The sequence below is a fragment of the Wyeomyia smithii genome, chromosome 3 (genome assembly GCF_029784165.1).
Source record: "Wyeomyia smithii strain HCP4-BCI-WySm-NY-G18 chromosome 3, ASM2978416v1, whole genome shotgun sequence".
Lineage (NCBI taxonomy): Eukaryota > Metazoa > Arthropoda > Insecta > Diptera > Culicidae > Wyeomyia > Wyeomyia smithii.
Genome location: NC_073696.1, coordinates 125,103,816 through 125,225,711, shown reverse-complemented (window position 1 = coordinate 125,225,711; position 121,896 = coordinate 125,103,816). Strand labels below are relative to the sequence as shown.

Below are 121,896 nucleotides of genomic sequence, written 5' to 3'. Positions count from 1 at the left end.
CCTCACGTAAGGTGGAATCGGGAATACGTCTTAAAAAGTGAAGTGAGCGTGCGAATGAAATATATTTCACCGTGACCTAAATATTACATGGATCGATTTTCCAACTTTCCAAGTTCGGATAACGTTTTATAGTTGATTTTTTTCTGTCGTTTCGAAGTTAATTGGACCAATGATTGTTATATTTGTATTACTAACGACTGATTTATTAATGTCAATAAATACAGATTTTTTATGAAAGCTATGTACAATTCCTACAAATAACAAATTTCATACACATTTACAGGAAAATAATTGTTTTCAGACTTTAGCATAGCATAGGCAGAATGATTTAAAAGAACAACTTAAAGGAAGGCAGGATTTGAAAGAGTCTTGGAAGTTAAAAGGATAGTTTAGCCAATACAACCAAGACTTACTTAAAATTACCTACATGATTTACATGATTGTGTTTAATGAAATCGGGCAGTTATCGCGATTGGAAAATAAATGTATGTAAAAAAGACAATTGTTGCTTGCTAATTCAATGGTAACATCACTAGCGTTTCCTTAAAACTACGATATATTCAATTTGATGCACTGAAGTATTTATACATATCAACTAAAAATTAGCAAAATGGTTTATTTATTGGCATTTGATGAATATTCTCTTTTGTTTTTGCTTGACTTAACGTACACTCCAAAAAATAAATACGTTTTTGGCCATTAAGGCACTGGGACTAACACTGCACTTTTTTTATTTTGAGACATAAACATGCAACAAAAGTATACTAAGGCCACGAACAAATAATGAACTGATTCCCTCGTAGACAGGGATTCGAATTCATGCGGTAATCCTAACTGATTAAAAATAGTTTCGACTTTAGACAGAAAGAAAAAAAAATCCTAAATGAGCAAAACGCGGTAACTGAGCGACGGTCAGAAACGGCTCAGCCAAAGTTTTCGAAATGATGAATAAAATATGGCAACTTTCTACCCTTATTCACTTCGTCGCACGCTGACATGACACTCTTGGTAAGCGGACGTGGCCCGCACGAGAACACGCCTATCTTCGAAACCTGAAATAAAACAGAATTACGACATTAATAAATAAACGATTTAAAATAAATTCCAAAAGGAGTGTAAAAATACTCACATAAGAATGTTTCTTTTGTACGAATTTCAGAAAACTGGACATATCGGGACGACCGAAATGATTCACCGCTTTCAGACCGGTGAACATAGACGTTTTCGCCAATCGTTGGAAATGGTTCTCGCAAATATACTGAAAAAAGAAAAACCCAAAATAACTTGGCTTAGAAATAATTTACATCCTGATCGCACTTACCAGCATAGTCGTTCGTAAATCAAACTTGTGGAAAAACTGCGTAATGAAGATATGAATCTCCAGCACATTGGTGACATCCTTCTTCTCGACATCTCTCAGCACATCGATGAACCACTCGAAGTGCTTGTGAGATGGGCAAATCCACAAGAAGTATACCTTCTTACAAGCCACTCCTGAGTATCGATTGGTACTCGTGCCGAACACTAAATCGTTCAAAATCGAAGCATACGGAGTAACACCGATTCCTCCGCCGACCATGACGGCCACCTCGAATTTGTACCAATCCTGGTTGCCACCACCGAAAGGACCCTCGATTCGAATCTTCGGCTGATCGTCCGGGTTGTAGTTGCAAGGGTCGAAATAGTTCCGCAACTTCCATGTCCACGGTCCTTGCGCTTTGATGTGGCAGCTGAGGAAGTTCTCATGTGGAGCAGAAGTTAACGTAAAGCTGTGCATTTCCTCCGGTTTAATTTCTGTACAAGAGAGTCGCACCCATTGTCCGGAGAGATATTTTAGATTTGGTGGACGATAGAATTTGATCTTGATGACATCCGATGGCAGCAAATCCGTTTCGATCACATCTAGTGCCATGTATTTCGTACGTAGGGAAACAATTTTGTCCAGCGTGTAGATGATTCCTGGGCCGATGAAAAATAACCAGAAACGAGGAGCCCCGGTGAGACGAGCTAACCCGTGAATCAGACACAGTATGTACAGCAACACATACAAAGAATGTGCGTTCCAGAAGAATTTATAAGCTTTCTTGCGGATCGTTGGATGAGCGAATGCGAATATGATGCACATGATGACGAACAGCATGACTCCGGTTACTCCTGAAATTAGGATTAAGTTTAGCATGAAATGTTTTGTTATTGAAAAAAAAAATCATTATTGATCATAATTATTTACATCGTCACACAGATATGTAAACCGTTATCAGTTACAGTGTTATTTTGATTTGCACTAGTTTGGGTTGGATTCCGCACAAAAATTGTGTGAAAAGCAAAGTGTGAACCTTGAGAGCACTATCATCACATATAAGTGAGTCGCTAAATGTTGCGTTGTCATTTCTAAGTATTTTCAAAAGAAGAACAATTTGAAAAATGAATTCACTGTTAATGTTATTGACAGCATATAATTGTATCTTGTGTTGAGAATTGATAGAAAATATTTTTTTTTGTATTTGATGCTCTTGTTGCAGAACGCTCAACAAGCCGCCCCGGAAAACAAATGTTACGGAATGTTACGTGCAACAGGAGCAGGCCTACAATATCTGATCACGACGGGACGAGAAAATCGTCATCGGAGACATATATGCTCAGGTAATCGAACCAGATATCCTGCATGTCGTATCTAATAATCCAATAGAACAACTCGGCGCAGCCACTCTTTTTTTTTCTTTCAAGATAGTGAGGGATCTGCTAACAGACACCTGAGAAATAACTCAGGGTGTGGGGATGGGTTTGCTAGGCCCGACCCACTAAAACCCCAAATCTCCAGCCCTAATATTATATTACATGCGTCCCGTCTGGACGAGGGAAATTTTTTTCTAATTCTAGTCACACCTTCTATTCCCGTTCATCTTCGCATTCCCGCGAAACTACATACATTGCCCGCTTTACTAAACCTCAAATTATATGCTGCCTGGAACTACCGTTATGTATTACTTCAGGGACAAGACAAGAAGTTATCTTACTCCAGCACTTCGATGGTCACCTGTCGATTGGTGCCTTGTAGTGCTTGGACTATTCGGGAAGCAGTCGTGCTTACCGCTCTTCAGATGGCCTCGTCCGTGCACATTCTACCAACCAAATTCTCACAAAAACGGGAGGGGTCCAGAGGGGTGGCATCTTTACCAAAACTTAGAGCAACTATTCCCTTTGAAAAAAATTCCAAGTTTTCCCAAATCGGCCGTTCCAGTGCTGAGAACGAGCATTTTCAAAAAACAAGTTCCGTCCCGGGTCTTTACGGGTTAAGTGAAGCGAAATCCACGAGTTTACACTCCGAGCGAAGTGAAAATTGGCTGCAACTGACAAAATATAAACGCACTTAAAATAAAGTTTACGCTTGTTGCTGCTTTTTTCACTAGCGTTTGAATTCGTGAAAAAAGTAAACCCAAGTGAAAATAATGAGATCCACAACCTTCGATTTCGCTGGATCGAATTTGTTTACAGTTCCAAGCGAAGCGAAATTCAGCTAGTTGCATTTTCCACGGGCGGGGAAAAATGAACGTTTTGTATAAGATTTTAACTTCACTTGGAACTCTAAATAGAGCTTAAATAGGACTTTAGTTTGAACTAATAAAGCCTGTGGTCTAGTACCTCAAACAATAAACTAAAATGCAGGAATCTTTATAATTTGACAGCCTGCAAAGTTTTTGAAAGAATATTTCAATTGGTTCCACGTTGAATCTCTGCTGTGCAAATTCATTAGAGTAAGCATTATCCAGGAAAAACATTTGCAGCCTGAAATGTCCATTTCGTCGCATATTCAATAAGATTTTCGCCAAAAGGGAAAAAAATCTAAAGCATAGCTAAGACTTAGGAATTACACAACGTTTTTAACGTTTTAAAGCTGACGTACCTGTTACAGTTTGAAACAGCCAGTAGGTGATATCCGGTCGATAATCCGAGGTAAAATGAACTTCCTTCGTGAGACACTTCAAATTCTCGATAGATTGAGTTGACACGTGATAAAAATTCACAATATGTCCCACGGTGTGCAACAGCGAGAAAAACAGTGCTGTACAGGCAGCAATCTTGTGAAACTGGATGTGGGAATCCAATGGAATGTATTGTTGAATCGGAAATTCTTTTAATTTTGTTATCAGATTCCTAAAAGTAAGCAATTTTTATGCTATTTTAGTTTGAAAGATAATACATCATGTTGAGTTTACCTAGACATCGTCAAGAGCAGTAATGAATAGCAGAACGAAAGCGAAGCCGCCGAGCCTCGGGTAATGGCAATGCCGACCCCCATGATGTGCCTCAGATCGGTGTGCTCTGCCATGAATGAATAATCTAAAAGAAAAACGGATTTAAAACGTTGAGCCACTTACAATTGAAGATGTAAGCCTTACGAATGAATCTCTCAACAAATAACACTATAGTAACGACGTAGAATAGAAACAGATAGAAAATGTTTTGCCGATTCTCCTCCAAGAAAGTAGTGTAACTGTCCCAACGTTCCTGCATCCAGTTGCGTCGTGCATCGGAAGGGGGTTCGATGTGGAACGATGTCATCCGTGCCACATTTGTCGAAGTATCCAAGAAGTTCTGCTTTGCACCTTTACAGTCCAAACCAATAGCCACGAAATCGCCCTTGTATTCCTTCATCATCAACTTGAAATCCTGATAGGTCAGATGATTTTTGTGCTCCAATCCAACATCCTACGAGTTATGAAATTCTAATTAGTTGTGTTTATTGATTATAGTTTAGTTAATCAACGTACCTGAAACATTCCATCAATGAGCTCCTTCACCTGATCATCGGTAACGCTAGTAGTTCTGGCAATTTCCACTAGCGAACGCATCATTTCACTCAGCTCGCCTTTGTCAATCACTCCGTTTCTATCGTTGTCGCACATGTCAAAAATAATTCTCAGCTTATCATCAGTTTTACCACGTGAAAAAAGGACGACTGTTTCCAGGAATTCCTGTACCGAAAAAAGATTATAACTAAAATAAATCTAACAGTATTTGCGACTTACCTGAAATGAAATTCTCCCATCCTGGTCCTTATCGACAATGTTGAACATTTTCCTGACGAACATATCGTCCTGTTTCATTCCCAAAGCAGCCGCGAATTCCGACTTGGACAAACTGGTTCTCATAACTGTCATAACTTCGCCGTCGACGGAAACATCGGATCTTCTCCGACGCTCACCCGGCCGCAATCCGAAGGTCAACGCATAGGCTTCGCGGAAAAAGTGCTCCAACCGTTTCTGCCTCCTCTCGCGAGTTTCCGCTTTAGCAAGCATTATATCACGTTGAATTTCCACAAACGACATGTCCTTTTTATGGAGCAGCAAGAAATCTTCTAATTTTTTCACAAACTTTCTTCGCGCAGAATTCGATTCCAATTCCAGTACCAAATCGTGATCGTTCGGAACGCGTAACAATAGATATGGCTTCTTCTTTTTGTAGTTTTCTTGCGACTGTTCAACGGTCACCACATCCACGTCCTTCAGACTAAAAGTACGAAGTTTTTCCCCTTTGCGGTCCACAGTATGGATTGCAGCTTCTGGACCGAACTTCACCGTAACCAAACGTTTGTGGTTAGCGTGCAACCATTCTCGAGCGACCATTTTTTCCACTGATCCTTTGCCAATTCCATTGGATTTGAGTGCTTCCTGTTTTATCTTCAACTTGCGCCTGCGGCTGTTCTGCAACTTGATGACACAGTAACCCGCTCCTGCGCACAGAATCGGAACGAATCCGAGAAATACACACGAATAAATATAAGCTAGCTCAGAGCCGGAGAAGTAATCGTAACCCTCTAGATGATTGCACGGTTCAAGCATGGTGGCATTCAACTGCTCCGGTTGCGGGCACGGATCTCCCTCGTTCCAGTGGAAAACATCTTTCTGAATATCGTCCGGGTCGATGTCCGTACTGTTGACGATAATGTCCCACAGGGTTATTTTGCGAAGCTCGGCAATTTCCTCCGTGGAGAATATTCTGAAACAGAAAGCAGAAGTTTAATTGCGGTTTTGCATTTTCGTTCACATATTTAGGAACTTTGATTATAACATTTCCTTTATGCTCTACGATCTATCAAAAAAGGAGAAAGTACATAGCGAAAATGAAAACAATGAATGAATCATTTTCAAAGAAATGAAATTGTTCAATTTTCTGTTTGTTGACATCTCAGAAACTATAGAAACGATTAATTTATAATGCTCGAACACTCTAATAAGTTTGGTTGGATGAATCTCTCAATAAACAATACCGAGCGTACCGATCTTGCAACTTTTTAGGCGTCTTGATAGAGTTTTCGATTTTTATGGAAAACTTGGGCTCAAAAATTTGGGACAAAAAATAAAATTTCGAGATCGAATACGGGTTAAACAAATATCCCAATTCAATCCTATTAGTTTCAGGTCGTAGTCGGCAGCGAGGATAAAAAATTTGCCTTTAGCTTATAAGATATTTTAGACCATAAGGCATTAGACTTAATTGGCTCCGTAAAACATTAATTTGTATTGTGCCGTGTCAAATGAATGTTGTGTGAACAAAAAAAAATTCAATACTGTTTTTGTTATTTTTTTTTTTTCAGAATCATCATGTTTGTATAGCAGACAACAATATAAATTTCGATATGTGTTTACTTCCATACATGCTTTTTTGTTTTTGCTCAAAGCATATTGTGCTACTATCCTATATTAAAAAAATCTCATATATTTTGTAATTAACATCTTAATGCCCCTTATTTTATTCTCTTTTCTATTGGCTAATTTTGTTACTTACCCGTTATCTTCATTTTCAAACCAAAACCGATCGGCATCCCTTATTCTAGTAAACTGATCAATTATCACGGCAGTGAAAAGTTCTCCTGGTTTTCCGTTCGACTCCAACATACCACCGACGTAAACATCAACGTTATCTAGACGGTTGTCGTATGTTTTGATTAATAGACTGAAAACGAATACCACATTAATCCTTTTCATAATGATTTCAGAAGAAAACACACTCACTCTAACAGTTCAGGATTTTGCTCGAACACTTCTGGATTGATGTCTCTCCAAGTTTTCTTCTTTGGTAGTTTGTAAGCCACTCTAGCTGTATTGTAATCGGGCAATCCGTTATCACGCCCGCGCATAATGTTCAGCGCTCCCAGATCTCTTCGCGAGAATTCCATCGGCCCGAACAGCTGATCGCGCACATCCGAGCACAGCAGCGGATCTTCTCGTTCGGAAAGCTGAGATGCCATACCCATCAAAAACTCCTCGGTGGGGGTCTCATCTAAAACATCCTGAAAAGAGCGATCGTAAAAAAACATATACTATTGATACCTTCTGCCATATAAAAAATTCGAAGCTTACATTGGAATTCCACCACGTGGAGCAGAGTCTGAGCGCAGGATAGTCCATCTGAGTTCTACGAAACTCGCATTTCCCGTTACGTCGAAACAAGCCGGGTGGTATGAGAGAGTGTCCAAAGCGAAAAGCAGCCGCCTGAAACATGTGGCTAACGCCGGGATGAGTGTCGGCTTTATAGCCCGTGTAGGGTGACAATTCGGCGTCAAGAAACGCTGGCAGGTACTCGTAGGATATCACATTTTGTAAACTAGCTATAACAACCCGCCGAGCTCGTTGAAAAATTTCCTCGTCGGTCCAGTCTCTATGTTGCTTACGAACACGTTTTGCCACTACGTTATGCCATCGTAGAAAAAGAATCGCGAAAGATAGTACCGCTGGGTTTTGATTTGTTCGAGGATCACCCAACACTGAAAAGATGTTTCACGTTATAAAATATTGCATACTTATAGGCGATTATACTTACGGTATAACCTCTCCGGGTTAAGCATTCTCATTACATGCGGTACCGGATTGTTGAACAGCGGTACGCGTTGAGTGTTTTTCACTGGCATTGTACCTTCCCTATCGGTGAGCAGCAGGCCATCCTGGAACGATCGCATCGCATTCAACCACGCCTCCGATGTACTGTAAATAAAGCTACCATCGATCCATGCCGTCATCTGATTGATTTGTTCTCTTGGCGCGTTCGGACTCTGGCCTGTGTTCCGATCGTACGCAGCTCTATGAAACGGAATGTACCGATCACCGCGACATTCACGGTCGTACATTTCGTCACATTTTTCAATTTCTATCCGGTGCATCTCGATTGGACAGCCAGATTCAGATGCCATGACGACCTCGTTCGTAACGACCTGCCCGAAGAAAGCTAGCAAAGCAGTACGGTTGAATTGCGACGGCAGTCCATCCTTGCCACGCATAAACAGCCGGCTCAGTCTGCGCGGCGAGGGTCGATTCGAACCGGCCAGAACGTACACTCCGTCCGAGTAGGCGGGGGGTGCTTTCCGAGTAAGGTGATTATCTGTGAATAAATAAATGGATAATATTCGATCAGGAGGCTTGCCCAGTTAAGTAGGATGGCTAATCAATGTGTTTGTGAGCGCGTACTTGAGCAGCTGGGCGATTATACGGTACGGGGAGAATAAATTACATATGCGCGAAAATTCGCAACGGTGGCTGCACCGGTAGCGTAGCCAAAAAAGGTATGTAGGAGAAGGTGTGTTTCTTTGACATGCGTTTCTTAGCCTGGGACTGTGCAGTTGCACAGTGACATACAGAAAAGAAATCTTAAACTTGATTTGCAATGTGTGGAATATATGAGACTCCATTACTATCCATATAGGAACTACTAATTTTGTTGGATTTCAATAACAAAACTATTTGTAAAACTAAAAAAGAAAAACAAATTTCACTTGATATAACCAAGTTTATTTATGTAGTTTGATTTATTGTGTGCTGACGCTAATTATTGAAGATATACATTAGTTCAATTATTTTCTCCATTATCACTGAAAATCTTTTGAATAAGAACTTTATTTCGACGAAAGAACATCGAGCGATTTCCAGTGAATTTATCACTAATTCTGAAATCTCTTTTGAATATTTCCTGATATTTGTTTTGATTATTCAACTTGTTCATTACCGAATTTCAGAGTGCAGAATAGTTCGAAACTCATCGGTTATAATCTTTGCAGAATGGATACTGTACCAATAAAATCGTTTTACGAGAAAATAACTATCATTAATTAACTGTGTGATTTGTTTTAAAAATATAAAATATGAACTACTCTAGAATTGTTAATTTTATTTGCAATGTAAAGCTTTTTTTCTTTGTGTGGACTCATCACTGCGACCAGAGACATTTGATCTATTGTGATATTGCCAAGGTGTTTTCTGTACTCCGCACTTCACGTTTTTGGCAGCATCACTATTGAATGAATGATAAGCTTTTTCATTTATATCCGTGCTTGTGTGTGAGTGTTTAACCTTTCGTTTCAAGCTTACTGCTCTACTATATCGAGCCTCTTTCTATCCTAACAATATCGCCAAGTTACAATTCCCTGGAGTCAGGCTACACCTAACCTTCCTCTATGGCCAGATTAATTCTAAAAGGGACTTATTATGTCAAGAGGAAGGAGTCTTATCGAAATCTCGTTCCCCGTGCCAATATCGCCGATTCAAATTCCCTGGAGAGGATAAATATTCCTGAGATCAGTTTTATTATAAGAAGAACTTATTTTGTCAAGAGGAAGGAGTCTTATCAAAACCTCGTTCCTCCTACCAACACCGTGCAGCAAACCAGAAGTCGTATAAGGATGTTAATTCTTAGTCGCTCAAATGTGCATGTCAAGTTTGAAGTTACATAAGATGCAATAATAAATTTGTTCATATCGTATAAAATTTAGATCCGATAAAACGCAATATTAGGTTATATACAAAGCCATTTAACGTGTCATATAAAATTGTAAAATGCGTCAATCCTCTAAGTCGTATACAATGCAATACAAAGTTGCAAATGAGGCCATTCAAGAGAGCATGCGAAGTTATACAAAATCGTTACCAATTTTTTTTTTACAATGTACGTATATGGCGTCCAGATTTGTACACATAGGCGCATTTTATGCATCTTATATTGTCATTTTTTACCAAACAAAGGTTCACTTAACAGAGTTGAGCGCGAGTTATATGAACCAATTTGTTTGCTGGGCGCGTCACAATCACAATTCCCTGAAGAGGACTCAATGCTTCACTTCTGGTCAGTTTTATTATAAGTAGGTATATGTTATATATGCATCTCCCAGATGGTCTCGAGGTACGATGCTGGCCTAACAAGCCAGTCGTCGTAGGTTCGAGTCTCGTCTCGGGAGAGACTGTTAGTGTCAGTAGGATCGTAGCGCTAGCCCCGCAATTGTTCTGTACACTAAATAGTCGGCTGCGAAGTCTGTGTATAAATAAACAGAAGGTCAAGTTCCGAATCGGAATGTAGCACCAAGGCTTTGCTTATATGTTATATATAGTAGTATAAGTTATATTTTGTCAAGAGGAGGGAGTCTTATCGAAACATCGTTCTTCCAGCCAAGACCGCGCCATAATTACAAGTCCCTGAAGAGAACTTTTTATACGTTACTCAATCCAGTTTTATTTTAAGAGTGACTTATTTTTTGTTGGAATGAAAGTTAGCAGGGGTAGTATAGAGTTCAGCTTGAAGGAAGGGTATGTAGTGGAGAGCCTGAGAATAACCCATGTTGTTTGGTTGTCCTTTGACAACCAAATGGCCTGATTCTACTAAGATTCGTACTTAGTAGCTTACTTCAGAAATTATTGGAAGAAAAACAATTGCTTGTATTTCAGTTATTTATTATTAAATTCAACATCTTTTTTTACACAAATGTATTTTCTTCATACTTTCAAGAAAAAATACAGATAAAATCATTCGTCACGGTTTCGAAGGAATTCTCGAACTTTTCCTGTAGTACGGCTCATTAGACGGCGTACACCTTCTTCGTCCATCGTTTTGGTTATCTCATTGCAAGTTTTCATCTAATTGATATCTTCCACTACCTTTTACTTTACCTTGAGTCTCCTCTTCATGATTGCTCAGTTTTTCTCAACAGATCGGAATTGGTTGGGTTAAGGTTTTTCGGAATACCTAAACTGTACCCCTTTCTCTGCATACCATTCCTGAACGACTTTGCGACAGCGCGCCAAAGCTGACCAAAACACCTCTGAAATGTCATGCGATCGAATGAACGGCAAAATTCGATTTTTGGAGGCACTTTTTTGGTACAGTTACGACGTCATTGTCTTATTCGTAATGAAAACTTTCGCTTTTCTGCCATAGCTGAAAATGCCAGGCCAAATCAAGACTGTCGTGCAAATTTGTCGATGAAAACAAGTTTGAATTTGGCTGGAACGTCTTCCGAGCCGTTACCAAGTAAAATTTTTGACCTGGAATTTGCCCACAGTAAGACTTGACATAGGTTTTATCGTCCATCAGAAGACACCCTTCGAACTTGGTCAGCCCTTGGTCGTATAGCTTCCGAGCACGGATTTTGACCACACTATTCTATTTTATGGTCAGGTTTGGCTGTTTGCTAGCTCGAAACGACTTGAAACCTTAGTGGAGTCGAATTCCCCTCACGGTACTATGGGCAGCACCGAATTCTCCGAATCACGGTCCGAAAACTTGGGATTTCCCTTGAATGTCTACAAAGTCTTACCACGCAGTTTCCGGTCGACAGTTCTTTGATTGTTTATAAAAAACTGCGGAATGTCAAAAAAGGCTGTGCCAAATTTCGCAAAAATTCGAGGTTTCCGAAATCGAACGATTTTTTTTCCAAATTCTTCAAAAAATGACTAAACATTATAAATTTCAAGTAAACCTTTTTATTAATTCATAATAAAAAAGAAGGCTTAGAGATATTTCGAGTTCATTTAAGAGTAAAATTTCCAAGAAAATTCCTCTAGGTTTTTTACAATATTATAGGTCTAAAGCTTTGAAGCGTTTCCCGATCTTAATTAGAATCGTTTGTCAATTATCAAAAGTACATAGGTGAAGCTAACAAAATTCCCGACACGTGGGCATCGAAAACTTCCCAATCCATTCACCAGGAGCGCCACAATATGAGAAAAAGTTTGTTTCAATTCTAAATGAAGCACACTTCAATAAATAATTGACAAAACAATACGAAGAATTTTTCAATAACTTCAGTATTTTTTCATAAAGTCCATTTTTTCAAAAGTCCAACATTTTCTTATAAATGAATTCCCAATCGGCACGAGAGTTACAATTGAAATAGGACTTTTTTCTTACAATTGTCCCTCGAACGTTTTGAAAATAATATGGAAATAGGTTTGGAATCGAGTAACCATTACTATTATAGAAAAAGTTGTGTTTATTTTCTTACTGAAGACACTAAAGCTTTGATTGAAAAACAAATATTTCTTTTATTTTGTATGTCATCTGACTGTCAATAATAAAAAGGACCCTCGCCTTGCCTAACTGTCTAACGAATCAAGTGTCTCCTTCACCACTCTCAGGATTCCACAGCAGGATAACGGAGGCTAATAAACTTCCTATCCCGGAGCTCGTTAGTTTCCCGCTATATGTTAGCTGGTTCGAAGCGAGAAAAAATTTGCCCAAACACCGTTGCGAAAATATGATCGAAATCCACGGGTGGCCCACTTTTATTTTGTCTTTGCGATAATTGAACTACAATTTATTTATTTTTCTCTTAAGGGTTTTAACCGCTCGCGTAGCTAAAGTGTTGGCGAGAGTCATAACTTCAATGTGAAACGCTTCATTATGCAATCAGGACTAGAAACACGTTACTCCTGGCAACACTGTTGTTAGTCCGACTACGGTTGTAGCACTGACTTGCACCACGCGACCCGGTGGTAGCAGGTTATTAAGCTGAAACCTCTCTCAAACTCCTTCCGATTCAAGGATCCTAGCCAAATAGTAAATGGTGATTTTTTAAGAATTTGGTTTTTCTTTGAAAACAAACGCATAGAGATTACAAAACTGTATGAAATTTTTATTTGAGCCTATAAATTGGTTTATGCCATTTACTTTTTATAGATAATTTCATTCAAATGTTTGCCACGGCTACAATTTTAATGGTCCAGACGAAAAGTCCAATTTTGGGTTACTTTTTCGAGCATTACGGCTGGTATCTCGCGAATAACGCGTGTAATGTTGTCTTCCAAGGCTGAAATTGTTGTTGGCTTATCTGCATAGACGAGAGACTCAGCGAAGCCCCACAAAAAATAATCTAGCGGTGTTAAATCGCATGATCTAGGCGGCCAATTCACCGGTCCATTTCGTGAGATGAATTGCTCACCGAACTCATTCCGCAATATGTCCATTGATTCGCGCGATGTGTGGCACATCGCTCCGTCTTGCTGAAACCACATGTCAACAAGACCCAGCTCTTCATTCCGCGTCGAACACTCGACAGAAACGGACGTGCAAAGTGGTCGTTCTATTACAATCCGGTCCGTGTGTACGAATAGCCAAACAAAAGAGTGTATTATTCGCGCTAAAGGCCAACTAGATTGTGAGTTGTGTCGATACGTTCTGTACCCGGCTCACAACTTTGGCTGTATTGGTGCAAAATACCAGCTGCAGTTTTGATCTGTGCACCGTGAATAGATCTTTTTAATCCAAGCCCATCAGTTGACAGTCGAGTCCGTGTCGCTGTGCTGAGTGATCTCACACCCGGCTCACTGCTGGTGGCTGTATTGGTGCTGCTGTACTGGTGCTGCTGGCTGCTTTGGGTGCAGCTTCGAACGATCGGACAACCACTGCTGGAAGGAAGAAGTAAAGAGGTACGTGTTCTTGTCGGCGCTAGTGCGCTAGTGCGCTACATTTAGCGCAATGGATATAGATCCCTCGCCTCCCGTGCCACCATCCCCGAACCCCCCTGACCCTGACCCTTCTGTTACCCCCTCCCCTGTTCATTCTCCAGTCCCCCCTCGCCCCAGGCTTTACCCGGACGGATCTCAACAGGGCAGCTATACTGTTTATTTTCGTCCAAAGGCAGGAGTGAATTCAAAGCGTTTAAACATACTGCAAATTGCTAAAGACCTGACGAAGGGGTACAAGGCCGTGACCGAAATTTCCAAGGTCCGACCTAACAAGCTCCGTGTCGTGGTCAGTGATCTGGCACAGGCCAATGCTATCGCTTGCTCTGAGTTCTTCACACGCGAGTATCGCGTCTACATACCCGCACGAGACGTGGAGATCGACGGTGTCATAACCGATTCGAGTCTGTCTGTCGAGTGTATCCTAAAAAGCGCAACCGGTTGCTTCAAAAATACCGAAACACAGGCGAAGATTTTGGATTGTAAGCAATTGCGGTCCATGTCTCTCGTCGGCGGTAAAAAAGTTTACACTCCGTCAGACTCGTTTCGCGTTACGTTTGCCGGATCTGCACTCCCTAGCCACGTCTCGATCGACCGGGTTCGTCTGCCTGTGCGATTGTATGTACCCCGTGTTATGAATTGCACCAATTGCAAGCAGTTAGGCCACACAGCCGCCTACTGCTGCAATAAGGCACGATGTAGCAAGTGTGGGGAGACTCATGCGGAAGATTCTTGCAGTGTTAATGCTGAAAAATGTATTCACTGTGGGGAAAACCAGCATGAGCTCTCCACATGCCCGGTGTACATGCAGCGCAGAGATAAAATCAAGCGGTCACTTAAGGAGCGTTCAAAGCGTTCTTACGCTGAGATGCTGAAGAAGACCGTGACCACTTCTACCATAACATCGAACCCCTTTGATCTGTTGCCCTCTGATGAAACCGATTCTGACGATTCAGCAGCGGGAACATCTTATGCCAATCCTGGGGAGTCTAGGAAGAGGAAAAATGTTTCTTCTCCTAAACTTCCCCGTAAAGGTCCTAAGATTTCCCAAAGTGTAATGAAAAGTACGAACAAACCAAACAGTGCTGCGGAAAAACCGAAGCAAACTCCTCCTGGGCTTGCAAATTTAAAGTCCCAGAAGGAGTTCCCAGCACTGCCAGAAACATCTAAAACCCCAGTTGTTCCTTTTGCACATCCAGTTGATGAAACAAACTCTGGATTAGTGAAATTTTCTGACATTGTGGACTGGATTTTTGAAAATTTCAATGTACCCGATCCAATTAAAATTTTTCTTACAGCATTCCTCCCAACAGTTAGATCATTTTTGAAGCAATTGACTGCCCAATGGCCCCTCCTTGCAGCGATTGTATCTTTCGATGCCTAATTCAACTGCGTATATGAAGGATTCTATCTCTGTCTTACAGTGGAATTGTAGAAGTATTTTACCAAAAATTGATTCGTTTAAAGTTTTGATAAATAAAAACAAATGCGATGCATTTTCCCTTTGTGAAACTTGGCTTACTTCAAATACTGATCTCAACTTTCATGATTTTAATATTATTCGCCTTGATCGAGACACCCCATATGGAGGAGTACTTTTAGGGATTAAAAAGTGCTATTCTTTCTATCGTATTAAGCTCCCCTCGATTCCAGGCATCGAAGTTGTCGCATGTCAAATGACAATACAAGGTAAAGAGCTTTGTATTGCCTCAATATATATTCCTCCCAGAGCACAGGTTGGGCAACGGCTGCTCTTTGATTTAATAGAACTTCTTCCCTCGCCACGTTTGATTTTGGGAGACTTCAACTCTCATGGCGTGGCTTGGGGTTCCCCATACAATGATAACCGCTCCTCTTTAATCTATAACCTTTGCGATGACTTCGACATGACTATTTTAAACAACGGTGAAATGACACGTATCCCGAAACCTCCAGCGCGCCCAAGCGCTTTGGATCTATCCTTATGTTCGACGTCGCTACGGTTGGATTGCACATGGAAGGTAATCCTTGATCCTCACGGTAGCGACCATTTGCCTATTCTTATTTCAATTAATAACGGGTCAACTCGCATGCGACCAATTGACATTCCGTATGACCTCACACGGAATGTCGATTGGAAGTTATACGAGGAAATGATTTCAAAAGCGGTCGAGTCGATTCAACATCATCCACCACTTGAAGAATACAACCTCCTCGCGGGCTTGATTCTCGACGCCGCGTTGCAAGCCCAAACGAAGAAATATCCCGGCGTAACGATCAAAGAACGGCCTCCCACTCCGTGGTGGGACCAAGAGTGCTCCGATGTCTACACGCAAAGATCCGACGCGTATCTGACCTTCCGGGATACAGACGATGCCGACGACTTTAAACGTTATTCGGAGCTTGATACCAAGTTTAAAAGCTTGACTAAGGCAAAGAAACGCGGATATTGGCGTCGGTTCGTAAACGAGACGTCGAGGGAGACATCAATGAGCACTCTTTGGAACACAGCCCGAAGAATGCGGAATCGCGTAACGGTCAACGAAAGCGAGGAGTCTTCAAGTAGGTGGATATTTGATTTTGCCAGGAAAGTATGTCCGGACTCTGTTCCTGAGCAAAACATTGTTCGCGATGCGTCTCCGGGCCACGACGCGATTGAATCACCTTTTACGATGGCAGAATTTTCAGTTGCCCTCCTGTCCTGTAACAATAACGCGCCTGGGTTAGATAGAATCAAATTCAACTTGTTGAAGAATCTACCCGGCAATGCCAAGAGGCGCTTGTTGAACTTGTTCAATAAGTTCCTGGAGCAAAATATTGTACCGCAGGATTGGAGGCAAGTGAAGGTGATCGCCATCCAAAAACCAGGGAAACCAGCTTCTGATCACAACTCTTATAGGCCGATTGCAATGCTATCCTGTATCCGGAAATTGATGGAAAAAATGATACTCCGTCGTTTAGACCATTGGGTCGAATCAAATGGACTACTATCAGATACTCAATTTGGCTTCCGCCGTGCCAAAGGGACGAATGATTGTCTTGCGTTGCTTTCAACAGATATTCAGCTGGCGTATGCTCGCAAAGAACAAATGGCGTCTACGTTCTTGGACATTAAGGGGGCTTTTGATTCCGTTTCTATTGACATTCTTTCGGGTAAACTTCACCGACAAGGATTTTCTCCAATTTTGAACAATTTTTTGCACAATGTTGTCCGAAAAGCACATGCATTTTACGCACGGCGATTTGGCAACTTTTCGCATTAGCTACATGGGTCTTCCCCAGGGCTCATGTTTAAGCCCCCTTCTTTACAACTTTTATGTAAATGACATCGACGAATGTCTGGCAAACTCATGCACGATAAGACAACTTGCAGACGACAGTGTAATCTCTGTTACAGGAGCCAGAGCTGCCGATTTGCAAGGACCATTGCAAGATACCTTGGACAATTTGTCTGCTTGGGCTTTACAGCTAGGTATCGAATTCTCTCCGGAGAAGACTGAGATAGTAGTTTTTTCTAGGAAGCATGAACCTGCTCAGCTTCAAACACAATTAATGGGTAAAACGATTTCTCAGGTTTTGGTACACAAATATCTTGGTGTCTGGTTCGACTCTAAAGGCACCTGGGGTTGTCACGTGAGGTATCTGATGAAAAAATGTCAACAAAGAGTGAATTTTCTTCGTACAATAACCGGACAATGGTGGGGAGCCCACCCAGGAGACCTTATAAGGCTTTACCAAACAACGATATTGTCTGTTATTGAATACGGGTGTTTCTGCTTCCGCTCCGCAGCAAACACACATTTGATCAAACTGGAGCGAATACAATATCGTTGTTTGCGTATCGCCTTAGGTTGCATGCAGTCGACCCATACGATGAGTTTGGAGGTCTTAGCTGGAGTACTACCATTGAAAAACCGCTTCTGGAGCCTGTCTTCTCGTATTCTTATCAAATGTGAGGTCTCGAACCGTCCCGTGATTGAAAATTTTGAAAGGTTAATCGAACTTAATTCTCAAACCCGTTTTATGACATTGTATTTCAATCACATGTCCCAAAATATTAACCCTCCTCGAATATTCCAAATCGTCTCGACTTATCAAATACTTCTGATTCTACTGTGTTTTTCGATACATCCATGATAGAAGAAACTCGTGGAATCCCGGATCATTTACGCGTGCAGCAGATCCCAAAAAATTTTTTCCAATAAATATCGAAACATCAACTGCGACAATATGTACTACACTGACGGATCACTTCTTGATGGGTCCACTGGCTTCGGTATCTTCAATAACAATTTAACCGTCTCCCATAAGCTCGATAATCCTGCTTCTGTTTACGTCGCAGAACTAGCTGCAATTCAGTACACCCTAGGGATTATCGAAAAAATGCCCACGGACCATTATTTCATCTTTACGGACAGTCTCAGTTCCATTGAGGCTCTCCGATCGATGAAAGATGTTAAGCACTCTCCGTATTTCCTGGGGAAAATACGGGAACATCTGAGTGCTTTATCCGAAAAATCTACTCAGATTACCTTAGCGTGGGTCCCTTCTCACTGCTCGATACCGGGTAATGAGAAAGCGGACTTTTTGGCTAAGGTGGGCGCAACAAACGGTGATATTTATGAAAGACCAATTGCCTTTAATGAATTTTTCGCATTTGTACGTCAGAATACGATCATCAGTTGGCAAAATTCTTGGACCAAGGGGGAACTGGGAAGGTGGTTACATTCCATAATCCCCAAGGTATCGACGAACCCGTGGTTCAAGGGGTTGGATGTAGGGCGGGATTTCATTTGCGTGATGTCCCGGCTTATGTCCAATCACTATAGATTTGACGCGCATCTCCGTCGTGTTGGGCTCGGGGAAAGCGGTATCTGTGCCTGTGGTGAAGGTTATCACGACATAGAGCACGTTGTTTGGTCATGCCCTGTACACCGTGACGCCAGGTCTAGATTAATAGCTTCCCTGCAGGCCGAAGGTAGGCAGCCGGCTGTTCCTGTTCGTGATGTCTTGGCGAGCCGTAACCTATCCTACATGTCCCTTATATACGTTTTCCTGAAATCCATCCACGCCCCAGTTTAGTCCTATCATCTTCCGCCTACATCCAACCAAACGACAAGAACACGTTAAGACCCCGGATCCGGAAACAGCAACTAGACCCGCACGATACTCTCAGGCCCCGAGGGAGACAACCCAATATGCCAGTCCGTAATATCTTGGCCCAGCAGCGGAACATATTCAATATGCTGCTTACCTATGGCGATGGAAAACCATCAAACAACTATTCAGTGCTTTTCATGCAAAACATTCTAGCTTAAGTTAGATTTAGTTTCAGCTCGTAGTCGGCAGCGAGGATAAAAAATTAGCTTTTAGTTATTAAGATACTTTAGTAAGTAAGCTACCAGATATAATTGGCGCCGTTAAACATTGAATTGTATTTGTGCCGTGTCAAATAAACTATAGATGAGGAAAAAAAAAAAAAAAGACCCAGCTCTTCAATTTCCGGCAGTAAAAATCAGAAATCATCGCGCGATAGCGAGCGCCATTGACCGTAACGTTGCGATTTTGATCATCTTTGAAGAAGTACGGACAAATGATGCCTCCAGCATGTAAACCGCACCAAACCGTGCATTTTTCTGGGTGCATTGGCGATTCTTGTATTGAATCTGGTTGCTCTTCGATCCAAATGCGGCAATTTTGCTTATTAACATACCCATTTAACCAGAAATGAGCTTCGTCACTGAACACAATTTTTCGGTAAAAAAGTGGATTTTCGGCAAGTTGTTCTAAGGCCCATTCACCTAAAATTCGACGCTGCGGCAAGTCGTTCGGCTTCAATTTATGTACGAGTTGTATTTTTTAAGGCTTTACACCAAGATCCTTCCGTAAAATCTTCCATGTAGTCGAATAACACAAGCCCAATTGCTGCGAACGGCGTCGAATTGACATTTCACGGTTTTCCACTACATTGGCTGATACGGCAGCAATATTTTCTTCTGTACGCACTCTATGTATACGTGTTGGTGGGTTTATGTCCAACAGAGTAAAACTGGCTTGAAATTTCGTCAAAATAGCTTGAATAGCTTGCTCAGTAGGTCGATTATGACGACCAAAAAATGGTCGTAATGCGCGAAAAACATTTTTCACAGAGGACGAATTTTGGTAATAAAATTGGATTATTTGTAAGCGTTGTTCAGGCAGAAGTCTGTTCATGGTGGAATGGCAAACCAAACTGAGTACATTAGACTTTGACAGCTGTCAGAATTCCCGCGTGAACTGTCAAATCTGAATACACGAAAAACCAAATGCAAAAAATCACCCTTTACATTCCCCATTTACTAGGTCCAATTCTTTCGAACGTGCTTGAGAAAGTAAGCATTAAGCGATCAATCAGAGGATTTTGCGTTTTAACAAGGCTTGACAGTTTTCAATAGTACAATAGTTCAAGTGGTCAAATAAAATGTTCTGCCTTTGGCAGGATGTATAGTAGATTTTCCTACTGATTGTTGCGAGATCGAAGGAAATCCCTCGAAAATTACCCGATTTATTATTTGTTTATTTTTTATTTATTTCATTTGTCAATGCATGTAGAGTAAGAATCACTTCTTTTTAAAATTCTACACTTAGAAGAAAAAAAACACATACTTAACATTGTTTGCAATCACATTTAATTTTTCATCCTACCTAAACCACTATTTTTCAAACTCATATCTTGAATTTAATTTAATTTCTTCCTTCCATCCAATTGGTACAAGCATGGCGGAATCTAGCAGAACAGGTAGTATCTTTTACATCAGTAGAAAGATGACTCCACCAGACAATTGCACGTACAAAGAAGGTTTTTCCATATTGCGAAGTGAAAAATTGCGGCAAAATGTAATCTCGAACGCGGGAACTACGAAATGGCTGTAGTTTTTCACGCATGTATTCGGGACCGTTGTGAGTGACTTTATACAAAGTAAAAAGTCAGCGAAATTTGTAAAAGTTTTCTAAAGGAAGACCAAGAAGCTGGTTTTGCAGATAAGTAACTCTAGCATATCTATTAAGATTGAAAACCCCAACGAACACAACAATTCAGAGCCACCCGCAACCTGGTTAATACTCGTACAGGAGCATCGATGATAAGCTCAGATCCGTAAGTGAATTGGGGAAGTAACAGAGATTTAAACTTTTTCAATTTAACATTTACTCGTAACATGCTAGCTATTATTTTCAAATGCCCTAGACCAGCATAAATTTTACTGCATTTTACTGTCTGTCCCATTGCAAATTATTTTGTAGAATTACAGTCACACCAGTATTATGGGCCAGCTAAGCATAATTGATTTTTTTAATTAACGATAAAAAAAACAAAAAAATAAGATTAAACCTTCGCTTTTTTACTAACTTGTGCTAAGTACATTGAAGTTTGATGTTGAAAATATATTTTCGTTCTTACACAACTTATTTAATCAAAAATTTACAAAATGTTATGCTCTTCCGATTCCCACTATTATGGGCCACTTTTTGACTCTCCCAGTATTATGGGCCAATGCTCCCAGTATTAAGAGCCAGGCGAATGTTTTTTTTTGTTTTGAAGACAGAGACATTATTTTAAAGAGTAATTCCAACTGTAAGGTTAACATCGAGAGGCAGGTTAGACTATCAGAAAGACATTGAATCAATTTCGACAACAGGTTTAAGTTTGGTTTATTTGACACGGCACAATAATTTCGATAACACATTATTGTAATATTTTGCTCCGCCTTTTTTCAAAGTTTGTTTTTCTCATGTTTTGAACACTCATATGTTTTGACACTATCTCCCAGACAGTCTCGCGATACGGCGCTGGCCTAAGAAGCCAGTCGTCGTGAGTTCGAGTCTCGGCTCGGGAAAGACTGTAAGTGTCAGTAGGGTCGTAGCGCGCTATCCTCGTAATTGTCCTGTACACTAAAACAGTTGACTGCGAAGTATGTGTATAAATAATTCAGATCGAGTTCCGAATCGTAGCACCAAGGCTTTGCTTTTCTATGTTTTGACAATAGGTATCTTTTTACTCCGTCGGAAAGAACACAGCAATCTAAGCTGGAAGGCAGGAGTTCGATTACCGATACAGTCACCTGTCACCCGAAATTCGGTCGGCTGCCTTAGAGCATAAGCATAATTGATAACTGTGAAAATGCGAGTGCTTATGAAACCAATAAGAAGCCTAAATTTTCAAACTGGGTACAGTAACCAAAGTTTAGAAATCAGGGTTGATATTGACTTTAAAGCAAGATCATGAAAATTTAGGATAAACAAACGTTAGTACCAGTTTCTCCACTAATTAAAATGCCGATAAGTAAATATATTCACAAGTTATGCTCAGTAGTGCACTAAACTTCAATTTGACTATCAAAAGTCATTAATATGCGTCAAAAACTAATACAATATATAGCCTAGCCGATATTACTGGGTGGCCCATAATACTGGGAAAACCAAATTTCGTGACTAGTATTATGGGCCAATATTTAGCAGCGTATGAAAATAGTTAAAATGCGAAATCCAGAGCGGATACTTCATAATTCGATAAATACATAGTAATTATTAATAGTTCCTTTCATTTTGATGAAATTGACGATGTTTTACACGAACTCTAGCCTTATTTTCCACGACTGACTTTTTGCAAATGAGGTGAAAACAACAACAAATTTCACTGTGCTACAAATGAAAAAAAAAATGCAAGAACTTCTGCAGTGACCTAGTGTAGATTGTAGGTCTTGTTGAGTGTAACATTCGCTCATACTAGAAATTTTCCAAACACCCCCAAAACCTGAAGTTATGGTCAAAATACGGTTTTTTGGACCTCAGCGCATATAATATTTTTCAACTCAGTCATTTATCAACCGATTTTCAATATTTAAGCAGTTTTAGAAAGAAAACAAATAAAGCTTTTAAAATATTTACTGGTTTGTTCTAATATTAATAAAACATGTTAAGTTATTTGAGTTTATATCTAATTTTTTAGACTTTTTCACGCAATTTTCAATTTAATTTTAAATTTGCCGTCTATTTTTGTAAGAAACATACCACAAATATACAACAATTTCAAAAGTATATTAAATTCTGAATCAAATGAAAGTAGTTTTGTGAAAATCGGTTGATATTTGGCTTAGTTATTTATATATTTTTTAAGAAAACCAGAATTTTTGGCTTCTATCGCACAATTATTTCACGGTGATACAAATGATGAACAAATGCAAGAACTTTTGAAGTGACTTAGTGAGGGTTGTAGCTTTTGTCAAGTGTTACGTGCGCATTTACTTGAAGTTTTTCAAATACCTCGAAAATTATAAGTTATCTTCAAAACCCTGTTTTTTACCCAAGCTCACATTTTTATGTTTAATACGGTTATTTTTCAACCGAATTTTTATATTTTGGCTATTAAATTAAAATTAAATTGAAAAATTGCGTGAAAAAGTCTAAAAAATTGGATTCAAACTCAAATAACTAAACATGTTTTATTGATATTCCTTAAAACCTGTATATATTTTCAAAGCTCTATTTGTCTTCTTTCTAAAACTGCTTAAATATTGAAAATCGGTTGATAAATGACTGAGTTAAAAAATATTATATGCGCTGAGGTCCATAAAACCGTATTTTGACCATAATTTCAGATTTTGGGGGTGTTTGGAAAATATCTAGTATGAGCGAATATTAAACTCAACAAGACCTACAACCTATGCCTAGATTGGAAGCGTAGTCTACATAATTGATAATGTCGCCATTCATTATAAGATTTGGTAAGATTTCGGGTCGTTGACGTCTAGTTATACACATAGCTTTTGTTTTTGAACAGTTGATCTATAGCATGTTAGCTGTGGACCATTGTGCAATGCTACACAGATCTATATTTACCAGTCTATCCATTTCAGTCACAGATTTTTCAGATGAGCACAAGTAAATTTGTACATCATCTGCGAACATATGGATTTGGCAGTGTTTCAATACAGATGGCAAGTCATTGATGAATAATGTAAAAAGCAGAGGTCCAAGTACTGAGCCTCGAGGAACACCCGAAGCAATCGGCAACTGACTTGACAGTTTACCGTCGATTTCAACGCATTGAGATCGATTTTTTAGGTACAATTCCATCAATATAACAGCCTCACGAGAAAAATTAAATTGATGAGAAAATTTTTTAAGCAGCTTCACATGTGATACTCTGTCAAAGACTTTTGAAAAATCTATAAATAACAGTAATGCTAACCCTTTCCTGTCTATCACTCTATAGATATTAGGGTGGGGAATCGTTATATGGAAAAAAACGAACCTTGATAGCAGAAAGCCAGAACCAAGTTTTTTTTGTTCTATTTGGGGCCCCAAAAAATCCTGAGTTTATTAGAAGTCGATTGCTTTTGTCTCCGCTTGGCGCATTGCATTTTAAATTTATATGGATATTTGTATGGAAAAACCAACTTTTTTGCATTTTCCATTCTAAGGAGCTCAAAACGGCTCAAACCATAGGTTTCATCACTTCAAATGGTAGGTTTTTAGATGCCTAATAACTTGGCCGAAGACACTAAAGAGCTAGGGTGTGCCAAAAAAATGCTAGAGCTGTTCAAAGTTGAGTATGTCGAAATTTATGTTGCAAATTATTTTTTCTGCCAACACTGCCAGTGTACCGGCGTTAGTCTGATTTTCATCAGTAGTAACCTCCGAAACACGGTGTAGATTCTATTTACGCCTAGAATATTGACCTGAATTTGTTTGTTTGGTCTAGCTGAATGTATAAACTCGTTACGACAGGTTACTTCTGATGGGAATCCTACTGACGCCGGTACATTGGTAATGTTGGCAGAAAACAAGTTTTTCTGCATTTAAATCGACATACTCAACTTTGAACAGCTATAGCTCTTCTTAGGGACATTCTAGCTCTTCAGTGTCTTCTGCTAAGTTGTTAGACATCTAAAATACTATACTTTAACATAATGAAGTGCATTATTAGAGCATTATTGAGCTCTCTAGAGAGGTAAATGCAAAAAAGTAGGTTTTCCCATATGAATTTTCATACAAATTTGAAATGCAATGCGCCAAGCGGAGACAAAACCAATCGACCTCAGGTAAGTTTAGGGTTGTTTGGGACCCCAAAAGGAACCGAAAAAACTTGGTTCTGGAAAATCGATCACTTTTCCCCACTTTAATAGATATCATCATTCACTTTGAGTAAGCCTGTAACGGTACTGTGATTGGCTCTAAAACCTGACTGTTTGGTGGTGAGCAAATTATAGCGACGAATAAACTCTTGAATTTGACCTTTTATAATCTTCACGAAAGCTTTAGACAGTGAACACAACAATATTGCTTTTTTATACACTTTTCCGCTCATAGATTTCAATTTTACATCCTCATGTAGGCGAACTTCCTGACAGACGTAACGAAAACACTCCTTTTTATGTGTGGACCCCACTGCGACCAGTAGTTGTTTGATCTATTGTGGCATTGTCCGGACGTTTTTGCTGTTTGCACATTTCTGTTTTTTTTTTACCATTTTGCAGTGCTACTTATTGAGAAGTAACCTGCTCCGTGTTATAGTGCTTTTTTGTCTTCTCCTTCAGACTTAGACATATACATATACTACTTAGACATATACATATACATATACAGACATATACTCCTGCAGGCTATCACTCTGAAAGCATATAACGTGCTATAGTCTATGATATTATCGAAGCTTTAGATCAGTGGTTATTAAGTCTGGAGGGAAGTTATAGTACTTTTTGTCTTCTCATTCAGATCTAGTAACCTACTTTCTTCCTTATCGATTCTATCATATCCTCCTGCAAGCTATCACTCTAACAGCGTAGACGTGCTATAGAAAGCTTTAGACAGTGAACACAACAATATTGCTTTTTTATACACTTTTCCGCTCATAGATTTCAATTTTACATCCTCATGTAGGCGAACTTCCTGACAGACGTAACGAAAACACTGCTTTTTTATGTGTGGACCCCACTGCGACCAGTAGTTGTTTGATCTATTGTGGCATTGTCCGGACGTTTTTGCTGTTTGCACATTTCTGTTTTTTTTTTTTTTTACCATTTTGCAGTGCTACTTATTGAGAAGTAACCTGCTCCGTGTTATAGTGCTATTATCGTGTTATAGTTGATATTATCGAAGCTTTAGACGAGAGGTTATTAAATCTGGAGAGAAGAATTTGCGTGGAAGAGCCTGAGAATAAACCCATACTTAAGGTCCTTTTTGCGAACAAATCGTTTGGTTCTACTAAGATTCGAACCTATCACCATTCGCTTGTCAAAGCTGACTCTGTAACCTTGCGGCTACGAAGCTCGACAAACACTGCTTAGTTATAGGATTAACAATATTTTTGAGCAAAACTTGGAATTAATAAACTTAGTAAAATTCATACATATGCGGATTTTGTTTAAATTTGGGAAAAGAATAGATACCGATACTTTTCAAATTTGGTAATGAAGAATTCCATAATTGAAAACGCTGATTGAAAATGTTTCAATGTTTTCTGGATTCTGATGTTTAAAAACATGCATAAAAAAGTGAACAGCTTTAATCAAAAGTTGGTAAAATACTACAGAAAACTGCCAATAAGACAAGTTATTAGATTTAGTGCTGTGCGCCGACCAAATCATCGGCGGTGGCGGCGGCGTAGAAAACATTCTGCCTCGGCGGCGCACCGGCGTAACGCCGTTGGGTTTTATCGGCGGCGGTAGCGGCGTATATCGGTGTGCCGCTAATTACCACTTCTAAAATATTGACTGTAATTTTTGATTGTGTACTAATATAAAAATACATAAAAAATCAACAACAACAAAAGTCATCTACGAACCAGCAATAAAAATATGACGCCATTGGTAATATGGAACGATTTCAGCTATTATTTAAAATTGGAAAGTTTAATCTTTAATTTCATTATTTTCTGAATTAATTCAGGCTTTCATTAAATTAAACGTCCCTATTGCTGAAAACACGAAAAAAATTATGTGAGCTTTTCAAGCATTTCTATTTGATAATCGTATCTTACAGAGAGTGTAGACCACAAGAATAGAGTCTTTGGAGGATATTTTTTTACAAAAGCTTTATTTTGAAGAGAATCGTTACTTGAAAATGACGTCAGAATCAGCCTTGAATGCTTGATTGTTCTGTATAGAAAAAAACCTTCACCTTGCCTTGTTGATTATTTTGATAACTAGAACTATTTGAAAAAAAATTCTATTTCAGCACAGTATTATCAAATATACAATTAACGCGAAAGTTCACTTGGGTTCTTTCGACACTTTTTCCAAGTTTTTTTACTTTAAGTAATTGTAACATCTGTTTTGATAAACTGAACTCAATGATTTCCACTTATATTGAACGCAGAAAAGTATGCTAAAGTCTTTAATAAAATTCAATAAAACGTATGGCCAAATAAAAAAAGGCCCCTTTTTTGATCAAATCATCGACTTACCAAAATAGTCAGCCAAAACAACGATTTTGGAACAAAAGTTTCAGCAACCATAATTTATTTTCGCACGGCTAATAAAGCTGAATCCCGTTCAAACACGGTTTTTGCGAAATGGAACAAAATACATTGTTTTATCAATATGCCGAAAATAAGAACAAGTTTTGCAAGAAAGAAGTGTTCAAAGAACACATGTCAGAAGAAGTCCCGCACGACAGTATTCTAGAAGTAATCTAAAATTTTTACCAAAATAATTAATGAAATCTTCATTTCTTCGTTATTTCCCGAACATTCCTTTGAAACAAAATAATACACAATGACAAAAATATAAACATAAATTCCTGGCTCCGTGAAAATCATTCATTAGCCGTGTCAATCGAATCTATTGAATAAATTACATAATTTCATTCGGAACAGAAGAATACGAAGTCCTAACTCTTTGTTAAAGCTTAACATTCTTGATGTAAAATGCTGCATCGAATAATTTAAAAAAAAATAGAGTAATCTACACTCAACTCAGAATTAGGCAAAAATCAGCCTACATTACTATCATTACCGGCGCGTAAAAAATTTGCTTGATGGCGCGCCGACTCAAAATCATCGGAGGCCGCGGCGCGGCGTGGCGGCGCACAAGACTAATTAGATTGACAAAGCGGTAGTGGAAGATGCTCTCTAATCTTTTAGGCAACGCACAGGACTGAAGTTTAACGATAATAATAATTATATAATAGGTTGTACTCATAATTAGAACATGAGTTTATATGAACTCAAAATTTTCAAATAAACGAATTTTCAAACAAAACGGTAATAACCGAAAATAATAAAAAAGAAATCGAAACAAGAAATGCTTGGGATCAAGAAGTCCAGGATATTTCAACGGTTAAAATTAATACCAATCGAAACACGAACAAACATCAACTAAATAATTGACCATTCATTTAAATAATTTGAAAAACCGATGCGAATAATCGCATTTACTAAACACCATGCGCCTCCATTGGATTCAATATTTGCTTAGTTCTCCATCGAAGTGATTGCATAAGTAACATGGAAGGGCTATTCTGAGCCTCGCTTGAGCCAGTGTTTTTTTTTTTTAGGTGAAAAACCACTGGTCACACCTCACATCATACGAAAAAAAAGTTGGAGGCACTAGACCATTAATCAACGAATGAACTGTTCCGGGTAGAGTCGCCATCCTGAGGAACGCTACGTCGACGAGTGCCATACATTGCATACTTAATTCGTTTGTTAACAGCTGATATATTATAGTTATCATGCTCCATTTCAAAGAGAAAAATCTCTCAGCTCCGGAATCTGACTCCCGGGTTACGCTATTAACCTTCTATCTTTTGGTGCAGACAATCAGCATACGAAATGCCTCGTTCAGATGTTAATGAATGAGATGTTAATGAAGCACGATTAATTGCGCATGTCAGTACATATTTAATGACTACGCAAGGAAACTCCTCGCGCGCTTGTATCATGAAGAAAACAAAAACGGAAGCTAACCAATGTCAGCGGTTAACTCATGAATTATGGTCAGTGGCTTCTGATTATCGGCAGCAATAAAACTCAAATTATCCAATAACTGATTATTGCAGTAACGGATCCTGATTAGCCTCGAGATACTTCAGTTTTGACTATCGCCAACATAACTATATCGAATGAAAACTCATTTCAAATTTATATTACCTCACTAAGCCCAACCAAAAATAGAACATGAAACATTCCAAAATTAAACACGTGTAACTATTCAAAAGATTCCATTGTTAAGAAACCATATATAAATAGAACTATTTGTTGGCAAGTTGTAGCACAAAAGCTATGCGTGACTTCGCGAAACACACTTGAAACAGATAGACTGGTAAGTTCCGCGAGATGTCAATGAGAAATTTTTTGCGATCACCTCACGTGCCGTCATTGGCTGTTTGCGCACTAGCTGGAACCACGAGCCTCCTGTTATGAGTTAATAGCCTCACATGAGTTGGCAAATATTTCGATCCATGCAATTTGGTACAACACGTTACAGATCAATCTGTCGGCTGGATGGAGGCCGGTGCTAGCGAGGTGTTAGCGGGGTGCTCAGTCAGTGCCTGTCCGCTTGAATATTATTTGAGTATTCTGTTACCAACCCGTTCAAATACAAATTCGTGAGCACATGTCGTGTTCAGTTTGATCATGGCTGAAGTTTGCATAAGCCCTTTTCTAAAAATTATTTGTTTGGGTTTAAATTAAAAATGCTTTTTAATTTTGTGGGATGTGTTGTTTCCCAAGTGGCTGCCCCTCGAAATAAAAAGATAACTGCTGAAGTAATTTTTTCACAATTCACAAATATAAGTGATTAGGCTTTCGCTTCTTAGTTGGGAATTTCAATTTAATTCAACATCACGCCTGCGGTCAATTTCAAGCCGAATTTGAAACGTGGGCGTCAACTAAACCAACTTTTTGATTTGCACCGAACATCGTTTTGAAAAATGTCGGAAATCGTTCCACGGTCGATCTGGAATCTGAATGAGCCATTTATTCGCAATGGCACTTAATTAGGTGTGGTTGAGTCTCGGATCGAGGGCTTCGAAGACTTACCACCTGCAACCAGCAGACCGTGAAGCGAAACAACCGTTCGAAAAGATTATAATCTCAGGGTTTAAACACGTTTATATCACCAGCCAGCTAATTTGTCTATCTTTGTGTACCTATGCATTGCGTGCTCAATTCGTTACAGGGAAGTCATCGAACGGTTAAATATTTCATTATTCGTGTGGTTTTAAAATAATCTTGATTCTAGCAGTGATGAAGATACATGATACATCCTATTCTGTAGGTTTTAAAGTGAAAGGGATTTATAGCATTCATCGTTTAGTAAAGTCGAAAAAGTACGAGTTTCGTTTTTATTGAAAAAAAATGAAAGAATTTGAAACGAATTCAAATTAAAAATACTTGTGATTTTTTAATTTTTCAGTGATCCAGTACATTATTTTTTAACATATTGTTTTGAATAGTTGGTACCACAATTTTCCGCATTTTGGTGGACGCAAAGCTTATTTTTGAATCGATTGCTGTAAAAATGAAGGAAAGCCGTTGGAAAGTGACTGAGTCTTAAGAATTGGAAAGTAGACTATTTTCGTGACACTCTCCATGAATTCGAATTTTCAATCTGCACCCCCATGTTGTCGTAAAACGTCAATAAAATCTCAAGTTCGGGTCGAGTTTGAATATCATAAAAAAAAATTGTTCGGGTCGGGATCAACCAAAAAAATGGGTTTGAAAAATCTCAATCCTGACATTCTATTAAACATGATTCACCGTACTTTGAAAAAATATATCGAAATCGAATCTGAGTGTGCTAATCAATTTTAAAAAATGATACAACTATCTTCTGCTCATTATTTTGTATTTAAACTTTATCATCACAAAATAAAGAAATATTGTCTATCTTAAAGTACATCTTCTTGAGAGTATTTTCCCAAATTTTCATAGAAAATTGGGTAATAGGGAGAAAGCTGAAGCGATTTCAAACGCGCCTCGTCACGGTGAAAAAATCCAAACTTTTACATTTTTTCTTGAGCAAAAACATAAACGTCCCCTTGAATAAGGTCAAAACTTCTGAACAAGAAATCCACGATAGGACAACCGCACAAAAGTACCATTGTCGAGCGTGTGTTTCAATCGTACAATACATTTCCAATTTATATTTAGCATGTAGCGTAGAACATAACAAGTCTGGCCTCTCATGTCTGTCCATATCGGGATCTGCAACCGCGTTGACGCATGTATGCAACCTTCAAATTAACAATTTTTGCGACCAAACTCTTTGAGGCATGCTGCGTCAACATTAGAACGTATATATGAAAGTCCCAACATTGGTCATAACAAAGCGTTTATCAGTACAAGTTCATCAATCCTGATGAAAGGTATTGTAGTTTGCATAATGAAACGTTGCGAAATGGTAAATTTTGAATCAACAAGTCTCTATATTGATCAAAGGCTAAATTTGACGCCGAGCTGAAAAGGAGCGAAACTAATCCGCGACTTGAAAGAGCCGCATACGGGCAAGCTTATCTCTCAATCCAACCGTCCTGGCAGGCTACCATCAATGAAACATCGATATGTATAATTGTGGTCAATGCACTCAAAAAGCAGCGACACGCCCTGTGTCACAATGTAAAGACCCCTTTTGGTATATTGAGACAACAGCCTCTGTCACGAATGGATTACTTAATTGGTATCATGTCGATAAGTTTCGGAAAAATCCCAATCTTTATGAAGTTTTTACTCCAGCCTAGTAGTGGCTAGCAAAAACTTTAATCTATAGCATTGATGCATTCGAGTGCATATGAGTGCATATGAGAAAAAAATTAAAACATGAATAACTCAGTCTGCAGTCATAGCTCGAAGGCCACATTTCCCTCTTGGGAACAAATCTCGGTGACGCTCAAGCGGCACAGTTGAAAGTGCTTAAACTTTAACTGCCAAGTTTCACCACGGGTACCGATGGGTGTGTAATTTAAGGAAGCCGAACAAATGTGCCTCTCATAATAATGACACCAGAGCGTCGAACGATTTTTGAAAGTAAACGCAGTTTTGATGCAGCAAATTGAAGTACGGGAATTTTAGGATTGAGGCCACAACGATTAAGAATCAACAACAGCATGTAAAATACTGTGATTATATTGAGCATATGATTTTAACGTTTCAGTGTAAGAAATACCAAGATCAATAACAATATTATCTTTCCCAGATTATAGCAATTTTATGGTCTTCATAATAATCGTAAGTCATATGGAGCAGATTCTATGTACACATATTCAATTATGTTTTGACGTGACAAATCCTTGCTCGTCGTTCGCGCTGTATGTCTGAACAAAAAACAACCTTTCTTGTTACTACCCCGCTGGGTGACACCCAGGCGCACTGGCATTACTTAATTTGGGCAACGGATCTTGCAACCATAACGGATTACCGAGTATCAACTTTTACGATCAACAATGGTAATAAATTTATTAAGATTGATGTCGTTGAATGCGCTCTAAAAAAAACCTTTTTTTTTGTTTCTTTTATTACTCTTTTGGTCAATTTCATACATGTTATAATATCACTCACCTACAGCACCCCAATCAGGATGAGCTAAATTGTTATACCAGCCATCGTAGCGTTGCTTCTCCACGTGACTCATCAACCGTTCTGAAATCAAAGAAAATAAAAAAAGTTGATTAAACATGGTGAGAAAATGTACCAGCAGTTTGAGATTTAACAAATCGGGATTGCTACAATATATTCTTCGTGAAACTATAATATCTTTGGGCAGATTTTCATTAAAAATTTTGTATGTAAACAAATATGTTGTTATATAACTCCTACAGTAATCTTCAGAACTAAATTTAATTATTATTAAGTGGAAAAAGTAACTAATAATAAAAATCATTAAATTTCTTTCTTGGCTTCTTATGTTGAAAATCTCGCAGATGCTGCTGGCTCAGAGAGTTTGATTTTGCATAATAGGTCAAAAGCACTGCACAGTTGTCCAATGAGGCGAAAAGTGGAATTTAATTCCATAGCGCCTTTTTCCTTCATCCTAGCTTAAAAATGTCTTCGGAACAATTGTTTGTATGAATGACCCGCATAATCGCAAATTGTTAAAAAGTATGAAAAGTTTACTGCACTAAAAATAAAAAAATTAACTTTTTGGTGTTGAGAGATAGGAGAATAGTTTGTTGAGCAAAGTTGTAGAAGATTTAAAAATATGAAACTTTGTTGAACAAATGAAAATCCTATCTTCTTTCAGTACAAAGTTATAAAGCTTATTACATGGAACTTACGTAAAAGTTAGTTTTTTGTACTTAATTTTTATTAGTTGCATTTCACACGAAAGTATTGTTCGGAGGAATTGTTAGGGCACACAAAACACACATTTTTGCCAAAGATCATATATCTCCAGGACTTTTCCTTACAAAGTTTTATCATATTTTAGGTTATTTTTTCGATAACTTCAAGAACGTATAGGTAAAAAAGGGGCAAGTGGAATCATGATGTCAATACTTTTTCTTGGAGTTAAGCTGAAGTACTATAACCTCCTTTAGGTACCATTTGTCCCAATCCACCCATAATAGAGTACGGCGAGCATATGTTACAGTAGGTTCTCATATATCCAAAATACTAACTTTTTTGTGTTAAGAGATAGAGGAATGATTAATTCGGCAAAGTATTAGAACGTGCAAAAATATGAATCTTTGCTGAACAAACAAAATTCCAATCTTCATTGGGTACAGAGTTACAGTGTATTTTCTGTACAAGTTACTTAAAAGTTAATTTTTTGCACTTATCTTTTGTTATATATTATAAAGCAAGCCTAAGATGCGTTGACATCGTCGTCAGTATGCGAATAACAGAGTATCGGTGTTGGTGTACTCTCTTTCAACGAATTTCTTTATTCCACTGCGTCAAATCTGCCAAGGAATAAAGCAACAATAATAAATAATAAATGTACAAAATGCGAGAATTGGATAAGCGATACAAAACTCGATCGTAGAACTCCGTCTTCAACGTTTTGCGGTGGTGTAACGGAAACACATCTGACCGGAGATTGGAAGTTGTGGGTTCGAGTCCCCCTTGCTGAACTATATTTTTCGTAGTTTCTACTATCATATTTTCAGTTAATTTAATTTTCTATCCTAATTACTGCATTTACTCCTTCAACCAGGAATAAAGCAACGACATCGCAATTTACGACGCAAGTAAGAAAAAGATGCCAGATAATTATTTACGAACTAAGCACGTGCGGTGGTAGGGTGAAGCTGACAAAATTTGCAGTGCGCAGTGCGACTGGGTCAATCGTGCGAATAAAGAAGGGTTTTGACAGCAGTTAGGTTACTTAAGGTCAAAACAAGGTGCCATGGTGGAATAAAGAAATTCGCTGTTTTTGCTTTCCTTCTTACGATATATTTTTTGTCATTAGGGTACCGTAAACTGGGGTGATATTGTGCCAGTGGGAGTGAGATTGTGCCATACAAACCAATTGTTTGCCAGCCATCTCATGGCGATTACAAGACAAATCTTTCTTGGATAAGTTTCCTCGATTACTCGACCAAGAAAGATTAGTCTTTTGACCCAGAGAAGATGGCCGACAAGTCGCGGGTTGGATGGCTCAATCTCACCCCCACTGGAACAATCTCACCCCGGCTGACGGTACACCACAACACGTGGTTATCAATGTGCAAAACTCGATGCATGAAGTTATTCGTCCCAGTTACACGAAGCGAATAGCTCGTGTTATACTCGTACTCATTTGACTAATGAATAAGGGTTTTCGTCAAAAAAAGGAGGTAAATGACAATGTATGCGCTCCTACTCTCGCTCAACTCAACCGCTGCCGAAGTAGTACCTTCCACTACTTTTTTCCTCTCACTTAAGTCTTTTCGAAAAGTTATGCGAGAAATCATCATTTCATTATGAGTTTAGAGAATTCCCCGCATAAGCAATAACCATAAAACGTGCCTGACAACTAGTTCGGGGTATAGCCACGACCATGTGGGGTATCGTAAAACCATCTGGATAATAATCCGTTTATGGTTTTTGTTTATGCGGGTCAGGTTTAGCCGCAGTCTGTTACACGTCAGGAGCTGTACAGATCGAGATGAAACGACGATTGCATCATATTCGTCTCATTTCCGTCACTGCTTTTGACCACAGCCCTTACTTTTGGTCATACTAGTAAAAATTCTCAAATTATGTTTCCCCAAAAAGAACGACAAACAAATGAGAAAGGCATATTTTGTATGACTTTCATGGTTTTAAGTGACCAAACCGCTAAATTACGTTAATCCTGATGTTTTGACCTTTGGTGTAGGCCTTTTCGAACTACTATAACTCTATAACTACTACTATAACTTGAATTAAACATTAATGCCGCCGGTAGACTTCCGCACAGTGGTCGGAAAGGATCAGGGAAATCAGGGCGGAACTAATAACTCCTAAGAGTTGGATCCTAGATGAACGACGTCTTCTTGAATGTTGATCCTGAAACTATTGACCATTTTTTGGTAATGGCTAAATTGGGGTGAAATTGATCACCATTGAAATCCATACATTTTTTCGGCAATGTGCTTTTTTACGATATGCTAAAGATAAATGATGATTTCTGTACTGCAAAATATCATTTACAGCTGGTTTGGAAACGAAAATAACGATATTTGAGGTTAAAATTTGTTTATTTTGGTTCACGAGCTGCTTATTGCTAAATATGCTCTTATTTGATCGTCGTTAGACCGATTTCAATTCGGATTGTTGCAAAAGCTCAAGAACTAGCTCTGAAATTTAAATCATTGTGTTTTCCTGCGAATTCATAAGTATTTCTTTAATGTTATGGAATGATCATTGTTGAAAATTACATTTTTTTGAGCTTTTATCAAACTTTACTCACTTCTCCAAATTTAACGTAATTGACCCTCAACTAAGATTACTTTAGGTAAATTCAATACCTTTTTTTTTGTTATTTGAAAACTTGTTTGATCGAATTTGATTAAGTTTCGACTGAGTTAGAAAATTTTTTCGAAAATGTGAAAAATTGCACCGGGCATGCAAGGGTTAACTTTGACAGGTATGTGAATCATGCAAAAGTTGCGTTTAAGGACACGTTAATATTGCCTAGTGTTGTAAGAGCAATATCTTTTGATTAGTATTTTTTATCACGAATTTTCGGGTGATCAATTTCACCCCACTGATCAATTTCACCCCATTTCACGGTACGTGATGTATTGTTTTGAGATGTTCAACAATTAGTCCTGAAAAACATGGTATACGGTTATCTATAGCATGTTGAAGAATTAAATCTTAAAAATCTAGAGTTTTACAATCCAGATATCTCTAATAAAGCTTAGGTATGTGTAACTGCTATTAAGATTTGAGTAGTTCGAATTTTGCTTATATGAGTGGCGCTCTAAGATAACATTGCTTGCTAATAAATGGCCGCTTGCGTATCGCTCGCTCGTTCTTGATTTTAATATAGTGAATGTTCAGGCGAAAATTACCCAGGAAACTTTTATGTTACCGTCTCTATGAACACGAGAGAACATTATAGACTTTGAATAAGCGCGGGTATCAGCAGGGATACTAATTAAAACTCTACTTAAAGTTGGAGTGCCATATATTTTATCATACTTATTTTGTGGAGGGCTTATTTCCATAAAACAACTCTATGAAGGATATCTTAAATTGTTATAATGCTGCAGTAAGGCCATATAATCAATTTGACACTATTGTAACATTCATTAGTACTTCTACAATAAATTACTTGGGTAAACAACTTGAGAATAGAGTAATTGTGAGTTCACAAGAAGTCTCTTTTTTTCAACTAAGTTAATTTTATGGCAACATTAATAATCTGAAGATTATGATGCATTCCCGATTCCGAAGAATACCTGTTCAATGCATTAAATTTGAATATTGATTTTTTTCCGACTATATCCAGTTCCAGACCACTGTGCCCCGGCAAGATAAGAAAAAATCAGTTCTTTACAAACCGCCATACGAGGTACATCGCGGATTTTAATTGTTTGAATGAATTGGGTAATTAAAGTATTTTTTGCGTTTTTTCCTGGCAACTCACATTTTATTTCTTCATGGGGGCTCAACCAGCAAGTGGGTTGTTGAAAATTCGTTTGAGACGTGAGAAGCTACAATTTTAGTCAAAAAATTATGCAGAAAAGTAGTTCAGTGAAATTGAAGATGGCCGAACAAATCGTCGAGCGGTCTGAAAATTTCACTAAGATCGGGTTGGCACGAGAATGTGAGAGGCAATCAGCGTTGCCAGGTCATTTTTTAAAAATCTGGAAAAGGCAAAAAAAAAATCTGGAAAAAATCTGGAAGTCATTTCGTGGGGTGAAAGGTAAATTCTTCGGATAAAAGTCTTGGGGTACGTAAAATTTTAGGTGACAAAATTGCAAAATTTCGCGCCAAATTTGTAGTGATGACCTTTTTGCGGAACAGAGAAAATAAAATCTGGATCATTCATGAAAAATCTGGATAATTGGATATCAAATCTGTCTACCTGGATACATGTTCAAAAATCTGGATAATCCAGCTAAAATCTGGATACCTGGCAACGCTGGAGGCAATGATTATATTGACGACGACGGCGAAAACGAGAAGAAGAACGACGACAACAAACAAAATAACGACGACAGCCGCCATAACGACTATGGCAACAACGATGATACTAATTGTAGTGACGGGAACTCGTAGCGTTTCCGAACTGCTATGAACGACGCACCCACATCAACACCGAAGAATACACGAGCTAAACTGGTGGAACAACGACCCTATACCTTCCGTAACGTCGAGGAAAACATCGAATCATTCGACGCTGAAGACCAATTAGTTTACTTTCCTCTATTAGCAAACTTTTTGAAAGAATAATTCTCAATAGAATGGTAACACATATTAATGAGAACTCAATTTTTGCAAATGAGCAGTTTGGTTTTCGCCGTGGGCATTCCACTACTCATCAGTTACTTAGAGTAACAAATATGATTCGAACTAATAAATCTGAAGGCTATTCGACTGGAGCTGCTCTTCTAGATATAGAAAAGGCATTCGACAGTGTTTGGCATAAAGGTTTAATAGCTAAAATGTACAATTTCAGTTTTCCGCTTTACCTCACAAAAATGATACAAAGTTATTTAACTGACCGCACTCTTCAGGTCAACTATCTAAATGGTAAATCTAATAGATTGCCTGTTAGAGCTGGTGTGCTTCAGGGGAGTATCTTGGGCCCAATCTTATATAACATTTTTACATCTGATCTTCCTGATTTACCACCAGGTTGTGAGAAATCTCTGCGTTGTGACGATACAAGCATTTCCGCAAAAGGAAAAAGCCTACGTGTTATATGCAGTCGGCTACAAAAAAGTTTAGATATATTTTCTTCATACTTGCAGAAATGGAAGATTTCCCCTAATGCTTCTAAAACACAGTTAATTATTATTCCTCATAAGCCAAGAGTTTTTTTTCCTAAACCCATCCATAACCACGTTATTAAGATGAACGGTGTGGTCTTGAATTGGTCTGATCAAGTCAAATACTTAGGGCTAATTTATGATAAGAATCTTACTTTCAAGGAGCACATTGAGAATATCCAAACAAAGTGCAATAAATATATAAAATGTTTGTATCCTCTTATCAACAGAAATTCTAGAAGACACTTCAAAGGATTCAGAATAAACTTTTGAAAATGATTTTGAAGCGTCCTCCCTGGTTTAGCACGAACGAGCTACATAGGCTCACTAATGTAGAAACATTAGAAAATATGTCAAGCCAAATTATCAACAAATTCCGACAAAAGGAGCGGGGGCCTAGTGTGGTTGGTAACGTCTCCGCCAACCACGCTCGACGCCTGGGTTCGAATCCCACCGCCGACATAGGTGTCGATGGTTGTGAGGTGGCGTGATCCACTCACAACCAACCCAACTGGTCTAGATTCAATCCTAGCCGACACCGGGAGATTTTCTGAGGCGAAAAATCTCTGGGATCACGCCTTCCATCGCATGAGGAAGTAAAGCCGTTGGCGCCGGTCCGTTAATAAAACGGGTCGTGAGTTAGGGACCTGGGTGTGGAGTCGCCTCCCTGGGCGTCGGTAATTGGCCACAACAGTGGCGGAAATAGACCGACGGAAAATAAGCGAGAATAAAAAAAAAAAATTCCGACAAAATCGTTGCAATCCTCAATTGCAACGATTAGCTCACTTTATAGTCAGTAAGATAGTTTAAGGTTTATTTTAAGTTTTGTTTTATTCCTTTTTTTCCTTGACAAGTAGGTTTATTAATTTTCCTACAATTACATTAACTTAACTGCGAAAGCTAATAACATTCAATAATATAAAAAAGCGTACAAATATATATAATAGCGTTGAAATGTCACCATTTGTGGCAGAACACACAATATTAATTCTGAATAGATATTAGTACATAAATAAATCATTACAAACATTCCCCCCTATAAAAAAAAAATCGGCGCTGAAGATGGCCAGGACATAAAGGACTGGATGCTGCAGTTCGAAACCATGTCGAAAACGGCGACATTTGAGGTTGGGACGCCACGGGGAACTTTTGGATTTTAACGTGTGAAGAAAAAAATCCGAACAACTTATTAATTGATTTTCTATTTCAAGGTGCTGCACAAATCGAAAAGCCTCTTCCACAAATTGAAGAACTACTTTTATATAACTGGCAAAACGACCGGTCGATTCTATCAAGTGACGCTTAGTAGACAAAATGGCGTTGTCGGAAGGAGACCGACGTAAATTGATTTGTAAATTTTAAGAGCAAAATAAAGAAAAATCCAAAAGTGAAGTGTTCAACTATTTCAAAGATCTTGGATATAAAAAAACGTTCATATATAGTACTGTCAAACGCTTCGAGAATGGAAATACATGCAAAAGAAAATCTGGTTCCGGATGAAAATGCACTTTGCAAGACAGCAAAGTTCGAGCGAAATTGAAGGCGGAAACAGCTGGTCGGTCAGCGAAATCATATCGTGAGCTGGGCAAGAAATATCAGGTTGATCCGAAAACGGTCAAAAGTATCTGCATGGAATGGGTATAAAACAAAAAGCTGAAAAAAAAGGTTCCTGCGGTCACCGAAAAGCAGTCCAGTTCGATTAAATCCAGACTACGAGCTCTTTCCTAAAAATATTTCGCAGCTTCTTCGAAATATAAGTGTATCATGGACGATGAGACATATTTTACGGTAGAGGGCAATGAATGGCAACCAAAATTCTACTACGAGTCCCCCGATAAAGAGGCAGCATCAGATGTCAAGTTTATCCACTAGTCAAAGTTTCCGGATAAGGTTATGTTATGGTGCACGCATCAGTGAGCGTGGAATAAGCGAACCGGTGTTTTTTAAGAAGGGCCTGGTGGTTAGTGCGCAAGTCTATGTGACGAAGTGTATGCCCGTCCTTCAAAAATTCATCCAACGGTACTACAAAAATGAAAAAGTAATATTTAGGCCAGATTTTGCATCGTCACACTATGCTTATGCAGCTTTAGCGGATTTGCGCCAACACAATATCGAGTTTATACCGAAAGAATGCAATCCTCCAAATGTGCCACAGCTGCGGCCTATTGGAACCTTCTGGGAAAATTTGAAACGAAATGTGTGTGTACAACAAGTTTAGAAAAATAATTTGCGCAATATTTTTATTTGGAACTAAAAGTTTGTTCGGATTTTTTTCCTCATACGTTATCAAATTTCTGGCTGTGCGCCAGACAAACCTAAGAATCCTTCAGATATTTGACAATGTTATGATACGTGGATATTGAAACACAGGAGGAGGAAATTGAAACTTCACCCCTCAGTTTCCCGATAACTTCCCCTGTTCATAGTTCAAGTTAGAAGGTTCCGGGCATATGAGTTATAGGCTATAACTTATAGCTTACCCAGACAGTTCACTGTCTTCGTCCGGCTCAAAAATAAGCCATTGAATATTATTTAAATTGACAAAGACCTGGCAAAACAGTTTTCGGCGGCAACCGAAAGCACAAAGGTGAGACCAAACAAACTGTGAGTTGTTGTGGGTAGCTTAAAGCAAGCAAACGCAATTGCTTGCTACGAGCTCTTTACGCGAGACTATCGCGTGTACCAAGGGCTCAGAGATCGACGGTGTAGGTACAGAAACCAATCTAATCGTCGATGACATTTTGCGTTATGAGGTTGGCTGTTTTGAAAACCCACTGATGCAAAATGTAAAGATATTAGATTGCAAGCAATTGCACTAAGTATCCATCGATGGAGGGAAGGGAAAATTCTTCCTTTTCAATTTCTTCCGGGTAACATTAGCCGGATCTGCACTTCCGAACTACATCCTTCTGGATAGAGTTCGTCCACCTGTACGCCTGTTTGTACCGCGAGTCACTGCCAAAACTGAAAGCAGTTAGGTCACACAGCTACCTAGTAAATGTGGAAGCAATCATGCTGAGACCGCCTACAATGAGAACACTGAAAAGTGCCTTTGTTTCGGTATGTCCCGCGTACAAACAGCGCGAGGAAAAAATTAGGCGTTCCCTCAAGGAGAGACCAAACGCGCTCTTTTGCAGAAATGCTGGAGAGAGCCACCCTCGGCAGGAAACATTCTTACCAACTGATGAGATACACACCAAATTTTGTTTTACTGAAATTCAGTAAACTTTCAATGAATTTTGCCACGCTGAAATTCCAGTAATCATTTCAGCAATGAAACATTACTGAATGTTTCAGAAATGTGAAATGTCATTCTTTTTGACGGTACTTTGCTGAATTTTCAGCAATGTGAAATGTCATTCATGGTTGACGGACTATTACTGAATTTCCAGCGAACGTCCGTTAAATTACTGAAATATCAGTTCAGTGGGAATTCTTCGTGTGGATTTTAAAACACGTTGAAAGTCGATTTTTTGCTTATTATTTATTAACCTTTCACCATGACACTAAGATAAAATTGATCGTCGAGTAATGTGTCGCCCAAGTCCGATCCGTTCATCCGATGTCCTTTCGCCAACTTCCTCCGCTGAACTAAAGAAAAACAAGATTAATTCATTTTTCCACTCACCAAACACTTCCTGCACGTCTCAACGGTCGGCGTTCAAGCCTTTTTACACCTTTATCACGCGCGATCAAGCCTTTTTTACGCGTGCAGACAAAAAATATTGACAACAAGCACCATTTTTTCCATTTTGACAGCACATTGCTGTATATTCAGTAATCAAAGGAAAGATTGCTGAATGTCGGTAAAGCAAAACGAGTTGCTGAATTTTCAGTAAACATTTAAATTGCTGAAATTTCAACACATGGTTTTTATTGTTGAATTTCAGTAAAGATTGCTGAAATTGAGTTTGGGAATTTTGTGTGTACATCTGATAATCCCGGCGAAGGGTGTTTTTATGCCTTGCCAGAAGGATCAAGGAAAAGAAGATTGCTCAATTCTCCTAATGTTTTTCGCAAAGATCGTAAGAGGAAAAGGAAGCGGCGAAGAAAACCCGAGGCAGTGATCTCTTGATTTCCAAAATTTAATATCAATTCAGGAATACCCATTAGGGTGAGACAAAAAATAAATATTAGCTCCCATGCACTTTTTGTGTTCCTTATGGGTCCCATAACAACTGTGTAATTTTTCAGATCGATCGGTGAAACGCCCGATTTGCGCCCGATTTTCAAAGTTTCCATACGATTTTATATGGGAAAGTCCACTTTTTCAGTACTTGTTCTCTAGAGATGTCAAGTTGGCTCTTGAAAAATATCAATACATGATATTTATAGGAAATTTTCCTGGGAAAAACTCTTTTGAAGACCGTAAGGCGCTACGATGCTTGTAGAAACAGCTATTCACCCCAAACTGATTGAATGTCTGACGGACGGCTCACCATTGAAATTTTCCAGCAACACTGCTACAGCATACGAATACGAAAGAAACTGGGTTCTCCCTACAGTGAAAACATTTTTTGTAGCAACTTGTATCATATTGGCCCCCATTTCAGCTAATGGTGCTTATTACGGGAGTCACTTCACGGTGCAATCAGTGTGAAGTGAATACAGTCCTATTACGGGACTCACGTAAGTGTGAAAAACGTCGCAAAGTGCAAGCTTAGGAGAATGACTGGAGAGCGACATTATACTGACGACTTTTCTCTCTTTTTACTCTAACAGCCACATGCATGAGCTGTTCATTAGAGCTCACATACAGCTACAGCTTAAACAAGGCAAAGAAACTGTCTTGTGTTGCGTACGACAGTTCATTCTTGTGCATGTATTTTGTTCTTTCGGACATGACAGCCTAGTTTGCTCAGTGTAACAGTCTGTTGATCGGCTGCGGCTGTCATCGACTCGCATTTTTTCGTTTCTCCTTTTTCACAGGCCGGTGGCATATTGAATACAAAGCAATTCGTTTCCATTGTTGATATTATTCCCCACGTAAGAAAAAACGTGCTTCGCACCATCTCTCTTTCATTCTTTCATCGGCCTTACTGTCGTGTATCATAATCACCTGACATCCCGCTCGGATTCGTGCTGAAGGATGTCGGAAGATTATAGGCTGTCATTTACGACAGCTTGGAATAACCAACAGACATGAGGAGATGGAAACCAACAGCCCGTATGGAGTTGCATGCAGCGTTGCCAGGTATCCAGATTTAGCTGGATTATCCAGATTTTTGAACATGTATCCAGGTAAACAGCTTTGATGTCCAATTATCCAGATTTTTCATGGATGATCCAGATTTTATCCAGATTTTATTTTCTCTGTTCCGCAAAAAGGTCATCACTTAAATTTTGGCGCGAAATTTTGCAATTTTGTCACCCCAAATTTTGCGTACCCCAAGACTTTTATCCGAAAAATTAACCTTTCACCCCACGATATGACTGCCAGATTTTTTCCAGAATTTTATTTTGCCGTTTCCAGATTTTAAAAAAAATGACCTGGCAACGCTGGTTGCATGTGTGCTGTCGTCAGTCGCTGTCGGACTGTTTGCCGAACGTATGGGAAACAGAGAGAGCTGTGCAATACAATGAGAGCCGGATCAGTTAAAAATTTGTTGTCATTGTCTTGCAGTCATTTTCATAACACTGGCAAAGTGACATCTTCCGTGAAATCTGAGTTATTATGAGTGTCATATCACTGAAGTGGAAACGGAATAAGCGACGTTCCGCGTGGAATTATTCCACGACCATTTTGAACGGTGAAATGATTCCACGAAGAAGAGATAAGTCAGGAAAATTGATTGATTTGTGATCTAATGGTAAATATTGGATTTATTTTTCAGTAACGAAATGAATCACAATTGTTACGTTAATTTTATATCGTTTTTTTTTTTCGATTTTTAAACCACAGGTCAAACTGCTCGAAATCTGCTCGAAATCGCTACAATGACAGTTCGCCTTTATACCAACTGTCAATGTTAGCGATTTAGAGCGATTTTTTATTCTTCATTCAAAAATCAAAGGACAATGATAATATTTTTTTAAATCACGTTTTGCTCAGAAATGTGAACACTCTTTTAGCTGATCAATAAAAATCAGAAATCCGTGAATAGCTAAACAACACAAACAGATTTCACACAAATAATTGTGACGATTTTGCGCTCTGTGAAATTTCTCCCAATTCTAGAGATCAACCCAATTTCCACGATTTTAACATAATCCGTCGAGATCGAGACTCACATGGTGGAAGGGTACTTTCTGGGATCAAAAAGTGCTATTCTTTTTTCAGAACCGACCTCTCCTCGATCTTGAATATTGAAGTCGTTGCCATTCAAACAAATAAAAAAATGGAAAGGATCTTTGCTTTGCTTCAATATATATATATACCCCCTTCTGTGCGGATTGAATAAAAGTAACTTTCTGACATAACGAAGTTGCTTCCCGCGTTTTTTCTGTTTTTGGGAGATTTCAACTCTCATTACACTTAACGGGGGTACGACGACAACCGATTTTCTTTGATTTGTAACTTGATTTAACAACAAAAACAAAATCACTTTAATGTTTCAAGCTGGTTTATTCGCCGTGTCTCTAAGCTTAGTTCAAAACGATTTAGTTTGGAAAAAAACTGACCATGACCTACTCACTACTGGAGCTATCTCTCGATAACCTTAGCTACCCATCAATTTTAAATGTGAGATACAAATCGTTGGTTTTGGTGTAATTGGATAATTGGTTATTTTGCCTTAAAGTCATTGTTGTATTCAAAATTTTCAACAATATACAGAAAAGATACGAAAAAGAGCCAGTACATTCTGTACAACCCTCCCAACACTTGAGTCTAATAAGCTTTGCCTTATTGCTTTGAAGTCAACATGAAAAGTGAATTACCATAGTTGTTCTTTTTAACCAGCTTTATAACAAAAAAATTATGAGCACTGCCAATAAAGTATGACAGAACATGGGACTTTAATACCATGTGAGCAAGATCGCGCCAAATCACCGATGGTCGAATATCGACCATTTTTGATGTGAATGAAACTTTGCACACGTATTTGGCTCAGCAAACTGAGCATTTTCCACAGATGGAGCGATTTTTTACACCCATGAGTTACATTCTAAAAGGGCGTATGCCTTTTGGCATAGGTTTTATTCGAAGCATTGTAGCCCAGAAACCGTTGGTTGTATAGAAAAACTGTCTGAGAATGAGTTGCAGGGAATCAAAAATGCATCATAAAAAAAATATACACTGTACAAAAAAAAATTTTTTTGACCAAAAAAGCTTGAAAATAAATATTGAATATCAATTTAAAAAATTAATTTTTTTTTTAAGGAAACTTGACGTTAAAACGCAACTTTTAAAAAAAAATCCAAGATGGAGAAATGAAAAATAATTTCTTTATGGTAGATTAATTTTTTTATGAAAATTCTAATTCAAACATTTTTCAAAATATTTGTATTCTGATGATTTTAAAAGATGCAGAGAGTCATTTTAAATCAAAAAGCTCTTGGTAGTTAACATTCTAAAGGCATTGGTTTTCGAGTTATTTCTAATTTAAGCTCGAACAATTATTAAAATTTAGGAAAATACACGTTTTTCTTAATTTGCCCATGGTTCTCCAGCAAAAACCATACGTTCATTGGAATGCTTTACTTTACATACTTTACAGAACTAGTTTCACCTTGGGATGAATGGTGGCTTGACTATTATTCCAATAACTACTTTGAGCGGCATCTTGAAGAACAAATGAATAGTTTTCTGAGAAATCACACACTATAACAACTTCACCATCTTTCAAAGAAGCAAAAAATGCTTCTCTCATGTAAGTCGACTGTTCAGTCGAATGGAGCAATATTTTCAAAAAATCTAAAATAATAGCTGGCACACAAAAGTATCACTCGTTTGTTCCGATTTCAGAAAATAAGATACAAACGAAGCTGTTTTCAAAAGATGACGAATCATTTACTTATGATGTATATAAAATATAAGGTGAAACTAGTTCTGTAAAGTATCTATGTCATAAAAAAATATGTTCCTAAGATGATAAAACTCGAAAATAAATATTTGATTCTTATATATATTTATATCACTTAGAACATTTAACTCTTTCCTTGAGAACCGTTCGCCCAATCGTTTTGTTGTCAAAGAATGAATTGTATATTTTTGATCAAGCATTCCAATGAACGTATGGTTTTTGCTGGAGAACCATGGACAAATTAGGAAAAACGTGTATTTTCCTAAATTTTAATAATTGTTTGAGCTTAAATTAGAAATAACTCGAAAACTAATGCCTTTAGAATGTTAACTACCAAGAGCTTTTTGATTTAAAATGACTCTCTGCATCTTTTAAAATCATCAGAATTCAAATATTTTGAAAAATGTTTGAAATTAGAATTTGCATAAAAAATTAATCTACCATAAAAAAAATATTTTTCATTTCTTCATCCTGGACTTTTCTTTAAAAGTTGTGTATTAACGTCAAGTTTCTTTAAAAAAAATAAAAAAATAATTCAACTCTTGTTTTTTAATTGAAATTTAATGTTTATTTTCAATTTTTTTTGGTCAAAAAAATTTTTTTTGTACAGTGTATATTTTTTTATGATGCATTTCTAATTCCCTGCAACTCATTCTCAGACAGTTTTTCTATACAACCAACGGTTTCTGGGCTACAATGCTTCGAATAAAACCTATGCCAAAAGGCACACGCCCTTTCAGAATGTAACTCATGGGTGTAAAAAATCACTCCATCTGTGGAAAATGCTCAGTTTGCTTAGCTAAATACGTGTGCAAAGTTTCATTCAAATCAAAAATGGTCGATTAAATTTTCGCGTATTTCCAGGCGATTTGAAATGATTTTGCTCATGTTCAGCACTTTTTTACAACATTTTTATTTAATCAAGTTGCAGTGAACTCTAACCTCAAAGTCATTCAATCGACTTGGACATGGCATATGTTCACATCCCTCGCAATCTTATGAACCGTGCAACGGAGGTGTCGTTACACAAATTATTCACAAAACAAAATGATATGTAATATCTTAAAATTATTGGATAAATGCGTAGAATGTAGAACAGTAGCCGTTCATAACAATTTAAAGTAAAAACGAACGAATAGACCTGACATTTGTCAACTTTCAGGGTGAGTCCGTAAACAAGTGATACCGGGGAGCCATAGTCCGTGCGTGACAATAATTGACAACCGATAATGTTTCTACCTACACTTACGATGAGAAGTACAAAAAAAGTAGTACGCAAAGTGAACGTACACGTCAATAAATGTCAGCAGCAATTGGCACGTCATTAAGTTACAATGCATTGTTTCTGGCATCATGCCTACCGTCTGGCTTCTGTGCTCCACCAGCAGCGCCACGAATATTCTGGTGCAAAACGAGTAGAAAATTGACTGCTCCTAGTTTTGTGTTTTTTGTCGGTATCTAGGATCGCATCACCTATGGCCTATGGAGCCTAGCCTTATGTAGATGTTCTCGGAGGCTGACCTGCGAAAGGGTTGAGACATTCATGGCGAAAAAGTGAATGTCGCGATTGCTTGCTCTGCTACTGGAGATGACGGCGCAATATCTCGACAAGGTCCCCCTTTTAAAAACTACGCGAATGAAAAAAAGCATGTAGAGCAGTCCACTGTTGAGCTGAGCTCGCATGCCCTCACAAAATATTTTATAGAGATGCTGTACTGAATAACCAAAATTGGCGCAGGAGTCGCGATTCATATACGCTAATGGACATCCCTAAAAAACGCCTACATGAATTACCAATGAATGAGTGAATGTACTGCCTCCATCATTGCGCAAATTCGTTCAGCGTAAATTTTCCAATCTAAATAAAACGCTTGACCCAAAGACTCAAACGCAAAATCTGACGCGGCTATGAAGCACAGCTCCGACTGTGACTGCATTCACTAATAGGTTAATGGGTACGCGTGAGTGTTCGAATCAATTTGCAAATAGAAAAAAAAAATAAAACAAAACCACGTCACGCGTATTATGTTATGTGGACATTCGTTCGCTGTATGTCCACTATAATGTAAGTAGAGCACGCATTCAAATCATGATCCCTGCCTGCAAGTGCAGCACAGAACCACGCTAAGGCCTGATCACAAGCTTAAGCAGCATTCAAAAACCTGCTAACGGCTACGCAATGTTAAAAATAATGAGTGGAAAAGCATCGGCAAGTTCTATACCATGCTCACATTTGTGCTAACAACGTTTATTAGGGACTGTTAGGGGAGATTCGGGACGTTCGGCTACTTCGCGAATGTCAATGAAATTGAATATCCGAGTTGTTGTTTTTATGACTGATACTCAAATAATTTAAAACATAAGCCGATATTACTGCATTAAGTTTATAAGTACCAAATATTTCCTAAAATTGAGCTACGCTTTAGAAGAGGGTAAATACAAAAATAGATGATACATGATTTCACCTGCTGATTATTGGGAAAATTGTAACCAAATCAAAATCATACACTATAAATTATGAACTGACAATTATATATCAATTGCCAACTAAAATATAAACGTTTTTGGAAACACCAGAGGCACTGAGAACGGTTTATACAAAAGCAATAATAACGGTTTGTCCAACAGAATCGTGTGAGCCCCGCAGTTATTCAGGCCCGGTTACATTGAGTTTAAGAAAATTCTTAATAAGAACCTAACCTAATTCAAAACCTGACTTAATCTATCATTAGGAAGAGATCATCAAATTATTTCAGTTGTTTCGACGAAGAGCATTAAGAGAATTGACGCATTTTTTTTTATATTCAGAAAAAAAGACTCTTTCTGGTTAGTTTCAAGCAAAGTTACTAGTTCTGCAAGTCAGTAAGGTCAGTACACTGACAACGCAATTGTCACTAGTGAATTAACTAAGACCTCAGTGTCAAGTCAACAAAAAAGGTCTATTTACTAAGATATAGTTCAACCTCAAGAGCTTTTCACATCAAATTTATTTATAATGTGATTGCAAGTAATAACATCATTAACAACTGAAAATTTTCTGAAATTAATAACCATGTAAACAATGAAGAGAATAATGCTCAGCTTGTTTGAATTATACATTAATCAAATAAGAACTGAAGTTAGAACAAAGGAGTTTGAGGAGGTTTTTGGTTCAGTGCTGTGAACATTTCTCGAATATTTAGTGTTTAGGAATGAACCCAAGAAAGGTTCCCATACTAGATAAAAGTGAGCGGGATTCTCACAGCCTGGGGTGCTGTTGCTGCACCTTTCTAGGAATAAACACAAAAAGTAAATACAAAATCAAAACCGCAACCAGCTGAGCGTACAACTCTGAAGCGGATCTCAAAACGGCGGATTTCGGCACGTGTTTATTATTATCATATTGTTAGCGTTTCTACGGTTGCTGGCAGAGCAAAACTTTAAAAAATTATGATGAGGGGACTTTCCGGAGCCATTCGTCCGATGTGAGAAAACATCAAACCAAAGGAATCATTGTCAGATATAATTGCCTCATTAGCAGATTGAATTGTTTATTGAATGGGTCTCAAATTTTGCCGGAAGCTATTGCTCGAGTGAAAAAAAAAATAAAAATTTAATGTTGCTCTGATATGTTATAGACAGCGTTAGGCCTCTGGCGATTGGGATTAACGACGATACTTATAAAAAGCTGAGTCGATTGCTACAGTGAATGGTAACAAGCTATGATGATTGTTTGTGCGATGAAACCGTGAGGTTGGCAAAATTACTCCTCATTTCATCAAATTTGCCCGGGTGTATTAATCTTCGAAATGTTAATGAGGTGAAGGTTGCATCTTTAACAATTGGGGGCTATGAGGTGTCGGTCTAGCATAGTTGACATCGTCTGTGCCAACCACACTAGTGGCCTTGTTTCGAACCCCAACGTCGAGATAGGTGTCAATGGTTATGAGGTAGCATAATCACCTCACAACCTAGGTCTCACAACTGGTCATTAGTTAAAGCCCTGTTTTGAGTCTGCTTTTTGAGCGTCGATGATTGGCATAAATATGGCGGAATTATGACGACGGAAAATGAGCGATGCGATGTCCAATTCCCATCTAAAACAAGTAGGTCAAAATATGTACACAACATTTTATGCAGTCTGTTACTTACTTTGCACTTTATCGATTAAACTAGATATAAAATTCATGCCCTCAAACGGTGTTGCAATACCATTGATCGTTCTGAATGACAATAACAATAGTTTAGGCAATTTACGAGCGATGGATCATTGAGAGTAATCAAAATCGAATCGTGACGCGCTCTCTCCGGAGACGTCATAACGTTAACAAAAGATCTTATCCTAAAAATAAATGTTTTCTACGATTTTATAAACTTTTGTTTTCAATAGTTTTTCTAAAAATGAAGAGCATAGAGGAAAGATTAAAATTGAGAACTTTCTCAATGCTCAAGTTTTTCTGTGTTTTTCCGACTTTTTTGTTGGTTGTTTTCAAATTTTAAGGTGCATCGTCAGTAACTAAAGCTGACGACGATAATTGCCTGTCAATGTGTAGGTTAGCTATGTGTTTTTACTTTTCTGACATTAAGGGTTGAAGTGCCGTTTAAAAACATTCACAACAAGAAGTATCTGTTTTTCCATGCATCTCAACGTTCCACATAGCAAAAATCTCAATATTTTTCGCAAAAAGCGATCGGAAAAAACAAAATATTTTGCGGAGAAAAAAATAATTGAAATGATTGTTTGCACACCAACTTCGTTATGAAGCTATTCGCGTTGACGGTGTTGCTGATATTTGTTTGGTTTTTGTATGCGAAAAAGAAGGAAGGAAATACTTTTGCTTTTGTCATCACGCACATTTTGACAATTGCATATGAGAGTTCACGTAGGTGCGAACAGCCTTCAAAATCTCTTTCAACGCGAATATCCCGAATTGTTCAATCGTCATCGATACAAAGTTGCCAGATTAATGGATGGTAAATTCCAAAGAAGTTTTTAACTATAGCCTAAAACTAACTAATATCATCTAAAAACAATCAGATTTTCTGTGACCTGTTTGTAATATAAAAATTTGTTCGAACATTAAATTGCTGGACAGAAATAACACTTTTTAGGGATTGGAAAAAAAATAGACATCGCGAAAATAGTCCGATATGCAGGCGGCCGTAACAATCAGTTGTTTCGTCCTAATCCTTCGCGTATTTGCTCAAGCTTACTTGTGACTCGAGGGGCTGTGCGTATATTTATTTATTATTTAACGTATTGTGGAATTTAGTCTAAAAACAGATTTCTGCAATGTTCATATACTATACTAGTAATGATGTACTTGTCACAAACGGTTTCGTACATTGACTAAAACATAAATTGTTTTAGTTTACTTTATACTCAGTTTGAATATTGCGCATAATTAAATAATGGTAACTTTATCGAACTGAGCTAATTATTTAATCAATAGAAAACATATAAATACTAACAAATCTCTGTCAAACTTTTGATGACTGTAAATGAGTATAAATAATGTATATTTGCCCCTTAAACCTCTAGTGCCCAGTGCCGCCTTTTGACGGTCTTTAGTTAAACCTCTAAAAAGCTTCAATCAATACTAAGAAATGTTTATAAAAGTTCATAGTGATTTTTTCGAAGTCCGTCTGAAAATTAACTTGGGCGCTAGAGGGTTAAGTTTATTGGAATTTATTTTTAACTACTAAACCAACTAGGAAACCCGGTTGTTCTACCCCAGTCTCGCCTATTGCAGCCAGGTCTCATCACTCGGTCCTGAGGGCAGATGTGTATCGGGGGGGTAGCAGGTTAGCAGGCAAGTATGTTCACGATTCACCCTAGTCGCTGTCTGATACCGCTCTGATTCCTAGTTGCACTCCCGGCTCTTCAATGGCATCAACACGACAAACTAGCATTCGGCCTTCTAACCGCCAGTATAGGGTCAACGTCTACTACCAAAACATAGGTGGAATTAACAAAGTTGTTAGTGACTTCTGTGTAGTCATCGCGGATCATTGCTATGACATTATAGTCCTTACTGAGACTTGGCTGGACTCGCGCGCACTTTCTCGTCAGTGTTTCGGCAATAACTACGAGGTTTTTCACTGTGATAGAAGTACTAAAAACAGCCGCAAATCACAGTTAGGGGCGTTCTTGTGGCTGCTAATTCGAAGTTCAAAGCAAAAGCATTGGAAGATCCCGCTTAGTTAAGCCTTGAACAGGACAAGAATCAAACTTGTCGGTCGCACGTTGTTTCTCTGTGTCTTGTACATACCTCCGGAACGAGTACGTGAGTGTGACTTGTATACTACTCATTGCCAATCATTTTTTTCAGTCCCAGAAATTACTAAAGCAACAAACGAAGTTATGGCGGTCGGCGACTTCAATCTTCCCAGAACTCCGTGTAAAAAATATCGAGATGACTTCCTCTACCCGGACTTGGAACACTCGATACATTCTTCCTGGAGAGTTATAGCTCAGCTACACTCACTCAGAATAATCATGTTACCAACCAGAATTACCGCATTTTAGACCTGAGCTTTATGAGCATCCAGTACACAGCCCCTGTTTGTGCCAGACCCCTGCTCCTTTAACGAAACGGATTTCTCGCCACTCACCGTTACTGGTTACTATAGACGCCAAATACAAATATGATCTCGACACTGCGCCCGCTACCGTGTTTTATGATTGTCATGATGCCTGGACTCCATCAACGCCGAACACCCCGCTTAAGCTCTCTCCATCGTGCTGACTAATGTAATTGCAAGAATCATCCATCTTGCGTCTCGTCAGCCGTGGTAAACGAGAGAACTTCGGCAGTTGAAATCCGAAAAGATAGCTGCTTTGAAAAAAATTACCAAGCATTATAAATTCACCCGGAAGACGTTGGGGGATCATCACATCGAATTCGCTTCTGGTAACACAATCACAGTCCGGCCAAATTTTGAACAGGATTATCTTGAATACAGTTATGGTCACCAAGACTTGCTGTAAACTTAAATCATCTCTCAACCCGGGACCTGACGGTATCCCATAAGCGTTTCTCAAAACGCATATCGCATAATGTCTACGTTCCAGCTATCTATCGCTGTCTATTTATCACTTTCTGTGTTTTCCCATCCAGTTGGAAGTCTGCATGTTTCCAGTACACAAGAGAGGTAACAAACACTACGTGCGTAATTATCCTGATATCACTTCGCTTCGCGCTGTCGCCAAACTGTTCAAGCTTGTCATTTAAAACCATGACTCGCTCACAGCATGTCTTTTATCAGCACTGATCAACATGGGTTCACAGCCGGTCGTTCCACTGCCTAATATGCCTTGTCTTACTTCATACATCACCGACAGTATGTCGAAACGTGCGCAGATGGATGTCACCTACACTGACTTTACAGCTGTTTTCGAAAAATTGAACCACCGCATTGCCATCGCTAAACTTGACAAACTCGGGATCAACTAGAACCTTTTGCAATGGTTTCAGTCGTATCTCACCGGTCGCCATTTCACCGTTGCTATTGGAAATTAAAAATCTTACTTTGATTCTCCGGAATACCGCAGGGAAGCCACCTAGGACCACTTATTTTTCTGCTTTACATTCAATGACGTTTGAAGGACCACAGTTATATATTGAAGGACCACAGTTATATATTATCCTTTATTATACCTTATCTTCGTGTCCATACAATTGAAAACTGTTGCTTCTTTTAACGTCAGCTGGATATCTTTGACAATAGGTGTCATTGGAGCTGTATGAATGTCAATCCGTCAGAATGTTCGGATGTTTCGTTTTCGTGGAAAAAAACAGACGATATATGTTAAATACGCCTTGCTAGGGATAGAAATCGGGTGTGTAAGTCACGTTAAGGATTTGGGAATAATTCGGGATGCCCAGCTTTCATTCTAGTCTCACTTTTCGTAAATCGTAAATAAGGTCTGTAGAGTTTTGGGATTCCTCTTCAGGACTGCTAAGGAATTCACGGATGTCTACTGCCTCAAAACGTTGTATTGTAAATAATCTCTTTCTATATTAGAGTACTGCTCGGTTGTCCTCATTACAACAATGGTGTGGAAATATTAATCAACGGTGCTTATTGAGATTCTTTCTTCGCAAATTGCCATAGACGGATCGCTTTCGTTTACCAAGCTACGTTTGGAGCCCCTGTCCGTCCGTAGAGACACTGCCAGGGTATGTTTCACCACAGACCTTTTGCAAGGACGCAACTGCAGCCCTGTTCTATTGGAGCAGGTGAATAACGTGCAACCTCGTGCCCTGCGAAACAACTCGATGGCACACGCAAAAGCTGGACGGTGCGCAACCACATCATTTTTGTGTTTTATTAGCACAATTTCTGTACTATCCTGGAACCAGCACAACGGAAGTGTGCTGTTCATTGGTGCTCTAGCGAAAGTCCAATGTATTGGACGGCTCAAAGGAATTACACTTATGAAATATTAACCAGTGCTAGTATACCCATAATGATTTGAAGTGGTATTGGTAATATTTTCTAGAATGCTTTAAAGCAGTGCAACCAGTAATCGATACTGATGATCTTGGTACTGACTAGGTTAATGCAAATATGAACTAATCGATTCACTATCATAATTCCGGTCGTTCAAAAACATCATAACAATTAAAGACATTTTGCATTTAACAACGACTCTGGTTTTCTTCATATGCGCTCAGTTCTACGTTACTGGCACCTGTTGCAACAAGGCTCGCTATTGGCTGCTTCGGTTGCTGACGATGATTAGGGATGCACGAGCCTTTGATACGCACCGACTCGCGAAAGTAACCAGCGGTTTTTTGAGCGCCCTAAAACTGATCGTTTACCTGAAACCGAAGTCTACCGAAACACCACGATTTTGTGTGTATTATACATATTCTGATTTCAATCTTTGTCATTGTATTCATTGTGCAACTGTTGCGTTATCCTTTTGACACATTTGTTGTGCAAAGCCAGAGCAATTCATGTGCGGTTTGAGAGGACACATTGGATGATCAAATCTTGAACTTTTGCGTGCACGGCTACCTGCTCAACTAACTGCAGTATGTTTGGCGCAATAATTGGCCTCCAAAGCCTGTTCAACAGAGTATCTGGACTGTTCAATTTCAATTTGCCTCGAAAGTTCCTTCGTCGGCGGTATCGTTTTGCTTTTTTCAAATTCTGACAAGTCTAAATATAATATTGTTGTTTCTTTTCCGTTTTGTTATATGTGATGATACTTTGAAGATATTTCTATTATTACAGTGCTTTTTCGATTTTATCAACATTCGTTTTTATCACTACTCGTCAAATTTACGCTCGATGTTCTCACGCTTACGATTTTGATTTTATCACGCTTCTTCAAAAGAATTCTTAATCAAGAATAAAGGAGTTTTAGTTGTAAAATGAATATTGAAAACATTGTTCTCTGTGCCTTGTGCCAACGTGATTCTTTCAAACAAAATGTTCTAATATAAAAATTATGAAGTAATTCAACATGTGAATACACAAAATTATCATTTTTTTTTAGTGAAATAAGTGAATTTATTATACCAATGTACATAGACCATTCTGACTTCATATATATATATATATATATATATATATATATATATATATATATATATATATATATATATATATATATATATATATATATATATATATATATATATATATATATATATATATATATATATATATATATATATATATATATATATATATATATATATATATATATATATATATATATATATATATATATATATATATATATATATATATATATATATATATATATATATATATATATATATATAGATATATATTATACTGGAATCCTCGTACGAGGACAAGTGACAAGTTACATATCACATGTAATATGTTACATGTCACATGTTACATGATGGTATTACCTCGATTTATGTACATAGACCACTCTGTTCAGAAACAGAATGGCCATTCTGTTTCGGACAAAATTTCAACATGGTATAAATCAGCTTTAAAGTTCGATTTTTCAAAATTTTTCTAGTCTCCTAACTTCAGTTTCTTGAGTAGATGCAGATTATGTAAAAAAACTCATTTTTGAAAAAAATGGTCTTTAGACCACTCTGTTCCGCAACGACTCAATTGCAAAATGCCTATTTCACTGTTTTTGGCGCCAAATTTGATCAATTTAGAAGGGGTTGAACTTTTATAGCGTTACGTTATTTTTAGGAAGGTAGGTGAGATCGTCACGTTTTGTTACATACGAGAGGGATGGGGTTTACACAATTAACGGATGTCTCCTTACAAGAAGTTTGATTCAATGATGGTCAGATGAGATTTCAAATAGACTAAGCGCGTTCTGGGTGGAAGTATCGCTCATCTTTTCTTTTCAATAATGTGATCCAGGTTATCTAATGTTCAGCCAACAAATTTACATTTGTAACGGACTTTATGATAAGTGATTAATAGAACAGTTTGGCCAATCTCAACTGACTATTTAACACAATATGGCGTAAGTTTACCAGTGGACCTTCTCTCCTACTCATGTTCGTCCAGATCTGAGTTGTCAAATCGATCATTTATTCAATATACAATTTGTGCCAGTTTTGTTCGAATAGGCGTATATCAAGCATTTAAAAGTTTTCATGAAAAAATGCTCTAGGCTTTAAAAAACTTCATATAGGCCATAAATAGATTATCGAGGTGAGTTATGGTGCCACAGCCCTCACCCTACCTGAACATTTTGATAAGAATTGATTGGTTACAAAAAAACAACACGAGTGCAAGCCCTCTGTGACTGGCAATGTTAATTAACTTCGAATCTCGGTAGAACTTGCGACAAAATATGACAAGTATGTTTAAGTAAACCCGGTATTTTAACGAACGTAACTGGTTGTGCACAATTCATACGTCTGTTTGCTTTGGGTCATACGCCACTAGACGCACCTGTAGAATATAAACCTTCTCTACCCGTGCAGCGCTGCAGAGGCTACACAACTGAAATTCAACTGAAAATCTCGATATCTCAAACATAGCTCTCAGCTAATTAATTGAAACAGAGAACTGCGCTACTTCTATTGCACTGTATGTTGCAGGCTCACTGAAAAATACAAGTTGATTCTCAACAGAAGGAAATGAAGGTCTCGACTGCACGTTCATAATTCATTTCGAAGTAATTCGGACACGCAGAACAGTTTCGTTATTATTCTGACGGTTTGTTATGGTTTGCAAGCAGAGAATGACATTTTGTTCATTTTGCTACATCAAGAAAAATAATTCAATATATTGTTAACTTGAAACAATTCATGGTTTAAAATACCATAACAAAAAGCAGTAGCAGCAGGACAGATTGTTATTGTCAGAAAAGTTCAATTAAAGCGATCACGATTCTTATGTGGTTAAATAAAGAGATTTGAATGTATGTTTGATGACGTTAAAATATCGCTGTAGTGATTCAGAGAAAAAATATCATAGACATTTTTAACTTTAATATTATTGTTTTAGTAACAAAAATTGCTGTCTACATCAAATTCAGATTGTCGATTGGAAGCTGCGGTTATCTTGTCAAACAAACCTTGAAACGGTATAACGGTAAATTTAAAAATTTTAAGAAAATTTGCATTAAAATTACTGGATGAAAATTTTCTCGTCTTTCCATTGTACTCTCCGCAGTAGACTAAAGCACCTGTCGGGATTGATTGGCCTTCCCAATCCAAGCATTACAGACGTTAGTCGACCGACCGGATTGAGTTTATCGATTATTCTCTATAGTCCCGTTCTGACGTCAATTTCGCTTAGCCATGGAGCAGCGAAATCAGGAATGTCTTCAACAGTTTTTTATTCTTCAATCATGTTTTCTCGGCTACATCAAACACGACTGCAGCAAACAATCATCAAATGTGTCAAAGTGAATGAAAAGTTCATCAGCGCTGACGGTCGTGATGTGCCGATCGATGTGACTGATGTTCGGGTGAACTTGGCATGACACGCGTTTTGGTAGACGTACGACAAAGTGGAGTTATACCGCATGTAACAAGCATTCATCAGCGAGCGATATGTGCGAGAAACAATGGGCCAGATACTGGAACTGATTAGATGATTTTGTTCGGTATTTTACCGATTTTTGATAAATAATTTTTCCCCGTTAAAGTGCAATTTAGTATGTGCTAATGGAATATTTTTCACATAATCGACTCATTAGACAGTCACATACAATTGTGTTCTAAATCTTTACCAGTTTATATGAATATTATTTGGAAAAGATGCATTTTTTGACCAAAACTTGATTTTTGAAAAATGTTTATCGTTGTCCTTCGATTTTTAAATAAAGAATAAAAAACTGCTCGAAATGCTTAAAATGACAGTTCGCCCATGTTCGGTATATGGGAGAACTGTCATTTAGGACATTTCGTGTAGTTTTTTATTCCAAATTTAAAAATCGAAGGACAACGATAAACAGTTTGTGAAAATCACTTGTTCAAAAAATACACTCTTTCAACTGATACATGCAAATTAAAAAACCTTGTAAAACATTTATGATAGTAATTTTACCTCTAAAATTCGAGAGCCAAGATAGTCAAGACAAGATAGCTAAAAAGAGTTGTCGACTTTACTTTACAAGCTAGTTACAAAAACTTTTAATCAAATGAGTAAAAAGCTCCAGGAAGCTATAACCTAAATCCCTGCCTTGATCACGAAAGGTTTGGTTTTGTTTCATCTTCCTAGAACCAATGATTAATCTAAAATTCGGAGATGTTTCGCCCACTGCGAGTGAAATCGAACACAGCTGACAGTTTCTAATGAGCGACGTTCAGCGCTGATTTCAGAGTCAATTATTTCTTGTCAGCGCAGCGTGAGCATGACCATAAACGGCAAATGAAACCGCATAACAACGCACTTCGTCATTCCCGTCACCATTTAGAGAAGTTCTTCCGCTCCACAATTAATGTTTCGCCGCATAAGAACGTAACATGTAGTTATGCTTTTTTATTTAAAATCTTGTTTCAATCTCAAGTATAGCATGTTTAACCAGCAATTATAAATGAAATAATAATAAAAATCTACGGCACGGAGGGATTTAAACTAGTCTATAACTACGCTTTTTGCAGTTTATTGGAAAGGTATGGTGGTTAAATCGGTTCACCCTGCTCTAACATGTCATGTTTCATTGATCTAACTAAAGCCATTTTATCTCGAATCTTCGTGGTATAGGAGTCCGAAACCAACAATGTCTTGTTTTCGATTTGATATAAAATAATTCATAAAAATCTTCAATTAGTTGTATCTTAGCTAGTACTATCACATTTAGAGGTACAACAACAAGATATTTGAAAACAAAACATAAAATAAAAGTAACTTAGTAACATACCTGTATAATAAAAATTTAATTTTGTCAGCAAAGGCTTAATCGATTTCACAAATCCAATTTTTTTTTGCTCCGATTATGCTCAAAATTGCTAGAAGTTAATCTTAGCTTATTGAAAAATCTTATACTCATATTTTTTGTTTGACCATTAGAGTGGCCTACACAATTAACTGGAGCTGTCGTTTTCAGTTCGATAAGGGGAGGGGCCAGTTGCAGCCACTATATGCTCTCATAAAACTTTCACGATATATGTCTTATAGTGCCCCATTGCACTTCGTAAACGGTGGCCATGTCGATATTTTATTGATATCATCCCTTAGTTTGACAGTGTCACGAGCGCCACGTAACGGGAGCATCACCGCTTACGTTTAAAATGACGGTTTCATGTTTTTACATATCCTATCAAAACAAGATGAACGTCTGTTTTCTGTGAAAAAATATCGAGTTTTTACGCAGGTTTTCTTTTTTTGGAGATGGAATTTTTTAAATATTTAATATTCACCATGTCTCCTTGAAAAAAACTTCCTCAATTCAAAATCATCAAACAATAGGGTCTCCTAGGTTTTTAACCCACCAAAACGGTAAAATACGGTTTGCATCATGATACAGCATTTTCTCAGCTTTCGAAGAAAAGCAATAAAATTGTTTTAACTGGTAAACGTTTAGAAACAGAGTCACTTCTAGGAAGAGTATTGAAAAACTTAACTTTGAGTAGATTAGCGTTAGGGGATACCCGTAGAATAATTTATTCATTGGATGTGACCCTCTATCAGCCCCCAAAATATTCCCAACTAAGCACATAACACCCTGTATACCAGAATCAATCAACCTGATCGATTTTTTTTGTGCCAGCATTGCCAATTTGATTGTATTTTGAATCAGATGAGAAGATGATCTCCATTATTATTAGAAAAAGAAAACAAGAATACTAGTCAACTACAACTTAAATATTATTTTATTACAATCGACAAAACTTCTTCACTGATAGTTCGTTATACAGCACTTGATTATTTGAATAATAAAGTATGGTACGCAGCTTAGCGAATCGATCCGGAATGATTATTTCCGATTTAGCTGCAACTGTGCACAGCTCTTTAGTTTTGATGTCATTTTAGTTCTTTATGATGAATGCCTCGCCAACTCGACCAGATTGGTAGCTCCCTCTTAGAATACAATGAAATGCGTTAAAGCTTTTTTTTAAGTCGATGAATCTGAATAATGACAAAAGATTAAGGAAAATTTTCAAAAAATAACCCTAGTAAATTGCCAGAAAAAAATTTAAATCTTACACTGAAAAAAATGAATTTGTAGAGAAAGCGTGATTTATGCCATTTCAGATTTACTTCAAATTAGGTATTTTAGATAAACAATGAAGTTGACCAAAAGTCTTCTTAACACATTAGTTCGGCGTTCTCATGGGAAAATAGTTTTTCTATCAAGAATTGTCCAGTGTGTATGTTCAGTAATTTTCACGTAAAAAGTTATATATGGCTTTTTATGTGAAAATTACTGGACTCCTGAAACTTGTTATAGTTGACATTCAATCTAAACGGAAAAAATCATCTACTGATATAACCTTTAAAATACAACTAAAAACATTCAAATCAATTGAAACGTAAGCAAGAAAATCAAGTTGCGAATAATCCCATTCTTGTAGAAACTCATATCTATACAAAACTTTTGCAGTATCGCTAAAATAAAAACACTATGATCTGTTTGGATTGCAACTGCTTACATCAATTTAGCAGACAGTGGGAAAACTCCACAACGCCACAACTTCCAGATCCGGTATGTACTAAAAAGTGAATAATTCATCTCGTAGTTGAAAAGCTGCTAGTTCCTGGTTTGAGCTATACGCTAGAATGCTTTCATTTGTTCCATATTCAAAAATAGCAAACTAAAACTTTATGCCACATCACTTTCAGCTGAGCAGCATTTCCAAACACAATACACCGAAGGCCTCTTTAGAACCTGTGCCTGTGTAACACTTCACATCCATTACATTGCCGTCTAGTGCGAGCCTCCTCGCGTTGACGAACAGAGCAAGCATGATTGATCCGCGAACGTGCCACACAGTGCGCGCAACTATTTTATTATTATTATTATTGTTATTAACATTTTCTGGCATTGTCTCGCTGTTACTCATTCCAGGATGTGTTAATTTTGCTTTGATACACATCTAATACCAGTTTCTTCGATCTCATTCAAGAGACGAAACTTAATTGATTTGACTGATTTTTAATGGGTAAATAATTTGCTGAATTTATTGAATAATGACAGCGTGTAAATTTATGAAAACTTCTATTGGCATTTTTCAATAGGTATTATAAATTTGAATCTACTATTTCTATGATTTTTTTTCAATCTGATAATAATTTATTAATTATAAAATTTATGTATACTCTAAGCCTTATTCATATATTTTTATTTCAAGCGGTAAATGTAGGGTTGACGATTGAAAAATATACTAACTGAGAAAATATTTAATTGGGACTATTTTTCGAAAATTTCTAATTAACTATTTTCCCAGTTAGTACATTTTCAATCGTCAACCCCACGTGTACTGAATTAAATAGAAACAAGAAATAACTTGACTCGCATTATAATCAATGAAAATAAGAAAGATACTTATCTATATAGTTAAAAAACTTTAGGATTTTAGGCGGATTGTACTGCATATATCACTGTGCTTCATCCAATTACGGACGTCGAGCATTATTATTATATCACATCTAATTAGAACCTGTTAATTAAATGAGCTCGCGCAAGTTCAGTGTCCACAAACATTTTCACAAATCAAAGATACTGGTGTTCAAGTAGTATTTTCTCGTTACTATCAAGATAGTGTATTGAAAATCGAAATCGAAATTTCGAAAAAGTCGACCAAATACCAGCGTCATTCTAATAAATTAATAAAATAACAACGTCGTCATGGCTAAACCGGAGGGAGGATTAGAACGGTTTCAAAGATGACTTGAACCAATGTCTTCGTTACGATGGCACTTCTTCGCGTTTCCACCCGACTATTAGCAATGCTTAAATATGAATTCCTGAAAAAAAAATGAGTCTCAGATTTCTCAATGGGATGCTTGAGAACGTTTCGTTAGAGTTATGAAGTGATTGGTCTTTCGTTGTGAAGTCCCATGGTAAGTACGATTTCTTGCATACCTACATACACATTGGCACAAAGCAGACTTCGAATCCGGTTTGTCGATCGTATCTAGAAATCACCGGGGCTCAGTCGTAGCACGTGTTAACGCTGAACGCTTGAGCAATTAGCCGTCACCATCGACGACCGATGGATTGACTGACCGGCCGGTTGGGACTGAGAGATCGATCCGCTATGAAGGGGGATGAATTTTAACTCATCTACGGTAACCCGAGCGTGATCGCGGCTTTGGATTATGATTGCAATACAATTATATAATAGGAACACATGGCGGAATATGCAAGGATTTGAATAATCAACAATGATTTACAGTTTCGTGCGGATCAGAAACAGTAATCGTGCTCCGATGGAAAAGGGATTAGCATAACCCTTCAGTGTATTCTTCTAAGGTCGCGCATGGTCTTGAATCGGTTTGTGTCGAACGGGGAACCTTGTTTTATAATAATTCACAAAAGCTGATCGATCATTAGTCGGTTACATCTTTATTGCTAACCATTGACGATGATTTGGATTTATTTACTAGCAATTCCTAAGTGTGGCAACTTAACTTTTTTGTCAGTTTCAATTTGGTTGAAACTTTACATAGATGTTTCGATAGGCTGAAAGCGTAATTGAGCGATATTATTTTTTTTTAATCACGACTTTTTTCGTGTAAAACTGTAACCTATGATTAAAAATTTTTTTATAACCAGGAAGCCGCATGATTGATGTGTGCACCGTCGTAGTTAGTAGTTTTATCCGTCCAAAAATATACATACATTGTAACAATTTTTGAGGAAACAAATCAATAAAAGTGTGTGTGAAATATTTCAAGGAGCCCATTTTCAAAAGATGTAGTGTTTTAAACAGAAATTTGCCATACAAATTTTGAACGTATCCCTCGCGTAAAAACACCTGACACCTGATTAAACAAAAAAGGATGTCTAAAATACATTTGTTTCAAAAATTTATCATTGCTACATATTCTTCAAGTCATATTTGTCGGCTATAATTTTAATCCGAAAACGAACTTTATAACGACCCTATCTATATAGTTTATTAAACCTATTAGAAGAGTTATTAAGCATACATTCTGATTAAGTTTAGGTTAGCTGTAAAAATATTTTTCCCCATCCACAAGAAACGATAAAATGTCGATTTTTCGGTAGGTTTTTACATAAGAGTGCTGCAGAAAACCTGCCGAAGAAAACTACTGCCGAATACGTAGAATACTCTATTTGACTTCAAAAATTTCTGTCTGTTTCGACATTTCGTTGATCCAATTTTATTACTTTCAATATTTCAACTGACTTCCAGCCTGACATTATTACAACCGGATATGATATTAGATTTTATTATTAGGCTGATATAGGACCAACGCAACGTAATATTGACCACGTGAAATGCTGATATTGCCTGTATTTAATTATAAAAAGCTAGTAAATTTCAAGCATTTGACGCTTCATATTTTCCGTTTCCTCATACCACCTTTTGCGTTTCACATACCCCGAGATTGCAAAAGTGTACACTAAAATTGTGAATATCTCAAAAACGGTTAGATTTAACGCAAAAAGGACAAAATTTACTCCCAAAAGGTTCACAAAATCACGTATTCACCTATTCAGGTATATGTTTTATTTGAAAATTGCTTTCGTTTTCAATTTGACCTTTAGGCCCTCTGCGCCACCTCTAAACCTTAATGAAATTCAACCAATGTTTTATATGTTGCTTATTGAACCTTTTGCCTGGGAAAACAGGTCCCGCGAACATTTTTGAAAATAAGCCCCACCCTACTGACCCACCGCAGCCAATTAACTTTCGCCAGGTTTGCAATGGAGTTCTCTCAAAGCAGTGCGTGCAGCTCATGGTTCATGCGTTTTTGCTATTCCCCGTCGTCCGTCTCTATACTCCATTGTAGATAGTCCTTAGCACTCTCCGTTCGAAAACTCCAAAGGCCACGAAAAGAGCTGTTGTCTTGATTCCGGAGAGGACTACCAGTCTTATCAGGGTACTGTACATCTTTCGTCGTCGCACTCGAGTTGATCGAAGTGTCATTCAAAGTAAAAACTGGGCACGAATTCCAGCCAGGATGCTTCTCTGAATCTCTTTCATGGTGTTATAGTCGGCGTTTACTGAACGAACTCTCAACGACCTGAAGCTCATCGCCGTCTGCACAGATTTGAATTGAGAGGCTGATGTTGTTTTTGGCCCTCGGTATCACACCCTTAAAGGCGATGTTGAACAGCATACGGAAAGTCCATCACCTTGGCTTAATCTACTCTACGCGATTCAAAGGGACTCGAGAGTATCCCCGAAACACGCACATAGCACATCACTTGCGGCATGGTAGCCTTGATTAATCGTATCAGTTTATCCACGAATCCTTTGTTTCGTATAATTCGCCGTAGCTGTTCTCGATCGGCTGTATCAAAGGCCGCTGTGAAGTTAACGTGTAGTGTGGACACGTTGTATTCACGACATTTCTGTAAGATCTGTCGGATTGAAAAGATTTGGTCCGTGGGGGGGCAGGCTCACATAAAACCCACTGGGTACTGGCCCACGAACCTTCTGGTTAAAGGTGCATCTCCCACAGGATCTGCGAAAGTATTTTGTAGGCGGTAGTTGTGACACTCCAGCTTGCGCCCTTTTTGTAGATAGAAAAAAAAACAACTCTCCCCACCCACTCGTCTGTCTGCTTTTCATCCTCCCAAATACTGGAAATTACTCAGTACAGAGCGCTAGCTCGGCAGTCCGTCTTTACCGGCGGCTTTGTTGTTCTTCAGCTTCCCAATTTCACAATGAACTTCATGAACGTCGGAAGCTTGTACTCGGTCATCTGCTGCAGTTCCTGTTCCGCTTCTGTTAGCTGTATCACCATTTAGGAGTCCATCGAAGCACTCTTTCCCCTGTCGGTAACCTAGCTGATATCCGTTAGACTGGTTTCGCTCCTAACAGTTGCAGCAGCTGCTCGAGCTCATGTTCAGGATCCTCTTGCTGGCGTTTCTTTTTTCTGAGAATCGTGGTAATGTATATCGCCCAGGTTCGGTTTCTCGCATTCACCACTGGTCGGTATCTCCACTCCTAGTGTCGCCGTCCTCGAAAGGCGTTGCGCCAAGCCCTCCCGCCGAGGGTAGTACCGCTTCGAGCTGTTGTGCTTATTACTCCACAACGTAGAAGCCCCGAAGCTGGTTGCTGTTGAGCTGCAGGGTTCGGCTTTGCCGTGCATGATACACGGTCGAAAGTTTCAAGCGCAAGCGTACGTTGGTAATGTCTGATAAACCGGTCAGTTTGCTTTGCTGTACGTTGTTCAAGTGATCTCCAAATGGTGTTGTGGATGTCTTAGCAGAAAAAGAAGCTACTTCTACCAGTCCTCGATAAGCTGCAAAGTTATCGCATTTTTGACCGTTATCGTTCGTCTTAGTGAGCATTCTAATGGCGATCATAAATGACTGGAGCAGCTGTCTTTGATCTTCTCCAGCTGGACATAAATGCTTCTTTCTATACTTCTGTTTTTCCTCACCCTCACGAAGGTAGTGCACGTTGAGGATGTTGTAGTTGTAGATCCGGTCTTTTATTCTCAACATACACAACCTGTCGCTGATAGCCAGCCACTTGATCACACGACTTTGCATCGTACCCAACACTAAAAAGCCGGTATCCAGCTCGTTGGTGGTGCCATCGCTCTGATAGTACTGCGTCGTGCGGCCACAAAACCTCAGTATCTTCTTTTTTGTCCACTGAAGCTCCTGGAGCACAATCATGTCAAAATTTTGTAGTTTGCCACCCGGGACGTTCAGTGACCTACTGTTCCATGCGCCAAGTTTCCAATCATCGTCCTTATTTCGTCGCCTTTTGTTGCGTTGTTCCGGTTCGTATTTATATCTTGAGTGTTCGAAATATTAGTTTTTAGAGTAGGGCTACGGATTCTCAGTCTAGAGACGGAGCTGCCGTCTTGGGTGTTGCTGGCGAGACACTGCATGCAACAGTTCAGCCGTCCGCTCTGGATCAGACGCTGTTTGGGCCGCCCCTGACTTGAAGAATCGACGTTTGGACAAGCTGTTCTCCAAGAAGAACAGCTTTTCTTTCCACGTCAGCATACGACCAAGTTCCCAGCGGTTCACCGATCTTCACTTGGTTGCTGATATCCCTTTTTTTTCCTGTATGGACTTCCTCACTGCGACCAGAATTGTTGATCTATTCTGAAATACACCCGGGTGTCTGCTGTATCCCGCAATTCTATTATTACCAATACCGCTAGTGAGTGGCATGTTTGTTATTATTGTTTTATCCGTGCTTGTGTGTAATGTGATTTTACCCATCCTTTTACACGCTATCGGCTCTAGTATACCGATCCTCCTTCTTCCTGCCAAATATCGCCAATTATAATTCTCTGGAGAAGTTTCGTCGTGCGTCCTTCTGGCCAATTTTATTGATAAGAGGAACTTATTTTTTGTTAGGAGGAAGTCACGCAAAGGTATTAAGCGTCGTACACAATATACGTAACGCATAAAGGGGAGGAGGGGGGTTGAGTTTGCGTTACTTATTGCTACATATGGGGAAGGGGGGTGGGGGGGTAGTTGAAAGAATTACGTAACTGTGATTTTCCTTCAAAATCGGAAATTTATGGGGGTTTAGCGTTGGGTAATTTTAGGAGGGGGAGTCACATTGAACATTGCTTATCGTTACATAGGTTGGGGAGGGGGTCAAAAATCTGAACATTCAGCGTTACGAAATTTGTGTACGACGTCTTATAGAATTCAGCGTAAAGGTAGAGTAAGTGGTGGGGTGTCTGAGAATAAACCCATGCTTAAATTCTTTTTGACAACGAATGGCCTGATTTTACTAAGATTCGAACCCACGACCATCCGCTACGCAGCTCCCCGATATCCCAGTTAGTATCACGTGTAAGTGGGAATAGGAGTTGCTGGGCATTATGCTCTGGACCACACTGGGGTCTATTTTATGCCACTGGTACGGGTTGTACTAATGATACGCATTGCCCAGCCATTTGCCAACCCATAAGCCACACCACACCTTTGTCCTATGTGCGTGCAATAGATGGTTATGAACCTCTACGGGTTGTTTTTCACTGTAGCCATTGAGACAAGAATGCGCCTAATTAAAGAGCAAAAATTTAAATTTGATAATTTTCTAGGACCCATGACTGAATTAATTATTTGTATTTTCTTTTATGGTAAAAATTTACCTCTTCATAAACAGTCATTAAATCCCAGATTGTCGGTAAATTAAAACTTCAAAATTATCATAATTTTAAACTCTATACGACAGCTATGAAAAAATGACCCGGATTTATCTAATTTTCATTACATATATAATATATGAATATTATTATAGCACTGAAAATAACTGCAGCTTCTTACCGTTTCATTAGCTCCGTAGTGCCTCTTGAGATTCCATAAAATACAACAGAAACGCTTAGTATATTAATATGCAAAAAATGTTCGACAGCACTACAGCTCCAATCGCAATTAAATGTGTCATCCGTCAAAGCTCGTGTCAAGCAGCTGGTGCTTTGAATATCCGTTTTTGCATTGACTGCACGCGTCTTCCCACCAGTCTCCATACCACCCTTACTAAGTTCGAGTTAATATGCCACCGCATCAAGGGGGTAGCAGGGTAGCACCGTGGATTGATCTAACAGCCGCGTGTTGGCCACTCGGTTCGTTCTTGGTAGGATCACCTCAAGTAGGTTAATCATAAATCAATCGCATTAAATTTTTCTGCAGGTCCGCTTCAAATGGCTGCTGCCGGTCGACTTAGCACACTTTATAAACTGCACTCTACGCAATAAAAAGTAATAATTATCGCCGTCGAATAGAACATTGTGCGTCTAGGTGTTTAACCTGTAGTCAAACCTGTTGAACTTTTTTTTACTCACATACAAAGACATACTACAATGTTACAAACACGCTAAACCAACGTGGCATTAAAAAGCCATTAGTTTTATGATGTTTTCGAAAAGAGTTACTAATTTAGCTTAATTTCTTACAATCGATTGTTACTGCCCCTGTATGCTCAGCATGTGAATAAGTAGTTCTTTAACCGAGAGCTAATAATTATTAGCGCAGTTTAACAAGTAATTTTCGCAACTGATTGGTGAGTTTAGTTAATTGACACTTTGTTGAACCGTTGTAATTTTTTACGAAAAATGTATCTACACGTGTATTGATTTTCGTGACGGAATATTTATGCTAAATATTTTAGAAACGAGTTATTACAACTCAGTTCAGATTGGAGCCGCAGTTTACTTATAAAGCCATGTATCGAACTGAACGCAATTTTTAAAAAGTAGGCATAGAAATGCTCAAAAATGTTTTTTTTTCTGTACCTAATGGTATGTTAACTCAAACGCGTCTTGCAACAAAAGATGAAAGCAAAATAATACTTTTTTGATTTGCTTTCAGATGGACGAGGTTATTTTTTGGACATTAAAGGAAACGAGGAAAATAACTATCAATTATCATTTGCGCACATTTTTGGGTTTGTTTTGAAGCAGTGACAACATATTTGATTTTTTTGCCACAGGGTTCTATCCAGTCTCCCAACTCTAAATAATTTCTAATAGCGAATACAAAAATTAAAAGAAATTGTAAATACTCGATCTAAAAAATCACAAATAAAATCCTACAGGTAGTAGCACGAACAGCACTATCATTATTTGATACGATTGAATGCCGTCTAAATCTAATTTGTTTAAAGATGACGGGCTATATCAATGTAGTACAGTACACTTTAGCTTTGCAAGTGAACACTTCACCTTGTCGTAAAGAAAAAAACAAAAATATTAGCCACATAGCTTTATGCTCAATTAGACTCTAGCAGCTTCTGTACGGATTAATCAATTAGTTATGCGCACGAGCCACTTTAATCGATCAGCCTTGACGGAGCCTCTAGAAAGAATCACCCGTGAAGCTGTAGAAGGACTGAGAAGACAAACACGTCAACCCGCTGCCACCGCGGCTTCGCCAACATCATGAAAAAGACCCTCATCAAAGTGCTGGCAAAAACAATGGTAAACTTTACTTAAAGCTTTTAACGAGCAAATTATAGTACAATGCAAAAAAAAATATGAATAGAGCTAACTTGGTGAATAGCACCATCAATGAAACTTTAATCAAAATCAAACGGATAATCATTGATTAGCAGCTTATGCCAGGCCAAGCTCAAAAGGAATCATTTCATGGTTTGAGCATGATGACGCCAAAATAAAGGGTGACTTTTTGCAGTACATTAGTGCATTTGTTAGCCATTGTTGCACACTTTGGAACATCACATCGTATCCTGTTACCATAAAACGAAATTTTTATGCAAATGTGAACTTATATTGATTTTGTCGCGTTTACTTACAATAAAATATTTCAGTTATTTAAACTTGTCAGTATCAAAAAAGGAAAATTTACAAAAAAAAAATAGTTGAGCTGATTCTAGTTTCAACAACTCGTATAAAAAATATCAGAGAAAACAAATATTTTCGTATGTTTTAAAATCTTCAGTCGATTTGCTACAGTTTGTTGGTGATTTTTTTATTAATATTATCCGATTATATTACCATACCGAAAATATATCGTTCAATTTATGAAAGCATCTAATAGATTGTTTATTACGCAATTCAAGGTAAAGGCCTTTGATGTAGCGGCGACGGTTTTTTATCGGTGAAACAAAAGCCTCACATAAGAAATTCGCAGACAGTTCAGCGGCGACCTCTGTGAGGCCACAAAACTGGTCTCAATTTTCTTTATGTAACCAGTATCAATAGTTGTAGTATCAAGTTGACGCACCTCTACACCATTAACATGCTAATATTTAGTTCGTCTGCTTCGTGCAGCATCAGAATCAGTCCGGTAGTGATTTCAACTCCTTGTGTTAATCCCTAACTTTCATTAATCTTTTAATGTCTCGTGAAAATAATTGAATAAAACTGTAACTTTACTGAAAAAATATCCAAGGCTCTTTGGTATAATTTTACACAGAAAAAATACTTACCGCCGCCATCGTTCCGCTGAGCCAGCAGCAGAGACGTCACAAAGCACAGAACTAAAAGGCCCACAAAGGGCCTATGAAAGACGCTCATGTCTCGATGATGTCGACGTTACACTACTTTCACTTTGCTTATCTTTTCGGTATCATTTAGATATTTTTATATCACACCCGCTAATCACGTTAAATTATTACAATGACAAATAGCTTTTGAATTTCAGGTAAAAGAGGAATAGAAAAAATGACAATAAAACAAAACAAAAATTGCCACAGGACTTTTTGCTTCACTAAACTTTCGTAATTGAGCCGACCGTTTCCTTTCACTTTTTATCATACAAGGAACTTGACCGGTGCCGCTTCGTTTCGCACTGGGTTTCGGTGAAAATATTTATATATAACAGTGGAGATATTCCGATCTCTGCAGGTTCCCTGCTTAATTGCAATCCTAAATTATCTGATTATTCAACACAGCGACGAAGGATTAGCAAGCAAACTGAAGTGCAAACGTCCGACAGCGTTATTTAATGAGAGGATCGCACAGTGCTCTTTCTCGCACTACTGAAAGAAACAATGCCCATACGCAACTCTCAACATGCCGGTTCCTTAAATGTTCGATGGTGTTGCCTATTATTTCAACTGGCTGCACGGAATTAAGTGGTCTGCGGAGCTCTAGCGGTAAAAATGATAGGTACTTGAGTACCTATCAGATTTTATTTTCTGTTATACCACAATTTTAATTCGCTGCCTTTCGGGAGTTTCTATGTGAGCTGTAAAGAAAAGATAAAGAAAGTAAACGGTTAATATTGTGTTATAAATTTTATAGAGAAACAAACTTGTGCGCTTAAAAGATATTATATTATTCCGTATCATAAATTTTAACAGTGATAGTAAATGAGATTATCAATGATGTATTATGGATTATGCGAGTTAGAAAAACGCAATAATTGATCGAGGCAAAAAATTTCGCTATTAAAAGTTTATAATGTTTATCAGATCGTTGAACAAAAATTAAGTTGGTTATTGTTTTGAATGTCCCCTCTGCCAGTTCAACACTAAGTTTCTCGCCTTTCAATGAAAAATACACATTAACACGTGCCGGTTATTTTTATATATATATTCATCAGCTTACTTTTATGTTCTTAAAGTAAAAACCGACCAACCCGGCATTAAGCATGACTGCGGATACCATATCCAGTGAATTAGTTAATGTATAGTGCTAGCTTACAACAAACAAGCACATCAAGCTCACTTGCTAGCGCCAAGTTGACAGGACTGTCAAAAAGAGACTTTAAAATAGTAAGAAAACCAAAACTGGGTACGTGTTTTTGCTGAAACAAACAATTGCCATACCAAGCGATTAAAGGACGCAGAAAATAAACTACGCCAACCGCTGTTGTATGGAATGTTAAAAAAAACCTTATAGCTAAAAATGAAGCTAACAAGGCGCTAGAAACAAATTTAGAACGGCTAGGAAACGAAATCGTTGGAAGAAACATGGGATTGAGGCCGAAGGGTAACAGTGTGAATAGTGAGATTTTGGGAGGGCCGCTCCACATTAAGGCTGCTGCTTAAGATGCGATGCCACTAAACCTGAAGGCAGCGTAAGATTCAGTTTAAAGTATTAAAGTATTAATAAAGTATTCCGTATGATGGATTGTACTTGTTTGTATTGCAAAACTATTAATAAATCTGATTAATCTAGCTTAAGGCCAATAAAAGCAAACGAACCGAACTCGTGAAACCCGTTAATACCCCTAAACTTCTTAATGAAACTGACTTCTCCACACCCTAATCCTTTTTGAATTAGGGTTGTCCATGAAAAGATAATTTTTTTCTCAAAAATTTATAACCTTCGAGCCGTTTAACCGATTTGAAATCTTTTAATGACAAATTGAAAGTAACTGATAGGTCTTTAAAGAGAAAAATAAAAAAAAGTACGTTAAAGTACGTTCGCTATATTTTCCTCGTTTCACGGATTTGGGATTAACCATTATTCTTAGAGCAATGATATGCAAACCAGGACCCGAAAATTCGAAAAGTGCGGTAAGTTTCCCATAAGCTGTTCATTATCCGATCGTTCCGACCTGTTTTAACAAGACTGTATGGTACACAGAAGTTCTGAAATACATGCTGTTCAGCCTTCGGGCAATATGTTTTGGCTTGATTTGAAAATTGGTTGCATTATTGGTAAACGTTGAAATATGACAAATAATTACATGAATTTCCCTTCAAAACGGAAATTGTTGATCTAAAATCGGATCAAAATTAAGAAAGTTAAAATTATTTGAAGTTAAGCTTAAAATGGTGATTTAAAGTCACCGAAATTGTCTGACACATTCAGACAACACTCAAACTTCCGCTATTCGCATAATAGTCCTATGTAAAAGTTGAGAGTCCTATGTAAATTTTGCAAAAATGGGTCCATTTTGGCATGTTTCTCAAGAATAGCCATTAAAAAAAGTAAGGTTTGGTTTCCACAACCTCGATTTGAATGGCTACTCTTGTAGAGCATGCCAAAATTGAACCATTTCCGCAAAAAAAAACAAGAAAACATAGGACTTCTACATAGGACTGTTATGTGAATAGCGGCAGCAAAGTGCTTCCAAAAATCGGTTTATGAACCAATTCTCAAAAAACTTTTGGAAAAGGTTGTGAAGGGGTGCATGAAACCTAGGGAAAATGGAAAGCATCAAAAATATTGACATGAAAATTCAAGGTTTTTTACCGCTCTTCGATCACTGTGCAATCAGTAAAGGTTAAGACAAATCCCATACACTACACGATAAGAAGAAAAAACCATTAATGAGTAAATTTTCAACTACTTTGCCAAGGGGCAGTCAACCCATTCAATGGGTAAACTTAATTTACCCAATAATGGGTATATCGTTCAAACGTCGGAGAATGGGTACAATTTTACATATATTTCCTTAGCTCTTCGTGAGATTCACATGGACAACACAAACGAAATCAACTTTTTCAAAAACAACAATATTCAGAAGGAAACGGAGAAATCGGTCGAACGAACACTTCTCGACCGGTACATGCAGGCAGGGTTTAACCTTGACAGCGAGTCGCTTCAAGACTGCCCATCTGCCCTCCACATGATCCTCGATTCCCCAAAGAAGACAGATGCAGACGGACCTTCTAGTTCGCCTGTTTCCCGCAAGGAGAGAGCTAAACGTCTGTCCAACGCACGAAAGCGCAGGAACGAGGCATACCTGAAGGAAGGTATGCCCTCTAGCGATGAAGCCAGAATGCTTGCCCTTCGACCAGGTCAGGCCGCTGTTAAGCGAAAACGATCGGATGACGCTCCGTTACTCAATACCAGCGCCGACGGCTACCCACCAAACTTCTGTACAAAGAGCAACTTGTAACAGTGCACGATTCGATCCTGGATCAGATTGCGGCACCAGATTCTCCCCTACTCAGGCCCAAGTTCAGGAGTTGCCACTTCAAGCACAGCTACCATTACTTGGCCTGTGCCGATAACGAAACAGTTGTGTGGCTGGAGAAAACCATCCTAGACCTTACTCCCTGGGATGGAGCATAACTGCGTGTTTACCACACGGATGACCTGCCGAAAGCTATTATGTTCGAAGGTTTTTTTCTAACAGCGTGGACCTGTTTCTAGAGATCGACGAACAATCCGCCACCCGTATCACCGAGCAACGCTTTTTATTGAACTACATGTTTGGTAAAGCTCGTATGCGACGGGTGGGCAGGCCGATAACCAATGCACGGAAAGGAACCTATGTTGCAAAGAGTTTGCAACAAACAGGAACGTACAGACGGAACGTCCAGCTTCGTCATCACTACCTGTTCAACGCAACCCTGCAATGGGATATAAGCTTCATCAGAGGGCTAGCAATAGCTTGACGCCTCAACCACTCCCCATTCGCAAACCCGCGATCGAAAGAAAGGTTCCGCAGAAAACTCCAAAGAACTCACTGCCTCAACCATCTTCAGCTCGCAAACCAAGGTCTAAAAAACCACCTTTCGATATTGGGCATGTGTCTGTTGCCAATCGCTTTTAGCAGGCAAGGCAAGCCGATGTCGGATTAAAGGTAACCAAAAGCAGTAATTCTGTTGATGGCAACCGTCTGCAAGGTACCTGATCCTCCGATCCAACCACATAACCACAACCGATCCAGGAACCATGGGCCAACAACACAAGAATTCGTGGCCTTACGGACTCAAAAGATTGGTTAATCTACTCTAACACTCAGCCCAAACCTAGGACTGCAATTCTGTTAAAAAGAGTAATCAAATTTACTCCAATTACAGAATTTATTCAACGCGACGTCGTTGCCATAATAGTGTAAGTCCCGACGTCCAATGGAAAGTAGGACATACTCATCGCATTTGCTTACTTTCCCGGGGACCTGGACGATATTCCGCCTCCCGCAGTCTGCGCACTCGTGAGGTACTGCAAAGCAACCAATAAGCCGTTCATCATCGGTTGCGATGCGAACGCTCACCACACGATTTGGGCCAGCTCGGATACCAATAATAAATGTGAGTACCTACTTGAATATCTTACTTCCAACGAGGTCAATTTACAATGTAGGGAACAGCCCCTCCTTTACAAACGCCATAAGAGACGTGGTCCTCGACTTCGCTCTCTGCAGCGCAAACATTACTGAGCAAGTCAAAAACTGGCATGTCTCTGACAAACCAAGCTTGTCAGATCACCGAAATATCATTTTGGACATCGAATCCTTCGAAAAGTGAAAATTTCAGGAACCCGATTCCTTGTATACGGATCAGTTAGTCAACTCCCGGTCACCCTGCTGAATCGACATACGCACTCCCGCTGAACTTGATACGGCCGCACGCGATCTTAAACATAGGATCACTGATGCCTATATGGCTAGCTGTCCTTTAAAGAAAAGGTTTGTGTGTCGCAACGTGCCTATGGTGGAACGAAACGCTCAATTATATCCGCTGTGAGGCCAGGAGTTTATTCAACAGGGCAAAAAGCACATCCAGTTGGGTTGAGTACAGAGCGTCACTCACAAAGTACAACTCTGAGTTACGCAAGGCAAAAAAATTGTAGGATCAAGTTCTGCGAGGGGATTCAAACGTTGCCAGATGCCTCACGACTCCAGAAAGCAATGTCAGTAGACCACACCAATGGTCTAGGACAGTTGACGGAGAACGGCAGTCTTACCGTCACTCCTAGGGAATCACTGCAGGTTCTTATAAACACGCATTTCCCTGGGTCAACTTGCATAAACGAACAACAGACACCGGAGCAGCATCGAGGGCATCTTTTCACAAAAATCAGATGGTGTCATAATGCGCGAACTAACACATCTGTTCCGTGCAAGCTTCACCCTTGGCTATATCCCAGATAGCTGGTAGTAAGTCAAGGTCAGCACGCTTACCAACCTGGTAAATCAACGGAAACTGCTCTTCATGGCATAGGTACTCTCATCGAAAAGTCGCTGAAATATCGAGAGACGGCCCTCTGCACATTTCTTGATATGGAAGGCGCTTTCGACGATACATCCTATGTTTCAATCAATACAGCTCTTCTGCATAGAAGAGTTGACAACAGTACAATGAGCTGGATTCAGAATATGCTCTCGAGAAGAGAAATCACAACTACATTGGGAGATGCTTCGATCACGGTCACAGCGACGAAAGATTGCCGCTTGTTTTAGTCCGTGGTGGTCGATGCGCTATTAAACAAGCTAACCCAGCTTGGTTATGAGATCGTTGGCTATGCCGATGATATTGTCCTCATAATTCGCGAAAAATTTGATGCAACAATGTCGAGTCGCTACAGACGGCACTAGACACTACGCTGAGTTGGTGCACTCAAGCGGTGCTGAACAAAAATCCCGCTAAAACAGTTATTGTCTCTTTCACCAAACGGAGGAAACGCGCCCTGTCTCCTCCTTTACTGAATGGGGTTTTCCTGGGCTTCTGTAAAGAAGTGAAATACCTGGGGATTATTCTGGATAATAAACTGAATTGGACGGCTCAAATTGACTACGTAGTAAAAAAAGCTACAACGGGAATTTGGGCCTGCAGCACACTAATTCAGTAAACCCTGTGGGTTGAAACCACAATTCGCTCTTTGGCCCTACACAACTATTGCACGACCAAAAATTACCTATATCGCTCTCGTGTGGTGTCCAAAGGAGAATCAAATAAAGGCTAAGTAGTCAAATCGCATTCGAGTCAATATCCTTAAAACGTGGTTGAAAGAAATGGACCTGTCATAGCAAAAATAGTGTTGCAATAAAGCTTCAAATACGCACTTGCAAGCAGACACAAACCACTTTAAACATCTGTGTACCGCGCCACGGAGAGAAGCCTGTTTCAACGATAAAGCGATAGACCTCGAATTCATTGCTTAGTAAGAGTCCATTTTAACCAGTTTTCACTAACCTCAATCGTTCCATTTCGTGTTGTGGCCATGTGTTACCGCAAATTTATTTGAAAATCGTTACATGTTCACATTGCATATATCGTCTCCTGGTGATCCATAAATAATCACTTTTATAGCATTCGTCCGGTGATTTTTCAATTGTAACTTGAAAGAGACGATCTGAAAATTTGTGGGGGGTGGTAATGATAGAGGTGCTAAAACTCCACACAGCATTGAATTTAATTGATGGCCTGCTGTTTTTTCTGTATCGTTTTTTTTGCGAACTGGCTGTCTACAGTACTCAAGCACATTAGAGCACCACTTGATTTTTTTTTTTTTTTTGGAAGCGAAAGTCGTTTTTGGCCGACCATTTGGTATTTATCCGGCCGCCACCAATAAAAAAAACGTGCGCGTTCACTAAAACCTCACGAACCAAAGCCGACATTCGGATTTCGGCAAGGCAACACATTGTGGAAGCAACGATAAATAAACCGACGCGATTTAGTTTGGTTATTTTTGTTGACTTTGCATAGCCCATGTTAGGTTACCGCTATTAGGTACATCCTTACATCACCAAATTTGATGCTCGCGATGTGGCGTTTCTTTGCATGTCAGATTAGCAATCATCGTAGCCCGCCGACCTTCGCGGGGGTTCAAGAGGCCGAAACTCAGCAAACACCGCACCAACTGTGATGCGTTTTCCGTTGCTTCTTTGAAATTTTGATTATTCGATTGTGTAACAACGTGAAGAATCACAGTTGAGTAGAATTCCGTTTAGTAATAAGGGTAAATAATAATTCTATATTACAACAATAATAAAAATCTAAACTTGAAATACGTACTACTTAAAAATAATAAAATCCTCGAAACTGTGAATTTATTTTATTTCAAACCTGTTCTATGTTGTGCTTATGATTTTTTTTTGCGATTAAATCACTCGTGCGAACTTTCGTGCTGTATATGCAAGAGCAGAATATTTGACAAAGTTGTAGACTATTTAGTTTTTTGATCCTTGATAAGTATTTCATCGCATAGGATAATTATTGCGTCAGCCATCAACTATATGAACCATTTTTCATATAGTAAATGGCTGATTTTAGAAACAAAAATAATGAAAAAATATAGAGTAACTATGTCATCTATGATTGAATCCACTTTAAATTAGGCGTCAATCATATCACAATTCAATTGTTACCTTCAATTAGCCACAAAATACGTAATACGCATCGTACAATAATAAACAGATCTAATCGTTATACTTGTTTACAACATTAGTAAATTATTGAATGGCCACCGCTACGGCAGCGGGTCAGATAATCTATTATAGCTAAGGCATTTCAAAAAGTAACGAACGCAAATTCCGAAGTGCCACCTGCTGTGATCATGTCTCACCACGACAGTTTTAACTCCCCAGTGGGTAATGGCTGGGTAAGGTATCGATTACTCATTTAATATCCACCTGCTATGATACAGTCAAGCATAGTTCAATCATTTGAAGTAAATCGTGCCACCTAGAAACTACCTATGAGCATAGTTTTTTTATTCGTAAAAGTTGCCCAGAATATGAATTCGAGGTCACGGTCAGATAGCGTAAATTTTTCGAGTTTTTTTTATTTATCGCGATATCTCCCACTCACCTGACGGTTTCAGGCTTATGACCGCCTTCGACTTTAGTTCACAATGCTTCATGCACCAATTCCTCGTCGAATGACGGAAAAGTAACTTAGCGAACGAAGCAAAATTGATCGTTGGCTGTCTTACTATAGAATAGCCACTCGATTTAAAAAAATGTAGTCCACTTACCATTAACTCATGGTTAAAGCTTTAAACCGCTCGGGTAAAAGAAGGCATAACAATCAAATTTAGTTGACATAAGTCGAATCGATCGTTCAATAACCTACAGACATCAGATTCATTCGGCGGACTAAACACAAAATGTCAAATCTTGAAATAGCACTTATGTCAGTTGTTTAAAGCTCTGAGCCAGATGTGTGTGATTTTTTCATAAATAAATGTTTTACTTATTTATAATCTCTTGTATAATATTATTTATAATTAGGTAAAGTGTTTTTTCTCTTCTTTAGAATTGATTTGCATATTGTGGAAATAACATTTGAAGGACCTGCTTAAACAGCATTTGAATTTATAAATTAAGGCTCAGACGGGTTGGTGGTAGAGCACATGTTTTGAAATCCGTCGTAGTTCCACTGATAGCTTTTTATTAAATTGAATTCTACAAGAAAACCTGCGTGGCTTATGGTTTAAACAATCACTTGAAAATATTGAATCAAGCGTCGGAGTGATATTGTCAACCACTGGAACTTCGTGGTCAAGCCCTCTTCGGATCGCGATTCAGCTATAAAGTTTAGTGCTACCGGCTGAGCATTGTATGACATTTGTCGCAAGGGAAGTATTAGCTTCGACCGTGTCAACAAACAGGCTTAAATCAGTCTTTTGAACAAAATGACGTGGCCAAAGCCCGATTTGATCAGTTACAAGCCAAATTCAAAATTTCCCCTAGGGGGGATTTAAAAAAAAAGACATTTATCACCAGATGACAAATGATTTTTCATGAAAATACCAACGATTTAGTCACGGCACGCGTCTGGTTTTACTGTTTTAGCCAAATATCCAATGTTTTGTTTTTTTCACAGCTCAATATCCAATGTCTTTGGTCAATGTTTCTTCAAAAAGGTAAGGTTTTACTCATGTAAAATGCGATGTCGTAGTATTTAGTTTATGCACATCTTTTTTTTTCTTGATGTTTTGATCGTATAAATGATGTTTAAAAATAGAATATTGAATCGTCTTATTATGTTAAAACAACCCCATTCTTGTACCGTGCTGGATCGAAATCCGTACAACTAAGCACATGATAATCTTCGACGGTCAATATAAAATCAAGAAATCACATACTGCTTTAAACTGACATGTTTACTTATAGGTCTACTTATATTTTATGACTATTTTCAAGCAAAATGATTAAAATCACTTTTTGTCTGAATCAAAACCCGTACACTTTTGAATCGAAATCCGCACTTACGCGATATAGACTGGATCTAAGTCCATACAGCAATGAATCAAAATCCGTATAGATATAGAAGTACAAAAACGAACATGTTTTATTTATAATTTATCTTTAAATTTACGAATAAATATATTGTGAGGATCAATTGGTTCCTAAGCACGGTTATCTAATATCAGCTGAAATAGTGCAATTTTCGTAGCGTTTCGTTGCGGCACCGCTTATCGTAGTAACCGGAACACCGGAACCTCTCGAAGCTTCCCGGTATGACTCTCCCTTGCGCACCTCAGTCACAGCTCCTTCGAAATTGTTTGCCGTATATTAATACTTGTTTTCTTCCATTATATGCTGAAAATAAGAAGAAAATTCAACAATTTATGCATGATACACACTCTGTACGGATTTCGATTCAAGCAATTAACAAGGATCAAAACCCGTACGGCACAGTTTTTGTTGAATAAATACAATTTACACTATTTACCAGACAATTTACAGCTCGAAAATGACAAAGACTTACATTTTCTAAAAGATTCACAGAGTAAAACACGTTTATCCCACTTGAAAAACGTTTTCATCTGAAAAACGTTTTCTTAGTAAATTCTCTAACGATACAACGAAATGACAACTGAAACCGATACACGATTGATTTTTTATTTTTAATATTTTTATTTCATGGCCTACTGACGCATAGTTTAATTTAACAGAAGGCCAACAGCTCAACGGACATGTACATGTAACTATCATATGAATTTTCATTTTTATAATGCTTAAAACTGAAGAAAAACGTCAAGGTGTACGGATTTCGATACTGTACGGGTTTCGATCCAGCACGGTATGCCAGAGAAAACGTTTGGGGAAACCAAAAAGTACAAAATGTGCATCATCACATCTTATTTCTTAATTGGCATTCTTAAATGTTATATAATAGTAATATTCAAGGGATTGATATTTCAGCTTGCAGTCTAATGAATTGCGTTGATTTATATCTGCCCATAACCGACCCCTTCGCTACCAATCGTGCTTTATACCTGGGAACTGCATCACCTGCTTTAATTTTGAACACCCACTTACACGGAACTATTTTTTTATTTGCTGGAAAATCTACAAGATCCCAGGTATTGTTTTCCTCCAATGAACACATTTCTTCGTCTATAGCAGCTTTCCATAACAGCCAATCGTCGCGTTTCTGCAGCTCTTCAATTTGTTGCGGTATCTCTTCCACAAAACTTTCCGCATTTAAAGCAAAAGCAACACATGTTCCGAAATACGCCGAACGATCTGAAGGCCTACGTTCACGCAAGCTGCGTCTAATCGTAACAGGCTCTTCTACTTCACTTTCATCCATATCAACATCGGGTTTATCTTCAGCTTCTTGTATCTGCTGTTCGGCGTTCCCAGTATCAGGATTTTGATTGTTCTCGTTTAACGATAATTGATCTGTTACCAAATGATCATCTGTATACATATCTTGACAATGAGTAACCTTTGGTTTAGTTTCCTCTATTATCACGTCTCGAGATATTATGATTTTCCGCTGAGCTGGATTCCAAAGCCGATATCCATTTATTCCGTAACCAACCAAGTAGCAGATCTGACTGTTGGCTTCAAGTTTGGATCGTTTTCCTTTGGAATATGACTGAATACCTTACTTCCAAACACTCGTAGCTTTCACACAGTTGGTTTGTGCCCGAACCACATTTCATATGGTGTTTTAGACTCCTGCAGTGCAGCCGATGGACTACGATTAATAAGATAAATAGCAGCCATTACAGCTTCATTCCACATGGACCTTTTAAATCCGGCATCATCAAGCATCGCCCTCGAGCGCTCCATTATTGTCCTGTTCATCCTTTCTGCAACGCCATTCTGTTGTGGCGTATATGGAACAGTCGGTTCCATGGTAATTCCTGCATTTTCACAATATGCGATGAATTCTTCGTTGATATATTCTCCTCCATTGTCGCTTCTCAACCTAGCAATTTTTGTTCCAAAATGTGTGGTGGCCATTTGCTGCGTACTTTCTTAAAGCTTCCAGTACATCACTCTTTGCTTTCAGTGGGTAAATAGCGGTAAAATGCGAGTAGTCGTCAATAAAACTCACAAACACCTTGCAGCCATTCCAGGAAGCAGGCGTGAACGGACCACATTCATCTGTGTGAATCAAATCGAGAGGACGAGTAGAACGGGGTTTATCAACATCTTTGAACGACAATCGCGTTTGCTTTCCTTTCATACAAGACTCACAAACTTTCGAATCCAATGAAATATCTGCTCCAATATCGATGCCCTTCACCATGTTGCAACGAATTAACTTCTGCAGACCAGCATTTCCTATATGTCCATACCGTCGGTGCCACAAAGACATTTTTTCTTCCGATTTTCCAATCATAGCCAAATTGGTACGTTTAGCTTCCACGTCAAGTTCATATAATCGGCCCTTACGACTAGCTGTACAAACTAATTCTGAGCCTCTCATAACGCGTACACTATTTCGACTGAATACAATTTCCATTCCTTTTTCTGCGATTTGTTTTACCGAAAATAAATTGGTGAATAAACCAGGTACATACAAAACATTGTGAACTGTGCAATTCAGTTTCCTATTTCCAACAGCTGCAACCATTTTAACTTCACCGACAAAGCTGCTCGTTAGTGAAACTCCAGATTTTGCCACATTTATCAATACTGGTGTTTCCAATTTTCGAGTATTCACTAAATATTCCTTGTCACCTATCATGTGTTCGGATGCTCCACTGTCTAAAACCCAGCGAAACTCGTCTTCGGATTTATCTTCTGCTGTAACGAAAGCCACATCGTCGTTCATTTCCGATAGATTGGCTTTTGGTTTCCTCTGCTTTCCAGCTTTTCCCGAAAATTGTTCCGGTTTGTTTTCTGGACAGTTTGCTCGTTTGTGACCAGGTTTTCCGCAAGCGTGACATTTAAAAGTGAATTTTCCACCTTTACCAGCAAACGCTGTACCAGGTTCCAGCTGTTCACCACTGTGTTGCCGCTTGACATCTTCATTAAGCAGCCTCGTTTTGACGAATTCCATAGAGCACTGTTCTACTGGTAACGTTTCCAATACAGTTATCAACTGGTTATAGGACTTTGGCATTGATTGCAAGAGGAAAAATACCACCACTGGCTCAGCAAATTTCATTTCCGCAGATTCCAATTCTCGAACTACTTTTTTGAACGCCAAAATATGATCTTCCATTGGTAAATGATCGTTGTACTCGATTCCGACCAGCTGCTTCAGTAAAAAGAAAATTCCAGAAACTCCTTTTCGTTCAAACGTGTGCTTCAGCGTTGTCCAAATGGCTTTTGGAGATCGCGCACCTCGAATATACTCCATCTGAGAGTCTGCAATTTTGTGAATCAGGATTGACTTGCATTTGGCGTCTTCTTGCTTCCGTCGAATTCGCTTTCTCTCCTTCTCCGCAACAACTTCTGCAGCTACTGCCTCGTTATCCGGGAAATAATCTTCCTCTTCCAGAGATTTCTGGATACAATGCAGCAAACCAACCTCTTCCAGGTATGCTTCCATCCGAAAACTCCAATTGGAAAAAATTCGCCCATCGAACAGGTACACTCGTTCCTCCATTTTAACGATATTTCGCGACGTTTTAGTTACGATAAGACTTCCGGAAAAAATTACTTCGAGCTCGACGAAAAAATTAAAACTCAAAGCAACTGTTACTATGGTTATTTCTGCTGTGGGAGCCCATAACTTGTAGAGATATACGAGTTGTTATCGCAGTGATGGTTTATTAACAACTAGTTAGATATATAACAGAGCTGGGGGTATTAATAGAAAATTCATTAAACTTAGCTTACTTGGACTTCTTTATAAAAACTAATAGATTAGGTCTGCATATCAACAGAAATTTGGTCACAGTAGGCCTGACACTAAAAAATTTAAAAAAAACGTGATTTTTTGTAGAAAAGTAGCTTAAAAGTTTAGTTGCCGCAGTTTGCCACGATTGTGACTACATTCAAAATTAGGGTAAAAACGTAAGCTTTCAAATGCATACTGTCCGCTGTAGCGCAAAACTGCGCAAATTGTCACTTTAGTGAAAAAAGCGATAGCAGATTTTTTTAAATTTCTTTTTCTGAAGTTGAAATTTCATCCAGGATTAATTTTAATCATAACCATGATTCTCCATTAATGAAAATTTATTATAGCGAACTCAATTCGTAAAAATATAATAAAAATTTGAGCAAAAATCACAAAATTTATCAATAAAAAGTTATAAAAATACGTGTTAAACAAGAAAACAGTAAACAAATATTTATGAAATTTTAATTATGTAAAACTAATTTATCAATTTCTGCATACTCAAAACTATATTGAATACATTCAGCCCTTTCCAATGTATGATCATGAAATTCGCTCAACTGATTGAAGTGTCAAATCCTAGCAGCAAATTCACACCATCAAACTCCGGCCGTTTGCAGATTGCTTTTGCTTCGCACTCGTTTGCATACAAAAGTAAAGCACACAGTTTGCTGTATGAGAAAAACACAAAGAACATTCGTCGCCTTCCGCATCTTTTTGAATAAAACGTTGTGTGATTCCAGGGTATTGGTTTCAAGTTCAGAAATTCGGTAATTTCAGCGGCACCACCTAACTAAATGTCTAGTAAGTTGTCAATTCATGGTGCTATACATGTATTTAAATGTCCTCTTTCTACCATAGAAACCGGATTAGAAAGACAACATATATATGAAACAATGAATCATCGACAATAACTAGAAGAAATGAAAATAGCAGCGAAAGAAATTTTTCCTGCTGATAATTGTAATTAACTTCAAATTTTCTGAAAACAATTCAACAGGAGATTTCAGCATTCACAGCGAAAGATGATGATGATGATGATTTTTTTTAATTTGTATTACTTATGTTGTTTAAATTAATGAGAAAAAATATATGTATTTAGGCAAAATCTGTTTGGGTCGTCCATAAATTACGTAATTTTTTTTTCAATGGGGAGGACGCCCAGTGGCAGTACTTGTGGTCAAAGATCATATAATTCAATTAAAAAAAATGTAAGGGAAAGAGTGCCAAATAAACATTAAAAATTGAAATTGTGCTGAAATTTTGCACAGATGTTCCAATGAGCTAAAGATGTCTGATGTTCTTATGTCATCAATACACTTTTCATCTCCTCTCTCTCTCTTTCTCTCTTCCTCTCTTTCTCTCTCTTTCTTTCTCTTTCTCTCTCTCTCTCTCTTTCCCTCTCTCTTTCTATCTCTCTCTCTCTTTCGCTCTCTCTTTCTCTTTCTCACTTTCTCTTTCTCTCTTTCTATTTCTCTCTTTCTCTCTTTCACACTCTATCTCTCTTTCTTTCCCTCTCTCTATCACTCTATCTCCCTTTCTCGCAATCTCTCTTTCTCTCTCTTTCTATCATTCTTTCTCTTTCTCTTTCGCTCTCTCTTTCTCTTTCTCTTTCTCTTTCTCTTTCTCTTTCTCTTTCTCTTTCTCTTTCTCTTTCTCTTTCTCTTTCTCTTTCTCTTTCTCTTTCTCTTTCTCTTTCTCTTTCTCTTTGTCTTACTCTATTTTCCCTTCCTCTTTCTCTTTCTCTTTCTCTTTCTCTTTCTCTTTCTCTTTCTCTTTCTCTTTCTCTTTCTCTTTCTCTTTCTCTTTCTCTTCCTCTTTCTCTTTCTCTTTCTCTTTCTTTTTCTCTATCTCTTTCTCTTTCTCTATCTCTCTATCTCCCTTTCTCTCTTTCTCTCTTCCTGTGTCTTTTTATCTTTCTCTCTCTTTTTCTCTATTTATCTCTCTTTCTCTCTTTTTCTCTATTTATCATTTGCTGATTTCTTAGTAGAAATTATTTAAAATAACCTTTGACGTACTTCATAATATTTGGTGTATTTATTACTGCTCATTTCACCTGAATAAACACTCTTATTTCTAAACACAAAATAACAAATTTATGTCTTGATACTTGAAGTCAAACTTAGTCAAAAATCACTACCGGATCCAGTTCGACATTATGGTATTTAAGACGTGAGCAAGATCGCGCCAAATGACCGATGGTCGAATATCGACCATTTTTGATTTGAATGAAACTTTGCACACGTATTTGGCTTAGCAAACTGAGCATTTTTCACAGATGGAGAGATTTTTTACACCCATGAGTTACATTCTAAAAGGGCGTATGCTTTTTGGCATAGGTTTTATTCGAAGCATTGTAGCCCAGAAACCGTTGGTTATATAGAAAAACTGTCTAGGAATGAGTTGTAGGGAATTAAAAATGCACCATAAAAAAAATATACACTGCAACTTTTCAAAAAAAGTCCAGGATGGAGAAATGAAAAATAATTTTTTTATGGTAGATTAATTTTTTTTTGAAAATTCTAATTCAAACAACTTTCAAAATATTTGTATTCTGATGATTTTAAAAGATGCAGAGAGTCATTTTGAATCAAAAAGCTCTTGGTAGTAAACATTCTAAAGGCATCGGTTTTCAAGTTATTTTAAATTTAAGCTCGAAAAATTATTAATATTTCGGAAAATACACGTTTTTCTTAATTTGTCCATGGTTCTCCAGCAAAAACCATACATTCATTGGAATGCTTGACCAAAAATATACAATTCATTCTTTGACAACAAAACGATTGCATAAATAACTCAAGCGCTAAGCCTTAGCCTACCTACACGTTCCCCCTTGCCGAATGTTTTATTAAATTTTTTTTTGTCGTGCAACACTACCTACTTGTTTACTAATAATAACTGTTTGTAAAGTACGCAACCAATAACTACTGGGTTACCTATAATATCTGTGTTTGTATATAAATACGATTGCACTATTCCAGATGTGTTAGTAACAGTTTGCATTTTGTGAAGATGAATAAAGTAAAAATGGAATACACCAAGCCCAAATGCTGTAAACCCTTTCCTGATCATCGGTGCTCATCAAGCTTACGCAAATTAAACGAAAACGTTATTGCAAAATTAAAAATATTGAACAGTCAAGCTCAATTTAATACGTCTTTATCAATTTGTGATTCGTGTAGTTATTGGAATGATAGTCAAGCCACCATTCATCCCTTCGTTGTTTATTATTCAGAATCTGGAACACTTAAGAATATCAGCTTCATCATAATATCGGAAGTACTCCATCATGATACTGTTGCGGTTCAGGTGTTCATTGCCAAATTAATGAGTTTTTTGAAAACAATATAAAAATAAAAAATCTTTGCAAGTTCAAAACAAAATATAACGTCGATGTAGAGTGGCATTTTTTGCGACTTCTCATGGTAAAGGCCCATGCGATGCAATTGGTGGCATATTAAAACGAATGGCAGGAAATGCAAGTTTAGCTAAAGAACATGAACATCCCATTACACGCGCAAAAGAATTTGTATGATTGGTCTAATCAGAAAAGTAATAAAAATTCATTAAAAATGTCATTTAGTTGAGTATCATATGAAGAATATGAACAAGGAGTAACAGAACGGAGCAATATTTTCAAAAAATCTATAATAATAGCTGCCACATAAAAGTATTACTCTTTTGTTCCGATTTCAGAAAATTAGATATAAACGAAGCTGTTTCCAAAAGATGACGAATCATTTAATTATGATGTATATAAAATATAAGGTAAAACTAGTTCTGTAAAGTATCTATGTCATAAAAAAATATGTTCCTAAGATAATAAAACTCGAAAATAAATATTTATAAATATTTATATTAATATCACTTAGAACATTCAACTCCTTTCTCGAGAACCGTTCGCCCAATCGTTTTGTTGTCAAAGAATGAATTGTATATTTTTGATCAAGCATTCCAATGAAGGTATGGTTTTTGCTGGAGAACCATGGACAAATTAAGAAAAATGGGTATTTTCCTAAATAATTATAATTTTTGGAGCTTAAATTGGAAATAACTCGAAAACCGATGCCTTTAGAATGTTTACTACCAAGAGCTTTTTGATTCAAAATGACTCTCTGCATCTTTTAAAATCAACAGAATACAAATATTTTGAAAAAATGTTTGAATTAGAATTTTCATAAAAAAATTAATCTACCATAAAAAAAATATTTTTCATTTCTCCATCCTGGACTTTTTTTGAAAAGTTGCGCATTAACGTCAAGCTTCTTTAAAAAAAAATTAAAAAAAAAATCAACTCTTTTTTTTAATTGAAATTTAATGTTTATTATTAATTTTTTTTGGTCAAAAAAAAATTTTTTTTTTACAGTGTATATTTTTTATATGGTGCATTTTTATTTCCCTACAACTCATTCTTAAACAGTTTTTCTATACAACCAACGGTTTCTGGGCTACCATGCTTCGAATAAAACCTATGCCAAAAGGCATACGCCCTTTTAGAATGTAACTCATGGGTGTAAAAAATCTCTCCACCTGTGAAAAATGCTCAGTTTGCTAAGCCAAATACGTGTGCAAAGTTTCATTCAAATCAAAACTGATCGATTAAATTTTCGCGTATTTCCAGGCGATTTGAAATGATTTTGCTTACGTACAATATAATAAAGGTTCATTTGAAATACGGAACAAATGAATTAGATCTATCTCGGAGTTGGTTTGACTAAGAAAACATGTTAAGTAGTCAAAATGGAGGCATTTTATTGTACTTTCAGAAAAAACTATAAGAAAACTATTCTGTCAATTTTCAGGGGAAATCGTGAACTTACTTTGGTACTCACGCCATCATTTTATGTACACACACCTGGTCCAGCAAACCAAAAGTTGTACGCGGATATTAATTCTAAGTTGATCAAATGTGCATATCAAGTTTAGGTTAATTGAGATGCAGCACCGAATTTGTTTATATCGTTCAAAATTTAAGGGGTTATATACCTCTTTAGTTTTCAAAAACCGAAATACTACAAGGTATACAACCCAAGGGTTGTAGGCAGTGGTGGGCACCATTCCGCTAATTCGCTAACTAGCGCGTGTCTTAGCAACTTTGTTTCGCTGTTGGTTTGCTTACAGGCTCGGGGAGAAGGAGAGCCTCCTCGTAGACGGACTCTCCGAACAGTACTATTATTAGCAACAATAGTTTTTGGCAGTATCCCGATCCGAGATTCCCCTTGATACCTTCCAGTTCAGCTGCCGGCGTTCGTATGTTTCACTACAACGCTTATTCTGATCTTTCCGGGTCGCGATCATACGTTCTCGGAAACGTTTGTGTCGATCATACACAGTTGATTTGCCGAATTTCAGTGTTTTTACGATTTTCAGAGCGGATCAAGTCGAGATGTCAACGTGAGCGTGCAGAATATGTTTTCTTCGTCGTTCATTTAGCACAACTTTCTTCAAACTTAACGAATCGAGACGAAACTTTCAGCACTGGAAACCGAGGAGTTTCCAAACAACTATCTGTCAAAACATTTCAAATCCGACCAGTAGGGAAGCTGCTCTATAGCCGACAATACTACCGGATTCTAAATGTATTAATCTTTATGTTACATATGGTTAAAAAATGAACAGGCTTTGAAATTCTTTCTCATTAGCCTCTGTGTCTGGACTACCAGTGAGCACCAAACCTTACACATTATCAAGGAAACAGGGCTTACCAGGAATAAAGGCCCTCGAAAAGACCATAGGAAGTAAAAACTGACCTGCACACGTACAAGACTCGTCTATTTAGCAAACGATACATCGGCTACAGCTACTGCGCGTAAGTTACGTGAATTTCCAAAAATGAGGACGCCCAATTTGGAAAATATAATGTAAACATAAGTAAAAAAAATACGCATTCCGAACAGAATATACGAAACTAGAAATAATTTGAGCCAAATTAATTCTCATTCTAAAAGCAAAGCAAAGCCTTGGTGCTACATTCCGATTCGGAACTTGACCTTCTGTTTACTATACTCAGACTTCGCAGCCAACCGTTAAGTGTACAGACAATTGCGGGGCTAGCGCTACGATCCTACTGACACTAACAGTCTCCCCCGAGTCGAGACTCGAACCTACGACGACTGGCTTGTTAGGCCAGCATCGTACCTCGAGACCAGCTGGGGAGGCATTTCTCATTCTAAACAGAATGCAAAAACGACACCACTTTGAAGGAAGATAGTAGTAATATAAGCCAAAATAAACACTTCTTCGACTGAACAACAGAATGTGACTAAAATACTGCTTTACTACCAGAATTTCATCACATAAAAAGTCCAGCTAAAATGAAGTAAATTAATCAAACACTAATATCCTCCGCTTTCAAAGCAATTCTAGGAACTTAAACTAGTGGGGACGGAAGTGCTCGAGGTGAAGAAATTGGCTTTTTTAAAGATACACGCAAAAGTTCAAGCTTACATCATCCGGTATGTCCTCCCAAAACGCACATTAAATGCTCTGGCTTTTACACAACAAAAGTGTCAAAAGGATAACGCAACATTTGCGTAATGAATACATTGACAGAGATTGAAATCAGAATATGTATAATACACACAAACGATTTTGTGGTACGGTAGACTTCGGTTTTGAGCAAACGATCAGTTTTGGGGCGCTCAAAAAACCGCTGGTTACTTGCGTGAGTCGGTGCGAATCAAAATCTCGTGCATCCCTAATCACCGTCAGCTACCGAAACAGCCAACAGCGAGCCTCGTTGCAACAGAATTTACTGACGCTGGTGCCGGTAACGTGGAACCGAATGCATATGAATAAAACCAGAATCGGCGTTTGGAACAAATCCAATGTCTTTTTAATTGTTATTGATTCGATGATGTTTTTAAATGACCGGATTTATGATAGTGAATCGATCAGTTCATATTTGCGTTAACCTAGTCAGTACCAAAACCATCAGTATTGATTACTGCTTGCACTGCATTCTGGAAAATATTACCAATACCAGTGCGAATCATCATGGCAATACTAGCACCGGTTAATACTTCAAAAGTGTTTTGATTTCGAGCCGTCCAATACATTCAACAGTCGCTAGAGCACCAAATGCATTATGAACAACACACATTCGTTGTACTGGTTCCGAAACAATACAGAAATTGCTCTAGAAACACGCAATATTGATTTGGTTACGCATAGTCCAATTTTTGCGTGTACGACTTTTGTTACCGATAGAAGCACTTGAGAACAAAGCCAATGAAGACATCCCTGAATAACTTCACTTCCAAAACCGCTTACCTAAAGTTTCAGATACAAGCTTATTCGTGGGTTGTTAAAAATTGTTACATGACATGTAATTGATGGATTTTAATGGTTGTATTGTGTAAAATTATAACATACCCAACAGCACAGAATAGCACCAAACTGACACCCCATGATCCTGCTGTATCATCCCAACCGACAAAACGCAAAGAAAGAAAATTTTCATTTCTGTGATGTTCTTGCAATTCACACCGCCACGTGCCTCTTTATTCAGCAAATTGTTCTTTTCATGGTAATCATCGGGTTTTAAAGAGGTTAATTTATCAACCACCCCGTAACCCTCCACTCCTTCCCGTGAAATCCAGTTCGGCTCGGATCACGACATCGTCGACCAGGTCAGGTCGGATCTTGGTTTCTGTTCATGAATCACTGACCTTTAGCTTTCAATGTTGTTCTCCGATCAAGATTTATGGTGTATTGGAAAGGAACTTTTATGCAGCAGGAGGCATTCATGAACTGTGTGCTGTGAAAGGCTCCGTTCAATTAATCGAGTAAGGCCGATAAATTGAGCCGAAACAGCATACGATCCATGCTATGCTACACTTGCCAAAACAGAGCAAATGGTTATATATTATCATACATGCTATAAGTTTGAGCATTCATAAAATAATCGGTGTCACGGAACATCTATAATTTATTCTTTTTAATTCAGTAAACTGTGCAAAAAATAGTTCATTGATTGAATGCAAATTTGTGGTCTAGAGGAGAACTAAATCAAACTGAATGAAATAAATTAAAATTGTGAAACGCAAATTTACAAAATAATGTAAGATTGAAAATAAATAGGAAGTGAAATTAGGTGAACAAGGAAAACTTATTTACGATTCAACAAATTACAGTGAATAAATTCAACTTAAACAAACCTTTCAATTCGATACTGTTTTCGTTATATTTTATTCATGCTATTCATTAACAAAGGTATAAAAACGTTCACAATATTTTTGTTGTTTACCTGTTGCTAGTGTACTATTAACCATTTCTTGGAAGTGGCTAATAACTATAAAATGTATAACTTAATAGATTCCACAGCACTTCGCGGGTTTCTCGCCTTGACGTTCTATTGATTAATGAAAAACACTAAGTATACGTTGCCACCATTTAGCTCACACATTCTCAAAACGGCGATTAACTGCTACCTCCAGTTGGTACTACAGTGGACAGTAGTGGCAGGACTACTTGAAGCGGATCGTGAAGAGTATGTACGAACAGGTAAAAATAAACACTTATCACGCAGCGCTTTAGTTTCAACTCTGCGCTGCGAACCATTCGAGCGAAGCAATGGGTGTGATTTTGTAGATTTTAAAGCACCGATAACAATTTGGTTTACTTCCGTCCAACGACACTGGTTCTACTTTGGCGGCATGACTGTACGGAGTTTGAGTTATTTCCAGCATCACGATTAAAGTCATTCAAAAGTAAGCACATATAGCGTAAAGATTTAAGCGTATAATTGATTAGCTGCATAGCAGTGCTTATTTGTTTCGGTTGTTTCGGTTGTCTACACATTTTAGGCCTATTATAGCCAAGAACAATGAGTAACAGTGCATAGTTTAAACGTTTTTAATACGACAGTAAGGTTGTAATAATAGTTAGTTATAATAAACCGTAACAATCAGTAACATACAATCAAAATGAAATTTTGTCTCCTCAAACGAATCAAGGTTATACCTTGGATTATAATAGAAATAGAAACACAAGATCTTGCCCAGCTTGTAGTAAGGGTCCTTATCTTGTAAGTACAATCAATTACACAATACAAATGTTCCATAACAAGCAGTTGTATTGAAGCGGTTTTCAATTAACCACTGTTTGATGATTAATTTCATTGAAGTGTCACACCGTACCGTCAAGAGATCTTAATCTTCTACGAAATGCTAATCGTGTCGACCATGGCTGCAACAGCTGAACAGTTGTACACTTCTTGCGCCGCAGTCGGTAGTTTGCAGTTCCATTCCATTCCAGCGCAATAGCAGCCGAAGCGCAACCCCGAGGCAATCATCTTTTTCCACCACGATAACCCTTTTATACAATGAGTACCATGCCGCATGCCCGATCGTCAAAAGAGCGTCTTTTCCAGGTTTATTAATAAAGATAAATTATTCTTTCAATTTGCCATCCTTTAAGCAGCAGGTTTTCGATTCATACGCAGGCATAAAATTTAAGCAACTGATCGGTTGTGCGGAATCCACTTTCTTTTCGGTTCGCATTCTGTGTCGGAGGCTGGACGGACATGCTCGCGAGTAATTATTTATAACTACTGAAAGGAAGTTTTTGATGACGATAATCTTATGGTTCTCATGCCAACGACACAATCGTCATTGAGTTTGCAATTCGTAATTGATACATTTGACCGTTCCCAGCCAAAATGATTTTAAAATACGAAGCGCAGCTTGGTGCTATATTCCGCTATCGGAACTTGACCTTCTGTTTAATTATACACAAACTTCGCGGCCAACTGTTAATGTACAGAGCATTACATTACCAGTCCCTCTCCCGAACCAGGATTCGAACATACAACGATTGACTTTTTCGACCAGCATAGTATCTCGAGATTAGCTGGGACCTGATAATACATAAAATTCTAATCGAACATTTTATCCCTTAAGAAACTTCACAACTTTTCTAGCTCAATTTATTGAGTATTTTCATTTTTTGTTTTTCTTTACACAGTTTTATTGAAGAGAGTTTATTGTAGAGGCAAACTTTTCCAGATGAATTTATTTTTGTTCTCTTGTAATGCTAGGCCCGTTACACATATGGTGCATCGTTACATGTAAACTAACAAAGTTGTCCTTTATTTCTTCGTTTTAGTACAAGTATGTAAGGCAAGTGGTTGTGTAACAGGTAAATAAGCTTTTCTAATTCTAAATGCGAATAAACAATAAATGTATAACCTGCGATTTTTTTTTTTCGTAAAATTTTCATGAGGTTTTTTTTACAAGTAGTACAACAAATCCACTAGTATCGAATCAAAAAGAAGTGATTTTTTGAAAATCGGTTGATATTTGGCTAAGCTATATATTTTTTAAGTGAAACAGATTTGTTGGCATCTATCGCAAAATTATTTCACGGTGCTACAAATGAAAAAAATAGAAGAGCTACTGATGTAACCTAGTGAAGGTTATAGCTCTAGTCGAGTGTTACATGCGCTCACACTTAAAGTTTTTTCAAATACCCCTGCAATTTTAATTCACGGTAAAACCCCCTTTTTGGACCTTTCCTTTTTATTTTTACCTAGGTAATTTTTCAATCGGTTCTCTATATTTTGACCGTTTTAGAAAGGAGAGAAAAAGGCCTTCCAAAACATATAAATATGTTTATAGATTTTACCTATATGAGGTCCAAGAATGGTGTTTTGACCATAACTTAAAATTTTAAGGGTACTTGAACTACAATCTTCACTAGTTCACAACAGTATTTCTTGCATTTTTCTGTTACACATCAGGGAATAATTCTGCGATAGATGCCAAAAATTCTGCTTTACTTAAAAAATATTTAACTCAGCCAAATATCAACCGATTTTCACAAAATTACTTCTGTTTGATTCGTTATAGAATATACTTTTACAGTTCCAGTGTATTTGTTGTACTTTTTCTAGGAAAATAAGTGGCAAATTTCAAGTTAAGTTGAAAAATTGAGTGAAAAAGCGTAAACAATTGAATTTAAACTTAAATAAATCAACATGTTTTGAAGAAATTAGTATATACCTGCATATATTTCAAAAGCTCTATCTTTCCTCTTTCGAAAACTGCTAAAACATTAAAAATCGGTTGAGAAATGACTGAGTTAAAAAAATTGTATGCGCCGAGGTCCAAAAAACGGGTTTTCGACCATAACTTCAAATTTTGGTGGTGTTTGGAAAATTTCTTGGATGAACATGTTACACTCAATAAGACCTACAACCTACACTAGATCACTTCAGAAGTTCTAATAGCGAATTTCTTTATTCAACTGCGTCCGGGCAAATCTGCCGAGCAATTAAAAAACGGCATCGCGATTTACGATGCAAGTAAGAAAGAGATGCCAGATAATTGTTTACGAACTAAGCACGTGCGGTAGTGGGTTGAAGCTAAAAAATTTTACAGTGAGCTTCGGGCAGCAAGTCAGGTCAAAACTGGGTCAAAATCGAGCGAATAAAGAAGGGTTTTGACAGCAGTTAGTGCGCTTCTAGGACAAAACGAGGTGAGCTGGTGGAATGAAGAAATTCGCTATGAATCGCTGTAGCACAGTGTTATCATTCCGCGTCGAAGACTCGACAGAAACGGACGTGCAAAGTGATCGTTCCATTATAATTCGGTTTATGTGTACGAATAGCCAAACAAAAGATAAGATAATCCGCGTTTAAGGGATTATATACCTTTTTAGTTTTCAAAAAACCGAAAAAAGTTTTATTGCATTATCTTCAAATACAACATCTTGAGAACATTTTATAAATTTTCATAAAGATCTGAGCAATAGGAAGAAAGTTAGAGCGATTTGCAGCGCGCCTCGCCACGGCCGCTTAAGCTAAACTTGAAACCTTACACGCGATTTTCTCGGAATAGTATTTTCCGAAAAATGACTTTGCCGTGATCCTGATGGCGGGAAAACTACTGAACCGATTTCCTTCTTATTTTTTTTAAGTTTTCGTTATTAAATTCGCCGGTCCTTAGACGATCGCTTTTTGAAACATACAGTTACATTTTGCCGCAAAAAATTTTTAATGCAATTTTTAGCGCTCAAAACGTGCATTTTTTGGGAAAAACGTTCCCGTTTGCACTGAAAACAAAATACTCATAACAGCGATCGTTCAAGGACACGGCACACTTCTAAACTAATGAAATAATATGAGTTTTTTGATTCCGGTTGACCCGCTGAATCTCTATCAGGATCACCGCAAGCCTCTGCAAATAAATAGGACACATTCCAGCGTAACGCGACACCATGAGGAACCGACTTTGGTGAACATTTTAGGCTGGATATTAGAAATTAGCTTAAAGAGCATATGATTAAACAGGTCGTAAATAATGCCAACTAAATGTACTTTCTCATGACGGGTAGGTTTAGAAATTTAGATAGTTGTATCATGCACTGGAACACGATACATTTTGTAACGCGACACCATCGCTGAATTTAGCTTTTTCAACCTTTGATGGCATACGTTCATATATCTGCTTTGCTGTAAGTTCTTGAACCCTGGTTTCTTCTAGACATTTGTTCCGGAGCAAAAAAATCCAACAAAATGACATATTACAACATATAAAACACTGAATTTTTAGCGAAATGTTCCCAAAAACATTTCGGTGTGTCAATGGTGTCGCGTTACGCAAAACATTCTCCTGCAAATGGTGTCGCGTTACAAAAATGTGAGCTTTGTAAATGTGGGCATCAAGATTAGCTTTTAGTCATACTATCTACGGCAAAGTTGTTGTTTAGGTTAATCCCAATATGTTTATGCTATGACATTTCTAGATAAACATTTCAAAAGGTCCTATCTGCTTTCATCGTTTTTCCGGAGCGTCTTTTCAGTTTAGTAATGGCTCAGCTCTAGTAACTCTCCCAAGCGTGGTTTTTGTTTAGAAGGCTGGAATGATCCCTCCGTTATCATATTGTGCGAATAACGTGTCATAAAAGGAGTTTAATAAGTTGTGGTGATTGAATGAAAGTGATCGATCAAAACATCGATCAAAGCAGATAGGAACTTTTGAAATGTTTCTCTAGATTTACATTTAGTTCAAAGTTACGCCGATGGGGGCGTTCCAGATTTATATTACTTTACCACTAATCGTACTGAGAATGGTTTCCTTCATAAAAAAGCTATATCTCTTTCAGATTTTAACCTTTTTTGATACAGTTTTCCTTGAACTCAAGGGAAAACAAGTAGTTTATGCAAAGCTATCACTCCGCATTCTCCACTTTCTACTGGCACAAACAAAAATAGGTGTATCTTTATGAAACATTGGGCCATTTTACTGAAGCCTCAGCGAGCAACCCGTTTCATTTGTTTTTTTTTTTTGCTGCAATCTTACTCAAAATTGCAAATTTTTTGAGGTTTCCAAGAAAAAAATATCAAAATGTACTTGAAGTAAGAAAAGATATGTGAAAAACACGAATGAATCCGTTTTTTGGGGTTTGTTGTGGCTTGTATTGAGTGAGTTTGGTGGGTTGTGGCATCAGGTATTAAGTGAGTTAGGTAGGAATATTGTTAATTTATAATATACCTCGAGTTTGATGAGTTTGAATGAATGTTGAAAAGTTTTTTCCATTGCTTTATTAAGGTGGCTGTCAGCCACAGGCCAGTTCGCCACCGTGTGTTGAAAAGGTAATATCCAGCAACTCCCCAAGGTACGAAGTGTAGTGTAATTGGCCTGGTTGTTTTCGTGTTTCGGAGGTTTTAGCATTAAAGACGACTGAGTTTCCACCGTTTAATATTTAGGTATATCGTTTGGGTATAATACGTTTTCAATTTTTGACTAGAAGTAAAAACATTACCGGATATACATATACTGTAGTGTACGTGAGGTTTCTGTTTTATTCTCTGTCATGTGGCAATGATTATTGTTGATGTGTTTTTCGTAAATAACATAGTTGGTTAAAGCAGTATTTACGCCAAAAAGCAAATAAAAACTAGACACTAAACCTAGCAATTGAATCAATGGCTTAAGAAACAGCATAAGTTTATTTGAGGTTAAAATAGGCAAATACATTTTTTTACACTATCTTTGAAATTATAATATATTCGCGTTTCCATTATTTATTTTAATTTTCAAGCACAAAGATATTTTTACATTTTTAATGTTATCTGAAAACCATTCTAGTGATTTCCCATGGGTTTCTAATCGCATTGAATATGTAATGATCTAATTCCAGTGAAAAGCAAACTTCTCACTTCTAGGTGGATATAATTTGATGCAGATGACTCTTATTCATCATGATTCCATGTTGTATTATCAATATACACTGACAAAAGCTCAAAAACTCGTTTTCGGTAACTTTATAAAAACACATAAAATTTTTGTAAGGCGACACCATAACTTTGACCCTATTGTATCTTTGTGTAGAATGCACCAATTTCACATACCAGCATATGCTAAGAAAGGTCTCAACGAGTACTAAGAAAACCCTGAATACTAGTTTTTTACAGTTTGTAACATTTGCACAATACGAAAAAAACTACTATTTTTGTAACGCAACACCATAATAAAGGACCTATTTTTCAATGACCTACCAATTGAATCTACAAAATAGCAGCAACAACCGCGATTAGGTCATGAATACGGCCATAAAACCCTTTGCTTTCTGATGTATCACATGCCCATAGCTTCAAAATAGTATCATTTAAGCATATTTTTTAAAAATAGTGTCAAAACTATTATTTTATTAATTTTTTCTGAGTGTTTTAATTCAATCATTTATTCAAATTTTGCATGTAAATTCAAATGAAACAAACGTTTTCTATGAAGTTCAATTTAGCCTCTTTCACATACACAACAGTTCTGGGTCAAATATGCAGTTTGAAATTTTGATGTCTTGGCGTAGAAGAGCTAGGAATGTGTCATAGCGTTTCGGGGAAACGGCCATTACTCCAGTAATAATTGGTATATCTCAACATCAAACGTATTTTTTTATTGTTGATAAACTGTACTTCCAGAAAAATACCACTTTGATGCAATGAAAATGGTGCTATGCACTTAAAAATGAATTCAAACTTCCCTCATTTTTCCCTTACGGCAACTGGCTAGTGTGCTGTGTCCAGGGGGATGGCAACATGCTATCTCTTTCTATGTTGAATGAGTGAAGAGTCTTCCCGACTGAAGTGAAAAGTATATGAAACTTTTGCTGGGCGCCTGCCTCGGGGCTTTATTTTTATATAAAGCCCCGATATGTTGCCTACTGTCAAATGTGTAGAGTTTAGATAGGGCTGCCATCCCTTTGGCTGTGTCGCTACGTGAAGTGATTCCGTACCCGGCTCACTGCTGTGTGGCTGTATTGGCGCTGCTGTGTGGCTGTAACGGCTGCAGCTTCGAACGATCGGACAACCAACCCTGCTGGAAGGAAGAAGTAAATAGGTACGTGTTTTTTGTCGGCGCTAGTGCGCTAGTTTCAGCGCAATGAAAGTGTATTCCTCACTCCCCGATCTTTTGTCTTCTAAACCTTCTGACCCTGTCCCTTCTGTTGCTCGCTCCCCTGTCCATTCTTCATACCACCTCGCCCCAGACTTTATCTAGACGGAGCGGGACGCAGTTCTTTTTTAGTCTACTTTCGGCCAAGAGCAGGACCAAATTCGAAATCGCCAAACATCTTACAAATCGTGAAAGATCTGACGTCACACTACAAGAATGTGACTGAAATTGCGAATTGCAATTTGATGTAATTTCTATTCCACGGAAAATAGTGAAAAACTCGTGAAACTTACGTGGTTTAATTTGTTCACAATAGTAAAGTGATTAATTAGTCTTTCCTCGGTTTTCTAGTGAAAATCCAGCAGATTTTCGATGTTCCGATGAAGAGCTACGATCGTTTGAAAAATTTACAACCAGGTCGGGCAAGACGGACACACTAAGGTAGGGAAAGATGGACACACGGATTTTCCAAGAATTTTCACATGTAGCATCTGTTGTGTACTACAGATGTTCACAATGTACACCCGCGAGAGAAACCAGCAGATATTAATCACTTAGCAGTTAGAACAGGCCATATAGGCGGAGAATTTTCGCCTTCATCGAAACCCATCCTCTCAAACTGTTCACGTGATGTATAGAATGTATGGCCATCACTTAACACATAAATCAAAAGAATACTTAACGTACTACATCTTTTTTGTGAGCGTCCACCTTTACCTTCGTAGTGTCCATTTTACCCACCCCAAGTGTCCGTCTTTCCCAAACATGTCAAAAAACAGCAATTTGTAGTCTAATTTTTGAAGACCCAAAACACATAAAGCTTGGAGGAAGTTCACTAATACCAAAAATGATTATGAAAACAAATGACCTTAAGTTTCAATTTGTATGACTACTGCGATCTAAATAGCAATACCTAAGTAATTATTTAGATTAAACCTTAGGGTGTCCGTCTTTACCTACTTTCCCCTACACTGCGGAGAAAATCAGTTTGAGCTCTTCACATGCCCGGGGTACATGCAGCGCAGAGATGAAATCAAGCGGTCACTGAAGGATCGCTCAAAGCGTTCTTACGCTAAGATGCTGTAAAAGACCGTGACCACTTCTAGTATAACATCGAACCCCTTTGATCTGTTGTCTTCTGATGAAACCGATTCTGACGATTCACCAACGGGAGCGTCTTACGCCAATCCTGGGGAGTCTAGAAAGAGGAGAAATATTCCCTCTCCTAAACTTTCCAGAAAAGGTCCTATGATTTCCTAAAGTGAAATGAACCAAAACAAAAAGTGCCGTGGAAAAATCGAAGCAAACTCCTCCTGGACTTGGAAATTTTAAAGTCTCAGAAGAAGTTCCCGGCACTTCCAGCCTTGGGATGCTGCATTCCGATTCGAAATTAGACCTTCTGTTTATTTATACACAGACTTCACAGCCGACTGTTTAGTGTACAGAACAATCGCGGTGCTAGCGCTACGATCCTACTGACACTAACAGTCTCTCCCTAGCCGAGACTCGAGCCTACGACGACTGGCTTGTTAGGTCAGCATCGTACCTCGAAACCATCTGGGCACTTCTAGGAACATCTAAAAACCCAGGTGTTCCTCTTGCACATCCAGATAACCATTTGAACTCTAGATTGGTGTAATTTTCTGATATTGTGGACTGGATTTTTGAAACCTTCAATATACCTGATCCCATTAAAAAATTTCTCATAGCATTCCTCCCAACAGTTAGATCATTCTTGAAGCAGTTGACTGTCCAATTCATCTGCTAATACGAAGGATTCTATCTCTGTCTTACAGTGGAATTGTAGAAGTATTTTACCAAAAATCGATTCATTCAAAGTTTTGATAAATAAAAACAAATGCGATGCATTTTTTCTTTCACCTCACACGGCATATAGATTGGAAGTTATGCGAGGAAATGGTTTCAGAAGCTGTCGAGTCGATTTAACATCATCCACCACTTGAAAAATACAACCTCCTCGCGGGCTAGTTTCTCGACGCCGCGTTACAAGCTCAAACGAAGAAATATCCCGGCGTAACAATCAAAGAATGGCTTCCATCCCGTGGTGGGACGAAAAGTGCTCCGATGTCTACACGCAAAGATCCGATGCGTTTTTGGCCTTTTAGAGGAAAGGTATACCTGGCGACTATAAACGGTATTCGAATCTTGATACTAAGTTTAAAAACTTGTCTAAAGCAAAGAAACGCGGATATTGGCGTCGATTTGTAAACGAGACGTCGAGGCAGACATTGATGAGCACTCTTTAGAACACAGCCAGAAGAATATGTAATCGCGTAACGGTCAACGAAAGTGAAGAGTCTTCAAGTGGGTGGATATTTTATTTAACCAGGAAAGTATGTCCGGACTCTGTTTCTCAGCAAAACATTGTTCGCGATGCGTCTCCAGGCTACGACGCGATAGAATCACCTTTTACGATGGTAGAGTTTTCTGTTGCTCTCCTGTCCTGCAACAATAATGCACCTAAGTTAGATAGAATCAAATTCAACTTGATTCTTCAACCCGGCACTGCCAAGAGACGCTTATTGAACTTGTTCAATAAGTTCTTGGAGCAAAACATTGTAACGCAGGGTTGGAGGCAAGTGAAGGTGATCGCCATCCAAAAACCTGGAAAACCAACTTCTGATCACAACTCTTATAGGCCGATTGCAATGCTATCCTGTATCAGTAAATTGATGGGAAAAATGCTACTCCGTCGTTTAGAGCACTGGGTCGAATCAAATGGTCTGCTATCAGATACTCAATTTGGTTTCCGCCGTGCCAAAGGAACGAATGATTGTCTTGCTTGCAAAGAACAAATGGCGTCTGCGTTCTTGGAAATTAGGGGGGCTTTTGATTCCGTTTCTATTGACATTCTTTTGGGTAAACTTCCCGAATAAGTGTTTTAGTATTTTTAGTATTTTTTCAATTTTAAACTATTTTTTGCACAATTTGTTATCCGAAAAGCACATGCATTTTACGCGTAGCGACTTGGCAACTTTGCATATTAGCTACATGGGTCTTCCCCAGGGCTCATGCTTAAGCCCCCTTCTTTATAATTTTTATGTAAATGCCATCGACGAATGTCTGGCAAATTCATGCACGATAAGACAACTTGGCGATGACAGCGTGATCTCTGTTACAGGAGCCAAAGCTGCCGATTGGCAAGGACCATTGCAAGCTACCTTGGACAATTTGTCAGCTTGGGCTCTACAGCTAGGTATCGAATTCTTTCCGCAGAAGACCGAGATAGTAGTTTTTTTCCAGGAAGCGTAAACCTGCTCAGCTCCAATCACCATTAATGGGTCCGCTTCCGCTCCGCAGTGAACACATTTTAATAAACTGGAACGAATACAATATCGTTGTTTGCGTATCGCCTTAGGTTGCATGCAATCGACCCATACTATGAGTTTGAAAGTTTTGGCTGGGGTTCTTTCGTTAAAAGACCGCTTCTGCAGTCTATCTTCTCGTATTCTCATCAAATGTGAGGTTTCAAACCGTCCTTTGATTGACAATTTTTTAAGGCTAGTCAAACTTAATTCTCAAACCCGTTTTATGACATTGTATTTCAATCACATGTCCCAAAATATTAACCCTTCTTCGAATATTCCAAATCGTGTCAACTTATCAAATACTACTGATTCTACTGTGTTTTTCGATACATCCATGATAGAAAAAACTCGTGGAATCCCGGATCATTTGCGCGTGCAGCAGATCCTCAATATTTTTTTCCAATGAATATCGAAACATCAACTGCGACAATATGTTCTACACTGACGGATCACTGCTCGATGGGTCCACTGGCTTCGATATCTTCAATAACAATTTTACCGTCTCCAATAAGCTCGATAATCCTGCTTCTGTTTACGTCGCAGAATTAGCTACAATTCAGAACACGCTAGGGATTATCGAAAAATACCCACGGATCATTATATCATCTTTACGAACAATCTCAGTTCCATTGATTCTCTCCGATCGATGGAAGATGTTAGGCACTCTCCGTATTTCCTGGGGAAAATACAGGAACATTTGAATGATTTATCGGAAAAATCTTTTCAGATTACCTTAGTGTGGGTCCCTTCTCACTGCTCGATACGGGCAATAAGAAAGCGGACTCTTTGGCTAAGGTGGGCAGTGTTTATAGAGCAAAGGCCAAGTTCATTTTCTCCAGGTAGTTTATTCGACACGGACTTCACAGCCAACTGTAAGTAAATAGAACCTTTTGCACGATAATGATCTCTTCCAGTCGAGATTCCAACATACAATGACTGGCTTGTCAGATTGTACCTCAAGAATAAGTAGGAGGTTTGGCATCGCTAATTCACTAATTATATATCAACTCAATTTTTACGATCTTAACCTAAATCCATTAACGATTTAAGGTTTGGAAATGAATTGGCTTCAAGTTATAAGGAGGCACTATTTGAAACAGTCGCTTCTTAGTAAAAAGGCCTAGTTCGAAGTGTGCTGTGCTGATTACTAATGCTCATTTTACGGAAATCTTGTCGAAAAAAATATCAATAGCTACAAACCGAAAATTTAAATTACCTTAATCAAACGGAATTAGCTCAGATGTCTGGTTTATTGTTTTTTTTAGAACGACATGATAAACGCGTCAACATCGTAGTTGTGTTGTTTTTCTATTAACCGATAGGCAGTTTTCTACAAATCATTCGAAATAACAATGCATTTGAACGTCGGAGCACTGCGGGCAGTAATTCTCACCAAATATACGATGAAGGGCCCATTAATATCGTTCAGGAAGTTGCGACGGGCAAAAACGATCGCGTTTTTGTTTCGATTCACCCCTGAAGCCGATTTCATGAGAAGGTATTGCTTCGTGCTGCAATATAAATTAATAAAAACTCAAGCGGATTATGTATGTGGTTTTGCGGTTGTTGAATCGGTTGGCAACAGCCGATTGGCGGGTGCGATCAACGGCTGATCCGCATCTGTCGCCGCATTGCCGCGATTGTTATTGTTGTTGTTGTTGGTGAAGCAGTTATAAAAAGCAATTCTACACCGCGACGCTCCATTCAAGGTTGTTTTCTTTCGTACGATCGTACTCGTTGTGAAGTACGCTCAGCCCCCGAAGAAGACAAGTTGGTATTGTGTTTTGTTTTGGCCTAGCGTTTGTGAGGCTGTAATTCCGTCGATCCGCTGTTGCTGTAGACATCTGCTGTATACTGGAACATCCGAACATATCCGCTTACTTTATCACAGTAGCCAATCTACATAATTAGCACAAATAACAGTCATAAAAATTTTCCTAATTACTCAAACTATGAGAATAGTCCATGAAGTGGTTTAAACTGTTATGAGTTATTATTAAAACAATATAAAAGGTAGCTACGCAAGAAAATGACTACAAGAAAAGATTTTGATCTACATTGGAAATAAAAATAATATGTCGATCCTTCTTATTTAAGTTTCCAAGATGGACCAGTTGTCTTTTTATTAATTAGGCGAATAGCGAGTAACTAAAGTAAAAATCAATGTTCACATGAACGAAATAAAGTACTTTACAATCAATGCAATGCTACTGCATTCAACTTTATACAATCTATCAATTTATTACTGCATCCTACTTTGGGACGTCATCTAGAAGAAATAACGGCTGGCAAAAATATTATGAAGCACGTACGTGTATTTCGTTACGTAAATACGTCTTGATGAAAAAATGTCCAACTCTTCACGAGAACAACACACTTGGCTGCACTTGCAAGCTAAAGCAATCCGGTCAGAATATAATTGATCTCGTTCATGAAGGATCGCATTCGACCATCGAGAGTGATTTTTTTGGGGTCGGCCTTGTTACCAATTTGAAGTCATTAATTCAATTAAGAAACGAATGAGCGCAAGTGGGGTGGAAAGAAGCAAGCGATCATGCGCAAAAAATAAAGAAACAAGCAGCGGTAGGGGCAGATTCTTACAGATATTTCAATGCAAATCAATCATAATTCCTCATCAAATTAACCAAAGCTTCTTGCTTACTACTTGAGTGAATGATGCTCGACGGACCGCATGCATTGGGTGCATGGGTTGGTTCTTATTAATTTAGGCTTTTGTTCGTTCGATTCCGATGAAGCATCGAATCAGAGTGCCAGTCCCTGGTGAGTGGTGATTAAGAAACTAATTTGAAAATAAATTTTATTATCATAACGTTCAATGAAGTTCATCAACTTCCAGAAGCGATAATAACATCAGTTAAAATTCAAATTAGCTCAGCCCTCTGTCGATTCCACACTTAATAATTATAATTAATCATCACTTAGGATTTTGCAAATAATTGTTCCGTTAAGTTTATTAATGTGGTGTTGTGTTGAGCATATCAGAACAAAAAAAAATGAGATCGAGATGACCCAAAATCATCTCTTATCTTGATATTCTGACATATGTGTTAAATTCATGAAGTTTTGCCAATGCGGGCAATGCGAACATTCATTCCATTGAATGTTTGCCCCACACTACTCTATACACATGATCGATAGAATGTGGTGCAATAGGAAATAATAAAGTTTCCAAAACAGTATTCTCACTACACCTAGTAATCGATGTACTCAGCCGAGATACTCTTATTCTCATTCCATCACACGATCACAGTACCACATCTAATAAAAAGCGTCGCCAGACGGGCTGTTTGCTTTTCCGCAACTCACTTTGTGGGAGATGAATTCCGTGCTCGAGGAAACCGCATATAACAGACGGACTAACGCTAGTACCGGTAATACCTACGAATCAAATACTTTTAGCAAGTATAGTGTAAAACAATATTGTCAGTTACTACATTGGAGCGCACGTCCACATTAACTAGATGTTTCATGGATTCATGCATTCATTTACAAAAGCTTACATAACCTGCATCCCTATGTGAACTAGTTAAAAGCAAATCACACACCACACATGCCATCACTTTCTATGTGCGACGCGGTGACGATCAAATGAAAATAAGAGTGCAAATATACGAGCCAGCCGAGTGCCGGTACACTTTTGCTTTCGAAGAATCGTCTCACTGTTTCGCAAAAGAGACGTAACACAGACGGCTTCTTTAAAGGGAGGCGATAAAGAGAAAATTGCAATCATTATAGTTTATACATGAGTGTTAGGATGTTTTACAATTTAAATGTGAAAATCACATATTTTTTTCACTGGTATTGATCGCCTGGGTGTCTTCCAGCTGGTCTCGAGGTTCGATGCCGGCCAGTTGTCGTATGTTCGAGTCCCGGCTGGGGAGAGATTGTTAGTGACAGTAGGATCGTAGCGCTAGCCCCGCAATTTCCTGTACATTTAACCGTCGGCTGCGAAGTCTGTGTATAGTAAAACAGAAGGTCGAGTTTCGATACGGAATGTAGCACCAAGACTATGCTTTTTTCTGATCGCCTAGGTTTTTTTCAAGCTAACACACTTCTCCACCCGGATATTCAAGTTAGAGTTTTTATACTTTTCGAAACAAACTAAGAGAAACTAATCTTTTTCACACAACTCAAGCTTGCTAATCATCAACTACTTTTATTACAATCGATTTAGGCGTCGGTCGGCCTATTATATAGGAAATGTAAAAGTCCTAATTGAGTTCATTACCAACCCTATTTGATCCCGCAGGATTTTTTACGGTATTAAATCTCTGAGATAGTGCCTTCTATCGTATGGAAAGACGTAAAGTCGTTGGCGCGTGCCCATTAGTCAACGGACCTTCGAAGTACAAGTCACTGAAATTTCTCACAGTATGGTATTGTAGGACAACTTAATGATCAATAGTTGCATATCTATTAGGGTTGCAGCGAAATGCTCGTGTCACCGACCATGTACATTTTGTTTTATTACCCTAAAAAAATGATCTGTGTAAAATTTCGGCTCAATCGAACATGATTTAGGGGTGCCTCAAAGTGTTCAAAGTTTTGATGTTTTGACCCTCGAAAATGGACATCCCTAATAAAAAATCTAGTTCAAGATGCCTAATAAATATTAAAATGATTCACCAAACCACAGTTAAATCATTTCAATGTTCATTAGGCATCTTAAACATAATTTTCATTAGTGATGTTAATTTTCAAGGGTCGAAATACTGAAATTTCGAGCGCTTTGAGGCACCCCTAATTCATGTCTGATTAAGCTGAAATTTTGCACAGGATATTATTTTGGGCAAAAAAAAAACAAAATGTACATGGTCGGTTCTTTAAATTCGATGATGATGTTTTTTTCCATTACCACCCTAATATCCATATTCAATGTTATATACAAATATTTATTTTAACTTATTTTGTATGGTGTTAACTGTGTTGACAATTGTTATGTTAAAACTGTATAACAATAAAACTAAGGATAAGAATTTATTCAACTTGCTTACGAACACGATAGAAGTGAGCTCTTTGAATAAAAATAAATTAGAAAAGCGTCTTGCACAATTGCTGAAACACTCAATCTTTAATTATACAATCTATAAAGTAATGATAGGTACTCGAGAACTGAGGGTGCAATTTTGCCAACTGCGGAACAACATGCTGCTGGTGCCAGTTTCGAACTGTGAAGGTCCTTCAAAACCGAACAGTAATAATAGCTCGTATAGACTCAAGGTATATTATGTCCCAATCAACTCAGCTCAATATTTTCTCGGTAAAGATTTTTTCAGTGATACGAGCTTTTGTAATGGACTGGCAATTTGATTTCTTTAAAAGAACTTACAACCTTTCAAATCCCATCCGTTTTCTAAAAAGAAGGTGTTTTTTTATTTAAACATTGTTCGGGTATAGGGAATCTATAAGCGATAGATGTACTATACCTGAACAATGTTATAGACTCGACTTAAACTGTACGCAACATAATAAAATCAAAAAAGCATCATTTGTAACATATTGTTGGTGTTAAACATTTCTTAAAATTTTTAAAATATAAATGTAGGTTGTAAATGAAAATATTTTCTCGGATATTTAAAATCATCGGATTGCAAAAATCAATAACATCACTCATACAAAAATAAATATTGTGCATAAATCCTAGACGCACCTTTTAAAGCTAAAGAAATCTCACTTTCAGCTGTTCTTGACATTGAGGGAGCATTCATTGTCGAATCTATTCGCATCCCACGAATCTATTGAGAAAGCTATGTAACAACGCGGTTTCGAAATGTGCACCTCAAATTGGACAATTGTTATCACAGACATTGTGTTAGCAAACCGGTTAATCACAGCCAATTTGAGAGGATCAACTTCAACGACAAAACCAATGAGAGGTTGTCCGCAAAGAGGAGTTTGAGCTCCTTTACTGCGGTCTTAGCAAACCTAAGGTACGAAGTCATCCATCGGATTTGCTGACGGCATTACTTTTTTTTAATTAGAAGTAAATGCGAATCTACTATTACTAAGAGAGTGCCATCCGCCCTAAGCTACACACTCGTATGGTGTAACCTGGAAGATTCATAATAACTTTATAATGAACCAGACGATAACAACAAGAGGAATACTAGAACAATACGAAGAATAGTGAAAAATGCATGTCTGGTAGAGTTTAAAATAAACGACGAGTTTTACGTGAACATCGCACCAACCAAAAATCTGAATGATAAAATAAGGTCAAAGTGAATATTTTTTATAACTTGAGAAAAATTCGACAATTCACTGTTTTTGCCAAAAACCTATAATTTGTGAGTACAGATTTGGCGTCATCGAATTATTCTAACAATCGGGAAAACACAGATATTTCCATACATGCGGCTTTCTTGGCCACACCAGGGATGCCAGATCATTTTGTTAAATGTCCTCATACTCCGCGGCAAAAGTCTTCACATGTCTTCCAACTCGAGATGTGAGGTGCAAACCGGCCGAAGACTAGAATAAATACCGGCAAATCTAAATATGTCGAGCAAAAAAAAGTTCACCATCTCGGCAAATTACGGGTCTGATGTGGTCACATATTGTCCAATGTTTTCACTTTGTCTTCGCAGCTGGTTTAAAGTCTCCAAAAATTCGGATACTTCTAGATAAAATGTAAAGGATTGGTAATCCGTATGTATGCTGGTTTAGGTCATACCTGACTGGCCGTAAAGTTTGCGTGAAAGTAGGATCAGTCGTTTCGGGCTTTTCTCCAATATGTCTGGAGTTCCACAAGGCAGCAATTTGGGCCCGGTACTTTTCTCAATCTACATCAACGATGCTGCTCTACAGTTGCCTCCTAACTGTCGGCTTTTTTATGCTGATGATACCAAACTATTCGAAGAAATAAAATATTTGCGCGATTGCATGGAGTTTCAGAAACATTTGCGAATTAGTGCGAAACAAACTGCTAACGTTAAGTATAGAAAAGGGCAACACAATTTTAGTAGAGAACGTTCGCAAATCGAGTATGAATGTATTAGAGCAAGTTATCGTTGCTCCGTGCAGGATGTATAAAGGTGTCTATGTGTCATTTTGGATAGTGAATTGACCTTCAAAAACCATAACGACAGCATTATTGCTAAGACTAATCGACAACTGGGTTTTATATTCAAGATTGCTGATGAATGTCGTAATCTGATATGCCCAATTTACTGTTCCCTTGTGAGGTCAATCCTAGAGGCCAGTTCTGTATGTAGTCCTTTCCACGAAAATTGGTCACAGAGAATAGAAATGGTGCAGAAGAAATTCATTCGCTTTGCGCTTTGCTTTCTCCCATGGCGGGATCCACTGAATTTATTCGCTCCTGAAAGACCATCACAGTCACAAAAGTTTTATTTATTTGGCACCACGCAGCATGCTTGTCTTTTCTCCTCAGCAAACCTCTAGAGTGCAGGAGAACATCTTGCACTGCGAAAAAAACTGCCGTCACACTAAAGAGAAAATCAACGCTCATGCTAGAATAGAGCGACAAACGATTTTTATCTGCTGAGTTACCTGAACGCACTGTGGTGAAATCTGAAATCTCTCTCTTGCGAGACAATGAACTATGGTGTACTCTCACACGAGTGGACATCACGCACAATAATTACACTGCAGAGCTATCTGCGGTGCGTTTCACAGTTGGTTTCTTGAGCATGGCAGAAGAGAAAAAGAGATTGGGAGAAAAAAAAATAGACTGCGTTGCTCGTGCCACTCGTGCCGGTCGAATTTACTTTGGTGGAATTCGTTTTCGCAGTGTAGCTACACGAGGACTACATGTTTGCCCGGTGGGTTTTTTTTTTTCACCTTCCGGACTACTCGCCAGTGGACACTGTTGTGTACTTCTGCATTTTCTCTGTAGAGTGATTCACCCCTCTTGTTTCTATCAGATGTTGGGTGAGCTGAAATTGTGTGTTTGTCTCTCTGTAAGCTGGTTGAGACACTTTGGAGTGGAGAAAGAAGCAGTGTGGTGAAAGCATTTGCTACACGCAGGCACATACTGGAAGGCAAGTGCGCGGTGAATTTTTTCTCCTCTCCTTTTTGCTACCGCTTTAATGAATTCTACCAACTTTTCGACTCCAATTTGCCGATTAACTTGGAGACAACTGTCAGAATTAGAGATCGTTCGAACATACCGATTGCTGTCAAAAGTTGTGAACAAACTGAAATCAGTTGATCACAACTGTCTCGTGAATTGCCTTATGGGCCTTGACGACTCTGCTGATATTTGTCTGGTATTTGCATGCTTTTGATTTCACACATAAATTGACAATTGCATATGAGAATTCGCGTGGGTGTGAACAACCTTAAAAATCTCTTTTATTTATGTCATCGCCAATTGCTTGTCGAATTGGTTTTGGCCCTCGATGAAATGTTAAAAATAAAATCCTCATAATGCACGAAAATAAAATTACCCATACCCGACCAATTGAGAATGTTTCAAACCCGTACCCGACACGAACCCGAAACCTTTGTTTTTCAAAATACCCATACCGGACCAGAACTCGTACAATATTTTTTTGACGTTACACGAACTCGTCGGTTAGAAATACTTGTAGCCGACCATCTCTAGTGCCTAGGTGTTATGTTTGATGACAAGCTCAACTAGAATGACTATTTGACAAAAAAATGAAAACTCAAGCCGAATTTGATTCACTGGAGGGGATCTTAAGAAACATTTACGAATCCTCTAAGATTTACAACTGAACACTTTAGTGACCATGAATGAAGACTGAATAGACTCTAAGACTAACTTCAATCGTTTCTTGAAGTAATTGAATCCAATCGCAGCAAATGGGAAGAAGGATACCCTAAATTTCGTCCAGGATCAGTCATATTTTATACAGATGGCTCGGAAATAGGAAAATCTACAGACGCTAGGGTTACTGTGGTTGGAATCAATATATCATTTCCAATGGAACAGTGGCCAACAGTTTTTCAAGCTGAAATAAACGCTATTTTGACATGCACGAATATTTGCTTGGCTAGGAAATATAGGTATGCCAAGATATATGTTTCCTCAGATAGTCGAGCATTGAGGGCTGAATGCATTAAAAGCATGAACTGAACATGTCAATCGAAGTTGGTTTGGGATTTAATTTAGTCTCTACGATAATTAACTGTAACAAACGTTGGTGATCTATACTGGGTGCAGTGTAGTATAGACGGAATTGAAAAAGTCGATCTCTTAGCAAGAATTGGTTCTTCATAGGGTTTGCAATATACCCGAAAACAGATTTTCCGGGAAACAGGAATGAAATATCTCATTCCCCGAGAACTCCTGGGACCCGTGAAAGGAAAAAAAGTTAATGCGTATATGAAGCTAACGTTTTCATTTTGTTACCAATTCACATGAAAACGGGTTAAAAACATAACATATTGAAGTTTACATCTAAAATTTACGATCGGTTTTTGTTGCAAATATTCGCAGAAGAGAAAACATTATTCATATTATTCAAACATATTCACAAAAAAACCGCAAATAGTGATCGTATCTTAGTTGATGTTTCTGGTGCATATGATCTTGTTTAATCATCTATGAAGAGCTTATCCAAGGGTAGCCAAGGAATTGATTTTTGCATCGAACATGGGTGATGGATGCACTACAATAATCCAACTTAGCGCCGAAGTTTCATCGATATCAACGTGCAAGCAAAATATGCATCGGCATTCGTGCTTATGATGGGTTCAGCTTGGCGTTATCTATTATAAACTGCTCCAATAGGACGAAACTATCATTGCGCAATTTGAGGATCACCACCGCAAAGTCACTTAACTCCATGACAATGCCAAGCCTCATTGCTGCATCTAATTGTTACAGTCCTTGAAACATGGTTGAACAATACTTCTACAGCTTCGAAAATGCTAAAAATGGGATTTATTCATTCAACAATTCTAAAGACGAAACATTCTTGTTCAATGATTTCCATTTCTGGGAAAAAATGGCAAAAAGTAGCGAAAAACGATAAACGAAAATCCCAGTGTCATAACATATTTCTAAGGAAAAAATAATTTTGTTAGTTCAACTTCGATTTGAAAAATGATTAATTACTCTTTTTAAGTTTTAGGAGTGGATACAATTTTATTACTTCCATTGCGATAAGCACTGATAAAGCACTGATTAAAAAATCCCAACTGCGTTCCTCTAGTTCGCACAAATATTGCTCTGATTTCGTACAAATATACAGTACAAACATGTAAGACAATACTATGACTGATATAAAATTTAGTGATTGTTGTCGATCAAACCACGAGAACAGCATAAACATATGTTAAAAGGACCCTGAAGGAAGTGGAGGAAGAAAACAGACAGAAGGATTTCATCTGCTGACGTTATAGCACGATCGAGTTGCTACAGGTAATAAATAGGAAAATAATCAATCAAATGAATAATAATAATAAATACAGTTTTTATTTGCGAAATAAAATCATAAAGTTGAATAGTCTCTAAAATGTTGCGAAAATATGTCAAATAAAATTTTATTGCGTCAGGTGTAGCTTTAGTTCATTTTTCCGGGTTGGGTAATAACTTGACAGGACAGAGCACCCTGCCAGATGCATTGAACCGGGATGCCTCTTTTCTGCTATTATTAGCGCACGAGCCACCAGCCAACACAAAGCAATACAATGCGGAAGACATACAAAGAATGCACTAGTCACCCAGCCACTTGATAGACTAACGTATTGTTGTCCTACCGCTTATAAAACCGACCAAAAATCTCCTCCACTCCACCGGTTTTTGTCTGCCATGTGTATCTATTATAATGGTCTTGGCAGAAAATATCCGATATCTACCATGCCGGTACCAAGAGGTGCCGAAGTTCGGTTTTATTTTTCTTTGCCTAGCCAACATGTGGCACAGTGGATTTCGTAAACTCCCGCTCATTGAAATCTTTAGTGTAAAGTTTCTCTCGTTCTCTCGCGTACAGTAACTTATACTCGGAGAGTTGACTTTCTATCGCGATCACAAGCTACGAACTTCAATTTCCCCGTCATCATCAACTACTAGGTGTCTCGTCTTGCGGCTGATTGTTAGTAATAGCGATGAATCACACATTGGAGTGTAGTGGTTGTTTGGGTCCTCAAAACTTCAAAGTTGCACTACCACGAGCTTCGTGATGGTGCATATGGTTGATAGTATTGTTTCAACATCGCCCGCAGCGTACAGCCCACGATGATGAGTTGCGGCTCTTTGTGTGTTGGGTCTTCAGCATGATTAAGATTTTCTTTTTTTTCTGCTGATATGCAGTACGATCTGATCAGTACGGGCTGATTTTCATGTCAATCGAAATAAGTTAAACAAACATGTAGGGTCCACTTGACTTAGCATTGTTTTCCAAAATGTAGCTTTATTGTAGATTTACAGCAGCTGTCATACATCAATGATTTTGCATGACAATACTTCACCAAAGTGAATGTACATTGAGGAATATAACAAGTAAATACTTTGAATAGTCACTATACATTCAAGTGTCTATACTTGTCAATCAGTTGAGAATTAATTGGCGGGAACATTTATAATTAATGGATGTAAAAATTCTATGAATATACCAAAAAAGCATTCATTTTTGCATTAGGATTTTCGACTATATAATCCCTTTATTTAATTATTTTTTGGGAAAATGCAACTTATTACATTCACAAAATATACACGGAAATGACGCTGAATTACTTCTGATAACACTGAATCATTCAACAAAAATAGCGTGGCTGTTAATCTCGTTCATCTATTTGCTATAATAAGTAACAACAACTTTATTTTCTTTTCTCGCAATCCTACAACAAACGGTTGAATTGGTCAATTTTGGAGTGTTGATCGATTCAGTTTTTTTTTTTTTCAATTTTAACATCTGTATAGATTCTGTTGAATAATTACTTTCAATTATTCGGAATTAGATTCGAAATTCATAATATGGAACAAATTCACTGAAACTGTATTCACTTTTCCCGTTTTTTTCGTATATTCTCCGTTTAATCTAATGTACTGTGGAACGAATTCAACAAAGGGACATCAAAGTATAAGTATAGTAAGAAACTATTTTATCTATTGTTGTCAAAGGTTTTGAACATGTTTATGTTGCATTATCTAATTTATGATTACACGGGACGTAGAAGGAAAAGTGCAAAATCGATAGAAGGCGATAAGAACATAAGTCGAAGAAAAAAATCGTTCAATTGTAACAAGTTATTGGACTATTTAGCGAAATGTCACATTGTTAAAAATTTGAAAATTTAAATCTTTCATATGTTTCAAATCTGAAATCTGTTTTGATGCTGTGATGGAACAACTGCGACGAAACTACATTGGGTTGAATTCTGCATCGTAATATTGTAGAAACTAGTTTAAAGCTATGTATTTTCTCGCTCGAGCTATCATTTTGTTAATTTTCGAAGTAGAAAATATCGAGGTTCAATAACACTGGTAAACACAGGTTTTGCCCTAGAGCTTAAACCGAATAAAATTAAATATTATAGCTTTTTAACCATTCCTGTGAATTTTAGTGCCCCTAGCCACCAACATTTTTTCAGAGACTCATATTTTCTCGTAAACATAACGTGTAAGCGACGAACCCGGCGAGCATTTACTTCCGACACTTTGACGTAAGTTGACGTGTTTTGATAATGGCTTCGGTGCACCAAATGCACAGGTATGGTTAAAAATTATTATGGTGCCCAGTGCCGCCTTTAGGCGGTCTGCAGTTGAACCTCTAAAAAGCTTCAATCAATACTTAAAAAATGTTTAGAATCTTTTTCTAGTGATTTTTTCGAAGTCCGTCTAAAAATTAACTTGGGCACTACAGGGTTAATATCAAGTAGAAGTAAAATGAAAAGATGAAGTAAAAACCTGATTCTGAAATAAAACCCAGTTTCTATTAACCCTGACTTAGTGTAAGATAGGTTTTGTTGGTTATGAGAAAATTAGTTTAATTTTAGCTGACACCGAAAGGTTTTTCAGAGCGGAAAATCATTAGGGTCCACTTATTCCGTCTCGCAAGAAACTAAATGATAGTGAGTAAGAGCTCTGAGTGCATCGCTGTTTGGCACAAGCAAGTGTTGAAATCAGGCCAATAAAAAAACAAAATAATATCCCAAGATCTAACCGATTTAAAACGATGTCGCATCACCTAAATCATCTTTTTCCATCTTCTAAGATCAACAATCGACTATCTATGGCTCAACGAGGGAACTCTTGCAGTAATGTATAATTAAGGCACAAACACTTACATTGAACTTCAGCGCATTACATAAGCTGTTGCCAGTGCAGAAGAATAGGTCCACACCAGAAAGATCCGAAGATTTGCGAACACGCTTATTTGCACACTACCGTACTGTAGTGGCGTCGATGGCCTCCGAAAACCCTCTCGAGGGTAAATAGTTAGGGGTATGTTCATTAGGTACCTTCGGTACCGCTACTGGAGCTCCGAGACTCTCAGGAGTCCGGCTGCCGAGATGATGTGATGATTGGCTCGCTTGATGATGACTCTTGATTAATTTGATTACCGTCGGGTACTTGTACGGAATGGACTGTGCAAATCTGCCGCTCTAGACGCTACGTTGCACTGCTTGTAAACTTTAAAATTATGCTTGCGCGTTTCCATTAACTGATATTGTGGGTTAATGAGTGAGCAGGTGACCACGTCTTTAAAATCATTGCATCAGGCAAAAATAGCTTCGACTTTACGTGTCACACTGTATCAGCAAACCAGTTGCTGCTACCAATTACGAAATTGTCGAACGCGACTCTGCCGTATGCAATTGTGACTTTTTTTGTGCTTCGCTTCGTAAAACTGTTTCCTTTTTTCACACTTCAGATTGCCGAAAGTGTTTGAGTTCATTCATGAAATAAAATTCATCCTCGCACTTCAAAGATATCAATTGCACTAGTTTCATTCATTATTAGCTCAAAATCAAAAACATCACTAGATGCACACACACTCCCACTCATAAACTGATGGCACAATAGCGATTTCTTTTGACATAAAAGAGTCGCAAAAAACGCAATTCCAATCGGGGCCTCCAAAAATTTACTACACAATTCGCTTCTGTTGTAACGCAAGTTCGACGTTTATCGCGGGCTAAAGTGAGACAAAAACCAACGACGACACCTCTCACTACACTACTACACTTTCCCTTCGGTCGAAACGGCACTGGCCACTCGTGCACTACAGAAGAAAACACTCAGCCACAGAAGAAAACACGCGCAAACCTCGACAGTGTAATGGCAGCAAACCTGCAGAGACCACAACCGAACCTGAGAACACCTGGACGAAGACTAGTGCTCCGCAGTGGCTCGCCAGGTAAGATGTAGCAAACTGGAAGTTGCTCTCTCACGACCGAACAGATCCGGTACCGAGTCCGTGGGAGACACTCTCGCGAAAACAGCTGAGACCGAAGAAGAAGAATGCGTGACAGACACCACCAAGTCTTCACCGCGCTGATATCGCGTCTGCATTCATACCAAGCGAAAAAGAAACACCCAAACTACCCCGTGCATCATACTGCGGATGCGTGGATACTATGCACACTGTACGGACGAGCGAAATAGTCGCGTGGGGAACCAGGGCAAGTGAACTGTTTGGCAATTTACAGTTTTTCGTGTATTAAGAGAATCAGCTGTTTCTAATATTTTCAATTAAAATAGAAGTTCTTTTTTAAAGGTTTCACTGTAACTTAAGTATTCTGAATTATTTATCACAAATGGTGACTTCTCAACACAATTAGAAATGTGTAATTAGAACTTTTAAGATTTCCGCAATTAGTATTCATGGTGATTTAAATTTCAAACCAACAGTGCAGTGACTTTAAGCAGCTCGAAGGTAAATCAGAAAAATCTGAAGTGAATATGTTGTATAATAAGATTGTTGAGTTCCTACCCGAAAAAAAATTTACAATGTATTTTGCGGTAAGAACAGTAAATGGGCAATGTTTTTTATTGTAACCATAGAAATCAAGCTATTTTTACCGTAAGCTGGTAAACGTTTTTTGTCAATATCATGTTTTAACAACGTTTTTGTTGTTGAATCTACCACCGGCAAAAATTTTACTATGGAAAACATTGCCGGTGAACTCTAAATGTACGGGAAAAATACCTGAAAAAATGCTGTTAAGATACATAACAACCCCCTTTTTTCATGGTAGAAATGGCAAAAACAATGTATTTAATTGCTCTGGACAACGATATTTAATGTAAAATTGCTGTATTTACATTGAAAAACATAGTCAAATTGTGGTATAACTATGAACAATTACAGCAAATTTTAAGTTTTTTTATGTTATTTTTTTCGGGTTAAGAAGTAATGTCGCTAGTGTATCCATCGTGTTTGAGGCCAATCATGTTGCACAAAAGATCCCGAGTGCTAGACTCAATTTTTTGCGATCCGACTTGAAAACTGCTTTGAGAATCATAATCTAGTAGTAACAGAGGTAGTATGGTTTCAATACCTTATATGAGAAAAAAGTAACCAGAAAATTAAAAAAAAAAAAACAAAGCGATTGATGTTTGACCTTGAGTAATTCGAAAAATCACCAAAATCGTCAAGTTTTTCTTCAGATGATACCAGATCTCGACGTTTCGTACCATTTTAAGCCATCTGGCACAAAAAAAAAATTCGTTGTACTTTTGTATTTTTGAAGGCCAAAATTCAATCGCTTTGCGCCGATTATGACACCCCGTTAAGCATACAGACGCTAGGCATACGGACGCGAGGCATATGGACGCGAGGCCGAGTGAAAGTGAAGCGGAATACGGTGTTATCGTCATCATCGTCACAGCCATCTTTTAATAACATGTATTTCGCATCAGAGAGCCAATTGGGAGGCAATACACTCGCGCACAATGCTGTCTTTGCTCGCTACCGCTCGTTTGGACTGTTTGAGTAGACCTAGCAAACCAGTAGATCAGTCGTTTGTGTGCGAGAGGCCGTCGTTTCCAAAGGCGGGTCGGCGGCCGACTCGGACAGCGAAAACGTTGGCGGCGTTGGGCCGCCTTGGTTCCTGCCCTCATTTATGCGTCTTCGTCTCATGAGTTTTTTTTTGACGTGGGACTACGTCTTTGTTTACTATACTGGGATGCATTCTGTAAAATAGGAAACGAAACTGGCAAATGTTACGTCAGATTTCAATCGATAATAACAGTATAACCACATGATGGATAATAATAACCAATATATTGTTGGATAGATAAAACGTGTAACAATTTTAAAATACGCTAGTCATCATTATTATTTCACTGCTCAACGGTGAAAATTGATAAAAAGTTACAAGAAAGTTTACGCGAACAATGAACCAATCACACGCAAGCATTCCTAGCACAGACGATGTGAATGGACACCAACCATTCCCTGTGATATTCTCTGTTTCAATATTTAAAAAAAATGGACAGAGTCTCCCCGTCCCAACAGGTCAATTTAAGTTTGCTTTCATGAACTTAGACTGCTTTGAAGTCTCGAAGGTAAAGATCTTTCGAAAAGTTTTGAAACAAGTCTTTGACTTGAACAATTTCTAAACCTGCTGTCAGAGCATAATAAAAACTGATGTCTTGAAAGAAAACATGCTGGTAGAAGCAACAATACCGTACAGTATATAATACATATTATGTGGAGCAGAGCGCCGCTGGTCTCTCGTCGTCTATCATTGCAGTGGTACACGACTTCTATTTCCGTAAAATCAAGGAAAAAGTGCAATTTTTGCAACGGTCATTTTTTTGCATTTTATCTTCGATATTCATTGAATGATCGTGATCTAAAGAGTATATTTCTGAAAATACAAATTTATAGAAGATTAAGAGCCAGCGAATGCTTCTGAATATTTAGTCGATTCACTAGGATCTATTCAGAATATTTGTTCACATTTCAACATTGTTAGATGATATATTTTTGTTTTCAACTCAACAAATAATATTCTTACGTATATTAGCTGTCTTCGTAATACAGTGAATGTAATTGTTGGCAAATGAAAAAAAATTGTCAAACAAAAAACAGAAATTAATCATTTCAAACTTTAACTTTCTTGTAATTGTTGATTGTTATGATTTATCGCTGGAACTTGTTGATTATTTTGTTCAACATATCTTCTTATGCTGCCAGAGCCGTAGCTACTCCGTTTTGCGTGGGGGGGGGGGGGGGGCAGAGAATTTTTATTAAATAAATCGTTATTTTTTATGGATTAAGCAGTTTAAAACCGTTATGTGCTCGACAAAAAAGGATCTTTACGCGTCCAACGGAGTACCCGGGTAAACACAAATTAAAATTCTTATACCTTCTGCAGTTTTCGTCCCATTTCGATTGTTTTAGCACCTAAAGATTCAGAAGCTCATTTATTTTCAAATAAGCGTTAGGGGTGTCCCGTAAGAATTTTCTTATTCCCGAAAATCCGGTTTTCCGGGTTAATATTCCGAAAAAAAAAACGAAACTTCGAATGTGCGTATTAGACTGGGACACGGTTATATGGGAAAAAAGCGATGGTGTTATTTTTTCGCTCCCATGCACTTTTCGTGTTCCTTATGGATCCTATAACAACTGTGTAACTTTTCAGATCGATCGGTGAAACGTCCGATTTGCGCCCGATTTTTAAAGTTTTCATACGATTTTATATGGGAAAATTCACTTTTTCAAAACTGGTTCTCTATAAATTCCCAGTTGGGTCCTAAAAGTATATCGATGATATTTGTAGGAAATTTTCCTGGGAAAAACTAAGACCGTAAGGCGCTACGATGCTTGTATAAACAGCTATTCACCCCAAACTGATTGAATGTCTGACGGACGGCTCACCATTGAATTTTACTAGCAATACTGCTGCTGCTTTAAAATTTAATGGAAAATGCAAAAAAGTTTTCGAAAAATTGATTTTTATTGGCACCCTAATACACAGGTTACAGCTAGGTATTTGTATTCGAGCTCCAGGTGAAAACCGCTATTGATTAGTGTAACTGTGTATCTCTTGGTTCAAGGAGTAAATGTAGTCATAAAGGTAGAAACTTAAATTAACTGAAGATATGATTGTAGAAACTACGAAAAATATTGTTCAGCAGGTGGGACTCGAACTCACAACTTCCAAACTGTGTATCTTCCACTTAATTTTTTCAAATGTCTTGAGGGTGCGACCATGTGCAATCGAAGAACTGAGAACAGAAGAGAGTTTTTAAAAGTTCTACTCTGAAGCAACAAATGCATTGAAGTAATTACAGCGTTATAAATCCAGCTTCGAGAGTCGTCGATCGATGGCAACCAACGATACTGAGAAAATCTATTCGCGAAGAAATACTGAGAGAATGGAGCGATTCAACCGTCAGCCTAAATCCTAAATTTTACGATTGGCTTTGTTTGATCAGTGTTTATCATCAGACCAGGTAGAGTGTGGAATGCCTAGCCCGAAGTCCGGTCAGACTAAAATTTTTATAGTCTGATTTTATTTCGGACCGAACCGGAACAGAGTTGTCCGGGCCAGGTAACGGTCTGGGTTATGCTTCCGAGATGTGGAAAAATCCGGCCAAAATATATTGAACTGAACATGAAAACGAATCACAAGATCATATTGCAGGAAGGTAGGATACTGGTTCACCGAAAGATTGAATAATTTATCCTTTTTGGCATATTTGCTCGACCAAAAAATTGACTGATACCGTTAACATTAAAAAAACTGGAGTATTCAATAATGCTTATTGCTAATATTCCACATTTTTCTTTTGGATTTTTTCACCTAGTATCAATCACATACATGAGAAAATTGCGTGGTTGGGCAATACAAACGCGTGGGTGGCTAAGCCCCCCCTAGCCCCCCGGTACCTACGGGCCTGTATGTTGCCCTATGAGTGAACCTATGTAACGGCTTCGAAATCATTTCCATAATAAGATTTATGTAATAAATTTAATTTTATCAGAGTTAAATAAAACAAAATCATGTATTATGATAACGTAGGTATTGTTGGATTTGGTTTATGAGGAAATAGAGTTAATTCTGATTCAGACGCATTGCGAGAAATTCTTGGTGCTTCTACAATAACAACGACGCGCTTGTGCCTTGTTAAGTAAATGTTGTTGGCACAAAAAAAAAACACTACACAATATCGTTAAGTGTAATCGAAGTTCTTTCGAGTGTTGCTCAATATATTTTTTAAAAAGAAAATTTATGGGAAGGCTGCGTATAAAAAAAAATACTTAAACCACAGAACAAACGAGTTGTTGCTGACTGCAGATTCTGTAACCTTTGTAACTAAAAATCCTTCTAATTACAGTGTTTAGTCCCACGTCACCTTTCATACAACCCTAGGTCTGTATACCTTGTAGTATTTGACAAATTATGATGATACCTGTTATGTTTATTGTCCACAAACGCAGTCAAAAAGATTTATATACATGATAAGTAGCTCATTATGCATTCTGTTGAACATAAAGGAG

The 121,896-nt window shown here is 38.0% G+C and overlaps 1 protein-coding gene across 3 annotated transcripts; it reads right to left on the bottom strand.

The window, feature by feature from the left end:
• Positions 1–602: 602 nt before the first annotated feature.
• LOC129731164 (dual oxidase) lies at positions 603–116,766 on the bottom strand. Of its 3 annotated transcripts, none has more exons than XM_055690968.1 (15): positions 116,709–116,766; positions 70,522–70,722; positions 32,242–32,322; positions 7,825–8,379; positions 7,365–7,768; positions 7,017–7,294; positions 6,790–6,957; positions 5,031–6,000; positions 4,773–4,976; positions 4,401–4,710; positions 4,218–4,341; positions 3,905–4,155; positions 1,322–2,154; positions 1,130–1,258; positions 603–1,052 (listed from the first exon to the last, which is right to left on the bottom strand). In XM_055690968.1, the coding sequence occupies exons 2-15, from the start codon at positions 70,607–70,609 to the stop codon at positions 924–926; spliced, it is 4,524 nt and encodes a 1,507-aa protein (XP_055546943.1). In that variant the 5' UTR covers positions 70,610–70,722; positions 116,709–116,766; the 3' UTR covers positions 603–923. The 3 variants fall into 3 exon arrangements, with proteins under 3 accessions (XP_055546943.1, XP_055546942.1, XP_055546944.1); XM_055690967.1 differs by having other exon boundaries at positions 70,522–71,282; positions 115,727–116,761; XM_055690969.1 differs by having other exon boundaries at positions 70,522–70,689; positions 116,709–116,750.
• Between the last annotated feature and the right edge of the window lie 5,130 nt (positions 116,767–121,896).

Excerpts from the sequence above, each read along its gene's own strand:
- LOC129731164 (XM_055690968.1), bottom strand. The coding sequence starts at position 70,609 with ATGAGCGTCTTTCATAGGCCCTTTGTGGGCCTTTTAGTTCTGTGCTTT. Across the intron at positions 32,323-70,521 it reads TCAGCGGAACGATGGCGGCG|AACGGTTGATGAGTCACGTG; the intron begins GTAAGTATTTTT and ends CTTTGATTTCAG. Across the intron at positions 4,711-4,772 it reads TCATTGATGGAATGTTTCAG|GATGTTGGATTGGAGCACAA; the intron begins GTACGTTGATTA and ends CATAACTCGTAG.